This window comes from Pinus tabuliformis, chromosome 7 (assembly GCF_031772625.1).
Source record: "Pinus tabuliformis cultivar Carrire ecotype Pingquan chromosome 7, CPIR1, whole genome shotgun sequence".
Classification (NCBI taxonomy): domain Eukaryota; kingdom Viridiplantae; phylum Streptophyta; class Pinopsida; order Pinales; family Pinaceae; genus Pinus; species Pinus tabuliformis.
In genome coordinates this window covers 2,077,503,316-2,077,647,494 of record NC_142293.1, presented here as the reverse complement: position 1 = coordinate 2,077,647,494, position 144,179 = coordinate 2,077,503,316, and the positions used below count along the sequence as shown (strand labels likewise).

The 144,179-nt window shown below is 39.7% G+C and overlaps 1 protein-coding gene across 1 annotated transcript; it reads left to right on the top strand.

The window, feature by feature from the left end:
• Positions 1–138,041: 138,041 nt before the first annotated feature.
• LOC149256852 (uncharacterized) lies at positions 138,042–138,635 on the top strand. Its single transcript, XM_089455486.1, has one exon. It carries the CDS (start codon positions 138,042–138,044, stop codon positions 138,633–138,635), a length of 594 nt encoding a protein of 197 aa, XP_089311612.1.
• The last annotated feature ends 5,544 nt before the right edge of the window (positions 138,636–144,179 follow it).

Here is a 144,179-nt window from a genome sequence, read left to right as displayed (position 1 = left end):
CTCGACAAGTGGGTGGTCGGACAAAACCCTTTCTTGATTATAGAATAGTATAACCAGCTGAAAAGACAGCCAGAGGAGATAATACAACAATTTTTTGCCAGATTTAACCAAGTCTATTTTTCGATGCCGGTTAATAGAAGACCTCCTCCTGGATTCGCTCTGTTGCACTACCCGGAAGCCTTTGATTTGGAAATAGTGTTTCAGCTGTGGGAAAGGAACCTTGCAACAATTGAAGAGATTGAAAATGGTGCAGTAGATGTAAATGCCCATTTGCTGATCAGAAGGGAAAAGTTGAAAGAAGAAGAGGTGAAGAACATAGATCCAAAGGAATCGACATCTTTAGAAATAAAGCTTGACATATTGGTAAGTGCACTGGAAGATATGATGCAGAATATCACTACAAGGAATGAGTATGATGTTCAAGACCATGGCTTGTAGATTGAAGAAGAACAAGTGGTTGATCCAAAACTTTTTCTTTCTTATCCCAGTTGTCATAGACCTGATAATGATTGTTTTGTAGATCATCTTGGAGGAGAGAGATCAGTTGATATGACATGTATGCTTGATGATGTGTTTTATACTGATGATATTCCTTAGTTTGATCAATATGATGATGATTATGTTCTCCAAACGGAAGCTAGTCTTGCAAACAAATCAGAAGCTAGTTTGTGGGAGGAGGAAGTTTACTTTCAGCAGTTCGAGTACAGTGATCATCCATTACATATCAGCTATGGAAATGACGAGGAAAGTGCAGCAAATGTTGAAGTAAGTGAAGGATATTTGTCTTTTTGTTTTCCTTTGTTTCAGTTCATCAGAGACAACTTTCATGCAATTAGAAACCAATTGTCGACAAGTCTTTATTTGGACCATCTTGAGGGCAATGAAATCCTTGTGCAAGACTTCTCATATCTAGATTTGCAGCCCCCGAATGCCATTGATTGTCAAGTTGAAAATGAAAATTTGGAAGCTGGACCATATGATCAAATGATGCAAGATGATTCCGTACCATTTTGTTTTGAATCATTTCAATTTTTGAAGGGAAAATTGCATAGTATATCTTCAAATGACCATCCTGTAGGAAATCATGTAATCTCGTCAAAACCAATAGAAAATGTGTTGCAACAGTCTTTTCAAGTTTTTCACGATCCAATAGCTGATGTGTTGGATGATGTTTGCAATCAAAGTCCTTCTCCATTAGCTAACTGTGAGCTTGAGACATGTATTGATACAAACTTGATCCAGTGGCCATTTTCTTTGTCATTTTTAGTAGGAGTCTCATCACAAAGCTCAGATGAAAGTTTGCATTCATGGTACGAGGAGAAGAAAAGTAATCCATTGGATGAGCTAAGTCCCATTGTGCATGGATTTCAAGATCCTTATGCAGTGTTTCTGGAGTCAGATAGAGAATCCATATCATTCTATGGATTTGTTTACAAGTTTTCATGGGAGTTTCCTTTCAGTAATTCTTTCTTGTTGTTCATAAGCAAGCACTTTTGGAGAATGTAAACAACATCTAGAATGCTTACTTGGTTGCATTGATTATTTCATTTCACTTGATCAGGTGATGAATGGAACAATTACAGTAGGTTTTCTTGAATAAGCTCTATTTTGAGCATATTTTCCAGTTTGTCAGTTGTGTTTTAGTATTGGGTCAGCTTCAAGTTAGTTTGTGTCGTCAAGTCATCAATTTTCAGTCATGCATTTCAGATTGAGTTTTTGACTCCATGCCCAATGGATAAGGCACTGATCTACTCTCCCAAAGATCTGTGGTTCATGGCACCTCCAAGGAGCTACCATCCCCATTGGATCCAATGTTAGTGTCAGTCTTTGAAACCTTCCACCAGTGATCAAATATGCTCTTACAAAGTGGTCTTAGGGTGTCAAAATCAAATTTTGTCACTTGAGTGAAGTTTCAAGTAAAATTTGGTCACTAGGTATTAGGTCTAGGATTTGTTTTCACTCCTTTCAAAGTTTTCCAAATTTCGGTCCATGTCACCATTCATATGAGTGTACCATCATTCAGAGAGTGATCATCATCATTTCAAGTTCCAATGGGTCATTTTACACCTTGTTCGTGCTTCAGTTGTGCTTAGGTAAGATTCATTTCCCTCTCCTAGGGTTTTGAAGGTAATTTCTCTTGTATGGTCAAATCATCAACAAAAATTGTATCCTGATGTTCATACACTTTACCATATCCTTAATGTACCTTATTAAACACTTCCCGTCACTGACTTCCCTCAAATTCCTCATTTTCCCACAAACCCTAGTTTCTTGCTACAATTTGACAATTTTCTAGGCTAGGCCCGTGTTTAGCCCTTTTGGACCCCTTCCTCTCACTCAATATTTGAAATTCCACTTTCCCCTATTTCCTAACATCCCTCCCTACTTTCAAAAATTTCCTCAAGAATTTAAAAACCCCTTATCCCCTTCATTTCACTTCATTTTGACAAATCCCCTGTTCCACACATCGGGATAGGTTTTACGCAAATGATGTTTTTGAGCACAAAAGAATGAATTTGACAAGAGTGAGAGAGTTTTTTTTCCATAAAAGGCCAAGGAAGAAAAACCTCCTTCTCATTTTACACAGGTGTCATGGTTTTATAGAAATTTCAAAAATAAAGTTGCCTCAAGAGGGTTGCTGCACCTCTGAAGTGACCTTGGGAAAATCAAGATTTTTCTTAGCCAGGTTGACCAAATGACTTTCTTGATACTTTAAATGATATTTAGACATAGATATATTTCCAATGAGCTATCATGAGCTCAATTTGGAGTTCAGGAATAGCTTCAAAAGTTGACTACAACAAAACTCTGTAGTTAGGCTGCCTCATTTTGCACATTTTGACTAGTCTTGGGAGATTTGACTTTAGATAGGGCCAATGACCTCCAAATTGGAAAATTCAAGATGTTCTAAAAAGTAGACTCGATAAGATTTCCAATACGCTATCCTGGGGCCAACTAGGACACCGGGAAGGCATCCAAAACGGTTATACAAAAGGGTGCTACGCACCTAGGAGGCGCTACACACCTGGCAAGGTTTTCCTTTGTTAGTTTGCACTAGCGCTACGCACTTGGCAGGTACTACGCACCTGGCAGCGAAGCCCCAAAATGCTCCAAAATCACTCAATTTGCTTCAAATATATCAAGTTACCTCTTGGAAAGTAAGTAAATAAATCCTTTTTGTTGAAAAGGGTTTTGCATCAATCTTTGGTGACTCTTTTACTCATGAAGTCAAACCCTAGTTTTCACTAAATTGTCTCATAACTTTTAAAGTTTCCTCATCCATTTGCTATTCCATAAACCCCATTCCCTTATATAAATTCCCCAAACATCATTCCCTCATATATTCTCCCTAGATCCCGCTTTCACATACAAATTTCCCAAACCTTACACACTCTCACTAAAACCTTACACACTTTATCCTACTCACTCCCTAAACCCTACTCACATCCTTAAACCTTGTTCACACATACATTTCCACATTCCCTCCCCCATACACTCTGCCCATTCCATTCCTCCACCCTATTCCATACTATTATCCACAAACCATTCATATATAATCACATTTTTCAAAACCAAGGGAAAACAATGGAAAGAGACAGTGAATATGACTATGAGGAAGAGAAACTCAGTGATAGTTCCATGGAGAGACATAAGCAGCAAAGCAAAGGCAAAGAGAAGATGCAGGAGAATGATATATATGATGAACAAGAAAGAGAACAAACAGTTGGAGGATAAGCAAAGCCTAATGGAGCTAGAAATGTTGAAACTGAAGAGGCAAAATGACAAAGAGGACCATGTCACTTTGACTTACATTGAACAAGAGATAGAGAATGACAAGGAGTCTTGGTTGGAGAAGATGAAAATTCACTTGAAGAGGTTTCTTGAGAAGGCAAACAAAGAGAAGAAAATGCTTCATCACTTAGCCTACCACTACCTAACCCGGAACAAGATTTGTAATGCAAGGATAAAGAGGCTAAAAGCCAAGCTAAGAAGAGTCCTGAGGAACAAGAAAGAGCAAGATAAACTCAAGATCTTGGCCGAAGCTTCATGGAACTAGCAAAGAACCTAACAAGGATCACTCATGCTAAATTTCAAGAAATTTGGAGCAGTTTTTGTCATTTTTGAAAATTTTAGTGTAAAAAACAGGTTTTTTCAGCAGGTGAGTAGCACCACCGGTGCTACGCTTTTGATGGGGGCCCCCATTTGCAAAAAAAATTACATTTTTGGAATAAGCATGAAAATTTATGTATTCTCAAAAATGGATAAGAAATTTTGACAGGTTCTGGACCTCCTCAAGGGTCAAAAGACCCAAAAAGTGCCCTCTCTGCCACTTTTCTGCCACACAGGAAGCAATGTTGGGAGATTTCATTTTTGGAGGGGCAAATGGACTCCAAATAAAAAAATTCAAGTTGACCCAGAAATTAGACCCACCAAGCTTTCCAATGGGCTATTATGTACCTGATTTGGACTTTCGGAAGCCTTCCAAAACAGGTCTAGAAAAAGGGTACGCATAGTATCAGTGGCGCTACGTGTAGGAGAAAAATTTGCCAGTTTTGCCTGTTTGTTCAGAATTTCGCCCAGTTTGCTATCAGTTTGACTTTTTCTTCTCCCATTGGTAAATTAATGACGTAATATGATGTGATATGATGTACTATGATGTAAATATGATGAAAAGTGACTTGAGGAGGTAGATACATCAGTTAGAGTTAGTTTGAGGATGAATGAATCAATTTCCATAATTTTAGAGGCAAGTTGTTCCACTGCCTATTTTGTAGTTCCCAGTTTAGATGTTGTTGAAATAGCTCCTTAACTCATGGATTCGACCCTTGATGGCTAGCATAGGTGGTTTGATGCCTATATATTGTACTTTCTTAGTCATTTGTAAAGGTTGGACTCTTGTGGATGCATTGAGCTACTTTGTAAATCACTTCTGCAGTTTGGCAAGGAAATAAACCAGGGTTTTGCAGAATTTTGTGGGTTTCTTGTGGTAATGTGAATTAGCATTGTTTTTATTCTTTGTAATTCAGTTGATCTTATGTTTAAGTGTGCCATCATCTCTCTTATTCTGCATAACTAAATAAATCAAGTGTGAAAGGTAGAATCCATTGGTGTTTCAGTGCTCTGCCTTAGGGTTTATTTAGTTTTACATGTTTTCTATTGTTTGAAGAGGACTCATGACACTCACATGCCCTCCCTAGCTCCTCACCAGTCTTTAGACTCAACATTACACTCATTTCAAAGTGCTAAAACACTTGCCTACCTCGCTCCACAGAAACCTCTACAAGTCTAAGTTGATTTCCTGGACCTAAAGTTGCCTTCCTCATCTGATCCAAAAACCAATCATTAAAATCAAACAAATTCCTCTGAGCAAGCATACCTAGCCTAAAATTAGTTTTTATATCAGCCATCTCAAGCCTTCCTTGATAAATCTTCATTGAGATTGACAAGGAGAGAGCCCTCTCCCGACCCGGTAGGGCTAGCTACCAGGTTAAGCATGGTTTGATGTTATCCTGGACCTACCTTTCTTAGAATAAGGTAGATTTAGGCACTAAAAACCTGTAGATTTAATGGAATCTCATCACTTCGTGATTGTCTCCTGGTCCTTTGACACACATCACATGCACTGCATTATTCCTTAGAACCTTTATGAACTTTTGGCCATGATAGTCCTCCGCATAGGATATTTTACGCAGTAGCCTTACTTGCATAGTGTCCTCTGGAAACACCAACATGTGATTCAACTAGAATACTGTCTCTCATATTTAGGCACATATCGGCATAGAACTTCATCTGACCCATCTTATATAGTTTTCCTGCAATCACAGAGAAATCGGCAGCCTTGACAACTAGTTCCTTCTTTTCCTGCATCGTATAAGCTTCCGGAGCAACAAAAACAGATAAAAACTAGATGATGTCTACAAAATGCTCATCCACAACCCTGACAACAAAGATCTATGCATCAAGAAATCCTTTCTCAAGATTGGTAGGCTCTTCGCCATTTTCTATCCGCAATAGGTGGTCTGGTCCATCATTCAATAGCTCAGGCTTCACTATGACTTTAAAATCATATTATTGAAAAAGGAGCAACTACCTACATATTTCTCCCCAAACATCGACTTATTGACTAGGTACTTTAGAGAAGAATGGTCTGTGTACACCTTAAAGTTCACTACTAGTAGATAATGCCTGAACGTCTAGGGTGAATAAACCTGGCCAAAATTTCACACTTTGTGGTTGAGTAGTTCCTTTTAGCCTTAGATAGTTTCTGACTGGTGAAGGAAATCGGGTGATCAATATCTCCTGCTCCACATGCACATGGAATTTCTTCTTCTAATTAGGGAATACTAGGATTGGTGTCTTAACCATCTTGTCCTTCAAAGTATCCAAGCTCTTCTCACAATCATCATCACAGAAAAACATAACATCCTTCTTTAAAAACTCCATGGGTGCAAATATTTGCGCATACTTCTTAATAAACTTCCTATAGTACCCAGTATGACCCAATGTTACGTATATCTGCTTTACATTGCTAGGGGGCTCCAAATTGATAATGACAACAATCTTAGTAGGTTTTTCCATCAATCCCTTCTTACAGATAATGTGGCCCAACAATATTCTCTAAAGTATACATAAAATACATTTCTTCAAGTTCAGAGAGATTTGGTACTTCCTATTGGTATCCAACATTAAGCGCAAAGTAGAAACATGCTTCTTGATGAGCACGAACATTGTCCAATCATCGAAGTAGACTTCCAAAAACTTATGAATGAATTCTTTGAACATAGCGACAACCACCCTAGAGAAAATTGCAGGAGTGTTTCTGAGTCTGAAGGGCATAACTATATACCGGAACAACTCCCATTGTGTAGCGAAGGTAGTCTTGATTCTATCCTCCGCCGTGATCATAATTTGCTGGTATCCTGATAATCCATCCGTAAATGAGTAAGCTTCCTGTTTGCCAACATTCTCGAGAAATTCATCTTTAAACGGCATAGGGAATGGATCATGGATGCATGCATCATTTAGCTTCTACAGATCTATGAAAATCCCGATATCACCCTTTGTTTTCTTCTCTTGGACCACCATGGGATTGACCCACTCAGATTCCTCTATAGGCTCGATTATTCTGGCCATGAGCATTTTATTGAGTTTCTCTCGTACCTTTTCCATGTGTTTGGGGTTCAACCGATATGGGCGCTACTTAACAGTTTTCATATTGGGTTTTAAGTTGATCTTCATTACCCCCAAATCTCCTAATATCCCCATCAAGTCAGAAAACTTGTTTTGAAATAAGTCCTGATATTTATGTAGCAATCCAGCTACCTTATCTACTGTATCAGAATCTCAATAGTCACCAATGTTCACGAATTTTGGTTATGCCTTTAAACCAATGTTCACCTGCTTTGTGCACACCAGTTGCAAAATATCAAGGATCTCTGCACTAGGTCCCTAAACTTTGCGATGTCCTTCTGATTCCTGGATATTAATATTTGTCGGATCCTCATCAAAACATTCTAAATCATGTTGCAGTTGCGTACTCCAGTCAGGCTATACCCATGTGATAGGTTCGACGAGAATTCAGAATATTGTTGCCTTAACCTCCTAAAGCACTTCATCAATGCATGTGAACCCATCTTCAAAACTGAACGTGAGCAAGAAAATTTCTTTCATCTCATCCCAATCAGTAGTCCCGTGTCACATCTCTGTTTCTAAATACTAGTTCTTTGGGATAACATCTAGAGTATGAACAAATATCTCTCAGGTTGAGGTATTTCACCCCATGCCTTAGTCCACCACACCATATGTTTGCGTGGATCATCCTTCCCTATGTATTTTTCAGTGAGTCGGGTGTTCGCATAGCCAAATCGTAATCGCATCATTTGACGATATTCCTTCCAGTCGCAAAATTATCCCTATGTGTACCCCACCATCTTGTAGGCATAGCTCTTAATGCTAGATCTAAGGCCTGGAACCGATGTTCCTCTGGTACATCCCTTTCAAAATGTTCAAGAAATATATTGACATCACCCAAACCATCATAATAGGGTAACTTACATACCTCAGTAGATACACAACGTAGTGATTTTGTAAGCTAATTACATCGCAACTTAGAGACCTCATGTAACTGATTCTGCCAATTTTTTAACTCTTCATCCAAGTTTGATTGGCATGAGTTGTCCTTCTCCTAATTGATCCTTCCATCCATAGTAGGATTGATCCAATATTCATTCCATGTAGTTAACTTATAGATGTGCTCAATTTCATCATCTTCATAATAGTCATGATTTGGTTATGTGTATCACGAACCTTTAGCTGGATCCAACGGGACAATTACTTGAAGTTTGTTCTTCTCAAATACCATGCTTCACTTCTTTAAGTTGATGACTGCATTCATGTCAAATTCCAAATCGATCCCGAGAACTGTAGGGTATGATTTACTATCATCGATAATATCAATAACTTCAAAATAAACAACTTCTCTTTCCCCTTCAATATCTACAGTTACCCCATGCAGGTGCCCCATTGGAATTATCTTCTGTTGATTTTCCATGCGTAGCTGAATTGGTGACCACTGCAACTTAGGCTTTTGTTGGCTTGTTGGGGCCTGACCGAGGTTCAGAGTTATTTAGCCAAACAAATCCTTGTACTATTGGCCCTTTCGGCAATAACCTGCAGAGCGCGGACTGAGGTCTCACCCGAAGTAGTATGGGGGGATGCTAGAACCAAGTTTCTACACCATTGAGATGTCTGAGGGGTCGATTTAGTCCAACTGTGAATACCTTCGTGTGGGTTACTTCACGCACTTTCTTGACCTGCAAGGCCTTCATGTAGCCCTAACTAGGGGTTGTGGAGATTTCGCGCTGCTAGAGCAGCAATCTACGCTATTTCCCAAAGTTACTCTACGGATCTTACTTATATTCTTATAACAGTTAGTTATATTCGTGTAAATAGATACTTTATCTTATATTCACTTATTCAACATATTCATATAAGTTATCACAGCGAGTAAATAGTAACCTTACAATTCATTCCCAATATACTTCAATGCTTAAAACAGGAAACAATACACAAAAATAATGTAAAACTTTTCTTTATTAATGCTTCAATCGGTTACAGACTCAACCTACCCTACACACTCTACTGTAGGGGTCTGTGCACTCAGCTACAGAGCCTTCTCCTACTCTAAGACCCAACGACTCACCCTATACTTAGGTTAGACTCAATTCATTGTTATTCATTCCATTGCCTTGATGTCCCTTTACAACTTAGAGAATGCTTTATTTATACAATCCCATGGTCTGCGGACCATGGGTAGATCTCTCAAGCTGAAATTACATTACAAAAATGAGGGCACACAACCCTTTGACTCATTTACAATCTTCCCGCTCTGCGCCCACACATGGTGGAGTCTTTACATTAGACTTAGTCAAAACTTGGGCTCTAAGCCCCAAAACTTGCCTTGGGGGATCCTGTGCCCAACAGGCCCCCAACACAAACATTATAACTTGCCCTTGAGTCACTCTGTCGATGCGGAGATCTTCACATGGAGACCTCCCAACTCTGCTCGGACTGCTGCCAGGTCGGAAGCACATTGAGCCACTGCCTATTGTATCTCCTGGATGCACTGTTCGAAAACGCGGTATCTAAACTGCTTCCCTGTAGCTTCTCCTGAATCCCCTCCATCTGCACGAGCTTGCCTTAATTTTTGTTGTGATAATGAAAGCCTCATTTATCCAAGGCTGGATGTGCACATTCAGAACTGATTCTTTATGTTGCGGTGAGTTTACCTGCTCCTTAAGTGCCTTGGCCTGTTGCATCCATAAGAGCATCTGTGCAAGGGCCACCATCTGTGCGGTCCCTTTTATGTTGTCATATTGTTGTTGTAGCTCACGCACCTCTGTCTCTAAGCACTATATGTTTGGGTCCTCCTGTAGAGTGGTGAGAACCTCGAAAAATTCTACCAACATTTTGGTGCAGTCCTTCACAGCACTGTTGATCTCTTCGATGCCCGTTGTGATGGTGTTGGCGTGTTGTTCCCTTTCCTCTGGAGGAGTTGAAGGCTGCACCTTCAACTGCAACTCTACTATCTGGAGGTTCAACTCCAGTTGAACCTTGGCCATTTCTTCTCACACCTCGCGCACCCTTGCTGCTAACCTATGGATGTGCACCTTTACTGGTGCTTCTGCTGGGATGGCCAGCTCAGGGACCATCTGGCAGGCTTCTTCAATTACCTGTACCATCTTCCTATTCTGAGACATGACCTCATCACGCTGCAAGCTCAATTGCTCCATGTTGATCCTCTGTTCACTCAACACCTGCAATGCGTGGCTCTCCCTAGCCCGCAGTTCTACAGTAATCCCATCTTGCAGAACATAGAGTGTCTCCTGAGGGAGCACAACCATGTTGATCCCTATTCCTTTCAATGCACTGACCATAGGCTTGTCGGCCTCATTTTCTGTAACCAGTGCCCCCTCTGGCAGCACTATTGTGTTGGTCATACGAGCATGCAACATTTCCTCGGTTTTGGCTATTCCTACTGCAAGGCTGGTCGAGATAGTAATAGCCTGAGGAGTTCACACCTGAAACTCTTGAATCTGTGCTCAAAGGGCCCCCAACACAATCTAATTCTCCTCCACAAAGTTCTAGAGGGCCTCTGCGGTGATGGCATGCACTGTCTCTCTTATATTGTGCAAACCCCCCTCGGTAAGGGTGATTGGGTCGATAGAGATCTTAGACACTTTTTCCTTCTTGCGCGACCTCACCTGCTCTCTTGGGCACTAGTGCTTCAATTGTGTCGACACTATATGTGGGTTTGAGCCACCCTCCTCTATCTCTGTCTCCATCTCTCGCTCCTGCTCAAGAAAAGGTGACTTCCGGCCCTCGCACTTTGTTTCTGCTGCCTTTTGTGCTTCTGTTGTGGCCTTTTGTTGTTCTACTACTGTCTGCGCAGTGTCCCGTGCCTCCTGCACCTTTGCTACTGCTGCCTCTTTTCTTTTCATTTCCGCTAACTGTGCCATGCGTAGTTTTGCCTCCTCCTTCTTTCTGTGCAACAGACTTCTCTGCTTCCACCATGGAGATGTCTAAAGCACAACATTTCGGTGGCCATGTCTCAAGTATGTCAAAGATTACATCATCTATGGCCACATATGGTAGTTCGTTCCACTTCTTTGCAGGGTCCTTGCGCGCCCTAAGGTAGATGTGATGAAATTCTGCTTTAAACTCCGCGAAACTTTGTAGGTTGTTGTAGACAGTGGGTGATAACCGTGGCTTATGGTTAATCCCCATCCTGGTGTTCATCTCCATGAACACAGAGAATATTTTACTGTCGCGGATGTGGTGTGTGTCTTTAGTAGCCGATAGCGAAGCGTACTTTGTGGCCTCCAGAAGATCCCTCACAATTGTGGGGAATTGGCTGTCCTCAGGCAATTCGCCAGCCACCAACAATATGGATAGTAGGAGCCATGCATAGTGTAAGGTTTTCCCTATGCATGTGCCTTGCGTAAATTCTCCAAGAACTCCTGGCACAGATATTCAGACTAGTTAAATTGGACCCCTTTTGTGCACTGCTCGGTAAGTGCAATTACTAGCACGGGCACCTCATCCGTGCGACACTTCGACGTGACCTTACCCTCCAGTATCTGAGTAGAAACTTTGATTACCTTATTGTTGATACTGGATATTGCATAACCCCTCATTTTCTTCTCCAGGTTATATTTCTTTTTCATGGCCTCCGCGATGGCCAAATTGCTTCTTTTACCCTCTGAAATGTTTGCGGGGACTTCTCCTTTACATGGGAGTCAGGTAATTCTATGGATCAGGTGGTCCATGATGGGGACGGGCTCCTCTAGCCATAAACACCCATCATGCACTAGGTAGAGCAACTGCCTGATGACGAATATAGTCACTGGGGCGTGAGGGTAATGCGACACTTAGAGCAACCTTTTCAACCCCACACAACCATTTGCACGGCTCCAACTCTATAATTCCCACCGTGGTGTGTTTCTTTGGCTTCATGAGGTGCACAGTCACCAAGTGAGGGAATTTCTCGTGGTCAGCAAGATCCCAGTATTCTAACTTTAAGCTCGACACCCTTCCCAAGTGCGCTCCTTCGAAAATGATATCATCAAGTAACAACATAGTCTACAAAGTGCTTTTACTGTCATCCAGGTCCTTGGGCACCTTTGCCTTCCCCTTCCACGGAGAGACATATGTGGGCAGATTGATTAGAAGGACTGTACCCTCAATTTATTCCTCCACGCCCTCTTCCTCGTCCTCTTCTATTATGATATCCTCAAGGTCTTCTTCCCCCTCATCGATTTCTAGGTTAACCACTTTCCCTTTGTCCTCCATTGTTCATTTAGTTCGCAATGGGTTTCGAGTGGACACACACACCAAAATCACGACTTATTTATCTTTATTCAGTCTTAGCATGCGTGGTGATTTATGGATTTCCACAACAATCCTGACTCTCTTAGGGACATATTTTACGGTCATGGCCTGCACAGCTTCTTCGACGGTCATTTCTGCGATTTCACTGGCTTCTTCAGACGTTGCCATCTTGTTCGTCCAGAAATCTCTCAATTGTTCAATCGGGTGCTCAAACAACTCTCTTCACAGGGAAAGCAGGTCATGGTTCAGAATACTCGGGATGCGCAATAGCTCAGTTCTCAAATGGCCAAGTGTTGTGTGCTGGGCAGTCCTTTGTAATTTATAACACCTTTTGAATTCAAATTCTATTGTTCCCCCAAATCTGGTCCATTAATGCTCCCTTAGCCGCAGATTTTCCCAAATATTTCCCATAAAGCTCGTCTTAAATGCCTGCCGCCCGCACCATTTTGTCTCAAACCAAGCATCACGTTGCGAATAGTGACTACAATGGTCACTTTCCAGCCAACCTGTGTAGCAGTGCAGCCACTCTTGCGCTGTTGCGCACCCCGTGACACTTTGCTTTTGCATGCAGCCCCGACATCACGCAGATCTTGGGCAGAGTAGTTTATAGTCCCACACCTCCTTTCAACTACCTAGAGCACTAAGACTGTGCTTTCCACAGCTAGTCAGGTGGTCGAGCCACCTGTATACGGCTTCAACCGACCATCGATCACTTTTCCTGGAAACAATCTGCGTTTATTTGTACTGTCTGCATCGTGCACTTCACCATCTACATCGCGCCACCATCGGTGATCCCTCTAGTAATATATGGTCCAATCCAAGGCATCAAGCTGATCAACTCTCAGCGGTAGTCCCCAAATTTGTCAACATAATCATGTGCACCCTATTTTATCACCACAATTTTCTTATTGAGAAAATCCTTCTTTATTTCTTCCTCAAGCTTCTTGACTTTCGCTTCCACTAGAGCGCTTTTCTCCCTTAACCACACTCTTTCTTTCATGAGTTCTTGGAGCCTAAGATCACCCTGTCAGATTTCTTCCTCAGGTCCCAAACGTTCTTCTTCGTTCAGCTGCGCGATCCCTTCTTCAAGGCTCCATGAACCATCATATCCACCGGCGCTGCTATGCGCGGACTAGGCATAATATACTCTATTGGGACTATAGAATTTGCTCCATAGGCCATCCTAGAAGGCATCTGTCCCATCAGTTTCTTGCACGTTGTCCTATAAGCCCACAAGACTACTGGTACACGTAGGTCACAATCACTTCGTTGTGCATTATAAACCCTGTTTAGTGCTTCACGTACTTCCTTAAATGCTTCTGTGTGGGTAACCTTCCACGCACTTGTTTTTTTCAACCTCTGTCATTCCAACTCGAGGGACCATTCACGCAATTGCCTTCCCAACAAATGCTTATTCACCATGTTCCCCAACGCGAAGTATCCATATGCCTGTACCCACTTGGACAGATGTTCGCGTGGACCATCCCGTACATTGAATTTATCTGTTAGTCATGTCTAAGGCTTCCCAAAATGCATGCACATCATTCTCTTGCATTCGCACCAGTCCTTAAAGCTTCCTTGGTGGGTACCCTACCACCTCGTGGGCGTAGCGCGCAATACAAACTTCAGAGCCTTGAAACGTTGTTGTTCTAGCACCTCCCTCCCAAATCTATTCAATAAAACATCTACCTCACTTAACCCATCATAAGTAGGAATATCCCTTACTTCCGTTGATACGCAGTGCAACGATCTTGTCATCATGTTACAGTTCAGGGTGGTTACCTCATGTAACTGGTTTTGCCATCGCTCCATTTCTTCATCTGAATCTGATGCACAGGAGCTTTCAGGCTGCCATGAGATTCACTCATCTGCGGTGGGATTTACCCAGTCTTGCTTTCACGTGGTTATCTTATAGATGCATTTCAAATCGTCGTCGCTTTCATAGTCATGCACCGGCTCTGTGTAGCGCGATCCTTCCACAGGTTCCAAAGGTATTACTACGCACAAAGACTTTTTCTCAAAAATCATCTTATGCTTCTTCATATTAAGCACACCATTCATGTGAGTGGCCTAATCGATTCCTAAGAGCACAGGGTAGGAATTGCTATCATCGATAATCTCTATGACCTCAAAGTCAGCTAGCCCACTCGCTCTTTCAATATCCACTATGATTCCTTGCAATCGCCCCAGGGGTATTGTTGAGTTGTGTTATATTCTTTCCACGAGTAGCTCACGTAGTTAACTGGGAAGTTAGAGGGGAGGCAGAGCCCCCCTTTGTTGCACCAATTTTGTAGCGGGTGGGGGTCACAGGGGGTTTGAGGTGTACCCGTAACCCCACTTTATGGGCTCTGAGGTAGCGCCCCAGAAAATTTTGGTTTTGGAACCTACGTTAGGTTGGGTGGACCCACCTATGGTTTTGTGCATGATTTTCGCACATGGTTTTAGACATGATGGTTTTTTAGTCCATGGTATTGGATGCTTCGGCATGTATAAATATGTATTATAACATTGAAAGGAATATAATGAAAAATCAAGTTGGTAGTCCTGGTTTTGGGACCCAGGGGAAAATATCTGTGTATATGTGTTTTATGTGTTATGCTCTCGCATTGTTTATTTTCTAAGTTTTAGAATTCGTATGCAGGTAATTTCTGTACGGGGTTAAAACCTACAGGTATTATCTTTTGTTGATTCGTCGTGCACAACTGTATAGGAGACCACTAAAGCGTAGGCCTCCCCATGCGCTCCCATGTCTACTTTGGTACAACATTCACATCCGTTCCCAGATCCAGAATTACTTGGTCCATATCATATTCACCAATCTACACAATTAGCCTCATTTCTTTTCTTGTTCTTGCCTTGTGTTTTCCAATCTTCTGGACCACGCACAGGTCTCCTCGCATGGTCCAATCACATTTGTTAATGAGTTCCTACAATCCCTTTACAACCTTACTGTCACACAGTAGCTTCATACACGTTTCCAGGAACGTCATGAGCATCGATGGGTCCATTTCTGGCTCCAGTCTGTCTTTGCTTCCTAAAGCGGAGGCATTAGTGAAGCTCTTCTTAGCTTACATAAAAGTTTCTTGGGCTCACTCCAAATCAAATTCTGCTTCCTTCACCTGAGCTTTGCGAACCCAAGTAATTTCTTCAGGTTGTTTTCCTTTATCATCTCCCATTGTAATTCCACTTCTGAGCACGATATTTACATTAGGTTCTTCCTCACGTGGCTCAGACCTCATGATTTGTAGGTTCTGAGTCGGGGGAGGTTGTAACCCTCCTTTGTCGCGTATCTTGGCTACCAGTGTAGGAAAATCCTCCCTCGCATGATCAAACAAGTTAAAGTACAAACATGATGGACACGTCGGATCGTAAAATCACAGGCATAATGCCCTGTCCCTCCGCAATTGTAACATATTCGCTGACCGTGACCTCTTCCAGGTCTTCCTCCACCTCGGCCTCGACCACACCTCTGGAATCTGGCCTGTGCCATCCCTGCACCCTGATTTAAAGGCCGTGTTTCAGCCTGAACCTGTAGGTAGGAGTTCTATCCATCATTAGCTCATAACTTCTCCAGGTGCACTCATAATTTCCCATTGATCTATAGAAATTACAGAACAACTGTTGTGAATTCTGCATGTACTTCTACAATAGATTACAGTTGTTTGTAACATTCTTTCCTCTTATTTAATAAATTTTTCACCACAAAGCAGGCACCGTGCTCGGTCCTGCTTGTACTTCTAGCCTTACTAGCATCGGTCCTCCTCCTGTGAGATAATTCGTGAATACTGGGGAGTGGTCCTTGTCATGTCCCTGAGCCTTACATTTTATGCATCACACTTCTTCGCACACTTCTGGTCGAACTGTCCTGTCTTGCTTCAGACTCTGTATCTCAAGGCATAGGTTCTTCAATTGCACATGGATCTACTAAACTCGTAGGTTAGGATCTTGTATGGGGGTCCCATGCAGCCTCATCACGGTCTCTAAGGCTTCGGCTTGAATTGTCAACCTTTGTTGCGACAACATGTTCCTCAAATGCAGCGATAGTGATGCTACAAACCATTCATGGTATTCTCCATTTGTCAAGGTCATATTAGCTTTGTGAATCGTGCACTTCAGCCTTTGATCCAACTCCCAAGGAGTCTCACCTAGTAGAATTGTAATTTCTTTGAACCCAACGATTGACTGCACTTCTTACTTCGATCTACTAAACTCCCTAGTTAGCGAAACTTGGATAGCCATGATTCCCGCATTCGTGTTATCATTAGAGTTCTTAATGTACCAGGTTAGTGTGTGATCCTCCAGAGCACTAACCAACATTGCTTTCTTGATATTATCATCTATCACTCCGTGCACTTCCCATACAGAGTTTACCACGAACCAAAACTGGTCTGGATGTTCATTTCCCACTCCTTTGAACACAAGAAACTTTATCGAGCTTGCCATATTAAAACACAGTTGTGGTGGAGGTGTGATGCAGGAGCATAGACTCGGGAAAATACTTTGTATTTTATTTAAATCTATGGGTTTCATGTTTTTGAGAAATTATTAATTTTATGTAAATATTTATGAGATTCTGAGAGGATTTGTAATGTTTCCAAATAATTGGAAAACATGAGAGAAATTAGACTTGGGATATTTAAGAATTAATTATGAGCCTAAGTTAGATTTAGTTTCAAGATTTTAGGGATAAAATATAGATTATAGGGGTGTTGAGATACTTGGGGATTTTGTTGAGTGATTAAAGGGATATGAACCAAAATTGGTTCAATTCAATTTGTATAGATTAGTGAGATTGAGAGTGAAGAAGGGGGAGTAGTGTGAGGGTTTCCTCTTGGGAGCCTTCAGGCGATTGTAAGAAGGCTATCGATCTGGAATATCTGGCCAAGACAAAAGTCTGTAAATGATTTTGGTGTGATTTGTAGAGCGAAAGCTCAGATGGAATAAAGGATGGTGTTTTGCGCAGAACAGTGGCCTTTTATAGCATAAAGGAGGCCAAAAGCCAATTTCTATTTGTTTTTATAAATGTGACTGTGATATATATATATATATATATCATCGATTAAAAATATCGTCGATTTAAATATTGTTTATCAAAGAAATTGGTCGATGTGGTTTTCGAGTTGTGTTTCTGTTGTAGATTCTGTGTTTTATTTCACTTTCAGCGTTGTTGAATTTGGTGAGTTCGAAAGACGTTAATACAGGAATTCGAAATTGAGTTAAGTTTAGTTTTGAGTTGAATTGGAGAGAAAATCTGTATTGGTGTTGTGTAAACCGGAAACAATCAAGGGAAGATACATCATGTTAGTTTTAACGGTTCGGTGTAATTGACATCGGAGCGGAAGTAACGACATGTCCCATCCTATCGCAATAAAACCGGAAGTAAGATTAAATTCAGTTTTAAATGAATGTAGTTCCAAAATTATCACCTCGACGATGTAATTTCTATGAGGGATGAATGACATGTCACTCCAGTGAATCTGCGATCCCAAAATAGTGCGTGCCTTGGTGTTATGGACAGACAAAAACATTGGTGAGTTGTGATAACTGGATATCGCATCCAAGACCAGTAAGAAGGAAAAACGTAGATCTCTTAAGATATACAGAAATTCCACAGGTTACGATTAGATTCAATGTCACGTCAAAATTTATGGGCATTGATATATGGTATAAGAGCGTTTGAAGGACTTCAACAGTGTTGAAGACCTGATGGTATAGAATCGAATGGAATTCGATTGAACAACATTGGACAAGGAAATTGATTGAAGGTTCTTTGTGTAACTGTTCTGCGTAAAGGAGATTGGAACAGTTTGCCAAGTCTACATGCAGTATAAAGGCGGAATGAGAAAACCATGTGGAAATTGGGTATAAGAGAAAGCGTGGTTGAATTCATGACTAGTTGTTGGTTCTATGTGGAACCGAGAATGGAGAAGTCTGGTGAGGAAAAGTTGAATGAAGAAGTCGAGCCTTACTGGATTATGGTTCGATTCTGATATAAAACCATTTATTTTCCCATATTATTTTACATATGCTGTTTTGGTATAATTAAAGGTGTAGTTCATAGTTGATCGAGTCACATTGCAAGCAGATGAAATTCATTTGGTCGATGCGGTGGTAATAATGCTGTTATTGGTTGATCCTTTGAAAATTGAGTTTTAACACTCAAAATTGCTGATATCTAAAGCCAAAACAGAGTCAAACTTTGGAGCAATAGAATTCTGGAAAGAACGTGAACAGGTATGAAATGGTAAGCATGGCCGCATCCTTTGGTTTTAAATTCCGGTGTTAAAATCATATGTGAATGATTGTGGTTAAATGGAAGTGATGAATGAGAAGTATTGGGTCTGACTTATGAGAGCATTTGAATGTTAATTGGATTGGAAGTCTTAAAAGGCGCATGTACAATTCAAGGTTTGGTTGACCGAATATGAATGATTTTAAACCACATTTTTGTAAAAGCTTCCGCATGCAAATGGTAGTGTGTGAATTTGCCAGATATCGAGGTTTTAATTTGGGTAAATGCTGAGATGCATGTTTATAGGCATGGATAAAAAAGGTTCTGGGTTTGGCGGGGTAGCTTGCCATCATTTTTGGTATCAGAGTTGGAATAGCTCTGTTTGAAGATTCAAGTTTTTAAGTTAAGTTAATTACATGTGATGAATGAATGTTAGATTTTGGAACTAATGAATATTGCAGCACAGATATGTAGTTCTGTTGAGAAGTGAAACGAGATCAATAGGATCTTGAAAGGTGAGCTGACAGGTATTATTTATCTCTGGTTTAAAGGTTATGCTTGGATAATTTGATTTACAAGCATAGTGAAGAAATCTCAGCGGGAAGAAATAGATCACAGCTAGAGTGCAGTGATGAAGGAGTCCAGCAATGGATTCTAGGTGAATGTGGCAGAACCTAAAGATTAAACAAAGGTTGAATGAAAAGTACAAGTGTGTGGAAGTTGTAGATGAGAGAAGCCTGAAGGAGCAGTGGAGAATGCTCGAAGGGTTCCAGCAAAGGACCGAGTGATTACCAAAAGACCAAATCCGGAGGGAAGGATTGGTGAGGTAAGTGGCAACAAGAGAGTTTGCTATTGTAGAGGCTTGATGCAACTCATGGGTGAGAAACTCATGGCGAAGGAGATGACTACTAAAAGTCATAAAGGAGAAAGTAGAGGTTCAGAAAGAGGCCACAGTAGCAAAGAAAAGAAATATGCCAAGGTGAATGGCATAAGACAGCAGTTGACTCAGGAAGAGTGTGAGAAATAGAACGCTGAGATAGCAGTTCATATTGAGCTATTGATGGAGTTGTTACAGGAAAATGTGAAAGACCAGAGACATGGTTTGTTGATGAGGAAGAGAGTGAAGTGGCAAAGGCTACAACAGAAAAGAGATCGACAGATAAACATGTAGTTAACAGAAGAGCTGAAGAAGCTTGAGCAGATGATGAGTATACAGTTGAGTCGTGAAGAACTCAGAGCAGCTGAGTTGAAAGTGGAGGTTTCCATTGGTGAAACAAAGGAGAAGATCATTGATGATTTATTGAGTTATTAGGTAAATCCAGATCAGCTGGATAATGTAAAACCGTGTATTTTTGTAGCTGACAATTGTGATGTGATTACATGTTTTACTGAGGAGGATGTGCAATCTTGTGAAACTGTTACAGCACAAGAGTAAGTTCTTATGGAAGTCGATCAGTCTGCAACACGGATAAGTGAAGCAACAGTTGAGACTGTTGAACTTTGTGCTTTTCAAACTAAAATTTTGTGTGTGAATGCAGGGACTATAAGTGATGATGGTATGCTTCAACAATGCCACAGAGAAATTGCATTGTTGGAATACTTGTTGGAGAATCCAGAGTATGAAAGGGAGATTGCAGAAGAAAGAGTTCAGTACAGTGAACAAGAGGAGAAAGACATCATGGAAACAGATGGTATGAGAGGAAGACTGGTTGATAGTCTTGAGAGTTATTTAGATAATTCTTTGGGAAGAGAGAATCAGCATACCGATATGCTGATTGAGAGGGAGAATTTAGAACAGCATACTGAGGTGCTGGTAGAGGGAAGTAAGGCATTGATGCCTTATGATTTTTGTTTTAACAAGTGTTTTGTGAATGAAGGTATTATCACAGGGGTTGAAGGACATTTGACTCAGTTGAGCAGTCAAATGAAGGAGAAAGACGAGAATTCTGTGGAAATTTCTAATCCATGGGATGAGGACGTTATGTTGTTGGAAAGGATGCTGAATGATCAGAATTCAGTGTAGAAAGAATCTCAATTTCAGAATTGGGAGTTGCAGGTGCATAGAGATGAAGATAGCAAAAAGGAGTACACAATGTACCAGTCCAGTAAGTTGCTGATAGGAGAAGGCAAGGAAGAAGTTTTTCGTTGTAGAAGACAAGAGGGCATGAATGATTGGGTGGCAGTAAGAAATGAGAAGGTAAGAACGGAAACAAGCATAGGAGTAAGAACTGAGCAATCCGTCTTAGCTCAGCAGGCAACAAGAAATCAACAGTCTGAAGATTTATTAAACAAAGAAATTGATTTAATCAGAAGAATCATGTTGAAAGTGTCTCAGAGGAGGACATCAGCAAGGAAGAGAAGCAGCAGCAACAAAATGAAGACGAAGACAGGTTGTGAAAGTGCAGAAAGTGGAGCAAGACAACATAAGATATGGAGACCTGGAGAAAAGCAGCATACGACAGCAGAAATTGATCATGAGTTACAAAACAAAATGTGGAATCCAGGCAGACAAAGATTTAAAAAGCATGATCTGGAGATCATGATCATTTTCTACCTTGGGAGTCTGATGCAGGAGCATAGACTCGGGAAAATACTTTGTATTTTATTTAAATCTAGGGGTTTCATGTTTTTGAGAAATTATTAATTTTATGTAAATATTTATGAGATTTTGAGAGGATTTGTAATGTTTCCAAATAATTGGAAAACATGAGAGAAATTAGACTTGGGATATTTAAGAATTAATTATGAGCCTAAGTTAGATTTAGTTTCAAGATTTTAGGGATAAAATCTAGATTATAGGGGTGTTGAGATATTTGGGGATTTTGTTGAGTGATTAAAGGGATATGAACCAAAATTGGTTCAATTCAATTTGTATAGATTAGTGAGATTGAGAGTGAAGAAGTGGGGAATAGTGCGAGGGTTTCCTCTTGGGAGCCTTCGGGCGATTGTAAAAAGGCTATCGATCTGGAATATCTGGCAAAGACAAAAGTCTGTAAATGATTTTGGTGTGATTTAAAGAGCGAAAGCTCAGATGGAATAAAGGATGGTATTTTGTGCAAAACAATGGCCTTTTATAGCATAAAGGAGTCCAAAATCCAATTTCTATTTGTTTTTATAAATGTGACTGTGATATATATATATATATATATATATATATATATATATATATATATATATATAGATATATATATCATCGATCAAAAATATCGTTGATTTAAACATTGTTTATCAAAGAAATTGGTCGATGTGGTTTTCGAGTTGTGTTTCTTTTGTAGATTTTGTGTTTTATTTCACTTTTAGCGCTGTTGAATTTGGTGAGTTCGAAAGACGTTAATACAGGAATTCGGAATTGAGTTAAGTTCAGTTTTGAGTTGAATCGGCGAGAAAGTCTGTATTGGCGTTGTGTAAACCAGCAACAATCAAGGGTAGATACATCGTGTTAGTTGTAACGGTTCGGTGTAATTGACATCGGAGCGGAAGTAACGACATGTCCCATCCTATCGCAATAAAACCGGAAGTAAGATTAAATTCAGTTTTAAATGAATGCAGATCCAAAATTACGGAAGTAAGATTAAATTCAGTTTTAAATGAATGCAGTTCCAAAATTATCGCCTTGGCGATGTAATTTCTACGAGGGATGAATGAAATGTCACTCCAGTGAATCTGCGATCCCAAAATAGTGCGTGCCTTGGTGTTATGGACAGAAAAAAACATTGGTGAGTTGTGATAATTGGATATCACGTCCAAGACCAGTAAGAAGGAAAAACGTAGATCTCTTATGATATACAGAAATTCCACAGGTTGCAATTAGATTCAATGTCACGTCAAAATTTTTGGGCGTTGATATATGGTATAAGAGCGTTTGAAGGACTTCAACAGTGTTGAAGACCTGATGGTATATAATCGAATGGAATTCGATTGAACAGCGTTGGACAAGGAAATCGATTGAAGGTTCTTTGTGTAACTGTTCTGCGTAAAGGAGATTGGAACAATTTTCCAAGTCTACATGCAGTGTAAAGGCAGAATGAGAAAACGATGTGGAAATTGGGTATAAGAGAAAGCGTCATTGAATTCATGACTAGTCGTTGGTTCTATGTGGAACCGAGAATGGAGAAGTCTGGTGAGGAAAAGTTGAATGAAGAAGTCGAGCCTTACTGGATTATGGTTCGATTCTAATATAAAACCATTTATTTGCCCATATTATTTTACATATGCTGTTTTGGTATAATTAAAGGTGCAGTTCATAGTTGATCGAGTCACATTGCAAGCGGATGAACTTCCTTTGGTCGATGCGGTGGTAATAATGCTGTTATTGGTTGATCCTTTGAAAATTGAGTTTTAACACTCAAAATTGCTGATATCTAAAGCCAAAACAGAGTCAAACTTTGGAGCAATAGAATTCTGGAAAGAACGTGAACAGGTATGAAATGGTGAGCATGGCCGCATCGTTTGGTTTTAAATTCCGGTGTTAAAATCATATGTGAATGATTGTAGTTAAATGGAAGTGATGAATGAGAAGTATTGGGTTTGACTTATGAAAGCATTTGAATGTTAATTGGATTGGAAGTCTTAAAAGGCGCATGTACAATTCAAGGTTTGGTTGACCGAATATAAATGATTTTAAACCACATTTTTGTAAAAGCTTCTGCCTGCAAATGGTAGTGTGTGAATTTTCTAGATATAGAGGTCTTAATTTGGGTAAATGCTGAGATGCATGTTTATAAGCATGGATAAAAAAGGTTCTGGGTTTGGCAGGGTAGCCTGCCATCAAGGTGTTACCGGCGAAAATGGAGGTGATGTCGGGGAAACTGGTGGTGTCATGGGTGGAGGTGGTATGAGTGAAATCCTCTGTCTTATCAAATGGATCACACTTTGCGGAAAGACCTTCACAATCTCTTCCTCATCCCCTGGCAGAGGTGAAATCAAGTGGCTAGTTTCGAGTTTTGCACTACCTTCATTTCTATAAATTCTCCCACTTCGTGTAGCCTTGAATATCAATGTATTCACATAATCTGCTTTTCACACAATAGCATTTTAATCCAAGTGTTTAGAGACTTAACGTACTTACCCTGTGACCTTTGAGAATGCGTCACTTGGCCTCTTTGTAGCTTACCGTAGTGTCTACCGCAAACTCAATAATGAATCCTCCTATAATCTAATCGAGCCAGTGATCAACAACGTGCACGATCTTATCTCCTAATGCTTCCAATATGTGCACTAGTTTGGGGGTCCACACAATAGTATTATCGAGCTTGCACATTCCTTGGCTATCTTCTAGCTTCGCGATCCACTCATACAACTCAGTAGGGAAGGGTGTGAAGAAAATTTCATGGGTCTCTATGTACAGGTAACAGTCTAACCACTATACTTTTGTTAATCACGGATTCTTGTTCTCTGGCGCCGTGAATTCATGAATTCTCCTCTCAATCTAGCCTTCGATTTCCCTTTTATTTGGATTCCAGTGATGCAACATCAGACATCTCTATGCAGATTCCAGTCCCAGCAATGGAACCATTTTTTGGCTTGCTGGGGCCTGACCTAGGTTTGGAGTTATTTATCTAAACAAATCTTTGTACTACTGGCCCTTTCGGAAACAGCCTGCGGAGCGCGAACTGAGGTCTCACCCGAAGCAGTATGAGGGGATGCTGGAACCAAGTTTCCACACCCTTGAGATGTCTGAAGGGTCGATTTAGTCCAACTATGAAAGCTTCGCGCGGGTTACTTCACGCACTTTCCTAACCTACGAGGCCTTTACACCCTATTGTATTTGCCTTCGCGCAACCACAACTAGGGGCTGTGGAGCTTTCCCACTGCTAGAGCAGCAATCTACACTATTTCCCCAAGTTACATTGCGGATCTTACTTATCTTCTTATACCAATTAGCTATCTTTGCATAAATAGATACTTTATCTTATATTCACTTATTCAACATATTCATATAAGTTCGCGCAACAAGTAAATAGTAACCTTACAATTCATGCCCAATATACTTCAATGCATAAAATAGGAAATGATACACAGAAATAATGTAAAACTTCTCTTTATTAATGCTTCAATCGGTTACAGACTCAACCTTCCCTGTGCACTCAGCTACAGAGCCTTCTCCTACTCTACAACCCAATGAATCACCCTATACTTAGATCAGACTCAATTCATTGTTATTCATTCCATTCCCTTGATGTCCCTTTACAACTTAGAGCCTTGCTCTATTTATACAATCCATGGGTCTGCAGACCATGGGTAGATCTCTCAAGCTAAAATTACATTACAAAAATGAGGGCGGACAACCCTCTGACTCATTTACAATATTCACACTCCACGCCCATACATCACGGAGTCTTTACATTAGACTTAGTCAAAACCTGGGCTCTAAGCTCTAAAACTTGCCTTGGGGGATCCTGTGCCCAACATCTTTCCCATACGTTCCCATGTATATTTTGACAGTACATTAGCATCAGAGCCCAAGTCTAGGATTACCTTATCCACTTCGAAATCATCGATCTACACAGTCAGACACATCACCCTGTCTATTCTTTTCTTGCTTTGGTTTAACTTATTGACTGCATGTTATCCTGGTAATGATTTATCATTGTTGGCATAGTTATCTATTAGCTCTTGCAGTCCTTGTACTGCCTTCTGATCCCGTAGTAGCTTCATACATGTATGAAAAAACGATTTCAACACTCTGGGACCTGACTCTTGGGTTCTAGTAGCATCTTCAATTTTTTACTTTCGTGGGGTTAGCAAAACTAGGTTCTGAGATGTAGAAGCACCTAGACTAATAAAATTCTTCCTTTCCTCCATGAATGTCTCTTGTTTATTATGTGAATCAAACCCAATGTTCTTCTCACCATATTTTTGGAACCATGACTTCGGTTCTAACTATTTTCGTTCAACCTTGTCTTCACTAGTGGCTACACCACTTCGCGTGACTATGTTGACACTTGGATCATCTTCGCATGGCTTATATCTTATCATTTTGATATTTTGCATTGGTTGTTGGGTATTCTTCTCCTACATCTTCACTATTAATATTAGGCAAGCTTCTATAACATGATCAAATTGATGGCAGTACTGAAATGAGGGGTGCGTTGGATTTTTATAGTTGCACGCAAAGTGTCCTAGTTCTTCGCGGTTGTAACAAATTATCTGGCCCCAACCTCGTCTAGTTCCTCCTCCTCGTCCTCTTCCCTATCCTTGAAATCCTCCTCGAGCTGTAGGTGAGCTTTTGTCATTCTGCGCATGGTTTTAAACCGACATCCTATAGAGCGAAGTTTTGTCCATCATTAGTTCATAGCTTCAACAATTGCTCTTGTCATGAACAACTGATGTACAAAAGTTACAAAATATTTTCTTTGGAGACTGTATAAACTTTTGTAACAAGGAGCAATTACCAGCTGAATTTGGTCCTAAAACTTAGCAAATAATACACCTTGTACTTGTACCAGTGCTTGATAAAGTGGAAGGCTTTGGTTTTAGCAGGTTAGGACCTCTTATGGCTATATAATCCTAGAATACAGGGCATTGATACTTATGATGGCCTTCAGCCTGGCATTTTCTGCACCAAACTTTAGACTGTGTCTTTGTCTTAACCTCCTTTCCCTTCTTCTAGCCTTGCAACTCCATATGCAGGCTTGCTAGTTGCACCTAGATATGCTGAACTCCTACACTCGTATCTTAGCATAGTGAAGCTTCTATCTTCATCGTGATTTCCAATGTTTCGACCTGCGACTCAATCTTCTATTGAGATAATAGTAACCTTAAGTGAGGTAATAGCGAAGCTATGTACCAACCCCTATGTTGTTCATCCGATATCTGAAGGTTCGCTTGACTTAGTAAACACTTCAGTCAGTGATCTATATCCCACGTAGATTCATTAACCTTTTCTTAATCTCCTTGATCTCAGTCACACATTGAGCTTTCAACTTCAACTTTCTAAATTTTGCATTCATTGCCTCCTTCGTATTAGCCAATGAAGCAGTTGGGTGAGTCGTGTTGTATCTGATATACCAGGTGAGTGCCCTATCCCATGCACTGTAACCAACTGTACTTTATTTTCATCATCAACATTGATTTGTTATTCTTTTCATACAGATTCTGCAACGAACCAAAATTGTTCAGGATCCTCTAATCCCTGACCCCTGAACACATACATTTTTATCGTATGTTTTGTTGGCTTAGTGGGTGTTGACCCAGGTTTAGATTTAGTTTTTCCAAAAATATCCCTACACTAATGGCCCTTTCGGCATCAATCTGTGGTGCGTTGACTGAAGTCTCACGGAGCAGTATGGGGGGATGTTGGAACCAAGTTTTTGCACCTAGTGATGAGTGTGATGTCTGTTAGTGATCTCTATCTACCTTCGCGCAGATCGATAAGCCTTTATGTCTTATCACTATAAATTCCTTCAATCGGCCTCTAGACATTCGCGAAGGTTTATGACTAGCTTTTGCAGACCCTGAGTAGGCTGATTAGCTACTTACACACACCTTAGATTAAACTTGTATCAGTATTTACTCAGATTGGCCTAAGTGTTGAATAACTTAATAGAAAGTGTTATGATCTTCAGATAATCACTTAACATTAATTGCGTTTAGATAAGAATACAGATTAAGTAAATTCATGCATCAATACATCATTATTTCGTAAAGACATCACTTCATGATAGCATATATTGCATTCATACATAACATAAGTAAAGAGATCAAACACAAGAATTTCTGTAAAAATCTTCTTTATTGATATTCAATAATGGTTTAAAGACTCAAACTCCCTACTGCACTCAGCTGCAAGGGTCCGTGCACTCAGTTGTGGACTTCTACTCTAGGCCGCTACGCACTCAACTACAGAGCCTTTCCTTGTCTAAAATGTATACTTTTGTGCTAGACTTCTTCTTTCGTACCCATAGAAAAACTTGAATGACTTGCCTTAGACTCTCTAAGAAACACCTATTTATACAATCCCATGGTCCGTGGACCATGGGTAGTTCTTCAAAAACTAACTCAAGTTTACATAAAAGTGGGTAAAAACCCTTTTTGACTCTTAACTAGCTACGCACTCCATGACCACAACTTGAGGAGACTTTACATCTTTTCACATCAAAACTTGGGCTTTTGCCCCAAAACTGAACCAGGGTACCCCATTCCAACAGGCCCTCAACAAAAAGATCGTGACTCACTCTTGAGTCACTCGGTTAACGCAGAGATCTTGTTGCAAAGATCCCACAGCTCCACCTGTACCACTGGTACTTCAGTTGCATTCTGCGTGGCTGCCTGCTTCAGCTGTTCGACTAAATATTTTGTGGTTGGTCCTTCGATGTCCTAATTGATCTTCTATTGTGTAAACTACATATTCGCCAAATTTTCCACTATGTTGGTGGAGACTTGGTAGGCTTCTTCCAACCAAGGTTCCAATCACGCCTTAAGGACTCCCTCTTTTTTCTGCACTGCTTCCACTTGTGTAAGGAGTTTCTTCCCCTCCTACAACTTGGCGATGCGATGTGATATAGCCACTAAGTGCATCGTCACTGGCACTTCGTTGTACTATTGATGAAGGTCGCATATATTTGTTTTTAATATTTGTAGGTTGGGATCTTCCTGCAGGGTTGTCATGACTTCCATGGCCTACTCAAACAAAGTAGTGTGGTCCATAACCGCAACATCCACAGTAGTTATCCCTTCATTAACAACATCTTTGCGTTGCTCCCTAACTTCCAACGGAGTTGAACGCTGTGACTTGAGTTCCAGTTTTGTGATTTTCATGTTCAGTTCAAACTGAACTCTGGCCACCTCTGCCTTAGCATTTCAGATGCCCACAACAAGTTTCCTGATATTGGCCTCAAGCGGTGCCTCCTCAGGTATGTGCAACTCCGACATTGTCCTGCATGCCTCTGCCACTGCGGCTGCCAGTTGGGCGCTCTGCACCTGGATTGTTTCCTTTGCCTTCATAACCTCCATCTTCTTGGTAAACATTTGGACATTGTTCAACCGATATTCACTTATTAAGCTGAGAGCGTGCTAATTCTACACTCTTAACTCCACTGTCACACTTGTTTGCAGCATGTGAAGATATTCTTTGGGGAGCGTGGCAAGGTTGAGGCTGATGTTCTTCAAAGTACTCATGACGACCTTGTCATCGACTGATTCTGTGCTCAAGGATCCTTCTAGTGGTGCGAGTTCCCAGAGATCCACTGACCTGACCATCTCTGCAGCGTGACTGGTCCCCGGTGCCAGGCTCGTCTGTGCGGTGCTCACCTATCCTGCGCCCACTTGTATCCTGCTAGTTTGGATCTACAGTTCGCGCAGATCCTTCTGAGTGCCTAGTGATTGCAAGTGTTGTTGTTTGAACTGGTGCAATTGTTCCGTAGTGGTGTCGCGCACTTTTTCCCAGATCTTGACGAGATCACCCTCTGTCAATGTAATGAGATCCATCGGTAGCTTAGTTGCCTTCGACTTCTTCAGGGGTGCTCCTTCTGCTGGTCTCTATACCTATTCACCCAGAATGGAGTGCTCTTCCCTTCACTGCCACCACTACTCTGCTCTGACTACTCTTCCTCCATGGTCTGGGGTGAAGGGGATTTACCACTTTGCTCGGAGTCACACTGCTCCTGTTCGGCCTACTGCTTTGCAGCGCGCTCCTTTTCCAGCAGGGCCTTCTCCTCAACCTCCTTTCTTCATTGCATGACCAACTTCTAGACCGCCTGTTTCGTTGCTTCCTTCTTCTTTTCCATGAAAATCCCTGCGCCTTTGCTGGTACCCAAGGCCAGATCGGACGAAGAGTGCCAATTTGCTAGCCAATGCTTGATAACTTCCTAAATTGCATCATTTGTGGCAAGATAAGGAAGATTGAACCACTTCTACTATAGATCCTTTGCCCTGATATAGATGCTGTGGAAGTCTACCTTGAACTCTTCATACTTCGACAACTTCTCATACAAAGTTGGGGACAACCATGGCCACTAGTTGATGGCCATACGAATGCTTACCTCCATCAAAACCCAAAAAATTATTATTTTCCGTGACCTACGCGGTGTCCTTTGTGGCCCATAGGGAGGCAAACTGTGCAGCCTCTGGCAATCCTTTCTCCAAGGGAAGAAACTAACTATCCTCCGGTAGCTCCAAAGAAACTAGCACACTAGAGAGAAAAACCATGCGTAGTGGAAGGTCTTGATCTCATCTTGAGCCTCGCGACAATTCGCAAGGAACTCGCTACACAGATAGCGCGACCAATTAAACTGCATTCCCTCTGTGAATTATGCAGCTAATGAGATCATGAGCGTCAAAACCTCATTCATGCAATATTTCCTCATGACCTTACCGACTAGTATCTGCATGTAAATTTTCATTGCAGGGTCGGTGATGGATGTTATGGAGTACCCGAACGGCTTCTTGATTAGGTCAAATTTCTTCTTCATATTTTTTGCCAAGTCACGCTCACTTGTCTTTCTGTTATGAAACCAGCTCAAGAAAAGATAGAAAAGATAGATCAACACCTTAGAATTCAGCCTCTTCGAGGGGGCAACCTCCTTTACATTACATAAATGAACAATTCTTTGATGATACAAATGAAAAGACCTCCTTTCTATATATAGGAGTCTAAGGGGTCATAACATAATCAGAGCCAACATAACAATAATAATGTAAGGGCACAATAATAACAATAGTGGGCTTCTATGGGGCACAATAGTAACAATATGGGCACTACATGGGTACATCAATATAATAAGTGGGTTATACTAATAACAATAAGGGTTTACACTAGTAGTATAGGGGCCTAACATGCCCCTCTCCTTCAAAAAGCGTTGTCCTCAATGCTTGAGTAGTTCTTGATGCTTCTGTATAAAATTCTTGTCCTGCCATGTGGAATCTTCAGCGGGTAAGTTCTTCCACTTGATGAGATACTCTGAAATTGATCGATTTCGTAGCTGTTGGGTTCTTGTTTCTGTGACTGCTCCAGGTTCTAATATGATTTTTCCTTCCTCTTCAATTTCTAGCAATATTGTTTTAATTGGGATCTTTTTCAACTTTTGAATAAGTGGCCATACTTCTTCGTCCTTCTTCCATTCATCCCTTGCTTCGTTTATCCAATCTGGTTGGATAATATAAATAGCACAAAATAATGCTTCCACATCCTCATCCTTGAAGAGTCTTCCCATTTGGTAACGTCGCCATTTTTTAAGTGCATGTAGTATTGCCAACATTTTCTTCTCATAAATAGCTAGCTAGAGATGTAGCAGTAAAATACCCAATCACCTACATCAAAACATTTTTCACTACGATGTTGATCTACCTGTTGTTTCATTTGATTTTGCACCGAAGTGACGTTATCCTTTAAAAGTTGGAGAACCTGTTGTTGATGCTCGATGTGATCTATCACTGCTTGAACCTTTTTCTTCTTGATATGTCCTTCTATCTCTAGAGTTTGAGGAGTGGTAATTTCTTCCAATCCTTTACAAGATATGGTAGGATTCATTTCTTGGTGCTCGATGTGATCTTTCACTTCTTGAACATTTTTCTTCTTGATATGTCCTTCTATCTTGATAGTTTGAGGAGTGGTAATTTCGAACAATGAATTATAAGATATGGTTGGATTCATTTCTTCTTTCTCGATGTGATATTTCACTTCTTGCACCTTTTTCTTCTTGATATGTCCTTCTATCTTGAGAGTTTGAGGAGTGGTAATTCTTGCCAATGCTTTACAAGATATGGTCTGATTCATTTCTTCTTTCTCTAGGGTGGGGTCCTGGCATACATCTTCTTCTTTTGATGTTTCTTGATCCTTTTCTTCCTCCTCTTCATATTCTATGTAAAATAATTTCTTCTCAGCACATTTATGACCTTTAGTGCATTTGCTATCACAATTGTAACAAAGCCCATTTTCTCTTTTTTCTTCCAATTGTTGTGGTGTAACCCTTGTAGGTTGTGGAAGGCTAGGAGAAAGAACACTTCCATATTTATAGTTGTGAGGGGTACGCTTCCTGGTTTCCATAATTTTGCTTTCCACTATGTCACAAAGCCCTTTTACTCTGTCCAATTGTTGTGGTGTTGCTCTAAAGAAGGTGTTGCTCTTTGTATCTGCATAATGTGCTATCATTTCCTCCGTGAAAATTGACCACGTAACAAGTTGTTTACGAGAACAAGGCCCTTTGTACCATAAAAATTGATCTGGTTCTAAATATGAAGATGCAATACATACCTTTTGTAACAGTTGTACACCATGTAGATCAAAATATTGCTCCATCTGAAGTATCCAATTTACTGGATCCTTGCCATCAAACTTCCTCATCTTGATTTTTCTTGATTTTAGGAGCTCGACCTTGAAACGATTGTAACTCTGTATTTTGGATCTTTAAGTTCTGAAATTGAAACCTGTAGTAGCCTTCTGTGTCCTCTTTCCAATGCCACTAGTCTGATCCAAATTGGATTCTCCGAGAAAGAGTTATGCACAATCTCCCGCAGTGACCTGATTGTATACTAGTTTAGTAGAGCGAACTTGTATGAAGTGCCAGGTGTCACCGTTTCAAGATTTGACTCTAAAAGATATATAAAAGAAAACCACAGTCTGTCCTCTTTCTGTACCTTCTTACGAAATTTCAATCCGATCCCCAGAGAGAAAGTTATGACGATTTTCCTCAGGTCACCTGTTTGGAATGTAATTCAGGAGTCTGCAAAAAGACCAACTTCATCAAATCATATCTCCGCAAATATCGCTCGAAAATATCTGAAATTTGGAGCCAGGGTTCATCGCGATTTCTTCTCAAATGGGTTTTTTTTGCGACTTCTGAAACATCATAGAAAAAAGTTATAGCGAAAATGCCACGATGACCTGTTTGGAGCAGCGAAACCCTAGAATCCAAAGCTCTGATACCAAATGTTATGAAACCAACTCAAGAAAAGATAGAAAAGATAGATCAACGCATTATAATTCAGCCTCTTCGAGGGGGAAACCTCCTTTACATTACATAAATGAACAATTCTTTGATGTTACAAATGAAAAGACCTCCTTTCTATATATAGGAGTCTAAGGGGTCATAACATAATCAGAGCCGACATAACAATAATAATGTAAGGGCACAATAATAACAATAGTGGGCTTCTATGGGGCACAATAGTAACAATATGGGCACTACATGGGTACATCAATATAATAAGTGGGTTATACTAATAACAATAAGGGTTTACACTAGTAGTCTAGGGGCCTAACACTTTCCACCAAACTCCTTGGCCGGATTCAAAACTGAATGTGGCAGGAGCGTGATCTGATGGATAAGCATGTCCATGATGGGGATAAGCACATTCAGCCATAAACACCCATCATGAACCAGATTCAACAATTGCTTTATACATATGGTATTGATGTTGGAGCAGTGATAGTGGGGCACCCTCAATAGGTTCAACAACCCCGCTTGATTTAATCCGCGAATCCACTCAACTGGCTCCAACATAATGACACCGGATTCTTTGTAATACACCTGTTTCATGTAATTCTCCATTGGGAGGTGGGGGAACCTCTCATGGTCAGCTAAATCCCAGTCTTCCATTTGTAGGAGGGAACCTCCACTAGGCGCAGACCTTCAAAGGTGATATCTTCTAGCAATAAGGGCGTATGAATGATGAATGTTTCCGCATCTAGGTCCTTTGTGACCTTCACCTTTCCTTTGCACTGAGGGATATACTTTGACAACTTGGAGATGGGATCCACACCCTCCGCATCTATATCCTTGGTACCTTCTTCAGCCTCTAAATCTACAACCTTCATAGGTTGCCTTTCCTTCTTCTATACCTGGGTAGTTGAGTGCTTTCTCGATGACTCGCGCATTGACATCGATCTCTTATGCTTGTATTTATTTGGTTTGTGGGTCTCATGCACTGGTGTAGGCTTTAGACTAAGCGACCTCGGCGCCATAGGCACAGGTGCCAGAGCCCCCATGCTTATTACTTCCATAGTAGCTCCTTTGGAGGCAACAGTTCCTCTGGTGCTTGAACTCTCACCTGGTCTTGACATAGTGTTGTGAATGAATTGTTGGGTGTCCTTAGGTAGGGTATAAAATAGAGAGCTTCCGACCAAATCTGCGAAAAACTGAGGATTCATAAGCAACGAAAAGCACAGCTCAAAAATTCTAAAGGTGCAAAGTGTTTTCTACTAGACTGGCACACGTAATTTATAGGCGAATTTGAATTCAAAGCCGATCGTTCCACCCAAAGTGCGTCCATAAATGTTGATTTGATGCAAAATATCCAAATATTTCTGCCTTAAACACTGCCCACCCACTCCTCTTAACCATCTCCTCGCTATCAAATCATGAACAGGGACTTTAACGGTCACTTTCTAGATGTGTTGTGCGACATCTCCCCCCATAGCGCAAATCCCTACGTGTGGCTTCTGATACTGTGACATCACCTTTTCTTGCGCCCTCTTATCACCTTATGCTTACCAATCTTCCTGACTATGAGGGGTCCATCAAGAGCATTTTCCTTATTATCACACTTACTATCAACTGTTGTAGCCCTTCACAGCCTTTCTATCATCCAGCAGATTCATACAAGTCTCCAAGATGGTGGTAAGCACATAGGGGTCAACCTCTATAGGCACCCGATTTCTAGCAGTTTGTTCTAGCTTCTTGAGGCAGATGCCTCAACAAAGCTTTTATTTGCTTCCATAAATGTCTCCTTCGTGCACTCCAGATCAAAGCCAATTTCCTTTTTTTGGGCCTTGCAAACCCATCCACCTTCTTTAGGTTGTTTTCCCTTATCATCACTAGTCGTGATCCCACTTCGTAGCACAATATTTACATTTGGCTCTTCCTCGTGGGGATCGAACCTCATCATATGTAAGTTATGGGTAGGATGTTGAAGCTGCACCTTCTTCTCCTACATCTTAACTATCGACATAGGGCATTCTTCTATCATGTGGTCAAATTAAGTGCAATACTGACATGATGGGCGTGTTTGGCTCGTACACTCCCACGCGTAGTGCCTTGCTGTCCCACAATTATAGGAAATTACCTACCCACGACCTCTACCAGGTCCTCCTCCTCCTCAACCTCGTCCGTGCCCCTGATATTCTCTATGCACTCCCCCAGTGTGCTGATCCAGAGGCCAAGTTCCACTTGCTTTCAATATGTAGGCATCCTATCCATCATTAATTCATAGCTTTGATAGTGGCGCTCATCGTGGCCCATCGATTTTCATAATCATAGAAAAATTGTTGTGGCGTATGTACAAACTTTTGTTGTAAATGACAATTATCGTTGACATGTTTTCCGGCCACTTTACAGATAGCGTAGGCCGAACACTTGGCCCTACTGGAGCTTCCTACCTTAGGGGCATTGGCCCTCTCCCTATAATATAATTCGCGAAGATAGGGCAGTGATCTTTATCACACCCCTGGTTCTCACACTTGAGACACCAAAATTCTTCATGCACCTCAGCCGAGCTGTTTTTTCTTTTTTCAAGCTTTGCAATTCTAGGAAAAGGTTTTGCAACTCTGCATGAATTTGTTGAACTCCCAAAGAAGTTTCTTGAATAGGTTTTTCATGAAATCTCATCGCAATATCCAAAGCTTCCAGTTGGGTTCCAATCTTTTGTTGTGACAAAGAAATCCTTAAGTGGGGCAGGAGCGCGGCTATAAACTAATTGTAGTGCTGAGTATCTGCGAGATTCATATTAGCCTCGTGGATCCTACACTTCAGTGTTTGATCCAACTCCTAGGGCATTTCGCTGACCCTCATCGTGATTTCCTTGAACCCCACTATTGATTGCATTTCATACTTAGGCTTACTGAATTCTTTGTTTATAGCAGTTTGAGTGTCTACTAATGATTCCAACTAGTTATCTGTTATGAAACTAGCTCACAAAAAGATAGAAAAGAGAGATCAATGCCTTAGAATTCAGCCTCTTCGAGGGGGCAACCTCCTTTACATTACACAAATGAACAATTCTTGGATGATTCAAATGACAAAAACTCCTTTCTATATATAGGAGTCTATGGAGTCACAATATAACCCAGCCGACCTAACAATAATAATATAAAGCCACAAAAATAACAATAGAGGGATTCTATGGGGCACAATAATAAAAATATGGGGACAATAAGGGCTCAACAATATTAATAAGGGATACAACTACAATAGTAATGGGATAATCACTAGTATTATAGGGACCTAACATGTCCCTCTCCTTCAAAAAAGTGTTGTCCTAAATGCTTGAGTAATTCTGGATGCTTCTGTATAAAATTCTCATCCTCCCATGTGGAATCTTCAGCGGATAAGTTCTTCTACTTGATGAGATACTACGAAATTTATCGATTTCGTAGCTGTCGAGTTCCTATTTCTGTGACTGCTTCTTGTTCCAATATAATTTTTCCTTCCTCGTCAAGTACTGGCAATATTGTTTGAACTAGGAGCTTGTCGCCTATAACCTTCTTTAAACATGAAACATGGAAAACTAGGTGCACTCGAGATGCTGCAGGAAGCTCCAATTTGTATGCCATAGTACCAATCTTTTGCAACACCTTGTATGGACCATAATACTTTGGTGATAATTTATTATCCTTCTTAGCTTGCTTGAGGGACGTTGGTTTATATGGTTGTAGCCGTAGGAATACCCAATCACCTACATCAAAACTTATTTCCTTGCAATGTTGATCCAGGTGGATGTTAGTGGCCACCCACCTATCCCATTTGGACCCCCACAACTGTCTCTTTCAGCTTTTTCAGTTTCCTAAATTGTAGCACAGTTTACTATTTTTAGCAGTTTTTCAGGTCCTGAACTTCCGGAGCCATTTTGAGGCCCTAAACGACGTTTTTTTTTGGAATCTAGGGCAACATGGGTCCATGGACCGATGTTGCCTCCCAAAGTGGTAGTACTCGGATAGATCTTTCTAACGAGCTATCGTACTCGTCAAACGAAGATCGTATGCCAACGTTACGACCCCAGGAAATTGATGTACCAATTTACCCAAACGGGGCCCACAATTTGGTGTTTCATCTTCTAGGGTTAGGTTTCGGGATGTGAAGGGTTTTCCATTGTTTCTCAACAATAAATAGGTCTTCGAGCCTCATTGTAACACAGTTCGGAACAGTTCAGAGGCATGTAGCCGACACATCTCTTCTCAGAGATAAGCTACCATCGCCTTAGTTGGGTTATTTCTATTTCTTTTTGTAAGCATATTTCAGTATTTTACAGTAATGAAATGAAGTATTATTTCCGCTGCATATCTGTCTTTATGGTTATCTCTATAATCTGTTGCGTTCCTGTTTAAATCCAGATTAGTGGTATCATAGCGGTCTGCTTTTTCTTTGTTTTTCTTTGCATGTCCCCAACGAGGTCGAGATATAAGGAGTTAGGGCTTGAAGTGGTCAAACCTTTGCAAGACCAGCCTCGCAAATCCCAATGGCCTTCCATGGCGGATAAGAAGAAAGACGAGGGGGTAGGAGATCCTATCAAAATCTTGCTCGAAGAATCCCTCGAGCGACAACGGAACGCGATGATGGACAGCTTTGCCCAGATCCTTCAGCAGCTACCCAGAAGTGACGCATCGACTTCTAGCAGCTACTCTGGAAATGCCACGCCCTTTAAGGTACAAGTTAATTTTGAAATTCCCATATTCGAGGATCAAATAGACGCAGATGTCGTAGATAAATGGTTAAATCTACTAGATGGGTATTTTTCTGTTCATGAATTTTCAAATCGGGAAAAGATTGTTTTCTCTCTTCTCAAAGCAGCCCCCCACGTCAAGGACTGGTGTGAAACCTACTGCGAGCAGAAGGATGAAAGTACAGGCTCACTATTTTCAGCCGCACCCACTTGGAATGACTTCCGGGATGTCATCAAGGAGCAGTACCACCCTGTCGGAAGCTATGAGGACAAATACATCAAATGGACCACACTGCAGCAGGGACAAGACCAAGATGTGCCAGAGTTCACAAACATTTTTCATACCCTTCACACACAGTTGGGTATCAAAGATTCTGAGCTGCATCTGGTACTCAAATACCGCGGCTGCCTACACAGATACATCCAGGAAGAGATGGGGTTCTTGAACATCTCCTCACTCGGCATAGCATACTGATACACTGTCAAAATCGAGCAAAAGTTCAAACAGAAGGAGCGAGACTTTGGATCTGCAAATCCGAAGCCCAAAGGACAGAGCCAAGGCGGGGTGACCCAAGACAACCTGTCAAAGCCACAAGAAAAGAACAATACCACAAAGCCTAAGAAGGACACAGGAAAGTGGTGTGAGTTCCACAAGAGTCCCACCCATAACAAAAGTGAGTGTCGGACCAAGTTGTCGCTGGTGGCCGAGTTGAAGGCTTCCGAATCAGATGCATGTTCTGACCCTGAGACAGAACTTGACAAGGGGAATGGAAAAGGGAAGCAGATCATTGATGCGGATCCCAGCGCCACTGTTGCTACTACCAAGATCTAGAAGAATGAACCTATAGATCCAGAAGAGGGGGAGCGTCTTTTCCACTCACAGATGTGGGTGAAGGGTTTTCCGCTGCAATTCATTGTCGATAGTGGTAGGCAAAAGAACCTCATTTCAACAGAGGTTGTGAAGCGGTTGGGCCTACTGACTACACCGCACCCGTAGCCATACAGTATCAGGTGGCTTCATGAAGGACGAGATCTGAAAGTTTGCCAGCAGTGCCACCTTCCCTACAGCATCAAACCCTTCACAGACGAGGTATTGTGTGATGTTACACCTCTGGATGTTTGTGATGTATTATTAGGCCAGCCATACTTTTGGAGGCGACATGCAGTGTATGAGTCCAGGCGTCGAGCTGTCATTATTTCTTTGAATAATTCATTATACAGGATACCGAAGTTAGCCCCACCTACCGCCACATCTTTGATCACTACTAAGAAAGGCAGCAAGCTCATCTCCTAGACTAGGAAATTCATCTGTCTGGTTCATTCTCAAAGTAAGGGGAAGATCGTTGCTACATCCATGACCCCCGCAAAGGGTTCCTACATGCAACAGCAGCAGCACAGGGATACAGTCATGATAGAACACAGGAACAACTTCTCCTCACCCATAGGGGTACCACACAAGCTTCAAGGGGGAAACAAAGTCTGGTTGCATCTGCAGAGAGAACGCCTTACCAGAACCCATCAGAAACTCAGACCACTCCGACATGGTCCTTACACCAGTACCAAGGCTACGGGCAACAATGCTTTGAAGCACAACATTCCTCCATTCCTTCACTTGCACCGAGTGTTCAATGTGGATCGTGGTCAACCATGCTTCCCACCATTTCTGGACACATCAGAGATTGCAGAATAGTTCACCAGAGACCCAGCTCAGCAGAAGCTTCCTCATCTCAAGGAGGAACTCAACGCAATGTGGAGCATTGCTTCCTAAGGGGGGAGGAATGATCCAAGTGGATGTTGGTGGCCACCCACCTATCCCATTTGGACCCCCACAACTGTCTCTTTCAACTTTTTCAGTTTCCTAAATTGTAGCACAGTTTACTATTTTTAGCCGTTTTTCGGGTCCTGAACTTCCGGAGCCATTTTGAGGCCCTAAACAACGTCTTTTTGGGAATCTGGGGCAAAATTGGTCCATGGACCGATGTTGCCTCCCAAAGTGGTAGTATTCGGATAGATCTTTCTAACGAGCTATTGTACGCGTCAAACGGAGATTGTATGCCAAAGTTACAACCCCGGGAAATTGATGTACCAATTTACCCAAACGGGGCCCACAATTTGGTGTTTCATCTTCTAGGGTTAGGTTTCGAGATGTGAATGGTTTTCCATTGTTTCTCAACAATAAATAGGCCTTCGAGCCTCATTGTAACACAATTCAGAACAGTTCAGAGGCATGTAGCCGACACATATCTTCTCAGAGATAAGCTACCATCGCCCTAGTTGGGTTATTTCTATTTCTATTTGTAAGCATATTTCAGTATTTTACAGTAATGAAATGAAGTATTATTTCCGCTGCATATCTGTCTTTATGGTTATCTCTATAATCTGTTGCGTTCCTATTTAAGTCCGGATCAAATGTTGATCTACCTGTTGTTTCATTCTATTCTGTGCCAACACGAGGTTATCCTTTAAGAGTTGGACGACTTGTTGTTGACGTTCGATGTGATGTTCCATTGCTTGAACCTTAGAATTTTCTCTTAAATATGATGTGATAGATGGTGGTTGATATCCATAAAGTGCCATAAATGGTCATTTTTGTTGTTGTATGGAAGGAAGTGTTATACCACCATTCAGTCAGAGGCAACCATTTGACCCATTGTGTCTGTTTATTAGATACAAAGCAATGAAGATATCCTTCCAAACATTTGTTTACTATCTCATTTTGCCCATCAGATTGAGGATGATAAGATGAGCTATGAGCTAACTGAGTACCAAGATAAGAAAATAATTTTGTCCAAAAATTTCCAGTGAAAATTGGATCTCTGTCACTTACAATAATCTTTAGATTTCCATGTAGCTTTTGTATTGTTTCCATAAATGTAGTAGAAACTGTACTGGGTTTAAATGGATGTGATAATGCACAAAAATGTGCATACTTGGTAAGTCTGTCAGCTACCACCATGATGACACTCTTTCCCTCATACTTGGATAAACCTGTGATAAAATCCATTGAAACCTCCTCCCAATGTTGGCATGGAATGGATAAAGGTTGTAATAGACCCGGGGTCTTAATTGTTTCAACTTTATTTTGTTGGCAAACCAAACATTCCGCCACAAAATTTTGAATATCCGATTTAAGGCCATCCCAAAAAAATTCCTTCTTAACCCTGTCGTAAGTTTTTAAAAATCCTGAGTGCCCTCGTAAGGGAGAAGTCTGCAATTCCATGAGAATTTTTTGTTTGAGTTGCGAATTCTTACAGAGGTATAAGCGATCTTTGTACCATAATGAATCATTTTGCCAGCTAAATGCATCAAATGTATTGGAATCTTGTTGTAACTTTCGAATAAGTGCCCATACTTCTTCATCATTCTTCCATTCCTCTCTTGCTTCGTTTATTCAATCTGATTGGATAATAGAAATGACGCACAACATCATTTCTTGAGAGTGCATCTTCCACCACATTTTGCTTCCCTTTTTTGTATATGATTTCAAAGTCATAACCCAACATCTTTGTGACCCACTTTTGTTGCTCTTCAGAGGATAATCTTTGTTCTAAAAAGTATTTAAGGCTATCATGATCCATTTTTACCTTGAAGTGTCTTCCCATTAGGTAGGGTTGCCATTTCTTAAGTGCATGTAGTATTGCCAACATTTCCTTCTCATAAATAGCTTTGTGTAAAAACTTTCCCTTGATTGGATGACTTTCAAAAGCAATGGGTCTTTCATCTTGCATTAGAACAACACCAGTTCCATTTCCTGAAGCATCACATTCCACAATAAAGGTTTTTGTGAAGTTCAGTGTAGCTAAGACCGGTGCTTGGTACATTTCCTCTTTAAGATGTTTGAAGGCCTTTGTTGCTTCTGGAGCCCATGAAAATGCATCTTTCTTCAATAATGTTGTTAGAGGTGCTGCTATTCTCCCATAATTCTTAACAAACTTGCGATAATACCCTGTCAACCCAAGAAATCCTCGCAAATGCTTTATGGATGTGGGGATTTTCCATTCCTTAATGGCTTTAATTTTGCTAGGGTCTACCTTAACTCCTTCATGAGATACAATATGACCTAGATATTCCATCTCTTGTACTCCAAAGAAACATTTGGATCGTTTTGCATATAATTGTTTCTCCTCCAATAGTTGTAGCACCCTGTCAACATGTTCAACATGATCCTTCCAAGACTTGATGTAGATTAGTATATCATCAAAAAATACTAACACAAATTTTCTAAGGAAGGGTTTCAAAATGGAATTCATCAAACCTTGAAATGTAGAAGGTGCATTGGTAAGGCCAAAAGGCATGACCAAAAATTCATAATGACCCTCATGAGTTCTAAATGTTGCTTTCGGAATGTCTTCAGTCTTCATTCTGATTTGATGATATCCTGAACAAAGATCCAACTTGGTGAAGTAAATTGATCCATGCAATTCATCCAGTAATTCATAAATGACAGGAATGGGAAGCTTATCTTTAATAGTGAGCTTGTTGAGCTCCCTATAATCCAAACACATGCACCATGATCCATCCTTCTTGTGCACCAATACTATTGGAGCAGAGAAAGAACTTTGACTAGGTTGAATTATACCAGCCTCTAGCATTTCTACAACCATACGTTCAATTTCACTCTTTTGGGCATAGGGATATCTGTATGGCCTGATGTTTGGAGGAACACTTCTTGGAATCAGATGAATAGCATGATCATGATCATGAATAGGTGGGAGACCTTTGGGAGTCTCAAATACCTTGGAATGATTGTCCAATACTTTTTGGAGATCTGGAGAAATAGATGATTCTGATGTGGAAACATCTAGCGAACATAATTGAGCAATTACACCTCTTTGTTCCTTTTTTAGAAGCTTTGTCATACCATTAGAGCTGATTACCTTTCCCGGTTTCCTTGCAATACCCCTTAATTCAACTTCCTTTCCTTTGGAAGAAAATTTCATGAAACGTTCTTGAAAATTAAAAGCTATTGTACCCAAGGATTGTAGCCATTGGACTCCTAGTACAACATCAACACCTCCCATTGGAATGGAAAGCATTGGGCTAGTCAATACATATTCTCCCATGGATAGCTTGATATTATGGCACTTTCCAAAGCAATTTATCGTTCCTCCATTTACAATCATCACTTGACACTCTGGTGTTGGATATAGGAAGAAATTCAATTATTTTGCTACCTTACAATGAATAAAATTGTGGGTACTTCCTGAATCAATCAACACTATTATGTTTTTCTTCTTGATTTGTCCTTCTATCTTGATGGTTTGAGGAGTGGTAATTCCAGCCAATGCATTACAAGATATGGTCGGATTCATTTCTTCTTTATCTAGGCTTTGTTCCTGGAGTATATCCTCTTCCTTTGACCTTTCTTGCTCCTTTTCTTCTTCCTCTTCACAATCTATGTAGAATAATTTCTTCTCGGCACACTTATGAACTTTAGTGTATTTTCTATCACAACTATAACGAAGCCCTTTTGCTCTTTTTTCTTCCAATTGTTGTGGTGTCAACCTTATAGGTTTTGGAAGGCTAGGGGTAACAATACTTCCATCTTTATAGTTGTGACTGGTATGCTTCCTGGTTGCCATAATTTTGATTTCCATTTTTCTTGCTAACCTGAATGCCTACTCTAATGAATCAGGTTCCCAAAGGCAAACATCATGTTGGATATTATCCTTTAAAGTCCCTATGAACACATCGATCCTATGCTCCTTTGGAATATTTTTTACCCTTATGTTCAATTTTTTGAAATCCTCAATATGCTCCATTATTGAACCCTTTTGTTTGAGACTTATCAATTGGCTAAAAAAAGTGTTGCTTTTTGTATCCTCATAATGTGCTGTCAATTCTTTCGTCAAAATTGCCCAAGTGATAATTTGTTTACGAGAGAAAAGCCATTGATACCATACAAACTGATTTGGTTCCAAATATAAAGTTGCAATATGTACCTTTTGTGTGTTTTGCACATTATTGAAATAAAAAAATTGCTCCATCTGTAATATCCATGTTGCGGGATCCTTGCCATCAAACTTCCTCATATTGATTTTTGGAATATGGTGGGTCTTCGATCCAACATTAGAGTCTATGGAATCATGATTAACATTTTTTTTTTCTCATCATGAGTTTCCTTTACTACCCTTTCACCATTAGTGACCATTTATTATAGCAACTTATTCATATTTATCTTCAATTCTTCCATCTTATCATCCATGCCATCCATTTTAGCGTCCATGCCATTCATCTTAGCTTCCATGCCATCCATCTTAGCTTCTACACCTTTCTTTAAACAATCCATCTTAGCTTCTACACCTTTCTTTAAACCATCCATCTTAGCTTCTACATCTTTCATCTTAGATTCTGTTACGTTTTGTGCAAGTGACACTTGTTGCACTTGCTCTCGTAATTTTGATATATCATGTTGCATTTCCTCCTCTTCTTCATGATTCATGCTAGAACTTTCAGGTTGCTTACTAGGTGTTTGAATTTTCTTTCCTCTGGGCATCAATTACCGATAATAATGCTTTACTATTTCCTTTGAATTCCTTCAAACTAATTTTTCAAACCAAGCTTAAGCAAAAATTTAAAAAAAACCACACACCGTTTTTCACTTTGTAGGAGCTTGATATTGAATCTGATGTATCTTTGTAATTTCGGATCATCCAGTTTTGAAATTGTGACCTATAGTAGCCCACTGTGTCCTCTTTCCAATGCCACCAATCTGATCCAAATTGGATTCTCCAAGAAAGAGTTATGCACAATCTCCCAGGATGACCTGATTATAGACCTTTCTAGAAGAGTGAACTTGTATGAAGTGCCACGTGTCACTGTTTCAACCAATGGCACTAAAAAATATATAGGAAACTACAATTTGTCCTCTTTCTATACCTTCTTACAAAATTTCAATCCGATGCTCAGAGAGAAAGTTATGATGATTTTCCCCAGGTCACTTGTTTGCAATGTAATTCAGGAGTCTGCAAAAAGACCAACTTCCTCAGATCATATCTCCGCAAATATAGCAGGAAAAGCTTTGAAATTCAGACCCGAGTTTCAGTGCAATTTCATCTCAAATGGGTTTGTGTTTTCACTGCTGAAACATCGCAGACAAATAGTTATAGCGAGAATGCCACGATGGCCTATTTGTAGCAGCAAAACCCTAGAATCCAAAGCTCTGATACCAAATGTTATGAAACTAGCTCACAAAAAGATAGAAAAGAGAGATCAACGCCTTAGAATTCGGCCTCTTCGAGGGGGAAACCTTCTTTACATTACACAAATGAACAATTCTTGGATGATTCAAATGACAAAACCTCCTTTCTATATATAAGAGTCTATGGAGTCACAATATAACCCAACCGACCTAACAATAATAATATAAAGCCACAAAAATAAAAATAGAGGGATTCTATGGGGCACAGTAATAAAATATGGGGACAATAGGGGCTCAAAAATATTAATAAGGGATACAACTACAATAGTAATGGGGCAATCACTAGTATTATAGGGACCTAACATTATCGGTGCAGTACTTAATGTACCATGTCAGCGCGCGATTCTGTGGAGTGGTAACCAACTACGCCTTCTTTATATTATCATCCATAATTTGTTGTGCTATCTACACAATGTTCACAACAAACCAAAACTGATCTGGATCCTCACTCCCTAAGCCCTTGAAAATGGGCAACTTCATTGTATTCAACATGTTGAATGGCGGGAGAGGTGGTGGCGGTGCGGATGAAGGTGTATGTTGTGGAGGTGAAGGTGGAGGTGGCATGGACAGATGGTGTATTTGCGGAAAACCCTTCCTTATCAACTGGACAATGCTTTGCGGTGAGGCTTGTACCACTCCCTCATTGTCACTCGAAGGATGTTCAATCAACAGGCTATATTTAGGGCCTATTCTTCCCCTATCTCTGAAGAGCTTCCCACTTCGTGTAGCTCCAAACATCAAGGCAGTGGCATAACCTGATTCTCACACAACAACATCTTAATCCAAGTATTCAGAGATCTTAGCTACTTACCGCACAATCCTTTGAAAAAGCATCACTTTGCTTCACTGCAACTGGCTAAGATTTCAACCGTGAACTTTGTAACAAATCCTCCTATAACCTGATCAAGCCAATTCTCAATAGTGCATGCGATCTTATATTCAAAAGCTTCCAACCTCCGCACTAGCTTCGGGTCCAAACCATTGGACCATCAAGCCTCCACCTTCCTTGACCCTCAACCAACTTAACGATCCACTTGTATAGTTTGATCGGGAATGTGTAGAAGAAAATTTCATGTATCTTAGTGTACAAATATCTGTCCAACCACTGTTCTTTTGAGAGGCACAAATTTATGTTCTCTTATGCATGAATTCATGGGTATTATAATCCAAACACTTCTCAATTTCCTTCTTGGTTGGATTCCAATGATGCAACATCACACATCTCTTTATGTAGATCCTAGTCCTGGCAATGGAACCATTTGTTGGCTTAGTGGGTCCTGAACCATGTTTAGAGTTAGTTGTGCCAAACAAATACCTATGCTACTAGCCCTTTCGGCATCAATCTGCGGTGTGTGAACTAAAGTCTCACCCAAAGTAGTATGGGGGGATGATGGAACTAGGTTTCTGCACCCAGAGATGAGTGTGATGTCCTTTAGTGACCTATATATGCCTTCACACGGATCGATAAGCCTTTATGGATTATCTCTATAAATTCCTTCAATCAGCCTCCAAACCTTTGCAAAGGTCTATGACTGGCTTTTGCAAACCCTGAATAGGCCAATTAGCTACTTACACTTACCTTAGATTGAACTTAGATCAGTATTTACTCAGATTGGCCTGTGTCCAATAACTTAATAGAAAGTGTTATGATCTTCGCGTAATCACTTAACATTAAATGTGTTCATAGAAGAATATAAATTAAGTAAATTCGTGCATCAATACATCATTATTTCATAAATACATCACTTCACCACAGTATATGCTGCATTCATACATAACAGAAGTAAAGAGATAAAACACAGGAAATTTTGTAACAATCTTGTTTATTGATATTCAATAATGGTTTACAGGCTCAAACTTCCCTGCGCACTCAGCTATAGGGGTCCGCACACCCAACTGTGGACTTATACTCTAGGCCTTTGTGCACTTAGCCCCAGAGCCTTTTCCTCTCTAAAAATTATATTTCTGTGGTAGACTTATTCTTTCGTACCCATACAAAAACTTCAATTACTTTCCATAGACTCTCTAAGACACACCTATTTATACAATCCCATGGTCTGCAGACCATGGGTAGTTCTTCAAAAATCGACTCAAGTTTACATAAAAGAGGGTAAAACCCTTTTTGTATCTTAACTATCTACGCGCTCCATGAGCACAACTTGCAGAGACTTTACATCTCTTTACATCTAAACTTGGGATTTTGCCCCAAAACTGAACCAGGGGACCCCATCCCAACATTTTCCATACTGAATAGTGGAGGTGGAGGTGGAGTTGTAGGTGTATAAGGTGGAGGCGAAGGTGGAGGTGGAGGGGTTGGATGCTTAATTTTAGAAGTACCTTGATCTACGATATGTGCCGAACGTCTAGGAGTACTAGGGCTACTTTGCCCTTCATCACTTTCAGATTCTCCTAATAAGGGACTATATTCACTTTTGACAAATTTGTCTTGATCTAATATGAATAGATTTCCACTTCACGTAGATTCAGTTGGACCCGTTTTAAACATTAAGGTAAAGACATAACTTTCTTTTCACACAAAAGCATTTTAATCGAATTTTTTAGTGATTTCAGGTACTTACCTCTCGAACCCTTGAAGAATCATTGTTTGGATTCGCCATAAGACAAAAATGTATCTATTGCAGATTCAGTGATGAAACCACCCAAGATACTATCAATCCAATAATCAACAGCCCTCACAACCTTATAATCAAATATTTATAAGCGTTTGACGAGTTATGGAGTCTGCACAATAGAATCATCGCAGTTTTTAGTAGGTTCACTATTTGCTAAATTGGATAGCCACTCGTACAACTTGCAGGGGAACGATGAAAAGAAAACTTTGTGCACTTCTATGTAAATATACCTCTGTAACCACTTTTCTTTTGATAACCATGGATTCCTATTTTCTTGTCCTTCGAACTTGTGCAACTTATAATATATCCTCTTCTCAATTTCCTTCTTAGTTAGTATCCACTTATGCCACATCACACATATCTCAGATAAATGCTAGTGGCGGCAACAGAACCATTTGTTGTCTTGAGGGGGCTTGGACCTAGGTTCAGTGTTAGCTGCACTAACCAACAACACCCTACACTACTGAACCTTTTGGCAACAACTTGCGTAGTGCGGGCTACAGTCTCACCTGAGTCAGTATTGGGGGATGCTAGAACTAGGCTTCTACATATAGAAGCCTATGTGACGTGGTTTAAGGAATTTTATGTAGTCTTAGTTTATATTTAACCTTTGCAAACCATTATTCATGAGCTTTAGACGATTTCCAGTTAAAGAAAGTCATAAACTTCACATAACTATCTAATCATGCATAAAACAACATCTAACATTTGATCCAGATCTCCGCAGAGTAATTAAGATAAAATACACACAAAAAATTATTTAGTTTCACGTAAATATAGAAAACACACAATGCATGAAAATAGAGATATATTTGCTTCAAATGTCTTTGTATTACTTCAAATCTTCTTTTACAACCTTTCCATACCCTGCGCACACAGCTACATAGGCCCACACATTTAGTTGTGAAATTACCAAGGTCTCCACGCACTCAGTTGTAGGAGCCTTCCCCTTTGCCCAAAAACATAAAAAGATATACAACTAAAAACCCAAAATCATACCATAACAAGTGATTAATTCGTTGATTTGACTTGCTAAGACATCAATTTTTATATCCTTCACTATTACAATACCATGGTCCGCAAACCATGGGCGGATCTCAAAACAATATCAAAACATAAGGGGTTTTGACCTTCCTAAAACCCCTTGACTCCTATTTGACCTACGCTACTCGTGCTTCACTCCTTAAACTGCAGATACTTACAAAATTTTAACAAAATTTGACCCAGGGAACCCCATCCCAATAAGCCCCCAACACAATGTCAATCTATCTCACTACTTCACAAACAAGCTCCAGCCAATACTTAGCCAAAAAAATTTCCTGCCAAGCTCCTATTTCCTTGTGTAGTTTCCTAGGGAATTAGATTGTATTTAATTGGATAATTCCTCATCCATAATTTCACAATCCATCTTAGGCCTTCCTCTGATTGCATGCACCACATGTACAATTTAGATGATTATACGATGGATAGTACTTTGCCCTTTAACTCTAATCTCAATTGAGCCTTTCTCTAATCTGGCATGCATGAGTTAATTCTGAAGGAATCTTTAGTTTATTGGTTGAGCGGTGCTGGTTACACCTCACTACTAGATTTCTCACTAATTCATCCATTAGTTGGAACTAGTTTAACTCAATTTAACTCAGTTAAACTGAATTAAATAATTACAACTCAAAATAACTCAACCTAGGCCCCTAAAATTTAGGAACCACTCTACATGAATCTAGATAGACTCCCAACTCAAATTAATTGAGCCAAATAAGTCAAATTAACTTAGTTGACTATTACAAGTTGCTATGATAATTACAATTACAATTTAACTCCTTATTTAATTTAAGGATGAAATTAAATTAGGATTTTCTTGTTGCATTTTTCAACATCATTTAGTTTGGAAGATTCTTGACCACCTTTAGCACAAATATGTTGCAACATGAGTGAATTCTTAGATTATCCTTCCATGAAACCTTAGTTCAGGGATGCTCCATAATTACTCTCAACTATGGAGCCATTCATGCCCTCACATGCTTATGTGATGCATGCATCTGATCCACAAACTTATGCAAAAGTAACTAGGCATCCTGCATGTGAAGAAGCTATGGATGAAGAATATAACTATCTCATTAATAACCATACTTAATACCCGGTTCTACTACCTTTTAGTCGTAAACTTGTCAGTGCAAGTGGGTTTACCAGACCAAGCAAGCAACACATGGACAAGTTAGCCAATAGAAATCATGATTGGTTGTTGATGTAGGGGAATCAGTTAAGTTTTCATCTTGACTCTAGAATGTAAAAATAACCTTTACTATAGGAGTTAGTTCCTCAAATTTCGCAGTATGTTGTCTAGGAATAATTTTAATTTCCATGTAATTTCCTATTTTTTAAAATTTTGTAATTATTTTTCTTAATTAGGTTAGAAATTTGGTATAAGCCAAAAATGGATCATTCGTTCCTATTTCAATGGATTTTAATGTGCTTGAATATGTATTAAAATCCAACATTCAAATTAATTAAAAAAGGGAGAAAGAAGGGGATTTTCATGTGTGATAATTGGATTATGGAGTCATTGAATCCTTTGTTTATAATTCTTGTAAATTCATTTAAATCATTTGTTAATCTATGCTAATATGCATGAGATAATCATGTCATAAGAATTTTCTATTCCTTTGGTGTAGCCGAATTAGAGACGTTGAAATCTATGTGCATAAACCTATGAATGATTCAACTACGTCTTTTGATATTCTAATCTTCTTAAGTGATCATAATTTTATAGATAATCCCTTTGTAGAACAACTTAAGTGAGGTCAGTAACTTGAGAAGGGAAGATTCTTGTTTCTTATTAGATTAGAATCTTAGAGGAGATTCAGTGGTGTAGATTCAATGTAACACAAAACAAATTCCCAAGATTTTGGCCCGAGATTGATAAGCCATTTGATGCCTAAGGAATAACATACTTTCTCCAAGCAAGTGTTGTGAATAAATTCCCAATTTGAGACATAAAAAGGGAGAGAACTCTTTCCTGTTGATTGTTGGAAAATTCCCACCATGGGACTTTGACTTTGGGAATTTTTAAAAGTGCAAGAATGGTCACTGTTCAAAAATCGTAAGACAAAAACATTATTTAACGACATGAACCTTTGATAACAAGTGTTGTGAATCAAATATCTCTCTCGAGATTATATTTCAAGGTTTTAGTTAGAGGTGCACATGGTCACCTTAGAAAAAGGTAAAACCCAAGGCCTTGGACATGACCCTAGTCACATGAGCCTTTTCCACTAATCATCAATACTAAGGTATTTTGGGTTTGGCACTAAAAGTGTATTACAAAATAATTATGCCCGCAACCTTTATGTATACATAGACATTCCTTACATACATATATAAAAAGTTCACATAGGTTAGGACTTTAGCATAGAAGTTTGGGATCAGGTGGTTTGAGGGGCATGGGCTCATTATGGGGTTCTCAAGTTGGTAGAGAACCCACTGAGGAGGGCAGGTGAGCCATTTCTATCAAGAATTGTGAACTATTACAGGATATTTACTTCTTGACCGAACTGGCTTCACTCGGAGTGGTAGGGGATATTAATCTGGTGTTACCTCGTGGGAGGAACATTATTAAGTTCATGGAGCACCATTGTCATCGGGGTGTTCGTGTCAAGGGCACGATTATCCCATTTGTTGATCTAGAGTGGCTAGAGACATAGGCTGTTGCCGCAGTTGTGCTACGGGTCTTGGGAAGCCAAGCATTACACCACTATCAATGGGATCTTGACTTGCCACTTCTGCCCGACGAGCATGGGGACTAGATAGTAAGTGTTAAGTTGTTATTTTTATGGCGCATTTTATATTTCTATCACATGTATATGGTATTGAGTGTCAAATATGTCGTATGCAGACACAACACTAGTGAAGCTGATAGGATATGGAGGCTGAGCCGCAGTGCCCGGGGCTATAGATCAGGGGATATCATTGGTGGGCTCCAGTATTGTAGCAATAATGTTGCGACTCCTAGGGCTCCCTTCTTTACTTTTATCAACCTGGTAGTTCGTAACAAACAGAAGCAACGGTGCTATAAGCACAAGTACTAGCTTTTGTCGTGGGTGTCACTTGATCAGCTGGCACAAGTCCGCTAGCAGCTTAAGCCAACTTCTATGAGCTCTGAGAAGAAGCTTTTAAATGTGATGGATGAAAGCTAACTCAATAGAGGCTAATCTACTTGCAGAAAGAAGCGAAAAGCGGAAAGGAAATGCAAACCCTAACAAACCCTAGTTTTACTGAATAACCCTACTGGTGCAAGAAAAGAGATGAAAGCAGTGGAAATGGATGCCATAGACTTTTGGAAAGGTAAAACAGATGTGACTAAGCTACTTCTGAAGAGAAATATGAAGAAAACACCTTTTTGTATTTTTGAGTAATTTCACAGAATTATTATGCATGTGCTTTGACTATTTTTTTACTGTGCAGAGGTTGATTGATGAAAGGAAATGCTTGCAGGAGGTTGGTAAGGTGAGAAGAGGGCCTAAGGGGTCCCTAGCACCCTTCCAGAGAGTTTCATAGTGATTGGATCTCAAGAAACCACTTTCATGAGCTTCTACAGAAATTCTGCAGGGGTTTTACAGGATGTACTGTAGCTTCTACAGGATGTTCTGGAGCTTCTACAGGATGTTCCGAAAAGAGGATTTTGGAGGGCTAATGGTGGAAGAAAGGTGGAGAAGTGGGACTGGAGGTTCAATGAGGGTGTGAAGAGGTCTAAGACCTGGTAAGTGAAGCCAGGAAGTGATGAAGGTGGTTAGATTTGGTTCAAGGATGGAGGGAGCAAGGTTTCACAAGAATGTAGAAATTAGGGCAAATTGGAAAAGTGTTACAAATGAACGGAAGGAATCTTGGATTAGGGGTTGGAGTAGATTGTATGATGGAGGAAGGATAGGAAGGGAGGTATTACAGGTTTTCTGCACACTATTTTCCAAAACTGATCTAACAAAGACTAGGAAAACCAAAGATCTAGCTATTTTGACCTAATCTGACCTAAAAACCAAAAACATGATGAACAGAGGTTTATTGGCAGAAAATCATGCAAGATAACTATGGAAGCTAAGCAAGAACATATCTTAAACATGCAAGTACAACTGGTATCAACTTTTCCAGCTAAAAATCTAACACTAGCAATTGCATGAAGAGGCAAAAATAGGGGTTTTGTGGCAGCAAGTATGCCTTGGTCTCAGCTCATGGTCCCAAGGAGGGAGAGGTGAGATCAAGGGTTGCTTGATGGCATTTTCTGAGATCTTTTCTGTACTCAAACTATCAAATCAACCTGAAGCATGAAAAGCTATTTTAATCATCAGAAACAACCTAAGTAACAAAACAAGATTTTAACCTAAATAACAAATTTTATTCTAAGAATGCAGCAAAGACACATAAAAGTACACAGAGGTACTGGGCACTTGGGTTGGGTCCAACCGCAAGAGCTACAACCTCCTAAGGAAGATTAGAGTTGGTGCAAAGCTGGATTCATCTTTATTGATCAAAAGCATAGTTACATCCCAAAAACTGTCTACAAGAAAAAGCTTGAAAATGTGCTAAAATGCAGAGCTAACCTACTGACTAAAATCTAACTAACATCTGACTAACTCTTCCTAAAATCGAACTAGAAATTGGCTAACTGAAATGAGGCCCTAAGCCTTCTTATTTATACAAATTGAGGACCCCAACAGTCCTCCTAAACTTGAGGGACTCGGCTGCCAAAACTTGCAGTTAACAACAACTTTACTAGCCCTTGCTCAACTGCCCTTGTGATAATTGATGTGGTGGCCCTTGAACTCTGAGCTGATGGTGGAGAACCCAAGGTAAGGACTCATAAATCAAGGGGACACCTTCCTACAAATCCTCTCCCTTTTTCTTCCACGAATTTGGGTGCCAAGTGCTCATTAAAACCTTTGATTTTGTCTCAAAATTGACCAAAAATCTGCATAAAGCACACATTAGACTTTTTGGCATAATGACTAACCCAATTCACTCTATTAGCATAAATATAATAAAAAATATGCAATAAAATAATAAGAATGGTGGATTAAGTTGAATTAGGAGGCTGAATGAGCCCATATAATTACTCATTTCCGGGGCTCATCATCACCCCCCTACTGAAAGTGTTTCTTATCCTCTGAGCAACTAATCTATGTCTTCATCTTTGATTGCTTTGACTGCCTCTCTCACATCCTAGGATTCTGAGGTGATGTCCTCTTCTCGGTCATGAAACCATGCTTTTCTCTCTACTTCCTCCCACTGTCTGTGCTCCATTCCCTGTAGCAGTTTTGTTAGTGCCTCAACCTCAGCCTGCAACTTGTCCTCTCTATGCTGTTCATCAGATGTTTCCTTGTCTGTTGGAGGCCCTTCTTGTTGTTGCTATTCTCCCAAAATGGAGGGCCTATCTTCATTATGACTTCCCTATAGCTGTAACTACTATTTCAGTAGCTCATTCACCTCCTGTACTTTGGTCCTTTGACTACTTTCCACATGCCTTACCATGGCCAATTCCTTTCTTGAATCCTTGAGTTGTTCTTCCAGGTGACCTATGTCTGCCACATGCTTGGGATTTGGCAATCCTCATCCAAGTGTGAGTCCTAACCCTTTCTTGTTCTAGTGCAAAGAAAAGTGGCACTGTGAATTTCTGTGGAATTATCTTCCCGGCTTCTAACAGGTTATTGTATGAGTGCAAGCTAGGCTGAGGGCTTGGTTCCAATATTTTCTCTGTCTTTCCTTCTTCATGTGATTGTTTGGCAGCCTTTTCCTCCAATTTCTCAGTCTCTTTTAGCTTAGCTAGAGGTTCTTGTAGAACCGTCTCAACTTTCTATAGAGCTGTCTTTGAGTCCATCATCCTAATTATCTCTCTCCAGGTGGAGGTTTTTGGGCTTCCTCGTTCATAGGTGATAGATATATTTGAAGGAGACTCCTCCTTTTGTTTAGTTGTGGTGTCCTCAATGATAATTGGCTCCTTTGACTGTGGCTGGGGTCTTCCCACTTTGATCCTTGTGCTTCTCCTTGCTTTAAAGTACATGGAGGTTTGCCTCTTTCTCTTCCCTTTCGGTTTTGGAGGTGTGCTTAAGGCAGTAAGCACAGCTACTGCCTCCCTTACCAATATCTCAGGTGATTTGTCCTCTTGCTGTTCTTTTTCCTTGCTTCCTGTAGAAATCCCTGTGTCAACTGTTTCTGTCTGTGGTGCTGCTATTTTAGGCTGTTTCTTTCCCTTTTGTTTCTGTGTGTCTGCTTTGGCTGTGACAACTTTCATTTGGGCTTTTTTGGCCTTTTTCTTACCAACATTTTTCCTTTTTCGCCTTCTCTGTTTTTGCTATTGTCTCCTTTTCTGTCTCATGCTCAGCGGTCTTGTCAAATTCCTCTTTTTCCTTCTATTCTTCCTCCCTTTTTTTTCTCTTCTTGAATGTCTTGTGCTCCCTCATCAATGTTCTTCTCAATTTCTTCAGTTGGCATGGTGTTGAGTTTGTGTTTTAACCAAAAAAGAAAATGCTCAAGTGGAAAAAAACACAGTCAATCACTGAAATAGAGGACAGCTGAATTCAGTTTTTTCCGAACCCAAGAAGGAATTTTTCATGTGCTCCTTACAACATCAAATGGCAGTAATTCCCTTGTTTGAAAACTACTGTCACCCAGGATTTGACTCTCTGTTTATGAAAGGAAGAATTTTGTTTTTAGAGACAAAGCACAGAGATCATGTTTTCTTCTCAGCACATAGACAGATATGCAAATTCAAAATTTTGTACACACACAAGCTGGCCTCCACAGCTGCATATATCTTCTCTATGGAGAATTTTTAAAAAGGAAACATGGAGGAGAATTTTGATGTAGAAAAACTGGGACACTCAGTGCAATACACAGGAAAACATTTTAATACATAGAATATTTTTCACTGATTTTCCAATCTGATGCCATGTTTAATTCACCACCTTGCACAAAAAAATCATGCACAAAGAAGTTTTCCTAATCCTACCTCGTTTTGAGCTTGAAATTTGCTGAAAATCCTGGGTTTTCTTTCTGCATGGTTGCTTTCTGCCTTTCCTGTAGAAGCCTTCCTGTAGAAGGCTCTCGTTTCCTGTAGAACGAAACTGCGCTTCTTGTAGAGCACGATAGGCGGGAGACTTTTTTAAAAAATGACAGAAATCTCAAAAAATCAGGCAGGAATCTTGCAGAGGACCACTGATTAGCTGATCTGGAAGTGGTGGACGCGTTCTTCAGTTGTGAATGTCGTGAAGGCGCAGTGAACAAAGAGTGGTCAGAGTTTCAACCGAGCATCATTTAACTGCAGCGTGATTCATGTGAGAAGATGAGGTGACAAAAATGTGTGTCGTCATTATTCAGACCGCTGGTCCCTACTGCAGTGTCATCATGGGACTGGATGTTTTCTACCTGTAATCCCTTACCATCAGTTGCACTGGAGTTCAACATCTGCCACCACCTGTTTTTTCTTTTAATTTCCCGTGAATGACTATACACATGTGCTGGGTGACCTCCGGATGAGTGCAATCGAATTGGCTGAGGGTGTCGGGTTAACTTGCTAGCTTCCTGGCGTAATCCCACCATTTCATTCGTTTATGCACTTTTGAATCATACAGATGCGAATAGAGGAATTGGGTTAGACACTTACCTGTAAGCCGACATGTTGCTTGGTCCTTTTTGCTACTGCATGCTCATATTCCATTGTTGCATTCCTGGATCCCTTATGCTATATTTTCTTTGCTGGTTGATGTGTGGCCATTTTTCTTGTGCAGCATTTCTGGCTGGATCTAAGTTGCAGACATCTGTTTCATCCTTCAGATTTGCACCCTCATGTTGTTGATGCTGAATTTTTACAAGATAGCAACTTGTTTTCTCCATATCTCACAAACGATAGGTTGGATTGACCTAAAACTTTTTGATCATGCTTATATCATCGTTATGCACCTCCCATAGAAAAATTGTGGTCAATGGATGCACGGATTTCGAGAAAAACTGAAAATGGCTGAAGATTACAGAGGTCAATTTCTCGGAAACCGTGTGTTGGAATCGGCTGAAACTGCTTGGGTAGGTTACTATCCTATATGCATCTCCCCATGAAACATGTTTTGAAATGGATGCGTGGTTTTCAAGTTAGGGAAAAAACAAATTCCAGCACTATGTATCTTTGTTTCAAAGCATTCTGCAGTTTTTTGCACAGTAAGGAAAAATGAGCTTGGGCTATAATGCAGACTTGGAATTGATGGGAGAGAAGTTTGAGGATTGTAGGAGGACTTATGAACCCTTTAGGAATCTATCATGTTCACCAAACTACCTTTTAAAATCCATTTGTAGCTTCCTGTAATTTCTACAGGAACTTCCTGTAGAACACACAATTTTTAGGAAAGAAGCACAATGAGATGGAAAAATAATGGAGAAGGGTGAGGGATGGAAACATGGATGTGTGCAGGCCTCATGGGCATATTCCTAGCCTTTGAGTCCTCTTCGGAGATCAATTTTGGCTTGTTTGTAGGCTTCCTGTAGAAGACACAGAACTTCCTGTAGAAGGTACAAAACTTCCTCTGTCTTTCTTTTGAGCGATCCTCCTAACCTGCAATGTCCTTGCTGCAACCTGCAATTATTCAATGGAAATTAGATTTATTTTTCTTTTTCTCTTTTCTTCTTTCTTTTTCTCTTTTTTTGAAAAACAACTAGGGTGCCTCATGGAGGTTTTCACCCTAATTTCCTGCCCTGGGCGCCTCCAAGGGAGGTTTTCACCCAAGGATCTTATTCTTTTTTCTTTTCTCTTTTTTTCCAACTCATTGACTGCCTCATGGAGGTTTTCAATCAATGAGCCGATTTGAGGCGCCTTTGAGGAGGTTTTCACCTTAGATTTTTATTTTCCTCTTATTTTCATTTCTTTTTTCTTTTTTCTTTTTTCTTTCTCTTTCCTACCCTACCCTACTTGAAAAACAAAGTCATTTTAAAGTATAAGAATACTCCTAATGGAGCCATGTGCACATCGAGATTAGAGACAAAATGATGTGGAGGATTGAAATGCATGCTTTGACAGATATCTGGATTTCAGAGACCAAATGATTTGACTTTGAAGGGATCAAACACAACTGAGGAAGAGAGTACTGATGCAACTTAGTGACTGTCTGGAACCATATCTCAATATATCTCTGATATCATTGGTCCTTTTGGTGATCTGGATTATTCTTCATGTCACCTTCTACCATGACCTTCTCATCTTCCTCTTTTTGCTGATTTTTCTCTTGAATACATGGAGGATTTGATGGTAACCATGAGGTAGCTCTCTCGATCTTTGATTCTGATGTCTTCTCTTCATCAAGTGCAGCCCATGGTTCTTTGATTTCCTCTTTCGAATATTCTTTTGCTGGATGTTGTCCTTCAATGTTGTCAATATTATCTCTGTTTTGCAATAATCTTCCTGAGCTATGGTGAATATCATTGAGCTCAAGAGGAGTTGTTTGGACATGTTGTGCCTCAGCATTGTAATTGGGTTGAGCTACTCCAATGTGCGGGTTTGGAAATGGTGGTACGGGTAGTTGATTGGGGGTGTATATTTGAGATGGATGTGGATGGGGTTGTGGTTGGGTAGGTGGTGGAGCAGGAGGCGATGGTTGTGGTTGAGTAGGTGGTGGAGGAAAAGGAGCAGGAGGAGTGTTGTACTGGGGCCACCACCCTTGATGAGGTGCATTCCACTGAGGTTGTGGCTAAGCATAGGGGTGAAATGGATGAGAAGTTGGTTGGGCATAATATGGAGATGTGAAGGACCAAGGAGGAGGTGTGGACCAGGAAGGATGAGCAGGGTACCCCAAGAAGGCATAAAAGTGGCTTGATAGGGGTCGTAATAGGTCTGGAATGTCCCTTGCATTCCATTTTGGTAAGGTATGGGTCCACGTGGCTTCCTTTGGTTCATATAATAGAGTAGTTCAGTGGCTCCTTTAGCCCTCTAATATGTAGCTTTGATTCTGGGTAAGGAAGGGCACTGATCTGTAGGATGGTCATTTTCACAGACAAAACACACTTCTATGGAGTGCAATGGACATTCGTTCCTAGGATGATTTCTAGTGCACCTAGGACAAAAGATGGCCAAAGCCCTCTTGGCTTCTTCTAAACTGCCTCATCTCACTCTTGAAATCTTCCATTTGATTTGCAAATTCATTTTTGGATAAGGTACTGCTCCCAACATTTCTACTTGTAGCCATTTGCTCCAGAGGAATGTTTTCTTCTTCTTCTCCCCTAGAGGATCTTCAAATATGTCTTGTTGTCCACCTAGGGGTTCTTCTTAATCACAACCATCGATGAATAGATAAGGTTGGCTGTGTGAAGCAGTGGGGTTGTTGTGCAAACATTTTTCTAACTTATCTCTACTCCTACAAGGCATGAAATGAAATCTTTTTCATTGATTTTTTTTTTTTTTTTTTTTGGTCTGCTTGTACCTGCAAAAACTAAAATAGATCGAACTGCGACTAACTAAAATCTTTCATGCTGAAATGAAAATGCGGAATTCAAATGAAAGCAAGAAAGGACTAATTTATTTTGCTAAAATGAAATTGCAGGAATGAAATGCTAAGCTACACTTGCAGAATTGAAATGCTAATCTACGCTTGCAGAATTGAAATTGTGGAATTGAAATGCTAATCTATGCTTGTAGAATTGAAATTGAGGAATTGAAATGCTAATCTATGAAAGCGGGAAATATCTAATCTATGCTTGCTGAAATGAAATGAAAGCAGGAAATGTTTAATCTACTTTTGCGGAAATGAAATTGCAGAATGGAAATGAAACAACTACTCTACTCTTGCTGAAATAAACTACTTAGCAGAAGGTTGCACTAGAAAATAGAAGAAAAGCAGCAATCACAAATACTCTGATGCTTCCCCAGCAACGACGCCAAAAATATGGCGAGCTCCAGTATTGCAGCAATAATGCTGCAACTCCTAGGGCTCCCTTCTTTACTTTTATCAATTTGGTAGTTTGTAACAAACTTGGAAGCGACGGTGCTATATGCACAAGTACTGGCTCTTGTTGCGACTCTCACTTGATCAACTGGCACATGTCTGCTAGGAGCTTAAGCTAACTTCTATGAGCTCTGAGAAGAAGCTTTTAAATGCGATGGATGAAAGCTAATTCAATAGAGGCTAATCTACTTGCAGAAAGAAGCAAAAAGCGGAAAGGAAATGCAAACCCTAACAAACCCTAGTTTTACCGACTAACCCTACTGGTGCAAGAAAATATATCCAAGCAGTAAAAATGGATGCCAAAGACTTTTGGAAAGGTAAAATGCATGTGAATAAGCTACTTCTGAAGAGAAATATGAAGAAAACATCATTTTGTATTTTTGAGTAATTTCACAGAATTATTATGCATGTGCTTTGACTATTTTTATTGTGCAGAGGTTGATTGATGAAAGGAAATGCTTGCAGGAGGTTGGGAAGGTGCGAAGAGGGCATAAGGGGTTCCTAGCACCCTTCCAGAGAGTTTCACTGTGATCGGATCACAAGAAACCGCTTTCGTGAGCTTCTATAGGAAGTCTGCAGGCGTTCTACAGGATGTACTGTAGCTTCTACAGGATGTTCTGAAAAGAGGATTTTGGAGGGCTAATGGTGGAAGAAAGGTGGAGAAGTGGGATTGGAGGTTCAATGAGGGTGTTAAGAGGTCTAAGACCTGGTAAGTGAAGCCAGGAAGTGATGAAGGTGGTTGGATTTGGTTCAAGGATGGAGGGAGCAAGGTTGCACAAGAATGTAGAAATTAGGGCAAATTGGAAAAGTGTTGCAAATGAAGGGAAGGAATCTTGGATTAGGGGTTGGAGCAGGTTGTATGATGGAGGAAGGATAGGCAGGGAGGTATTATAGGTGTTCTGCACACTATTTTCCAAAACCAATCTAACAAAGACTAGGAAAACCAAATATCTAGCTATTTTGACCTAATCTGAACTAAAAACCAAAAACATGATGAACAGAAGTTTATTGCCAGAAAATCATGCAAGATAACTATGGAAACTAAGAAAGAACAGAGCTTAAACATGTAAGTACAACTGGTATCAACTTTTCCAACTAAAAATCTAACGCTAGCAATTGCATGAAGAGGCAAAAACAAGGTTTTTGTGGCAGCAAGTATGCCTTGGTCTCAGCTCATGGTCCCAAGGAGGGAGAGGTGAGATCAAGGGTTGCTTGATGGCCTTTTCTGAAGATATTTTTTGTACTCAAACTGTGAAATCAACCCAAAGCATGAAAATCTATTTTAATCATAAAAAAAAAACCTAAGTAACAAAACAAGATTTTAACATAAGTAACAAATTTTATTCTAAGAATGCAGCAAAGACACATAAAAGTACACAAAGGAGGTACTAGGCACTTTGGTTGGGCCCAACCCCAAGAGTTACAACCTCCTAAGGAAGATTAGAGCGGTGCAAAGTTGGATTCATCTTCATTGATCAAAAGAATAGTTACATCCCAAAAACTATCTACAAGAAAAAGCTTGAAAATGTGCTGAAATGAAGGGCTAACCTACTGACTAAAATCTAACTAACATCTGACTAACTCTTCCTAAAATCAAACTACAAACTAGATAACTGAAATGAGGCCCTAATCCTTCTTATTTATACAAATTGAAGACTGTTGGAAATAATAATGAGAGGGGGGGTGAATCAGTATTATCAGATCAATTATTTTTATTTCACAATTAAATTTGTATACGCTACTTTGGTTAGAAAATACCGCGTATATACGCAACTTCAGTTAAGGAAACACACATATATGAGAAGACTTGTAAGTTAGATCATTCTTCAGATGTTAATCATTAATTTGTGCATCAAAACATATGAACAGTAACCAGGAACAGTAAAGAAAAACAGACAATCACACATAAGAACACTAGATATAAGGTGGAAACCCAATGTGGGTGAAAACCACCTGCTGCAATGCATCTCTATCTTCTTTCAATTAGAAAATTCTTTTTACAATGTTTCTATACTGGTGCAGACTTATACCAGTATGCAGGCTTCAACCTGCAGAAGGCTACAACCTTCTCTCGTTCTCCAGTTTCTCCTGGAAGGGAGCTACAACCCCCTTAGCTCTTGTACTAGCTGAGGTACTAGTACGTAGGTGCTGACCTACAGAAGGCTTCTACCTTCTCTTTTCTTCCAGGGACCACATTTCATAAATTTTCAGACTGGATCCATGAATATCAATCAAACATCTAATAGATCTGCAACAACCAATCTTCTTTGTACAAAATACTGAATCAACCAATAACTTCTCAGAATGTTGTAACCAGAAAAACAATACCAGTAACCAGACACCAATTCTGAACCCAGAACACTGCAGCAATAAACAAAGGCAGCTAAAACATATTTCAAGAGACGTATGCTACTTCACCAATAGAAACCTGTGTACATACGTAGCTATTCCAAAACCAACCAGCGTATACGCAGTCTTCACTTGCTTAACCTGCATGTATACGTGCTCTGTCGTGCCGAACCCGCGTACAGATCTATAAAAGATAATTTATCCTCAGACGTCAGTTATACCCAGATTATCAGTTTTATAGATCTAATCATGCACCAAATATAACAGATCAAAATCACACAATAATACTACTATTCAAGCCTTGAGATCTTGACCCATCAATAGAACTTAACCATCTTGTAATGTTTAGGTTCCTCCTTGATTCAGGTTCAACTATGTCTCACCAACCAATCACCAATCTTCCAGATCTTTCTCCTCTTCAGATATTCAATGCATAACTTGATCTCTTTCCAAATTATCTCCTTCCCTTTTTATAGTCTAGGCCTTACTCAAACCATGGTCCAAAACCTTAGAGATCCAATACTAGGGACCCAATACTTGGGTTTAATTCTTAGAAAGCAATACCAAGGATCAAAAACCATAGGTTCGAATATGTCAGACTAAATACCATGGACCAACCATAAGATTTCCCACATGTACGCACTTTTCTTTGCATGAAAGTGCGTGCATATGTATATGCACCTTCTAATCGGTAGACCCGCGTGTATACGCAACTTTGTCAAGATGAACCTGCGTATACCTCATTTTCTTTCATTCCGAGAGCCTGAACTATGATCTTCCTTTTTGAGTGAGTTGCCATCAAGGAAAACACCTGTTCCATAGTGCCAAACTTGTGCCATAATGCCAACAAGGACCCCAACAGTCCTCCTAAACTTGAGGGACTCGGCTGCTAAAACTTGTAGTTAACAGCAACTTTACTACCCCTTGCTCAGCTGCCCTTGTGATAATCAATGTGGTGGCCCTTGAACTCTAAGCTGCTGGTGGAGAATTCGAGGTAAGGACTCATCAACGAAGGGGACACCTTCCTACAAATCCTCTCCCTTGTTCTTCCACAAATTTGGCTGCCAAGTGCTCATTAAAACATTTGATTTTGTCTCAAAACTTACCAAAAATCTACATAAAACACACATTAGACTTGTTGGCATAATGAATAACCCAATTCACTCTATTAGCATAAATATAATTAAAAATATGCATTAAACTAATGAGAATGGTGGATTAAGTTGAATTAGGAGGCTGAATGAACCCATATAATTACTCATTTCTGGGGCTCATCAATCATCATCACAGCAGGGTCTAGAGGATACTGCATTGCTTGCTGATTTGCATTGTAGGTTTGATGTACTCTTGATTGGGGTTTTAGATCATGGATGGCAGGACATCGAGGATCGATACACAAATAAGTGCACCAATCTTCCCTCAGAGTGATGAGGTATCGTGTAGCGCATGGCGAGGGCAGGTGAGGAAGTACGTGATCTATGTGTAGGTGGAGAAGAGCCTTTGGCGTGAGATCCGCCAGATAGTGACTAGATGCAGGGACTTGTGGGTCCCATTGATTGTAATTTTTGTAACATGCTATGGGAATGTCTAATGTATTTATAGTTATGGCTCCAAAAAAATTTATGATACATAATATGATTATGAATTTTATTAGACGATGATGGTTCGCCATTTGTTTTGTTTATGGTTGTCTTCTGTGGTATACATGTGATAAATGCCAATATAGAATGTTGTTTGCAATGGTATCTACATAGTGATTTTGGGCTCTAGGCACATGATTGAAAGTAACAGTTTAAAATTGACGTACCAATAGCTTCACTCGTATATATTTTCTAAATAGGACTTGGTTATGCAGATGATACACACCATTCAATTGCATGACAAGTAGCAAGAAATATAAAGGAACATGAAGCTGAAGGATGTGATGAGCGAGGGAATCGACTAACAAACCTATCACTACATCATATTCAGCCTGATTATTGGTGGCAAATCCAATGCATACACCGTTTGAAAGGACTAACTTATGAAAGGGGGTAAAAATGGCTTAAGTTGTAGAGGCTAGATTTCGGGAGAAGCGTCTTGCATCGTCGGCATGACCGATATATGGTGTGGATGATGGATCCATCTGAAAGGTGCAAAAGACAATGAATGAGATGATGTGATCTACCTAAACTACATGGCAGAAATAAAGACACGAAAATCAAAGGGATGTGTTGTGAGCAAAACTTCTCGAGGTAGAGCACATGGAGAGAATTAGGAAGGAAATGTCCTTCAAAATCCTCTAAAGAAATTCCCCTTGTTGTGGAGGTAAATCCTCTCTGCGGACAGAGACGATCCCTACTAGCCCAGACCGGGTCTAGCAACAATCACACAATGCTATCACGCAAGTTCCTAATTGCAAATAAGAAGTGGATGGTGAGAGCCTACTTGGATTCCAACGCTAGTGTTCGTAGAAGAGATATCGCCCTCATTCCTTTGCCTTGGCCGGTCACGATCCCCACGATCTCCGTGATTGGACACCTACACATGCAAAGAAGAACACGAAAACAAGCATAAAATCTAGTAGATGCAATTATATATCAGTCAAAAAAGATATAACTCAACATCAAACATACGACAATGAGAGTGGAACCATAATGATAGTCAGCTATTATTAATAAATAACAAAGAAGAATACAACCATTGTTCTGACGTCAAATCCTCCTTTGGCTGGGTAGTCAGCTACACAAGTCTTGCAAAGCTTGTTGGGATGAGGAACAAGCCTCTCTCTCTTTGGGTGACAAGAATCTCCTTACTTAGATTTGGCCTTATGGGTGCAAAGAAGGCTCTTGCAGCTTCAAACTCTCTATCACTATGCTGGGACTAGAACTATTGTAACTATGACTAGCTTGCTCAAGGCATAGAGGCAAGCTTTTATAGATAGAGAAGAAAGAGATAGGATCAACCACATTATTCATGGGATTGGCTTTATCACTTGGAAACTTCCATGAAAGGTGGCAAACCACTTTCCCTTTTATGGAGATTCAAAGCCAAACCATCCTAGCTCAACATAGATTCAGTTGGTGAATGGGTTGAAGAGAACCTTCGGGAGCTTGTTGGTTGAATAATTTACTCAATTCGGTTGGCGCGAATGCGACTCTGAGACAGAGCACCAATGGCGCGCCCTTTTTAGAGGATTTCCCTCATTGGCGCGGGCAGTGAACTATGGACCTGTGCTAATGCAAAAAGAGTTGTTTTCATGAGTATTTTGCAGGAGATGTCTTCAGGGCATATGAAGCTCATACTTAGAGGAATATGACGCAAGTGGTTTCAGGTCATGTCACTTCTCACAGGTCCTAGAATGAGTCCTCCAGGGAGTACGAGAGGGGTAACAGGGACGGTGACAAATGGTGACAAATTGTTGTGTAACAGATGCCCCCTAAAGCATGAGGCCCGAGAGAGAGAGGGGTGAAATGCTTTACAAGAACATGCGTGACTGAAAACACGGCCGCCAGAGAGCCTGCGTAAAGAAGTACAACTGATATCTCAAATACATGATGTATCTGGTATGGGTGCAGCCATCCATAATAGAGTACATAACAATCTAGATCCAAGGTATGGACGCAGCCATCCAGAGAGGATCGATAAATAGACTCAGGCATGGTCGTAGCCATCCAGTGAATGAGTCATGTAATGGTCATAATAAGCCACAAATCGCAACCTGGATTCCAACAAACAAAATCCAGGGTCTTGCGCTCCATCTCGACCCGAACAGAGTACAAGTTCAAGGATGCGAATACATGAGTTGAAGTCGAACATGCATGAACATCGTCTGATTACCAGTCAATGATGAAAACTGTTAACAGACGCGAGAGTTACCACCAATAATTACAATGGCCCTCAAGGTACTATAGGTACAATCTACGGTGTGTGAATGATTGAGCTGGCATCGAACACCCATAGAATCATTCGATCGGAGGCCAGTGATGAAAACCTCTCGTCGAACACGAAGAACCTGCCATTGAGGCATGCAGGCTCCAAGGCACCGGAAGGGAGTCTCTAGATCAGCTTCCTGGATAATGAGCTGAAGTCGACAGGAAGTGACCTTGATCAAAGGTGGGCCATAGTGTTTCCCACATCATTGACACAAGACAGAGGAAATATGTTGTGGTGATTTAGAATTATGTGAGGTATCAGAGGGAGGTTGTAATTCTGCAGAGGTCAACTTCTCTTGAACATATCGGCGGCACGATAGTGGACTTGGCAGTATTTGACATCAAATGAGCAGAGGTCATGTGTTGGGTCGTTAATATGCCATTATTATTGTCACTTGTGAACGTTTATTCCACCCATTTCTACCATTCTTCATCATGTCATTTATTATAATTTATTATATAAATCCATTTTATGATGATTTATGCTCTTATATTATTTATTCTCCTTTATTTCTAATAAATTGATGATTATGCATTATTTTACCAATGATAGTTCTAATAAGTTGGTTATAACATTATTCACCATTTTTAGCCTCCAAGGTAACTTCCAGATTGAAGATTTGATTTTCAAATCTGCCAACTCAGAAATTCGCTGGTTTAAGGAGTGACAGTTTTGCGGTTGATATTCTGAGCAAATGAAGACGAATTTGAGAAATCCGGAACATGGGTTTTGTCCAGAACGGGCCCAATTAAATTTGACAAAGAACGGTTTGCCCAAATTCGTCTTGTACAGAGAGAAACGTAGGATTCTTTGAGCACAATTTTCTCAGATTTGCAGTTGCAGCCGTCCTCCAAACTTTAGCTGCAAACCCAAATTCGCCTTGCTTTTGTTGAGAGATGGAAGGAAATATATTTTCTTGTTGATCATCTGGTTAGAATCAACCCAATTTTGTAAAATAAATCATGTTGTACTTATCTATGTTGTAACTGCTCTATGATCTTTCTCTATTTTAATGAAAACAAAGATCAGAGAGAGGGGGCTTCAGGATGACTTCAAAGGGACTTTTGGGATTCGAATGATGGAATTGAGGATGTAGAATTAGAGATTCAAGAGTGATAGGATAGGGGGAGAGATGGAACGAGTATTATGTTGAACTGTAATTTTATTTGCAGACTCTCACTGCTGAGAAGGCACCACTCAATATAATGTTGTTCAATTTGATGATCAATATATACGCAGAGTTATTATTCCTTCGCATCTTCTGAAGCACTACCGGCAGTGATCGCTGGTGGTTACGGGCCCAACCCCAGTGGATTCACTTGCCGTTCTTGTACCATTATTTCATGATCTTTATTGTGTGATGGTTTGATTTTATTTCTACTTATCATAATCATGTAATTTTACCGATTGGTATTTCCAGACTGAATGAACTGATATGTTTTATATACTGTACTTAAATTGCGTTGTTGTTCATTTCCTTCTTAACAGAGTTCACTGCTTTTTGTCAGCATGTTGTTGCGATGTTCATTTCATCTTCAAAGCTGCGCTGATCACTCCAGTAATTTAACAATTTTCTGTTCATTACAGTTATATAAGTTTGGCTATTCAGTTCTAATACTTAGCGTTGTTATTTATTTACTTTCTGCAATTATTTAAGCTTACCTTTCAGCATTCTTTTAATTAGCACAATTGTTTCATTTTCATTGAGTTGTAGTAATACAATTGATTTAATTCTTTGCACTTTCCAATTGGTTATTTAATGTTGTGTGTTTGATTTCAATTGCATCAATATCCAGAGGAATGAGTTATTGCTACTGTATCCTCAATTGTTGGTTGTTTGAATGAATGATTTAGTTTATTGGATTGTTGTTCCATTACTTTCTGCTATTCCATTTACTTGCATTTTCTGTTTTGGTGTGAGAGAAGGTCTAAGGCTGTCGTGAGCCTCAGCAAGTCGCTGCTTAGCTCCCAGACCTATGGTCCATGCTCTAATTTCCTTTCCATCAGTTTCTAGAGGGATGGGTTATCACTTCCACACCCTTAACTGATAAGATGTCTTGTGTGATTTTATCCTTTTGAAGTAATTTAGTCATAGTTTAGCATCTGTCTACTCTTGTGTTCTCTGAACGCTGTACTACTAAACATTACTCTTGAGTAAATAGCCGCCTCAGACCGAGTACACTCTTGAAATAAAAAGTCGTCCCTGGGTTGACAATTAATGTGAGGTAATTAGGAGTTTAAAAGACACCTTTTTATCGCTCCACATCATGGTGACAAGGCAATGAGCAGATGAGAGGTCAAATAGGATCACCCAAACCCATGGGGGCCAGTGTGAAACAAGATGAGATGTTCCCACCCAGACACGAATGCAGACTAGTGCCATGTTTAAGAGCGACATACTGCCAACACGACAATGATTATGGGTCCATTTTCCCCACCATTTCTGGCGAGTACCCCAGTTATTTTTAACAAGCTTGATGGGGATAGCATATGCTTGTGGGCGTCATTACGACGGAATCCGATGTCATTAAGTTTTAACGAGTCTGACAAAGGAAGAACTCGGCATCTTTTCCTATTTAGAGAGTCTGAAAAGACAGCAAAAAAGAAAACTCCAGGGGGGTCCTTTTTCGTAAAGTTGTGTCTCCTGAGCCCGAAAAAGTATAAAACAATGCTCGAAAGAACCGCCTGACCATTACGATCGAGGAGTACTTTTCATGATTGGTGATATCGATCTGAAAAAGTAAAAAAGCGATCAACATCACGTCGTTTTGTAACCATTAACGAACCTGAAATGACAAGGGTTCGACGATCTTTTCGTTTTTACACGATCGGAAAAGGGTTTAAAGATGACCGCCTCTTATTTATGTTTAACGAGTCAAGAGGGGAAACCCTGCAATCTTTTCATTTTTAGCGAGTCAGAAAAGAGCTGAAAGATGACTCCATAGTGACTTTTTCGTGTATTTACCGAGTCCGAAAAAGTATAAAATACAACTCGTTTCACCATCAAAGTTGCAAAAAGGACCTGTCATAGCACCAAAAGCAAACGTAAAATCCATTTTCGACCAAAGATATATTAAAATATTCAAAAAGGAACCCTTTAACCCTAATTACAAGTCAAAAAGTCTATAAATATGGTGAAAATGTAAAAAATAGAATTACTTTTACTTTTTACCTCTTGCATAGTAGTGGTGGTCCATTTCGGGAGCAAACTTCGAGCAGTGATTACCGCCAATCCGTGCAACCATTTGAGATTCCGCCTGTTCCAGGTAAGAGGCACTTCCCTTAGCTCTATTTTCATACTCTTTTTATGCATTTTGTTCCCTGATTGAGCCTCCGCGAGGAGGATTTTAAAATTTAGGGTTGCGCTCCATTGGCGCGGGTATACGGCACGGGTCCACGCCAATGAGGAGATTTACCCAAAGGTGTCACGCTATTGGCGCGACTGTTTTAGAAACAGTCGCGCCAGCCGCGCGACCTAACTTTTTACTTGAATTTTTTCATCATTTTGAAATTTTTCCGGTGTGTAAGCCTACCAGGGTTTCATTAATGATTTATTCATCCTTGTGGGTGCAGGAAACAAGAAAAAATGGTGGTGGAATGGAAAGAAAGGGAGCATGATGCCGTAGATGCCTTGGCCATAGCGGATGAGGGATGTATGAATGCTTTGAGAGACTGTGGTCTCAAGACGTTTTTCCTCACCTCTTATCTGCGAGCTCAACCGGAGCTATTACAGTTCATAGTGTATGCTTGGGATGTCGATGACCAAGTATTCCGCTTACGGGATCAGACCTTAGAGCTGGATGTATCTGATGTGTACTTCATTACTGGGCTGTCACGGAGAGGGGCGAGCCCTATTTTGACCGGAAGCAGGCCTTCCAGGGAGAAGATAGGTGAAGTGAAGGCTAGTGTGTGCCCAGAGGCACAATTTGGGAAAAACAGTGCTAAGGTGGATATCGCCACCATCCATGACTTGGCTCTTAGGGTGATACTGTTCACTATCACGCGTGCAGCTGGGGTACAGGCGCCCCACAAGGCAAGCAAGAATCATCTGTTACTAGCGACAAAATGCCTTAGCCCCACCATTTTTGACTGGGCTACAACAGTGACTGCAAATATCAAAAGGCAGCTTACGAAGTGTAAGCGTGGGGGAGTGGAACAGTTCGGGTATGGCTCGGTTGTGGTGTCGTTATTCTTGGAATGACTACCCCTCTTCCAGTACCAGGGAGCTGTAGTGGCGAAGCCATTGCCGCGAGAGCCTAAGATGGCTCGCTGGGCAGCATTGATGCCCGAGGAGGGGGCCAGCAGATGTCTTGGCGGCCCGAGTTCTTCATATGGCTTCGCCATCAGCTGATCGTGGTAGAGGATTGGCCATACATGGGAACCAACTTCATGGGGGACCCAGACCTCCCACTGCCAGGGGGAGAGGAGTGGGAAGAGGAGTTAGGTATGATCTTCTGTTTTGATGTTTTATGAATTTTCCTTTTTTTGTCAATACATGCATCTTCTGATGACAGTTGTATGTATATGCAGATGTGGGCCCAGAGCGACCAGCCGGCTTGTCTCCTATAGCGCGGAGAGACCAACCTACAGCTAACCCTCAGGCAAGGGGTGCCGTGAGGGAAGAGCTGGTGCAGGATCTCGAGGGACTTACCCAAGGGATTCCAGGCTACGCTAGATTGGCGGACGTGCCCTTTGCATACAGAAGGCACACTGTGGGGGTGTCGACCTGCATCCATCGTCTGTTGAGACGCTTGGTGCGTGCGGTGACGTAATATCATGAGCACCACCACGAATAGACTCCTAGGCTTATTTCATGCATATTTTTTGAGGGACATGTTGTCCGAGGATGTATCAGGATGAACATGTATTATTTTTTGGGTTTTGTAACGCACGTGGTGCAAACATTATGACACACATATATATATACATATGCCTATGGTTTATTATTGTGCTTTTATGTGCTTGCTTGTATGATGTTTTGATTATAAATTACGCAAATGTCCATCTAATACATGATTGGCCAATGCATCAGATAATGTGTTTAATCGTCGTGGAATATGCTGATATGTGATAAAGTCAAAATTCCTTTCTAACAATTTAACATGTAAGTACAACCTTAAAATCTGACGGTCTCTGATGGAATATCGCCCATTGAGCTGATGGACGACAAGTTGAGAGTCTAGGTTAACAAGTAATGTACGAATACCGAGATTAATTGCCTCGGCTAATAATTCAATAACAGCACTATATTCAGCAACATTGCTTGTAGTACAGCCTAAACAGACACCTTGAAGGTCTATCAACTCACCGTGCGGATTGTAGATCACCCACGCCACAGAGGACAAATTACGAGTGCTGCGGCAGGCACCATCAGCGAACCAATGTAAGGTGCACCTGACATCTGCACAAGAAGCAAAAGACACAATAAGGGGCAATCACGCTTTCACACCAAACCGAAAACATGAAAACTCACACACACACACACACACGCATGTACAAATCGAAGCACATTAAACTTGAGAATAAAGGGACGGGCATGCCCCCTAGCATGGTGTCTCAATTCGAGGTACATGCCTCCCAAGCTTCAGTCCATTGAAAATGGAGTGAAGGTTGACATCACTGTTATTGCACTCGAATGGAATCATATCGCCCCGAGATTCTATCTGATGGACAACAATCGTTTTAATAGGGGCGAGATTCGGAGGTGGAAGTGGAAAGACACCCATTAGAGTGGGATCCTTAAAGAGTCCGGCTCCCACACTCTCGAATGATTTGGAGGTATGCTCCACAAATTGCACATTACCTTCGGAAGAAGAGGCGAAGAAGGAGAGTTGGTCCACCATGACAAACTTCCCTTGATGAGGGAAACAAATGACACAGAAAAGGGAGGAAGCCACGGCTTTCATGGCGTATGTCCAGCTACGTCCAAGGAGGAGGTTGTAGGTAAGATTAGCATTGAAAACTTCGACCTCCACTTCTACCGTCTTCCCTTCCAAGGAGATGGGCAAGCGTTGGAGGATACCGTAAGGACGGGACTCTCTTCCATCAAAGGCTTCTAACATCGTAGGAGACTGGCTCAATGTTGGAGAACCAATAGCTTTCCAGCAAGCAACAAACATGATGCAAGTTGAGGCACCTTCATCAATGACTGTACGATGAATCGTTTTACCATTGATGATGACCTGTATAAGGAAAGCGATTTGGTGAGGCAGTCTCGGTGTATAGCCCTCGAGATCAAAAGAAATCAGATCCGAGTCAGTCGGGTCTATGCCACCGATGGTCGATAGCAAGGACTTCCTCTGGGAGGGGCAGCTCTGGAGGACTTCTAGAGTGGACATAGCAGACGGAGCCTGGACTAAGTCCTCAACAATGCTGTAGTGTTGAGTAGCACGAGCATTCGGGTTGTAAGAAGACTTCCTGAGTACACCTTTTGGAGGGGATCAGATCGTCGTCTCAGTGCTAGGTCGTTCGATGTGGAGTGGACCAGAACTGGACAGAGGAGCGCTGGAGGGGACCTCCGGCTCTTTCCTGGCATGAGATGGATATTCTTTCGCTCAAGTAGTGACATGGATGGTAATCGTCCCAGCCATGAAGACTTGAGAGCCGAATGAAGAAGAGGGTTGCGATGGATCTGCCACCATTTGAGTTTGTTGTGAAGGGAAAGGTTCTTTAAGCACAACAGTTGTCCCAGGAGCACCTTTCAATAATCGACTAACTTCGGACCACCTAGGGCAGTCTTTAGTGTAGTGATCCTCATCACAGATAAGACAAGGATACTTAGGTTTACGTTTGGCCCCTTCCTCGGGTGGAGGTTTAGGGAAGTCCTGTTTGGGCTGTTCGGATTTATTCTTGGCTTTCCCTTTCTTCTTCCCTTTCGAGGATTTATCCGCCGTGGTGGATTGAATGGCGTTTACCTCGGAGGTACTTCCAGAATTAGATTGACCCTGAGAAGTGTTTCCATTAGAAGCATTCTATTTTTGCTTCCCAGGGTTCGCAGATGACTTCTTTGAAGACGCGTTTACAGAGCCAATAACTCCGTCAACAGATGGTTTTGGCAGAGCTTTGGATGTTCCGGGTCTCGGGGCATCTGGCAAGTAATCATATAAAGCACCTGACTGAGAATATACCAAGTCAAGGTACTGAGCATGCGCGATAGCTTGCTCTTCAGTTACACAAGCTCCCATGGTGATGTCTCGTGCAATTGCAGGGATGAAGGAAGTCATGAACCAATCGGTCAGGAGCTGATCAGGAATCCAAAATTTTATCAAGCGACGACGCCGTCTCCATTCATGTATATGATCGGATATATGCGTGGCCATGTCCTGTTTGAGAGACGTAAGGAGATGTGTCCCTATCTCATACCGAATGGGTAACTTGAAATGAGTTAGGAATGCCATAGCCAGCGAGTTGAAATCCTGAAATGTTCCGCGATTCAACTCAATATACCACTTAGCGGCCGAGACGGTGAGAGTCCTTTGGAAGAGGCGGATCTGGATAGAGTCATCAAGCCATGAGTTGGATGAGCACCAAAGGTGATAGGTCATGACATGGGCTTGAGGGTCCTCACCAGCTTTGCCATCGAATTTCGAGCAATCACCGGGTATCTTAGTTGGAATTGGTGGCCAATATGGATTATGAAGAATGGGATCATTCGTCAACTTGGACACATCTGGAAGTTCCAATGTCGCTAAGAAAGGCAACTGAGGATTAAAGGACATTTGTGGATGTGGAAGAGAGGTAGTACCAGGGTTCCAACCAGGTGGTGGTTGCCCCCATGGACTTTGTCCGGATGGGCCTGGACCATAAGGGTTCTGCCCATAGGGATTTTGCCCATAGGGGTTCTGTCCATATGGATTCTGCCCATATGGATTCTGTCCATAAGCAGAAAGTTGACCCTGGGTCTGCCCCCCAGCACCCCATGGATTAGCAACTTGACCTGTAGGTGCAACGTACTGTTGCTGATAATTCTGGTAAGGAGTGACCTGCATTTGTTCATAATTTTGATAAGGGGTAAACTAAGTTTGCCCCTGGGGTTGCTAGTAGCCATACGTTTGCTGAGCTCCATACTGAGCCTGATAAGAAGGCTGCGCTTGGTAAGGAGGTTGGGGTCGTGGCCCACCTTTCATTTGATAACCAATTTGAGTTTGGGGCCCAGAAGGATGTCCTTGAACAGGTTGATCTTGGACCATCTGGCCGGAAGGTTGGCCTAGTTGGGTTTGGGATGGACCTGTTTGCCCAGAAGGATGTGCTTGCTGGGTACCAGGTTGTCCTTATGCAACCAAGGGTTGTCCTTGTGGAACAGATGGCTGAGCGGGCTTAATGGTCGGTTGACCTTGAGGTTGGCCAGCCTGTCTAGAAGGATGACTAGGCTGGGCAGTGGGTTGGCCTTGCTGTGCAGGAAGCTGACCCGCTTGCCTAGAAGGATGACTAGGCTGAGCAGTGGGTTGGCCCTGTTGTACGTAAGGTTGCCCCCCTTTCCCAGAAGGATATCCATGTTGGACTGTCTGTTGACCTTGTGGAATATAAGTTTGTCGAGTTTGTCTAGAGGGATAACCCTGCTGGATACCAGGTTGGCCTTGTTGGATGTAAGGTTGTCCTGGTTGTCCAGGCGGGTAACCTTGCTGGGTACCAGGTTGCCCCAGGTAACCAGAAGGTTGAGTCAGATAAGTGGAAGATGGACCACCAGCGGCCGAAGGTTGTCCCTAATAGGGTTGTCCTTGTGGGCCCCCAGATTGTCCTGGGTAAGACTGGCCATAATATTGCTGCCCTTGGGGGGTTTGCACATAAGATGGTTGGCCTTGGTTAGGCGGTCCCTGAAGCTGTGCAGGCATTGCTTGGCCCCCATGGAAAGTGGTGGCGTTCCAAGCAACGGATAAGGGTACCGAAACCTCAACAATAGGTTGAGTAGGGAAGGGTCGAGAAAGCTGAAGGTATTGACCAGTAGAATTGTAATAAAAGAATGGACCTTGCGCATTCGGATCCTGAACAACTTGTCCATAAGCATCATATGGCCCCCCTCCTGGGACGGGACCAGAAGAGGGTGGAGCACTTTGTGCAGGGTGAACAACTTTGGGTGAGTGTGTCAACTGGCCACTACTCACTTGACCGTGAGGGGGACTAGCACCAGTATTCAGAGCTGAAGACGCTGTAACGGCACTCACAACCGAAGTTGAATGTGCTACATGAACAGTTGGATTTGTCGGAACTGAAGTGACAGGTGTAGTGTGGACATGTGAAACAAATGATCCCGTGGTGGGAGTGATATGGGGATCCCACATAGTCGAAGCAGGGATCCTGGCACTTACTGTATCCCTCAAGGACTGGTAGTGTGGGGGGAGTGGAGAAGTAGCTAGGATGGGAGTGTCGATATTCGACAAAACAGGTGTCTCACTTACTCTAGGAGATTTCTCATCCATGTGAGAGGTAGACATTGGAGACGAAACACCAGGGGGGGTAAAAGGAATATCGTCCTCTTCAGGCTCCCAGATGGGGTTCCAATGAATTTCGTAACCTTCGTCGTCCGAAGCGCGAGAGTTGATCGGTTGGATACTCGGGATAACAGGAAGAGTATCACTTACAACCGGTACCTCAGGAGCAATGGAAGACAGAGACCCTTGATCACTTGGAACGGGAGTCGACGGTTCAGCCAGGATGACAAAATTCAAACAAAACCTAAGGGAATCTAACGATAAAGGACCCTACTCAAACTAACACACACAAGATCTAACCAGGTAATGTTTATCGCGGCCAAATGAATTTTAAGACGCAAGGACACAACTTGACCTTTTCATGTTTTAAGAGTCGAGAAAAGGACAAAAAGGTGACTCTAGTCGCCTTCAAATGTTTTGTGAGCCTGAAGTAACAAACTACTCAAGTGAGCCTTTTCTTTTAAGGAGTCCGAAAAGGATCAAAAGTGACTACTCTGGAGAGACTAGGCAAAGGGTTTACCAAACAACTCCGTAAAACTGCATATACACCTTGGCAGTCATATGAAAACCAAGGACTTCCCGTATGGCAGTCAATCTTCCCGAATGCTGTGTTCGATGCGTTACAGCTTGTAAGGCGGTAGACACGGCTTCCTGTGGATAAAGGATGATAACCTAGTGGGGTCTCCCCTATATATGCGATGGTACGTGGGAGCTCAAGTCTGTGCTAGACCACTATCGAGTCACAAAAGGAGGAATCACCCAACCGTAGTGTGAAACAACAATGACTAGGTTTAACGACGCCGGAGCACGTCTCTAGCCTAGACCTCTAATTAGTGAGCGTTATGTTCCAATGCGTTTTTAAGTTCATTCAGTTCATTTTATGGTTGATCTTTAGTTAAGTTTCAATTTCCAGGTCCTACTGTATGTAATCTCTCACAATTCCCTAAATGCAAACTATATGCCAAAGAATATCATTTCGTTCGATAAATACTAACTACGAGAGAGTTGAGAATTTTTCAAACAAAATGACCACAAAAAATCAAGAAGCACTCTAATGCAGCTAATGACAAATAAACGAAACGTTTCTTTGTTTTAAATCACTTAATCAATGAAAAGCTTCTAATTTCAATTAACTAATGCAATGCAAAAGAGATTATTCGTTTTTCTTTTCAATGGAAAAGTGCACTAAACAAATTTTGAGAGATAGTAACACCGAGCAAAAATCAATTTCACTCAATGAGAACACAATCGAATCCCCAAAACACCAAAATAGTCCTTCAAACCAAGAAGAAAGCACAAAGACCTCTATGAGCTATGTGATCTAAGCCCAAATGAAGCCAAGCGAAACCCAAGCGAAAAAGAAGAAAATCACTTGAAAAAGGCTTTGACAACTACTGAGCAAATGTAAAAAGTAATCACAAAGTCGACTGGACGATCAAAAAACCCAAGATTCCTATGGAAGGCTCGACGCACAAAGCCACTAGATGCCCTAGGGCTAAAAAGTAAAATTGATAGAAAGAGGCAAACACCCGAAGGATGAAGGTCTAAAACCAGTCAAACAAGGATCAAACACACTCCAGTAATTGAAAAAGACGCGGCAAAATACAAATCCAAGCTCAGAGGGCTTGAAGACAAGCGAATTGGAAAAGTTGACAGGCCTGGCGCGACTGTCAGGCTGCAACTCGTGCTTTTATGGAATTGGCGCGGGTTTTTTTTGAGCAACTTGTGCCAATTGGCGCGACTGTAAGGCTAAAAAGCACGCTAATCAAGTTTTCTAAGTCAAAAACAAAAGCAAGCAACTCAGGGCTTGAAGACAATATCTAGGCCAACCAGGAAGCAAGAAACAACAAGAAATCCAACCCAGAAAGCTATCTAAGCAACCAAACGAGAAACCAAAGAGACAAGACTCCCCAACGGAGTCACCAAATTGTTGTGGAGGTAAATCCTCTTTGCGGACAGAGACGATCCCTACTAGTCCAGACCGGGTCTAGCAACAATCACACAATGCTATCATGCAAGTTCCTAATTGCAAATAAGAAGTGGATGGTGAGAGCCTACTTGGATTCCAATGCTAGTGTTCGTAGAAGAGATATCGCCCTCGTTCCTTTGCCTTGGCCAGTCACAATCCCCACGATCTCCGTGATTGGACACCTGCACATGCAAAGAACAACACGAAAACAAGCATAAAATCTAGTAGATGCAATTATATAGCAGTTAGAAAAGATATAACTCAACATCAAACATACGACAATGAGAGTGGAACCATAATGATAGTCATCTATTATTAATAAATAGCAAAGAAGAATACAACCATTGTTTTGACGTCAAATCCTCCTTTGGCTGGATAGTCAGCTACACAAGTCTTGCAAAGCTTGTTGGGATGAGGAACAAGCCTCTCTCTATTTGGGTGACAAGAATCTCCTTACTTAGATTTGGCCTTATGGGTGCAAAGAAGGCTCTTGCAGCTTCAACCTCTCTATCACTATGCTGGGACTAGAACTATTGTAACTATGACTAGCTTGCTCAAGGCATAGAGGCAAGCTTTTATAGATAGAGAAGAAAGAGATAGGATCAACCACATTATTCATGGGATTGGCTTTATCACTTGGAAACTTCCATGAAAGGTGGCAAACCACTTTCCCTTCTATGGAGATTCGAAGCCAAACCATCCTAGCTCAACATAGATTCAGTTGGTGAATGGGTTGAAGAGAACCTTCGGGAGCTTGTTGGTTGAAAACTTTACTCAATTCGTTTGGCACGAATGCGACACTGGGATAGAGCGCAAATGGCGCGCCCTTTTTAGAGGATTTCCCTCATTGGCGCGGGCAGTGAATTGTGGACCCGCGCTATGCAAAAAGAGCTGTTTTCATGAATATTTTGCAGGAGATGTCTTCAGGGCATATGAAGCTCATACTTAGAGGAATATGATGCAAGTGGTTTCAGGTCATGTCACTTCTCACAGGTCCTAGAATGAGTCCTCCAGTGTGTAGGAGAGGGGTGTTGGAATTATGTTTCTGGTATGGCTATATGTTACAGATGTTGTACTTGATGGCAACTCCCGTGGCAGGCTCTCAATTTGTTGAAAATTAAGAAGTACGCAGGAAATCAGTTCAGAAGGTGCGTACCCGCAGGTACACCAAGCAGGGACCGCGTCCAGATACGCAGGCCAGCCGTTCAGGAGGTGCGTACCCCAGTGCACACATTTCAAGGCAGAGAAAAGCACACGTGGGGGTTTCTTATGGTTTACTCTTGGTATCTAGCCGACGGTATTGTGTTATTATGGTGTCGGCTCGTGGTATTGTTCCATGATTTGAGGAGGAGCTTGCCTATATAAAGCAAAGGAGATCACTTGGCTAAGTATCTTTTTTGCAATTGAATATCTTTAGATCTGAAATATTGGGTTATGGTCTTAAAAGCTTGATCTATATGAAAGGGAAGTTGAAGGCGAATCTGTGAAGGGTGATCTCTCGAGCACATGATCAGATCTGAGAAACTGTGCCACTCTGGTGGACTCCCTATTCGGCCCTAATCAGAAGGACGCAGGTGTTTAACAGAAGAGCTGCGTGGGTACGCAGTGCAGAAACAAGAGATCTGCGTGGGGATGCAGAGCAGAAACAGGAGACCTGCGTCTGTACGCAGAGCAGAAGAAGGAGACCTGCGTGGGTACGCAGAGCGACTAAGGTTCAGGTGCGTCCGTGCAGTAAAAGTACGCGGCACGATAGTATTTTCAGGTGCGTCCGTACGCGGCACGATAGTATTTTTGGGTGCGTCCCTGCAGTAACAGTACGCGGGGCGATAATGTCTCTGGGTGCGTCCCTGCAGTAATAATACGCAGCGCGGTTCAAGGTACAGTGCGTGGGCACGCAGTTCGGCAGAAGGATTCCTGCGGGTATATGCAGGAAAGCAGAAGGTGAACTGCGTAGCGACGCAGGCCACGGAAGGGAAAACTGCGTATCTATATTAAAATGTTCTGTTGACTGAATTTTTCTGTTGATAAGGTGTTCTGGGTTAGTTCTGTTATTGCTGATCTGATAACTGTAGTGGACTGTAACTTTTATGTACTTGATGATCATTTGATGCTTTATGAAAAGAAGTAGGGGGTTGTAGCTCCCTTCCAGGAGAGACTGGAAAATGAGAGAGAGAGAGAGAGAGAGTTGTAGCTCTCTGCAGGTTGCAGTCTGCGTACTGGTAAAGGACTGCACCAGTACAAAACCCTTGTAAAAGAAGTTTCTAATTTGAAAGAAGATAGAGACATATTGCAGCAGGTGGTTTTCACCCACATTGGGTTTCCACCTTACATCTTTTGTTCTTTGGTGTGACTATCTATTTTCTTTGTTCATGCTCATTATTTTATGGTACTGACATGCAAGAATAATTCAAAAAACAAGTAAGGAAGATTTATTAAAAGAATTAGATAATACTGATTCACCCCCCCCTCTCAGTATTATTTTCAACAATTGGTATCAGAGCAGGTCCTTCAGAGAAGCTTGATCTCTTGAAGGTAGATCGTTCATCATGAGCAACTACGAGAGAGAAGCATCAATCAGGCCACCGGTTTTTGATGGGACAAACTTCAACTATTGGAAGGTAAGAGTTACTGCCTATCTTCAATCTCTTGGTACAGAAGTTTGGGACATTGTAGAGACAGGCTATGCTTTTCCTTCAGCTACTCCTACAGATGCAGCCGAGAAAAAGAAGTATGAAACAAATGCGAAAGCAGTCAGTACTCTATTAGGAAGTATATCTCAATCAGAATTCATGAAGGTAATGCACTATAAATCCGCAAAAGAGATATGGGACAAAATTGTCACGAGCTATGAAGGAGACGAACAGGTAAAGCGTGCTAAACTTCAAACTCTCAGAATTCAGTATGAGACTCTCAAAATGTATAATGATGAAAGTGTGGCTAACTATTTTCTTCAGGTAGATGAGGTTGTTAATTGTATGAAAAAATTGGGTGAAGAAATAAAAGAGGCTATTGTGGTTGAAAAGGTCCTAAGATCATTGTCCCCCAAGTTTGAATCTAAAGTATCTGCAATAGAAGAAAAGGAAAATCTACGAATTCTTACTATGTCTCAGCTACATGGAATTCTAACTATTTATGAAATGAGAAAGGGAGGTCCATCAGACAGAAGAGAAGCTGCTTTCAAGGCATCAGGCAAAGGAGATTATTATGAAGCAAGCCACATCCCAGAAGAAGAGGAAGAAGAATCAAATTTTGTCAGAAATCTTCAAAGGGGTTCCGGAAGGTTCAGAGGTAAGTTACCTTTTAAATTCTTTGCTTGTGGAAGAGTAGGTCATTATGCTGCAAAATTTCCTTATAAGGATAAAGGAAAGGAACCTGCTAGATGGAACAAGAAACAGAACACAAATAAGAAAAGCTACTACACTCATGAAGATAGTGATGGTCTATCAAACAGTGATGAAGATGAACAAGGTAATGAATATAAGTTATTAATGGCATTTGAAGATTATGATTATATGGATGCTGTAGATGTGGATAACCTGTATGATGAAATTACTAGACTCAAGAGATGTATAGAAGAAAAGAACATGATCATTGATACTCTACAATTTCAAATTGATGAAAAGGAAAAACATCTTGAAAAACTAGAAGGTGAAATTGTTGGTCTTAGAAAAGAGATTGTGAAAACAAAAGCTATTAATCTCAAGTTTGTCAAAGGATCTGAAACTTTGGATGAGATTATCAATGTGCAGCGGTCTCCACTAAACAAGACAGGTCTGGGCTATAATGGAGAAACTTCTCAAGCATCCACCTCGAAAAGTTATCTTGATGCAGCAAGAAGAAATGAGCAAAAGAAAAATGAAGATCAACAGGTAAAGCAGGGACGAATTACAAACAGAAACTATCAAGGGCAATCCATCTTAAGGGTGAACAAAAGCTACAACCAGCCACAGGTAAAATCTTCTCAATTTGGTTCAAGAATAGATGAAAATAGAAATTACAATCAATTGGCTGGTAGATTCAATAACCGCAGAAGTTTTTTCAATGGAAAATGCTTTTCTTACCATAACTTTGGTCACAAAGCAGCTCAATGTGTTGCATATAAAACGATCATGACTAGGGAAGCTCAAAAACAAAGAAGTATGACAGGGATTACAAAAAGGACCTATAACAACTTTTCGGTTCTTGAAAATGAAGTTGAATGCTCTATTTGCAATAACTTTGGTCAGGAAGACTCTGAATGCAGGAGCAGGTTTCAGCAGAAAAAGGAACAAGCCTCAGGCACCAAAACATGGAGAATAAAGGAACCTCAAATAGAAAGATGTGGGATAGCATTCTATGCAGAGGGACAGGAAAATCTATGGTACATTGACAGTGGATGTTCGAAGCATATGACAGGTGATAAAGAAAAACTTGAGTCTTATTCTGCTCTAGAAAAGGGAAAGAAAGTCTCTTTTGGAAATGATACTCCTGCAACTATAAAAGGAAAAGGCATTGCTCAGTTAAAAGAAAAAGTCAAGGCTGGAAATGTTTTGTATGTTGATGGATTGAAGCATAATCTTCTAAGTGTCAGCCATATGTGCGATCAAAGAACCGAGATTATATTCAGATCAAATGGATGTCTTGTTCGTGATCTTGACACAGGTAAAATAGTGATCAAAGGCAAAAGAACTCCAAATAATCTGTAAATATTTGAAGAAGGACAACAACAATGTTATCTGAGCAAGGATGATGAGCACTGGTTATGGCATCGGAGGTTGGGGCATCTAATCTTTTCACAAATAAGGAAAGCATGCAAATATCAGGCAGTTCGCGATCTTCCAGATATCAAAATTCCTGACAACACCATATGCAAATCATGTCAGTTTGGAAAAAAAACCAGAACTAACTTTCCAAAGAAGGAAGGATCAGCTAGCATGCCTCTCGAGCTAGTACATACAGATACATGCGGTCCATTCAGGAAAAGAACACCTAGAGGAGAAGAATACTTGATACTATTCATTGACGATTTCTCCAGGTTTGTTTGGCTAGGACTTATGAAGCACAAAGATGAAGCATTCAAAAATTCAAGTCCTTCAAAGCCTTGGTTGAAAATGAATCAGGTCACAAAATTAAGTGCCTCGGATCCGACAGAGGTGGGGAGTTTACCTCAAATGAAGTTTTCGATTTCTGTGAAGAACATGGGATAAGAAGAGAATTCTCTACAGCTAGAACTCCTCAACAAAATGGAGTTGTGGAAAGAATGAACAGAATAGTCCAACAAATGGATCGTGCTATGCTTGATGAATCAGGAACTCCCGCAACTTTCTGGGGTGAAGCTGCACATGCTGCAGTTGTTATTCTTAACAAAACAAATGTCTGGGTGAACAGCACTCAAACTCCTCATGAGCTCTGGAGTGGTAAGACTCCTTCGGTAAAGCACTTCAAAATCTTTGGGAGCAAATGCTATATCAAGAATACTGATGAGCAGCTTGGCAAACTTGAACCTAGAGCAGATGAAGGCATTCTTCTTGGTTACTCTCCACATAGCAAAGCATACAAATGCTACAATAAAAGACTTGGCAGAATTGTTGACAGCATTGATGTAGTGGTTGATGAGAATGGATACATTCCTAGGCAAGTACATCATGAAGAAGATGAAGGCTACCCTCAAAGACAGAATGATGAAGAAGAGGAACCTCAAGAAGAACCTCAAGAAGAACCAGAGGAGCAGACAGGAATAGAAGAGAAAACCCCATCCAGATATGTTCAGAAGAATCATCCAGAATCTCAGATTGTGGGGCAGAAAGAAGTAGGTGTACAAACAAGAAGAACAGTTGCAGAAGCCTCAAGCTATTTGGCATTACTCTCCTCCACTGAACCACAAAATGTGAAAGAGGCATGCAAAGATGAATGTTGGGTGAAAGCAATGGATGAAGAACTTGAGCAAATCGAAAAGAACAACACTTGGGAGCTGGTTCCTAGACCAAAGGATAAGAATGTTATCGGAACAAAATGGGTCTTCAAAAACAAATTGAATGAAAATGGAGAAGTAATTAGAAACAAAGCCAGACTTGTTTGTAAAGGGTATGCGCAACAAGAAGGAATAGACTTTGAAGAAACCTTTGCTCCTATTGCAAGACTTGAGGCCATCTGAATGTTCCTTGCTCTCTCAAGTTTTCAAAACTTCAAAGTATTTCAAATGGACGTGAAATCAGCCTTTCTGAATGGAGACTTGGAAGAAGAAGTATACATTGAACAGTGTTAGAAAATTATATATTACGGAGCAATGGAACACATAAAATATTGCAGAAATATAAACACAGAAAACGAACAAAACAAGAGAGACACAGATATACGTGGTTCACCCAGTTTGGGCTACGTCCACCCCGAACAACTAGTCCTTCCTTTCTATTATCCAGCAAAATGAAGAGATACAACCTACAACAAAACCGCTGTAATATCCTCTGTTTTCTCTCACAGTCTCACCTCTATGTTTCTCGCTCACCGAATACACATCTATATAGCAGCCTCAAATACAATGCCCTCATATAAAGAGAGGGGTTGCCTTCTAGGGAAAAAAACCCTAAACTAAACACAAGTTCTACCGTCAGATCATCTGCCTAATGAACGGCCCAGATTGACTAGAAATTACTATACTTTTACAAGGCAATTTTACAGCTGTTTTTAGCTTCGGGGGCGCTGCCCCCGAAACCCCCCTGCCGCCCCCCCCCTTGGACCCCCCATGGCAGCGATCATTTTACGGGCGGCGTTGCCGCCCCATTTTGAACTGGGGTCCAAAATGCCGGTACTATAGAAGATAATCAGGCTCCACACCCAACAAACAGCCAAATGGGTTCATTCTTGGAAATGATCCAAATCTTGTATGCAGATTGAAAAAGGCTCTCTATGGTCTCAAACAAGCTCCAAGGGCTTGGTACTACCGTTTGGACAAATATCTTCATCAACAAGGTTTCTCAAAAGGATCAGCAGATAGCAATCTTTATATAAAATTTGAAAATGACAAATTGCTAATACTTGTTGTGTATGTAGATGACATTATTTTTGGGAGCAATGAAGAAGCTATGAGTCAAAGCTTTGCCTCGGTCATGCAGAAGGAATTTGAAATGTCTTTGCTAGGAGAACTGACATATTTCCTTGGTTTGCAAATCCAACAAAAGGAAGGAGGAATATTTTTATCTCAAACCAAGTATCTCAAACAGATTTTGAAGAAATATGGTATGGAAGATGCAAAACCAGTATGTACACCCATGGTCACAGGATGTAGCCTCAGTGCAAATGATGAATCTGCAGCAGTACATCAACCAACCTACATATCTATGATTGGAAGTTTACTTTATTTGACAGGTACCCGACCGGACATCATGCATGCAGTTGGAATAGTTGGAAGATTTCAGGCAAATCCGAAGGAGACTCATCTTCAGCCAGTGAAGAGAATTTTCAAATATCTTCAAGGGACTCAAAATTATGGCTTATGGTATCCTAGAGATACAGATCTTACACTTCATGCTTATACAGATGCAGATTGGGCCGGAAGCGTGGATGACAAGAAAAGCACAAGTGGTGGTGCGTTCTTTATGGGTTCCAGACTGGTATCTTGGTTCAGCAAGAAACAGAGTTCGATTGCCTTGTCTACCGCTGAAGCGGAATATGTTGCTGCTGCATCTTGTTGCACTCAACTCCTTTGGATGATGCAGACTTTGCAGGATTTTCAAATCACGTGTACACCACCTATCCCCATCTTATGTGATAACACAAGTGCAATCAGCATCTCAAAGAATCCGGTTATGCATTCAAAAACCAAGCACATACCCATCAAGTACCATTTTCTCCGGGAACAAGTACTTGAACAGAAGGTCAAGTTGGAGTATGTTCCTTCTAAGGAACAAGTTGTTGATATTCTCACCAAACCATTGCCCAGGGACACTTTTGAATACCTCAGGCAAAAGCTGAGGGTTGTTGATGCATCATCTTATTATTGAACCTTTTCTGATTGATGGTACAGGTTCAGGGGGAGCATATAATGCATTGTTGGCATTATGGAGGATGGTCAGAAGGAGATCTTGGAAATAGCTGCAATATGTCTCTATCTCTTTCATGAAGGATTATGGTTCTTTGTTACAGATCTGGTTCATATTCAGGGGGAGCATGTCCTTAGGGGGAGCATACCCCTTTGCCCTTGATGTCAAAGGGGGAGAATGAAGCTGAAGTTTGTGAGGTTGCCATCAAGTCCAAAGGGGGAGATTGTTGGCATTATGTTTCTGGTATGGCTATATGTTACAGATGTTGTACTTGATGGCAACTCCCGTGGCAGGCTCTCAATTTGTTGAAAATTAAGAAGTACGCAGGAAATCAGTTCAGAAGGTGCGTACCCGCAGGTACACGATGCAGGGACCGCGTCCAGATACGCAGGCCAGTCATTCAGGAGGTGCGTACCCCAGTGCACACATTTCAAGGCAGAGAAAAGCACACGTGGGGGTTTCTTATGTTTTACTCTTGGTATCTAGCCGACGGTATTATGTTATTATGGTGTCGGCTCGTGGTATTGTTCCATGATTTGAGGAGGAGCTTGCCTATATAAAGCAAAGGAGATCACTTGGCTAAGTATCTTTTTTGCAATTGAATATCTTTAGATCTGAAATATTGGGTTATGGTCTTAAAATCTTGATCTATATGAAAGGGAAGTTGAAGGCGAATCTGTGAAGGGTGATCTCTCGAGCGCATGATCATATCTGAGCAACTGTGCCACTCTGGTGGACTCCCTATTCGGCCCTAATCAGAAGGACGCAGGTGTTTAACAGAAGAGCTACGTGGGTACGTAGTGCAGAAATAGGAGATCTGCGTGGGGACGCAGAGCAGAAACAGGAGACCTGCGTCTGTACGCAGAGCAGAAGAAGGAGACCTGCGTGGGTACGCAGAGCGACTAAGGTTCAAGTGCGTCTGTGTAGTAAAAGTACGCGGCGCGATAGTATTTCCAGGTGCGTCCGTACGCGGCGCGATAGTATTTTTGGGTGCATCCCTGCAGTAACAGTACGCGGGGCGATAATGTCTCTAGGCGCGTCCCTGCAGTAATAATACGCAGCGCGGTTCAAGGTATAGTGCGTGGGCACGCAGTTCGACAGAAGGATTCCTGCGGGTATACGCAGGAAAGCAGAAGGTGAACTGCGTAGCGACGCAGGCCACAAAAGGGAAAACTGTGTATCTGTATTAAAATGTTCTGTTGACTGAATTTTTCTGTTGATAAGGTGTTCTGGGTTAGTTCTGTTATTGCTGATCTGATAACTGTAGTGGACTGTAACTTTTATGTACTTGATGATCATTTGATGCTTTATGAAAAGAAGTAGGGGGTTGTAGCTCCCTTCCAGGAGAGACTGGAAAACAAGAGAGAGAGAGAGTTGTAGCTCTCTGCAGGTTGCAGCCTGCGTACTGGTAAAGGACTGCACCAGTACAAAACCCTTGTAAAAGAAGTTTCTAATTTGAAAGAAGATAGAGACATATTGCAGCAGGTGGTTTTCATCCACATTGGGTTTCCACCTTACATCTTGTGTTCTTTGGTGTGACTATCTGTTTTCTTTGTTCATGCTCATTATTTTATGGTACTGACATGCAAGAATAATTCAAAGAACAAGTAAGGAAGATTTATTAAAAGAATTAGATAATACTGATTCAGCCCCCTCTTAGTATTATTTTCAACAAGGGGTAACAGGGACGGTGACAAACGGTGACAAATTGTTGTGTAACACCCCTTTACCTAAGCGTAGGGTAATCATGGGTAGAGATAGCTTCCATGATGTCCCCGTCAAGTTGGGAGTTGGGTGGACAGGAGGAAGACTGAATACATGACGTGGCAATATTACCTGGTGTGTGAACATGAGAGAGAAGGTTCACATACACATCGTCTTGAATGGTAGACGACGGACTGGTAGAAGGAGGGTATACTGATGTTGAGACCTGGGATTCTGTCAAAGGGGGGTCGATAGTAATGCATGCAACAACCTTAGGAAGGTTTGTCGGCGAGGAACTCAAGGATGACAACAAGTAAAGCATAGGGCCTGTGGTTTCCATCATCTCGACATTGGGGGGAGGGATGAAAATAGTGGGGCCAAAGTCTCCCTATTCTGGTTGACTGGTGGTACTAGAATCCATAGGTAGAGGAGTAGAGGCTCCACTACGAGTGGCCTCGTATTCACGAATTTCCCCAAGGCAATCACAAAATTCATCGAGACGAGGGCAACAATGGGAATAGTGACCATGAAGGTCACACAGGGCACAAGGATGGTTTGTGCGAAGCGTTTTGAGTTTATTAGGTGGGACTGGTATGTTAACATGGACTTCAATAATATTTGACTCATGGAATCCTTCAAGAACCAACAGTTTGAGTTGAGGAAGTTCAAGACAATTGTTGGTGGCATTCCCAACAGCATCACACAAAGTGCACGGGGGTGTCGGCTTTGGGGCCTTAGGGGTTGGAGGAGGTTGGGGAGCCTTGTATTTCAAATCTTTTCTTTTAGTTTTGCCCCCTGACCAGGTGCTTTCGCAAAATGAGTTGGTTACTATTGAGGTTTTGATGGAACTGAAGTAGTGGCAGGGATCATGGGGATTGGTTGAACCTTGGTCAAAGCGTGATATGGTCTTGGTTGACCAGACAAAATGTTTGCAGAGGGATCGATGTACCATACTGGGATCTCAAGGGTCATGTTAGAAAGGACCAACGAAGCCTTGAAGGTACAGAAAAAATAATTCGCTGAGGGGGGAATAAGAAAGGTATCTAGTTGGCAGGATAATGTCCTGACGGAATAGCTCCTGGATGGTTGAGACCTGGAGGAATAGTTCCTGGTGGGAACATAGGAGAGGCACCCACAAATGGAGGAGGTCGTGGGGGAGTGAGTCTAGAGGGTTCAATGGGAAGAGCAACAACGTGATGTTGAGGAGCTAGCTATTGATCAGGTGTACCAAATGCTTGTGACATGCAAACACTCATGGTAGTAGGTTCAGAAATGGGAGGGGGAGGACCAAGGAAGGCACCCAACAATGAGGAATCCTTATAGACTCCGGGTGATACACTTGTGTAAGAATTTGAAGACTTGTTATCATACATCGACAAGATAATGGACTCGGGGGAGGTCACGGATGTCGGCTCGTAGTAAGTCGACTGATCAATGTAATGATCTTCCCTTCATGGGGGAAGCACATCTTGCAGAACACCGCATAAGTGACAAATGACATGGAATATGTGTAGCTACGACCTAAGAGGACGTTCTAATCCAAAGGGGAATCAACAACTTCGATATCTACATGGATAGTCTTGACTGCAAGGGTCACTGGATAGTTGCGGTACATGCCAAGGGGCTGGGAGGAGTGTCCATCCCACGTATGCAAAGTGATGGTGGATCGAGACAACTTAGGTGAATTGAGTTGTTTCCAAATAGTAGTGGACATCACACAGGTGGATGCACCTTTTTCAATAATGCATCTGGAGATTATGGCATTACAAACTCTAGTTGGTATCTGTAAAGAAACAACTGAAGGTAATGGGGGGTGCTCTGATGTGTCAAGTGGGAAGATAATCAAATGATCATCAGAAGGATCCACTGCACCTAAGGAAATTAGTAGAGCCTTCTTTTGGGAAGGGAACGACTGGAGGACTTCCAGTGTCGACATGGCAGCAGGTGATTGCGCCAAGTCGTCTACTATATTGTATGTATGGGAAGCTCAGTTATAAGCCGCATTACGACGTAATGGTCCCTTTGTGATCTTGGGAATGGCCTCAACTTTGGGTTGAGGGATCTGTAAAGGACCATTTCGTGTCGTAAGAGGCTTAGTGAACACTTTGGTTTTGGACTCGGTAGCTAACAAAGTGGAGGGCTTGTCATATTGGAGGGGTTAACCTCATCGGACTTCACCATCAGGATCTAGTAGTCACCGGGACCAGAAGGTTGGGGGAGGTGGGCTACTTGCCCTGGCTGGGGTTGAGCAGCAAAAAGTCCTTACCGAGGGAAAGGATTTGTGAACATGGGTGGTTGAGGTGGCACAGGATTTTGAGGTGATGTTTGACCTCGAGAAGCTGCTTGGGCTTGCCACATTTGGCGCATCTAGGGTAAAAGAGGAAACTCATGTGTATAGTGACCATGTACACCACAACATGCATAAGGCTTGTTCATACGAATAGCCTTGTTCTACTTGGGTTGGCCACCCTGTTGCTAGTTGTTGGTGTTAGGCTTGTTCCCTTGGGGTTCACTAGGTTGGTTACCTTGGTTACCCTTGTTACCCTTCCCCCTTTTTTTTTCTTCGAATTCTGGGGATTGGTATCACTCTGCTGCACAAACACCTTGCCCTGAGAGAGCAGTGTCTACTGGGGATGAGTATGCATGGGATGCTGCGGTGATAATGCTTGAGGGGTTGGAGCACCAGGCTATGCATAAGAAGGAGCAACAGTTTGGTAGACAAGTTGGGGCCTTGGAAACATGTTGCTAGCAAGAGGGGCATAAATGTTGGAGGAACTGGTGCCCCCCTACAGGTAGCCATAACTATGCTGAGGGTATGCTGAAGACTGTGAAAGGGATCCAACAATATCGTTGGTGGCGTGAGATGCCCCCGGTACATTGGCACTTCCAAGACAAGGGAGGTCTAGAATGATGGTATAGACATAACCAAATTGTGCATAAATCATATCATATCTCAAAGCGGTATTGAGAGCTTCTTCCTCAGTCTAAGGAAAATGTGATGCGACATCTTTCCCGATGGGGGATAAAAGGCTTTTAAGAAACCAATCTAGATAGACATGGTCTTTGAAAGGCGGGGCACGACATGTGCTCCTACTTCGACACCACTCTTGAACATGGTGAATAACTCAATAATAGTTTCGTACAAGAGATATAACTGGAAATATGAAAGGAACACTTTAGCAAGCATCGTGAAAATGGAATGAGAGGCGGAGGTCTAGTCTGCATACCATTTTGCAGCGTCTCTAGTGAGCGTGCGTTGGAAGAGACGAAGACCAATGGAGTCATCGGTTATGGAGTTAGATGAACACCACATGTGGAAGGATCGAACATGGTTCGTAGGATTCTCACTAGCAATACCCTCGAAGTTTAGGATGTCTGAAGGAAGCTTAGTCGGAATAGAGGACCAACCAGCATCATGGTGTATGGGGTCGTTTATCAAGGGGAGCATGGGGGTTGCCGGAACGGTTCCTGAGACTGTTCCACTTGATGTGACCACCAGGATAGAATTGGAGCCAACATCATGTTGGGTTCCTGCACCAACTGTGGGTCCATACATGGTGACGATATGTGGTGAAGGAGTTTTGGAATCAGATGAGGGATCAGAAAAACGAGGAAAAGGGTCGGTGTGGGGACTCAAAGGTTTCTGAAATCGAACAATATAAATGGCTATTAAACATTGTAGATTTGTAGCTATTGATAGAAACAAAACCTGCTAAAATTTTGATTTATGCTACAATCATAGTTAAACAATGAAAGAAAGAGTCCCCAATTATCCAATGGAAACCATATATGTAAAGAATAATTTTATAATAACACATGTGAAGAGAACAAATAAATGTTACCAGTCCCCCTCTATGGGATGGATTCTTGGATATCCTCAAACGTCTTCAACTTCTATAGAGTCTCTCTCCTCTATAATGCAAAAACGCAACAAAAATATGGTGCGACAATGAAAATAATCAGAGTTGCAACAGTGAGTGCAACAATGAAAATAATCAAAAGTGAATAATGAATGGAAACCCCTCCTATTTATAACAAAATAATGTGTTATCCTCTAATAATGAACAATAATAAAATATTATTGATCCCATTCTTGGAATTACCAATTGCAATATTTTATTATATTTGTTTAGGAGGGAAAAAGTGTTTAAACTTTTATTTAGAAATAATTAATAAATAAATGATTTATTTATTATCTCAAGGAATTAGTTGAGGAATAATAAACAAATAATGATTTATTTAATTATTCCTAAGGGTTTTAGTCAAATTTAACAAAGAATAGTAATTAAATAATCAATAATTATTTATTCTTAGAGAAAAATAAGAAAAATAATGATTTATGTTTTTATTTTTCATGATTGGGTCAAATTTAACAAGGAATAATAATAAAAGAATGGTTTAATTAATTATTCCTAGAAGAAAATCAAATAAATAGTGGTTTATTTAATTATTATTCATGGGTTTAACTATAAATTACTTAATAAAGATGGTTTATTAGGTAAGTTCTCACAATGAAAGAAATTTTACTATGGTAAAATTGGCTTTACATGGTGTACTTCGATCCATCTAGTAAATTAGGCTAGAAGATCAATTTTTTGGTGATAACAATCTTCCACTGCTTGAACCTTAGAATTTTCTCTTAAAGATGACGTGATGGATGGTGGACAATATCCATAAAGTGCCATAAATGGGGTCATTTTTGCTACAGTGTGTAAGGAAGTGTTATACCACCATTCAGCCGAAGGTAACCATTTGACCCATTGTGTATGTTTATCAGATACAAAGCAATGAAGATATCCTTCCAAACATTTATTTACTATCTTAGTTTTCCCATCTGATTGAGGATGATAAGATGAACTATGAGCTAATTGAGTACCCAAACAATAAAATAATTTCATCCAAAAATTTCCAGTGAAAATAGGATCTCTGTCGCTTACAATAATCTGTGGGTTTCCATGTAGCTTTTGAATTGTTTCCATAAATGCATTAGCAATTGTACTAGATTTAAATGGATGAGATAATGCACAAAGGTGTGCATACTTGGTAAGTCTATCAAAGACCACCATGATAACACTCTTTCATATAATTGTTTCTCCTCTAATAGCTTGAGCATCCTGTCAACATGGTGAATGTGATCCTTCCAAGACTTGTTGTAGATTACTATATCATCAAAAAACACTAACACAAATTTTCTAAGGAAGGGTTTGAAAATGAAATTCATCAAACCTTGAAATGTAGAAGGTTCATTAGTAAGGCCAAAAGGCATGACCAAAAATTCATAATGACCTTCATGAGTTCTAAATGTTGTTTTCAGAACGTCTTCAGTCTTCATTCTTATTTGATGATATCCTGAATGAAGATCCAACTTGGTGAAGTAAATTTCTCCATGTAATTCATCCAATAATTCATTAATGATAGGAATGGGAAAGTTATCTTTAATAGTGATCTTTTTTAGCTCCCTATAATTCGGACACATGACATTATCCATCCTTCTTGTGCACCAATACTACTGGAGCAGAAAAAGAACTTTGACTAGGTCGAACTATACCTGCCTCTAGCATTTCTGCAACCATACGTTTAATTTCACTCTTTTGGGCATAAGGATATCTTTAAGGTCTGATGTTTGGAGGAATACTTCCTTGAATCAAATGAATAACATGATCATCATCACGAATAGGTGGGAGGCCTTTGGGAGTCTCAAATACCTTGGAATAATTGTCCAATACTTTTTGGAAGTCTGGAGAAATAGTCGCTTTCGACGTTTGAACCTCTAGAGAACTTAATTGTGTAACTACGCCCCATTGTTATTTCCTTAGAATCTTTGTCATGCTATTAGAGCTGATTATCTTTCTTGGTTTCCCTGCAATACCCCTTAATTCAACTTCCTTTCCTTCCCAAAACAAATTCAAGAAACGTTCTTGAAAATTAAAAGTTATTGTACCCAAAGATTGTAACCATTGGACTACTAGTACAACATCAACACCACCCATTGGAATGGAAAGCATTGGACTATTCAATACATATTCTCCCATGGATAACTTGATATTACGACACTTTCTAGAGAAATTTATAGTTCCTCCATTTGCAACCATCACTTGACACTCTGGTGCTGGATATAGGAAGCAATTTAATTCCTTTTCTATCTTACAATGAATAACATTTTGGGTACTACCCAAATCAATCAACAATATTACCTTTTTCTTCTTGATATGTCTTTCTATCTTGAGAGTTTTTGGAGTGGTAATTCTTGCCAATACATTACAATATATGGTTGGGTTTATTTCTTCTTTTGCTGGGGTTGATACCTGGTGTATATCATCCTCTTTTGATGTTTCTTATTCCTTTTCTTCCTCCTCTTCACAATCTATGTAGAATAATTTCTTCTTTGCACACTTATGACCTTTAGTGTATTTTCTATCACAACTATAACAAAACCCTTTTTCTCTTTTTTCCTCCAATTATTGTGGTGTCAACCTTGTAGGTTATGGAAGACTAGGACCAGTAACACTTCCATATTTATAGTTGTGATTGGTAAACTTCCTTGTTTCCATAATTTTTCTTTCAACTTTTCTTGCCACTCTAAATGCCTTCTCCAAGGAATCAGGTTTCCAAAGGTGAACCTCATGTTGGATGTTATCTTTTAAAGTCCCTATGAAGACATCAATCGTATGCTTCTCTCGAATATTAATTACCCTAATATTCAATTTTTGGAAGTCTTTAATGTGATTTGCCATTGAACCCTTTTGTTTGAGATCTATCAATTGGCTAAAGAAGGTGTTGCTCTTTGTATCTTCATAATGTGCTATCATTTCTTCCATAAACATTGACCAAATGACAAGTAATTTATGAGAACAAAGCCATCTATACCATACAAACTGATTGGGTTCTAAATATAAAGATGAAATATGTACCTTTTGTGAGGGTTGCACATCTTGTAGATCAAAATATTGCTCCATCTGTATTATCCAAGTTACCGGATCGTTGCCATCAAGATTCCTCATATCTATCTTTGGAATGTGGTGGTTCTTAAACCCCACATGGGAGTTTCTAAAATCGTGATTGATATTTATTTTGTCTTCATCATGATTTTCATGGATTGCCTTGTCACCAATGGGACACCTTTCTTCTAGTAATTTTGCCGAACTTTATTCCAGTCCTTCTATCTTGAAATTCATCATTGCTTCCATGTCTGATTTTAAACCATCATTCAAAACTATCATGTCCCTTTTTATACCATCTATCATAACATTCATCATGGCTTCCAATTCATTTTTTGTTACTTTTTATGAGAGCGAACTTTGTTGCATTTGGTTTTGCAATTTTGATATATCATGTTGCATTTCTTCCTCTTCTTCATGCATCATAGTGGAGCTTGCGGGTTTCTTACTAGGTTTTTCCATTTTATTTCTTCGAGGAATCAATTAATGATAATTATGCTTCACTATGCCCTTTTGAGTCAGTCAAACTATTTTTTCAAACCAAAATTATGCAAATTTTAAAAAAGACTACACACCTTCTTTTTTTTGCTTCGTAAAAGCTTGATATTGAATATGTTGTATCTGTACAATTTCAGATCTCCAAGGTCTACAATTTCATCCTATAGTATCTCTCAAAAACCTCTTTCCAGCCCCACATGTCTGACCAATATTGGAGTTTTCAAGGAAGCGTTAGGTCAAATCTCCCACACTGACCTGATTATAGACTTCTTCAATAGAGAAAACTTGTATGAAGTGCCATGTATCACTATTTCCACCTTCGGACTTGAAATACTGCATAAAAAACTACAACACATTCTCTTTCTGAAACTTCTTATGAAATTTCAATCTGATACTCAGAGAGAAAGTTATGATGATTTTCCCAAGGTCACATGTTTGGGATGTAATTCGGGATCCTGCAAAAACCCTAAATTCCTTAGATCATAGATCCGAAAATATAGCGAGACAAGATCTAAAAGTCAGACTCGAGCTTCACCACGATTTTGACTCAAACGGTTTTTAATTTTAGAGTTTGAACCTTCATATAAAAAAATTTATAGGAAAAATTCCACGATGATCTATTTGCGATGGAATTTTGGAGCTTGCAAAAACCCTAACTTCCTCAGATCGTATCTCCAAAAATATAGTGAGAAAAGATCTGAATTTCAGACCCAAGGTTCAAAGTGATTTCCACTCAAATGGTTTTTTTTTTTAACTTTTGAAACATCATAGAGAAAAAGTTATAGTGAAACTTCCATGATGGCTTGTTTGGAGCAGCGAAATCCTAGAATCCAAACCTCTGATACCAAATGTTATGAAACCAGCTCACAAAAAGATAGAAAATATAAATCAATGACTTAGAAATAAGTATCTTTGAGGGGGAAACCTCCTTTACAATACACAAATGAAAATTCTTGGATGATTCAGATGACACAACCTCCTTTCTATATATAGGAATCTAAGGGGTCACAATATAATCAGAGCGGACATAACACTAATAATGTAAGGGCACCACAATAACAATAATGGGCTTCTATGGGGAACAACAATAACAATAAGGGGGCTACACTAATAAAAATGAGGGAATAGTGGGTTTCTATGGGGCACAACAATAAAATTAAGGGGGATACACTAATAACACTGAGGGAATACACTAGTATTAAAGGGACATAACATGAGATGATTTCCTCTACCTTAACTAATATTGCCATGCCCTTATCTAAGCTACAGGTTTCATATGAAAACATTCAGTCCCATTTCAAAATGGAAAAGGTATCTTCTTTAGCAAAGGAAAATAGGATCAAATCTTTGAAAGATTTGGTATTCAAGATAGGATATGATCCTAAATATATTAATGCTACAGAGGAGATCATCAAGAAGAAAAATCTTCACATTGCAGCATTGAGAAAGCAATTGAAACTGCCGGCCACAGAGGACACTTTGACTAAAGATATTGAAGAAAATGAGACAAAGAAAGATGACATGATGAAGCTAATCATAGAGTAGAATATTAGATCAGACAGATGGAGGCAGAAATGGAAAAAATGATCAAAGAGAAAGAGCAAAGTCAAAGAGTAGCCACAGTCCCCTTGGATTCTATAACCATCACTCAAATCCAATCTATAGGAACAACAATTCCAACAAATTCTTCCACTCAGACTACAAGTTCTGAACAAGTGACAAAAACATTGGAAAAAATGTCAATCCATTCATAACAAATTATTAAAATGAATGGGCAGCTCAAAGCTCTGCAAGAGTAGAAAACTAGAATTGAAGCTTCTCTTCTAGTTGAAGTGCATAAGTCACAAAGGATGCTAGAGAGGTGGCCGAAGGTGGAGAAGGATACATCAATTGGTCAGACCTTGGCCCAAGCCAAGGAAACCATTTGGATGGGTATTCTGAATTCCATGAATGAGATTTCGCCATGTATCAAAATCATTTTTGAATAGAAAGAACTGATACAAAAGCCCACTAAAACCATTGTTCAAGTAAGGGAAAAGTTGGGATATATGCCTACAGAAGCCTCCAAAATCATCAAATTCCTGAATTCAAAGAACAAGTATGAACTTGAAGAATTAGGAATTAGTGACAGGACTACCACCATCTTAGAAGTCAAGAGAGTTTTGACTAAAAGAAATCTCATTGATCAATTGGAAGGGAGATGTGAAAGACTAGAGATGGGAGTGAACAGGTTTTCCAACAAGATTGAAGCATTAATTCAGAAAGGATTGCCAACATATATGTCATTGATGATAAAATAATTACTCAAGAAGATTATGTTCTGAATATGAAAGAAGTGGCCAGAAGCAATATCAAATTCAATGGTATAAAAGGAAGCATGACAGCAAGAGAATTCTTAGATACTGTGGAAAATGACTTTTTTTAATCCAAAATGAGGTAAAACATGCCTTCACAGTTAAGCCAAATTTTGCAAAGTATACTGACATTGATGAGATTTACCGGAGGGTAATTAAATTAACCATTCTAGATGAAAAAAGTTTTGAGGAACTATGTGATTTACTAGACTAAAAAGTAATTCGGATTCAGTAAAAAAAACAGTTGACACAATAGCCAGCATAACACATTTCTAGGCTAATGCATCAACCAAATCAACCAAAACAGAGCCACCTCTTCATGCAGTTGTCTACCTTTCCTATCTTTTTGCCAAAGATCAATTTTATCATTTAGGATAATGCTAATAATACATTGTTGGTTGAGACAACGATTTTGTAATTATTTATTATAAATACTTCATTGTTTGAAGTATTAAGGGTTGATTGGTAAATATAATTTTCCTCTGCAAATAGTGATTTTTCCCAGTTGCTGGAAGCATTAATAATACAAGGAAATTTTCATAGGATTCCTGTGGTGTACAAAATGGTGACTTTTTTCTCCTATTTATGTGTTTGATCATTGTTTCCTTTCTCTGTTATCTCTTGAAATCTTAATTGCATAACAAAAACTGTGATGAATAGGATATGTTACAGAGAGAACCCTATTCTGGTTGTTAGTAATTTACATGTTTTCTACTGAAGTCAAATTAAGGAATTATTCATTTCTCCTTAGTTTCAACTGAATCTTACATTTCTTTTGTCTCATATTCCATTTAAAATTCTTAAAGATCCAACTAGTGCAACCTATCTTTCCCTGTGAAACTCCTTCAAAATTTGATGCAGATCTAGTTAATATTTAGAATCCATATCCCAATGGAATTATAACAATTTAATCAACCAATAAATTCAATAAAAAACAATCAGTAGAGTAATAACTAGTCTAAAATTTACAACAAACATAGCTAAATTTTACAAAGAGATCCCTCTTTGAAGCTGGCAGGGCTAGATCCTAGCTTCCAAAGTGGTTTTGATGTTGTCCTATGTGTTTACTCCCTCAACCTCAAGAATACAAAACGACAACGTAGTGGTGACCATACTACGGATGGATACTCTTTAATTGAAAATAATTATTCCCTAGTAGTAAATCAGTATTTCAATAAATCAAAACCCTTATATCACAATGAAATACATGATCTGAGGTTGTCATATTTGTATATATCCAAGCGTGTTTTAATTTTAATTTTATTAGTCGTGTGATAGGTTTTTAATAGATTTGGCTCCTAAAATGATTTTCACTAGAGCTCACCCATATCCCAACCTTGTTGAATTTTTAGATTATCCAGAGAAATTAGTGGGAAAGAGAAGTCTTACAGAGAACCAGGGTAGTAATAGTCCTTTGTATAGGTTAAAACCTCTTCCTAAGAAGTTTGAAACTATTCAAGGCATAGAGTTTGATTTTCCTTTCTAGCATACTTTTTTAGGACAAAATCTAAGAGTTTTGTAGATCAGACTATCATTGAGGAAGCTTTACTGTGACCATATATACCCCAAACTCAGCCTCCTGAATTAGATCCTGATCTAGAATACGTACAACAATTTGATAAATTACAGGGTCTAGTCTCGTTTTTGGACCAAGACATTAAAGAAGCTTATATTTAACAATCTCTTGAATTTTTAGCTTTAACAATTGCATCAGTTTCTTTTTCCACCCAGTCTTCCCAGTCTGTCAATCTACAACCCCCTAGAACTACTCATTCTATAGTATCTACTTTTTTCACCTATAACAACTCAGACTGTTGTTCATGCTATCCCTATAGTTTCTATAACTATACCTTCCATACGTCCATCTTCCAAACAAATTCTCACACCAGCTATGGCAGCTAGGTATGCACCTTTCATGTTACCATGGCAGCTAAATGTTATACCTATAAAATATTGATAAAAAAATTCTAATGTTTGATAACACTAGTTCTCATACTACTCAGCAACATGTGGATAGAATGAATGATGTTTTTTACGTTCAAGAAGTAGATTAGGCTGATGTAATGATGAGATTGTCTACTCAAAGTTTAGGAGGTGATGTGAAAAAATGGTTTAGGAGTTTTCCTGCAGGAAGTATAGCCAACCTTGATGCATTCCATCAAACTTCCTTAGCTAGATGTGAAATCAAGAAAAATACACTTCAACTCCTGAATTAATACAAAATAGTTAAAATAAAATCCAATGAAACTGTGGAGGAATACTGTAAATGGTTTAAGATTGTTTATAATGCAATTCCTATAGACATCAAACCCTCCTCTGTTCTATATTTAATTGATTTTTCTGATGGATTTGATGTATACATGGAGTATCAACTTAGAGAAAGGGACCTGTCAACTTTGGAAGAAATGCAAGCCAATGCTATAAATGTTGAAGCTAATATCTTAGCCAAGAAGGAAAAACTAATATTTGAATGCAGGGTTACCATTAAATAAGAACCTTCCACTTCTACTTCTCATCACAAAATTGACAACCTAGTGAGGGTAGTGGAAAATATGATGCAAGAGTAAACATAAATTATCAAACTCAATTGAGATAAAATCAAACTATTCCCCAAATCTAACAATGAGAACAAAAGGGTTTAGACCATCAAGTCCGACCTCCTTTTAAGGAAAACTATATTGATGATGAGGGTAATATTATTGAAGATTTAGATGATAGGAAAATAAATCTGACGTGAATAAATGATGATGAATTTGTTTTTCTCACTCAAGAGGAGGAAGAAATTTTCCTCCTAGCTCAAACTTAACTTGACTCTGAGGAATCAGATGAATATAAACAAGGTTTTGAGAATGCCATTATGGAATTTCATAGATAGTATAACCTTAGGAGAAAAAAGACTTCACACACTCTCAACAGTGAAGACCATGAGGACCAGGCTAAGAAATCATTTGGCACTGATGCTAGGATGACCACAGATAATTCTCCTAAGAAAATTGTTGATAATTATGGCAAAACGAAAGTAGAAATGCCTTCCAAAAATATAGTTGATAGTGTTTCCACAACTACTCAAACTTATATCCCAACCACAATTTAATGAAAAGAGCCTATATTGAAAGAAATTACTAATCAATTTGATTTTTCCAACCAGATTAAGATTCAAACATCATTCAAAATTGAGAATGAATTAGCAAAACTAAAAAATCCTATTCCCCTAATAGACTTAATGAACAATAATATGTATACACCTCAAGTGATGAAAGCTCTAAACATAGGGGAAAACACAGACTTTGTTAATTTGAATGATTAGCGGCATGAACTCTTATTTGGGCTAGAAGTTGAGGGAAAACCACAGGAAGGGGGTGTTCCTCCATTCTATGTTAGCGAGCCAAATATTCATGAGAAGATCCTCCATAATTCTATGCTAGATTCAGGTGCTTCCCACAATTTAATGCCTAAATACGTTATGGAAAAACTAGGACTTGACATTACCAGGCCTTATAAAGATTTATATTCCTTTGATTCTAGCAAAGTAAGATGTTTAGGTCTCATTAAAGACCTGTGTGTTACTTTAGCTCAAATCCCAGCTAGAAGTCTAATAATGGACATAGTGGTTGCATATATACCCCCTAAGTACGACATATTGTTGTCACACTCATGGGGAGCAAAGCTACAAGGGACCCTACAAATGGATATGAACTTTTCCACCATACCGCCATTTGGTAAACAAAGAAGATTGTATAGGGAAACTTTGATGAAATTCATGGTGAGTAGTGAAGTGAAGCCTCACGACTATCCTCTCTACTCTTTCCACTCAGATTTAGACTCTTTCATTCTTTATAATGATGGAGACATCAACACCGAGGTTTCTATTGTGTTATACAACAACCCTCCCCATTTCAAAATTTTCATCCAAAACTTTAACAAGAAATGGGTCCCCTTTTCAAGACTTAAATAAAATCAATAAAACTTTTTTCAAAAATTTTGATAAGTCTTTTGATTTTAGGTTAAATTCAATAAAAATCGCAAAATTTGAAAAACCCATACAACACATGAAAATCTTTATGAAAAGGATTGATCCAATTTAAATATTAAACAAGACCTTCTCGTCAAACTAAAAGAATTTGCACCCTTTGTTTAAAAGATAGACTTAAGGCTTCCACTGGCAATCATCGATGTGATAACACTATCGGAAAGCGAAAATCGCAACTTATCAAGGAAACATTCCAAGGGTCCATGTAAACCTCCTGATGTGATAATCCGATCGCAATCGGTCATCGCTAAAAAACATGAAACACATAACGAATGACCATTTGGAATCCACCGATGAGATTTCATTATTGGAAGGAGCGCTTTCTAATAAAGAGTGAAATATGATTGATAAACGAATGTTTGCAGGTCTAAAGCTTAAATCAATTATAAATGAGAAACAAACGATTTATTGATTTCTTAAAAGATTATCTGGCCTCGCTATGACAACTCACTATTTATCGCAATTGGAGATATATAAGTAAACAACTAAACATAACGTTTGTGCCCACCGATCTGCGATATGCGACTTTCGCTAATCGTTGATCGGGAAAATCACGAGATTCACCTTAAATAACTGATACTAATATGAGAGATGTGACATTTCATTATGGCATTTAAGTATCACTATTGGCAGTTACAGAAATCATTAATAGAGTATATATGGTTGAATCCTTCGAGGATTTCATCTATGGAAATATTAGAGTTAGTATTGCTTATCACGCTTAATTACCATTAGTCTTTTATATTCTGCATTGGCTTTGAACATATTTTTCTCTGTTACGGTCTTCTATTTCTTTTTGCAGAGCAAGTCTGAATTTATGAATCCAGAGAAAATGACGAAGAAATCAAAGAAATAAAAGGCTCCCGTCATAGCCAAAGAGGAACTAGTTAAAAAGGTATTGATCGTTGATACTACCTGCCTCGGTCTGGGCAAGGCTTCATGGGAAAATATATACAATTTACTGGAAGCTGAGGATCCAAAAGAGATTGAAGAAGAAAAGGGAACATTAGATTCCACTGACAAGTCAGAGAGTACTCTTAAGGATTTGGCCAGCTCTTATCTTCACAGAATAGCAGCCCATGCCAAAGTATTACCCTACAATGACTTTGTTAGATGGGAAATTGAAAGTATCAACATAACAGATAGAACATTCTTTACGCTGATGGAAGGATGTTCGGGTCGTTTAGAGCAGAAGATATCAAAAAGATGTACCATTCGCCTGAACCACAGAAGCAGCACAACAAAGAATTTTTGGAATCCTTTGCCAAGAAAAATGTCGTGGAGTTAGACCCTATTAGATAGTGGAGGCATTATCCAAACAAACACAAGCATGAATCATCGGGTATGTACTCCATAGACTCATTAGCATCTCCTTACTATTATGATGGTGCTATGATATGCAGACTCTTTGGAGTCCAAGATTCGGCTAGGTTTTCTATAGAGATGGTACCTTTAATGGAGGCAACAGTTAACTCTTATATCATGGATTGGGTGACCATTTTGTCTGATAAAATGGCCAACCAAACACTTGATTATAGGAAAACAGGTTTGTGACTACCTAGGTAATACCCTCGTTTTATATGACTGCCTACATTTTGGACACTATCTTTTCAATTTTGATTACCCCATTTTAGGTTGGAAATAGACTCCACAGGACCTGAACCCCATTCATATCTATCATAAGGAATTGTGGAAAGCCCATTATAAAAATCATCTTTATAGAATCTGTCATGGTTTCATCCTGCCCGTTGATTATGCTATATTCAATAAACCCACTCCTAGGTTGTCTGATGAAGCCAGTGTCGACCTAAAATCACTTGGCAGTTGGCTTGGTGAAGAGAAGTTCACCTACATCATACTTTTTGGTAGCACTACTGACCCACATTTCCTCCCCTTATACATCCCTGATAAATGATTTGACAGAGAAATAGATTATTAGATAACAGAAGCAGGGATGTCAAGGAACCTAAAGGAGTCCAAAAAACAAATGTGGCCTTCATTTCCCCACTGATGTGGTACTTTCATGTTGCATGACTTTAAACATGCAGAAAACGAAGCTAAGAAAACTAAAATGTTAAAGTTAGCAGTCATCCCAAAGAGGCAGTATGATCCAAAATTTGTTGCCTACAATTTCACTTCTCATGTCAAAATTGCCAAGTTTGAACATGAGAAGGATAATTATGATGATTTGTTTGCTTTAGCTGAGTTTTTTTCTCAAGTGAAACAAATAGGCAAAAATCGAATTGGGAGCAGAGGGATTAGAGGAATTTTTTATGTTCAGGACACAGAGATTGCAAACACTACCTCTGGACTTGTTAAATACTACCTCTATGGTGCAATTAGAAGGCTACTGCGAAGAAAAAATTATGGAAAAGACTCCTGAAAAGGAAAAGGCCCTAGAAAGGGAGCAGACAAAGGAAGGAACAAGTGAGACCCTTGATACGCATATAACTACTGATCCTGCTTTAATCAAGGAATGGGAGCAGTTCGACCTAATCATCAAAAACCCGAATAAATCCCAAGAGCTCACTACAACAAGATCACCCGCAGCGCAAAAGCTAGAAGTTATTAATGTTCCAATTGAAGGGACAAGCAGCCTACTCAGTATTCAGTAGGATATAGAAATCATTCCTGAAAATACTATAGAGGAGATTGTACTAAGAACAGAAGAAATACCACCCCTAGATGTATTCTACAGTCTGAAGCACAAGGCTGTGGTTAAAAGACAAAGGAAAAGGAGGAAAATTGATCAAAGTCCTCTTCTAACTCCTCAGGCAGAAATGATGAATGTGGTATGGAAAGCAGAAGTCAATCCCTCTAGGATTTAACAAAGTTATCTCAGTATGTGGGGGCTTACATAGCAGCGAGAATGGACAAAGCCTCAGAGGTCAGCCAGCTAATCAAGAAAAAGGATCAGAGGATCACTCAACTTGAGGTGCAATTGGAAAAAGGACAACAAAGGATTAGTTAGCTTGAACAACAGCTAGCAGAGCAGAGACAACAAAATGAATGACTAAGAGAGCAGTTGAAACTGGAGAAATAGAGGATTGATGAGCATAATCTCCATAAACAACAAGAGTTGTCTCAAGAATTAAGCAGGCTTTAGATGATAATTGAGCAAGAAAAGAAGGCAAAGAAAGATCAAATTACACAAATGCAAGAACAGATAGAAAGGTACAGGGGTTATCCAAAGGTTAGTGAATTCAAAAAAGAAGCCTTGGAGATAACCAAATCCTTGTCCTGACAGTTGAAAATTCTTTGCCACAACATATCATTGACCAACCCATTGTGCGATATCCTTTCATCACTAATTGAGAAGGCAGTGAACACCAGACTGAAATTGGAAAAATAAAATGAAAGGATAACAAATTTTCTATCTTGGAAAGATTCCATAGAAGGAATGGCTGACAACATGCCAAAAATACAAGAATCGCACAAGGAAATCCTATTTTCGGAATAGGAGTCTAAGCTAATGAAAGTCGAAAGAGAAACTTCTAGATGCAGAGGTGCAACGAATGGTTTGGTCAAATTAATAAATAATAGTTTACATATGTCTAATTTTATCTCCTATTTCTCTCTAGGTAAACTCCCAAAACCAAAGGAACTGGAACATCATTGGAAATAGGAGCTGGCAAATAGAGAAAAACAGATCAGAGAAGTCCAAAACTTGACATGGGAAACATTCTAGTTTTTTCTAGTCAAGCCACATAGCCAGCAGATGGTCATGAAATTCCTTTCCAACGCGGTCAACTGCATGATCCTTGAGCTCTCCAATGCCACCTACAAAACCCAACTACACTCTAAGATGAGTCAACCTCCAGAAATCCAGCCAATGCTCACAATTTGTAAGCTACAATCACATGAAAAGAATGTGATTTAGTGAATTAGTTCAACTGCTATTGCACTGTTATTTTTATAGTGAATCCCATATTTTCATGTCTACAGTTAGAACACACAAAGCCTTTTTTATTGATAGTTAGTTTTTATTTTTATTATTTAAGACCCTTTCATGTATTTAGAAAGGGTCCTCAATTTGCATTAAAACTTGACTTGGGAGTTGCACTTTTGTACTTCTAATATTTTTTAATCAAAAGTGGACCAAAAATTCTGCATTTTTGAAAGAAGTTTTTGCAAGACTCGCACTTTTGCATCTTCTAAAGGTTTTCTCAAATAGGAAATCATAATATGAGTTTTTTTACATCAGGAGAATTCAAATGCATACGGTACTATTATCACTGTTTTTGTCTTATTTCTCTATGTGAATGAACATTTCTTAAAACTTGCTATTATTGATATATGTATGTTTTTTAAACAATTCTTTAGCATATCATCTCTGAAGGTTCTAGAATTGTTATTATTTGAATATATATGTCAGTGATATATATTGTGATGAATGCGATAATGTTTTTATAATTCCTTTGTTTAACTTCTTAAACAAAGTAATAGTTATATGAATGCATCTTTTTATTGTACGAATAAGCCATCTTTATGATTATTTGTCTAATAGAAATAATCAAAAATTGTGTTGTTTTTTTTTTTTTCTAAGTTAAGGCTAGTTCTATATTAATAAAAGTAAAAATATGTACATGAATTACATCTTCCGAGGAGGCCGAGGCCAGTCCTCAAATAGCAGAGGCTGGACCTTACTATCTGACTGCTGAAACTGAGAAACAAAATACAGTCCACAATGATTTTTCCTGGGCTTCAGATAGCCTGGACTGGAACTAACAAAACCACTAATGATGCTGGCCAGACATAACCAGTGTACACTATTGTCTCTGATACAAAAAAAGCAGACTATAATAGCTTGAGATTGACAAACGTGGATGAACTGAGACCTTAGACTGAAATAGACTGAAGGAGAAAACATCATAAACATAGACATAAGCGCCAAAAAACAAGACAGAGCACCCGATGAAGTTTAGGCTGGGCGACTTGGCGACGCTGGCTGTGTTCCTTTGTCCGGACTGGGCGAGTCAAGCCAGATGACGAGCCCCTCCCTGTCCAGAAATGGCTCTCCCAAGCTTGGCTGAGCGTGGCCCCTGTGCGCTTCCCTTTCCATAACTGAGTTGTGAGGCGGCAGAACCTCCTGAACCGAAACAGCTTGACCCGAAACCTCTTGAGCCGCGGCTTCCTATACCAGGGCGTGCTGAGCCGAAGGTTCTCTGTTGCGGTGAGCTTTATACACTAGGTCGTTCATGTCCCCCAGTAGAATTTCACTGTCCTGGACGCTTGCAGAGGCAGGAGAGATCGAGGTGTGGTCTCCAGGCTCCTCCCCAGAAATGTAGACCGTGAGGTTAATTACCACCTCTGGCCTGATGAGCCGACTAGGGAACCTGAGTCAAAAAATCTGGTATGTGCCTTGTGGGACAAGGCTTTCCTGCTCAGAGCTGGGGGATGAGGGTGGAGCAGAAGCCATCAGAGAAATTGAATGCAATTCTGCAATATCAGGGGCAACCCAAATGCCGGACCTCCCTCCTCGTCGAGGCACACCTCTGCTACGCGGCATGGCGTCTAAGTCCAAAGACCTCAAACGCTCCTCTACCCCTCGAGTTCTAGAGACCAGAGTATCCCAACTCGGCACACCAGCAACGGTTGGACAATTCTGGTTGTGAATTGACATGGTTATCCTCATATAAGGAGGAGCGTCCGTTAGCATCGCGGGAGGATGGCGGCGAACCATAAACTAGGCTGGCATCGATTGCAGAGCTTTCATGCTCGAATTGAATGGGCCGTCCCCTCGGCTCTGTCTCACATCGCCTCCATCTACAAGTTGCATTAACTTATAACCTCGTCTGTCGGCCTCCACGTACAGGTGTCGTTCAACTGTCTGCAGCCCAGGTGGTGTGGCGTGTGTCATGCTTAATGTCAATTAAAAGCACCCGCATCCGGGTGCGAATTCTCTATCAGAGCTTTGTCCTGATAGATCGTTGCTCTCAACTTATCCCTTTGGTCTCTGGAAGATAGGCTGTCTATAGTTCCTTCAAAGTGGTTTTCTTTTGCTTCCAATCCAAGGTTGACTAGAAGGTCAGCCAGCTTATTCCCTTCTCTTCTGGTATGCTTGAAAGTAATTGCTTGGTGTTGGGAGATCCAACGATTGATAAGCTCAAGTCCCTGGCTCATTCTCCAGCTGCTGCTTACCTCATGAATAGGAGATCCATGTTGAAGCTTTGTGGCCATTCTGATGATGATTTGCGAGTCTCCTTCTATGACTAGGGGAAAGAAGTGCTTTCTGTGTGCTATTTTGAGCCCTCGCCATAGTCCTTCCAATTCCACTGAGTTGTTAGTGTCCCAGCCTATCGAACCCATGTAGATGCCGATAGAATTTCCCTTATGATCTATGAAAACGCCTCCATAACCTGCTTGTCCTGGGTTTCCTTTAGATGCCCCATCAAAGTTTAGTTGGATCATGTCAACTGGGGGAGGCATCCAAGAGTTTGCTTCATGTTTGTGTTTGTTGGTATTCCTACTGCTGGCTGAGTTATGGTTAATCTGTATTTGCCAGTTATCCCAAACAGCTTTTTCCTGTGGCAGAGTAGGAAGGTCCTCAGGATACCATTCTTTGAGTGAAAGAGTCTTTGTTATGTTTTGATGAAAATTATTCCATAGGTTGTCCAGCGGCATCGATTGATCTTTGAATATTCTTCGATTGCGTTCTTTCCAGAGGTTCCACATTAGTAAACCTGGAATTAATTGCCATAACGAGTTGAGAAGAGAGCTTTGAAAAGGGGTTTGGCTTCCTTTGCTGATAGTTCCTTTGAGATCTTCTTGCATCCTTCTTTCAATTTGACAGCGGAAGGCGATCTTCTCCCATAATTTTTTCCCCTCTGGGAAATTCTGCATAAGGTGAAGTGTTGTTTCTTCCTCCTGTTGGCACATGTAACATATGGATGGTCCAGAGAAACTCCTCTTTCTGAGATTGTCCCATGTTAGTATTCTGTTGTGACTGAGAAGCCATAGAAATGTGGAGACTTTCGGCCAATTAGATTTATGCCAGACTTTTTCCCATAAGCTGTCTTTGTGTATCTGCCCTTGTATGATTATATTATAAGCCTCCTTGGTTGTAAAAGTTCCTTTTTCTCCGTAGCCCCATCTTAAGATGTCCGGTTCTTCTGAGACTCTTATCTGCCTCTTTTGTAACTTTGTTTCTAATAGATGTTGAGTCTGTTTTGAGCTATTCGGTAGTATCTAATGAATGTCTTTCCACTTCCGGTAATCCTGAGTGGCAGCGGAAGTCTAGTAATGGTTAATTTTGGCCAGATTGTGTATCTCTCTCTCATCAGCTGGAATTTCTTGGAGAATGTCCTTGATTTTTGGCAATTGCTGCCATGAATCTTCCCAAAACCGTGCTATGTTACCATTTTTGATTTCCCAGAAGCAGTGTTCTTGAATGATATATCTGTGTTGTAGGGCTGCGTTCGAGATTGTAGATCCCGAACTTGTCTCAGTCATTCGTAGTCTTTCCTCCATAGGATAGTTACTTGTGTACTTGGTTGTCCAAAGGGCAGCCCATGGAGTATTAGGATGGGCCAGCCACCGCCACCAGATTTTAGCTCCCATCGCTTTGTTACTATGCTCAGGATCTCTAAGTCCTATGCCTCCTGCATTCTTGGGAAGACACACTTTCTCCCATTTGAGTAGCGCCCATTTTCGGTTCTGTCCAGAGCCTCCCCATAGAAATTTTCGTTGTAGATTCTTGATTGCTTTAAGGACCCATTTGGGGGCAGCTAGAATGGAGAAGAGATACAGAGGCATGGAGTGAAGAACAACTTTTATGAGAACTATTCGGCTGGCCATGTTCAGAGTTCAATTGGTCCATAGGAATAGTCGTGCTTCTAATTTTTCTAACAGCTGTTTCTAGGAAGAATGCTTGAGAGCAGAGCTCATAAGCAGGGCTCCTAAATATTTGGAAGGCAGAGAAGCAGAGGTGAAGCCTAGGATGCGTTCAATGGCTTTTTGAGTAGAAACAGGGGTATTGAAGAAAAAAATTTGTGATTTGACTCGATTGATAAGGGCACCAGAGGCGTCAGAGAAAGTGGATAGAATGGATTTTACAAGACGAGCTTCCTGTACTGAAGGGTGAGCAAAGAGCATATTATCATCTACAAATTGCTGGTGGGTGTGGACCGGGGAATTGTGAAATGAGAGTCCTTTGAGACGCCTAGAGAGCTTAGCAGCTGTGATGGTTCTACCCAAACCCTCAGCCATAATTACAAAAGGAAAGGGAGATAAGGGATCCCCCTGCCTAATGCCTCTAGAAGGTCGAAATGTGGCTGAAGGGGTGCCATTGATTAACACTGAGAAGAATGCTGAGGATATTAAACTGTAGATCCATCTAACCCAAGAGTGAGCAAAGCCAAAAGCAATAAGAATTTTTTGAATGTAGACCCAACTGAGGCTGTCGAATGCTTTAGAAAGGTCTAGTTTAAGTAACATACCTGGATTTTTGGTCATCTTTAGGGAGTGAATTAGCTCATGCATGAGAATGATTCCATCCATTATTTGGCGTCCTTCGACATAGCCCGATTGCTCAGGCGAGATGATGAGAGGAAGAAGCGTTTTAAGCCTGGTTGCAATGACCTTTGAAACAATTTTATATATCATGTTACAGAGGGCTATGGCCCTGTATTTGTCGGGGGTGTTGGAGTCTTCTCCTTTAGGCACAAGTGCAATGAAAGTAGCATTTAGTCCCGGGCACATCCACCTGAGCTCTCTGGATTCCTCCACAACCTGCCAAACTTCATTTTTTATCAGGTCCCAGAATCTGTGAAAGAAGTTTGCTGTGAAGCCATCCGGACCTGGCGCCTTTCCCTCTTTCATTTGTTGCACGGCTTCTTCAACTTCCTGCAGATTGATGGGTTTGATCAGTAAACTGTTATGCTCCTCCGTTATGACCTTGGGTATGTTCTGGAGAAGTTGATTGATGGCTGGTATTCTATTGAAGTCGGGCTCTTTGTGGGCTTTTTTGAAGTAGTTGATAAATTCCTTTTTAATGCCCTCATGCGTTTCAATATTCTCTCCCTTCTCATTGTTAACATGAGTAATTTGGTTTATCATTCTTCTCTGAACAGTGGTTTTGTGAAATAATTTTGTGTTTTTTTCTCCACTTTTCAGCCATCGAATTCGGGATTTCTGCCTCCATAATGTTTCCTCCTGCTTGGCCCTTTCTAGAATTTTTGATTCTATGGCTTTCTCCTGTTTAGAGAGTTCCTCTGTTCGCCCTTCATTTATAATGGATTGTTGTATTTTCTTCATTTCAGTATTGAGCAGGGCTTGGTCGGCGAAAATGTTACCAAAAACCTTGTGGTTCCATTGTTTGATGGTCCTTTTCAGATGTTTAAGCTTTTGTTGGAATCTGGCCATTCTTGTCCCCTTGGTCGGATTGAAGCTTGTCCAGCTTGATCTGACCAGATTTTCAAATTCTAGATGAGAGAACCAAAATTCTTCAAAACAAAAAGGGCGTCTAATATTGTTACCTGGCCTGTTCCATTGGAGCTCGATGGGCCAATGATCCGATCTGGAGAAAGGGAGAATGGAAGCTGTAAATTCTCCGCCGACATGAGTGGCATTGTCTGAGATTAGGAACCGATCAAAGCGTGATGCAATTTGTTGCGCTCCTACTCTCTTGTTTGTCCAGGTGAAGATACCATTGCTTGTTGGGATGTCCATTAACCAGTTGCTGTTGATGAATTCCTTTAGAAGGCCGTCATCATTGCTTGAGTTGCTTCTGCCTCCTCTCTTTTCTTCCATGCTGGCTATCATATTGTAATCCCCTCCAGTAATCCATAGAGGAAGTGGTCTATTTCTGTTGAGTTCTGCTAATGTATTCAGAAGCTGACTCTTTTGAGCTGAGTCTTGAGGGAAATAAACGTTAGTTAGCAGTCCATGAGCATTCGTACCTGAGAGGTGAAATGTGGCTTGGATGAAATTTTTGTGAGCTTGAATATTGTTGAGATGGATGATCCGGGCATCCCAAAGTATTGCTAGGCCTCCCGAGGCCCCTTGTGCATCAACCGCTGTGACTAGGCCTCCTGGCCAAGCCTTCGCAGCTATTTTTTCCAAAATGGTGGAGCTACACTTCGTCTCCTGCAAGAAGAGAATACTGGGTTTTTCTTGCTTCAGCATATTTTTTAAGATTCTTCCTTTCCTGGGGCTATTGAGCCCTCTGATATTCCAAGAAATTAGCTTCATTGAGAAGGGTGGGGGTTTGCATTGAAGTACTTAGTCAGTTTGGCATACCTCCCTGACTCTACCAGAATTTCTCCTATCTTGATTGTTCTTTCTAAGGTTGTTTTCCTGCCCCTCTTCTTGCTGTCCTTGGTGATAAATTTGCCATCCCATGGACTGCCAATCTGGACCCCTAGAGAGTATTTCTTCTGTGCTCTGTTTAACACTTCTACTAGGTTGTCTACTTGCTGTTCTGGAATTTTTTTAAAGTTCTTTGTGCGGAAAGCATGTTCTAGACCTAAAATGTCTAGCTCCCCTATATCAATGGGCTCCTGGTCTTCGTCCATTACTTGGGCCGATTGAAAAGAGTCCTCAGTTTCGTTTGAGGCTTTTTCGCCTCGCCGAGAGAACTCCATATCCATTTTTTCCGGTTGCTTTGACATGTTTTTGTTTTGTGATATCCAGTGCTCTGGATTTGTCAATTTCTGGCCTCCTTGCATTGATGTTTCACCTGGCTGCCTCTGTTGTTCCGCTTCATCTTTCTCTTGTTCCTCTTCCGCACCCTTCTCATCGGTTTTGTATAGAGCTTCGAATCTATTGCTCGTTGTTGCTTTATTGCTCGGATTTGCTTTGGGGTTATGGGTGGCTTTTTTGTTTCCTCTCCTTCTATTGACTACCTTTGTGAATCCATCTGTGGTATGGTTATCAGACTTTTCAAGAAAGGAGGGTATCTTATTTAGCGGGCAGTCTCTATAGAGATGTCCTATATCATGACATTTTCTACACCTAAATGGAACCTGTTCATAATCAATGACTTGAACCCATTCAGAATCTTCATGAAAGAAGCTTACTGTGTCTGGTAGTGGTTGATTGAGATCCATGTATACACAGATCCACACATATGAAGTGTGCTTGCAGAGTTTTGTTTCCTCTGCTACCCTTACAAATTCACCAATGGTGTTTCCGATCTCCTGCAGAGATTTTTCCTCCCAATATTCCCATGGCAACGAGTAAAGCCTTATCCACACTGGCGCACAACTCAGATCCTCCTTATCAGGGTTGAATCTTTCCACCCAGCCTTTGAGAAATAGGCCTGCAGAGTTAAAGAAATATGGACCACCCTCCAAAATTCTAGTTCGATCCTCTAGACAGTTAAATATCGCCGTAAAGAAGCCCTTGGCCCCCAAATGCAGAGATATATCCCCTTTTGGGCGCCATACGGTGCTGATCCAAGTTTGCAGAGCTCTTTCTGTTGGCCAAATCCCTATAAAATTGCCGATCAGTGCATGATCCCGCATGTACTTTATTCGGGCATTGATTCACTCACTTGGGAAGTAGACCTTTGGTCTATTGGTAGCAACTGGTTTGCAAGTTGAGGAACTTGCTTTATTTCTGTTCTCTGAATCAATACCCTTACCCTTATGCTGAATGTTTTCCCTTGTGCTGTCGTTAACCTTGTTTGCGGTCTCCCAATCTGCCGTTTGCCGTGCGCTAGTACCCGGAGACGGGGGAGGCTCCTGGCCCTCCCCCTGGGGGGGAATCCTTGTTCCTGCTCGTATGGTTCCGTCCGTCTGCACTAGGCCTCTCCAAACGCTACCGCATGTACCTGGTTATGCAGACCTACCGCTTGCAGGGTTATGTCAAAACCCTAGCGCTGTACCCGGTAGCCTGTGCTCTGTCGAGATCCTATAGGAATGTACATGTTACAGTGCACCAAAAACCATCAATTTCCAATGTCATCAAAAATCGTGTTGTTAACAGGTTACCTGGGTTAGATTAGTTATATTTGTATAATTTTGAATTGTAGGATAAAACACTTATCACCTTCATTACACATTACAAAGAAATCACCCATCAACTCATACATCACTGGGAAACTGGTCCCATTATATATAGTCAGAGCCACCACACCAAACAGAAAAGGAGTTGCAATAAGGTCCGGATCGGATGGTTTTCCCCGATGTTGATGTAGCGATTTTAGAGGCAACAACATTTTTGGTGCTAGATGGAGGGCATGAACTGCGAATGGTGAGCAAATCTAAATCCATAGCTCATTCTGAGAGTAAATCTCCCTCACCATCTCCTCCAACTTCTCCTGGCATTCTAAATCTCGAATTTTCAAGCAAGAAGTTGAAAAGACAACACCCACTACTGAAAACTTGAACATATCAGACAAGTCTTGCCTTGAACCCCCTAAAGTTCAATCTTTAATTCATAAACTTCAAGGGTTTTCAATATCTCAAGAAAAGTCTGAGTTATCTCAAGGCAGTGTGACTTCGCAATACATTCCTTCTCAGCCCCTTACAAGATTACAGAGTGAAAAGCTTGGTATTGAACCAACAGAATTTCCTATGCCTAGTTGGAAAAGATCTAGGAAGACACCTTTAGAGTTCGACAATGAGACTCTTTCATCATCATAATCCATTTCATCCAATCCATTGCAAAGTCAACCATCCACTCCCCAACTTCAGATCATAGTTCAACAAGGTACAGGTACTCCGACATCCTCTGCCCAACCACTTGTAAGTACATCATCATTTTCCTCTAATGTTAGTGTGACAATGACACAAAATAACCCACAACTGAAGCCATGGACAAATCCAGGGCCAGTCGCAATGCTTGCACCCTTGAGTCAATTACCGGCCCACCTTGAAAAGTGGTTGCCAACGTTTAATCCGGATATAGGCATACTAGTAGAAGAACACATAAACAACTTTATGTTGTCAATAAACTTAAATGGAGTGACAGAAGAAGATGTTGTTGTGAGGCTTTTCCCACACACCTTATAGGGAGCAGTTGGATCATGGTATTTTTTGTTACCACTAGGATCCATTAATAGTTGGAATACTTTCCAAGATTTTTTTTTTTACTATGTTCAGAGATGATAGGTCCACTGATCCAGGAGGCTCTATTAATTCGATTACACAAGTGTTCAAAGTGTTGTCATCAATGAATATGGGTGTCGTTTAGTGTCATCAACGCTTTAATTCAGCTTCGACAGATCAAAAAGTGTTGGTTATGATCAATGTTGTCAGTGGCATAGAGTCATCGTCTGAGTTGTCGTTGCAAAAATACTTGGATTCAATGATGTGGGTTGTCGTCATGGCAAAGTTTGGTGTCTTCATTTGTCGATGATGTGTATTGGATAATTGTCGCATTGTGACAAAGTTGTAATCAAGATTTTTTTATTCTAGACCCTAAAAATCCTAAATCCTACTTCTTCGTCCTATGTACTAAATCCTATGCTAAGCCTGTGCCTAAAACCCTAGACCTATGCTAAAGCACTTAACCCTAAGTCCTATTCTATCTATGGGACCCCATGTTTCAAACACTACACATTTATGTTATGTATTAAATCTAACTTAAGCCTAAGTCCTATTCTACCCTCAAATCCCATGTTCCAAATCAAAATACATTTTATGTATTAAACACAAGTTCTATCCACCTATCGGACCCTCATCCTAATCTAATACATTCATTTCTGTATTAAATAAATACATTAACAACTATTGCTATTTAAACCCTCTCGGCCTATGTTGATAAACCATTAAGACGTTTGAATTAAATCCAAATAGTCCTAAACTGCTAGCCTTACCGTGTTGGGATTACAAACATGTGAACGATAGGAGGATATGGTTATGGTTATGTAACCGTCGTGGCCTTAACGATCATCGAAATCGCAGCAGGAAATTGCAGTCATGTGAGCGCAGAGTTTATAGTTGGAGAAACTACGGCTTGTGGACCGTGCAAAGACCGTAACCGCCGGAGTTATAGTTGTCACATGTCAACCGTTATCACATAGCCAGAGCGCTATCAATGAGAACCGCTACCGGGGTAACCATCAACAGCCACCTGATCACATGCAGTGTCATGTCCTCCACCCGGTTAGCTGCCAACTAATGGTCAGTGACTATTCTAATGTTTAATTTTGGGTTTTGTAATATTTTTATGAGGATTTTAATGCAAGGACCATGGGATCCTATCCCTAGGTGGCCATCTTTGAGTAAACCAAGGGGAAATCAAATCCTAGAAATCAACCCATACATGCCAATCCAATCAGGGGATTTCAAATGAACCTGGAGGCTTTAAAAAGGCATTTTTGCTCATTGGAGAAAAAGGAGAGTGTTTAATGTTTTTGTATGCAGATTCTGCAAGAGAGAGTCTGTTTTGTTTTCAGTGTAACAGGAGCATCGGAAGTCGAAATTGGGAACTAAGATAGGCATTGGAAAGCTAGTTCAGAGAACTTTATATTGACAGTAACCAGAAGTGCCTGCGAGCACATTCAATCAGGTCAAATTTCTGTGTAATCAACCTCCTCGGATTCATTCCTAATAAAGCAGTCTCCCATCTTGAAAGTGGACCCGGAGACATAGTCCATCAGGGACGAACTCCGTAAGCAATATTTTTGTCTGGTATAGCTGTGTATTTACTATTTTTTAGTTATGTTTTGCATCTTGATTAAGTTTTCCAACTGTCGCAAAGTCCTTCTTCTCTTCACTTCTCACAATTTCTGCACTTTTGGTTAATAATCAATTCGTTAATGGAATAATCTATTCTACATCAATTTTTACATGATCATTTGTAGATCCAGTTGGTATCAGAGCTAAAGGTTTCAAAAATTTTGTAGAATTTTCCAAGTTAATGTTAACCAGATCAAAGTCGCAATGTGGAGAAGGAATCCTAGAGGAGATCGATCCAGAGATTGGAAAACGAAGAGTCGTTCATAAATCGACCATGTCAGGATCAGATGCAGGTGAAATTCTAGAAACTAAATGGAGCGATGAACAGTTTTAGCAAGTGTTCATGAATATTCAATAGATGTTGGGTGAATTGTACGAAGATAAGAAGACGAGAGGTGAAGCTTCCTTTCCAAAGAAATTGAAGAAGGATAAAGGTAAAGGCAAAGTTGATAAACCACCTTCACCTCCATCATCTCCATCATCATCTTCTTCTTCTTCTTCTTCATCTTCCAGTGAATAATCTAAAATAGAAAAGAAACCTAAGAAAGAATCTCTTTTGAAACTTGATGTTAAATTTGAGTTACCTATATATGATGGTGAAATGAATCTTAAAAAGCTAGATAACTGGATTAAGCAATTAGAAGTGTATTGTTGCATTCAGAACATTATAAGGATAAAATGAAAATTCAACTAGCTACACTTAGAATGGGGGGAACAATTTTAGTCTGGTGGGAAAGTAAAACTCAGATAGATGTACAGCAAAAAGGTAAAGTCATCTCTTCATGGTCTAAGTTTTTAAGAGCTCTTAAGAAGCAATTCTATCTTATACGATACATGCAGCAAGTTGTTATTGATTGGTAGCACTTGAAGCAGCGTAAAGGATAAAGTGTTCAAAATTTTACTCAGGAGTTCAGAAAGAAAGCCTTAGCACTTGGTATTTCATTGGATACACGTGAAACTTTGTTAAAATATATGAGCAGTTTACATTCATATTTGCAGCATACATTGTTGATGTTTAACTCTAACGATATTGATGAAGTGTGTGTTCAAGCCATTCATATTGAGTTAGGTGGTAGACCATACAAATTTGCAGCTGGAAGCCAAAGATTCCAAAGACAAGAGGAATAACAAAGGAAAGAAATTAGCGCTAGCTCAGAAGGAAAGACCTACTTGTACTCATTGCCAGAGAGTCGGTCATGAGGAATCTAAGTGTTGGAAACTTCATCCAGAACTTAAGCCCAAAATGTTCCTTAAGGAGAAGGATGAAAATGAAGAAGCTGCAACAATTCAGCAGGATCTAGGTTCTGATTCACGTAATGAAATGAAGATAAATGCTATAGTTTGAAAGGTAAAATTTCTAACCATGGTTCAAGTTTGAGTACTATTGCATCTTCAAATAACAGTCTTTCAGATGAGAATAAAAGAGTTGAATTATTTCACATAAGGACAAATTCTAAGCACGCAAAGATAGACACAATGTTTGATAATGAATCATAGGCCAATTTGATATCCGAATATTTAGTTAAGAAGTTTGGTTTGGAAACATGGAAACATCCTAAACCTTACCCATTAGGATGGCTAAATAAATCAAATTAGATAAAGGTCACAAAGCAATGTCGCTTAAGATTTTCCATTACAGCTAATTACATTGATGAAGTGGAATTAGATGTGGTACCATTAGATATATGTGGAGTTGTCTTAGGGAGTCCTTATCTTTGTGATCATGATGCAGTATTTTACAGGAGAGAGCATAAATATCACCTTAAGAAAAATGGGGTTGAATTTATTGTCAAGGCACATCAATAAAAAAATCAATTGAATTCAATTGTTTCTAACCAAATGAAGCAACTAATAAGTTCAAATAAGATATTTGTAATCATGTGTGTAAAGGAACAAACATCATGTTCAAGTTATGGGTCCCAATTTAAAGATAGTTTGATCAAAGAGATAGAAACTTCTTCAGTTCTATTTAAAGGAAACAAACATCTTACTCATAAATAGGGAATACAACATGCATTACAAATGATGCCTAAATCTTGTCTTCCTAATGTCAGAATGAATCAATTTAGTTTAATTTTGAAACTTAACAGTTACAAGGATACAGATCACTATTGGGAAAAGTCAGTGTGTGGTTTCTCTTGTATTATGTCGCCATTAGAATCCTCTTTTCAAGTGGAGAGGAAGCATTTTTGTTTTCATATCAAAGCCTTTCTAAAAGCAGTGTCAAAGTATCTAGCTTATGTATCAGGGGAAAGTGCTAATCAATGTAAACATCAAATAGTGATGTCAAAAATGTCTTTGATTGTCTTTGTCATTCTATAAAATAGATTGTTAATACATGTCAATGGTATTGAAAAATATCCTATAGAGACTGTTTTCAAAGATTTTGAATCACTAACTCATGGTATTTCGTGGAAAGAATTCAATTTCCATGTTTATAACAGGTTGTTTCACCATCATCGCAAGTTGTACATACTGCAGAGAAGTGGAACAGGTCACCTATTCAAAAAGTTCCATGGTCAGCATCAGGGTCATCACTTGCAGTTGATTAATCGAATGTATTGGTACATTGCCAAGTTAGGGTGGAAAGAGAGGGAGTTCTACCCTCATTGACTATTTAATTAGTCAAACTTTTGGTGGTCCGAAAGCTTTTCGAGTGGAGAGGAGTGATCTGGGAGGCTCCGTTGATTCAATTACACAAGTGTTCAAAGTTTCGTCATCAGTGAATATGGGTCTTGTTCAGTGTCGTCATCACTTCAGTTCAGCTTCGAAAGATAGACAAGTGTTGGTTATGATCAATGTTGTCAGTGGCATAGAGTCATAATCCGAGTTTTCGTTGCAAAAATACTTGGATTCAACGATGTGGGTTGTCCTCATGGAAAAGTTTGGTTTCTTCATTTGTCGATGATGTGTATTGGATAATTGTCGCATTGTGACAAAGTTGTAATTAGGATTTTTTTTATTCCAGACCCTAAAAATCCTAAATCCTACTTCTTCGTCCTATGTATTAAATCCTATGCTAAGCCTATGCCTAAAACCCTAGACCTATGCTAAAGTACTTAACCCTAATTCCTATTCTATCTATGGGACCCCATGTTTCAAACACTACACATTTATGTTATGTATTAAATCTAACTTAAGCCTAAGTCCTATTAAACCCTCAAATCCCATGTTCCAAATCAAAATACATTTTATGTATTAAACATAAGTTCTATCCACCTATTGGACCCTCATCCTAATGCAATACATTCATTTATGTATTAAATAAATACATTAAAAACTATTGCTATTTAAACCCTCTCGGCCTATGTTGATAAACCATTAAAACATTTGAATTAAATCCAAACAATCCTAAATTGCTAGCCTTAACCGCGTCTTGATTACAAACATGTGAACAATAGGAGGATATAGTTATGGTTATGTAACCATCGTGGCCTTAACAGTCATCAAAACTACAACGGGAAATTGCAGTCATGTGAGCGCAGAGTTTACGGTTAGAGAAACTACGGCTTGTGGACCGTATGGAGACCGGAACTGTCGGAGCTATAGTTGTCACATGTCAACCGTTATCACATAGCCGGAGCGCTGTGAATAGAACTGCCACTGGGATAGCTGTCAACAGCCACCTGATCACATGCGGTGTCATGTCCTCTACCCGGTTAACTGCCAACTAATGGTCAGCGACTATTCTAATGTTTAATTTTGGGTTTTGTAATATTTTTATGAGGATTGTAATGCAAGGACCATGGGATCCTATCCCTAGGTGGCCATCTTTGAGTAAACCAAGGGGAAATCAAATCCCAGAAATCAACCCATACATGCCAATCCAATCAGGGGACTTCTAATGAACCTGAAGGCTTTAAAAAGGTAGTTTTTCTCATTAGAGAAAAAGGAGAGTCTTTAGAGTTTTTGTATGCAGATTCTGCAAGAGAGAGTCTGTTTTGTTTTTAGTGTAACAGGAGCATCGAGAGTCGGAATTGGGAACCAAGATAGGTGTTGGAAAGCTGGTTTAGAGAGACTTCTGTTGACAGTAAATAGATGTGCCTGCAAGCACATTTATTTTGGTCAAATTTCTATGTAATCAACCTCCTCAGATTCATTCCTAATCAAGCGGTCACCCTTCTTGAAAGTGGACCCAGAGACGTAGTCCATCAGGGACAAACTCTGTAAACAATATTGTTGTATGGTATAGCTGTGTATTTGCTATTTTTTAGTTCCATTTTGCATCTTTATTAAGTTTTCCAACCGTCGCAAAGTCCTTATTCTCTTCACTTCTCATGATTTCTGCACTTATGGTTAGTAATCAATTCATTAATGGCATAATCTATTCTACATCAATTTTTACATGATTGCTTTCCAATCATCCATGATGACATTAATCAATGATCTCTCCAATCTTAAAACTAAATCAAAATAACCCATTAAAGATTTCAACTTGCAATTTAATAAGCTCTTAAATAAAATTCCTGCTACATCTAAGCCCAATGAAGAGGTCCGAAGTGAATGGTATATTTTTGCTTTACCTTTAAATATAGCCATCTTCGTTGATAGAGCTGCAAAGCCCACCTTAGCATTGAATATGAAAGAAGCGATCGCCGTTGAGAAATGTATTATTGCTTTAGAAAACAAAACCGCTCTTGAGGAAAGAAAGTCCAAAAAAGTTACTTTTAAAGATGATTCAAAAAAGAAAGAAGCTAAAGATCCATACAATATGGATGGTTTACAAAACGTTTTGAAGACTATGTCCAATGAAATGGTAGAGATAAAGAAACAGGTAACTGAAACCTCCACTAAAAATCCATTTAGGAACTTCAAAAGAGCTAAATAAAAACCACCTAATGCCATATCTAATGCAGAATCAAATCCAGATAATGATGAGGATGAAGACACAGTTTTGTCATCAGAGGAAATAGAAGAAGATGAGATAGTTGAATGTCATCGTATATGGGACTTCATTTTGCCTAATTTTGATACTGAAAATGAACAAGAAGCTCTCCCAGTAAATACCAGAAGTAAAATCGCTGCAGAGCTTGTTCAATCAACTCAAAAGAATAAAAATTCAAGCCCTACTACTAAAGATAAGGCTCCCATGAAGAAAACTCCAGTTTTGCCTACTCAAAATCATCCATCATCTTCCAATCCACCCTCATCATCCAAGACATTGGTAGTCTCTGACTCTATGGATTAAAACATTATTGAAGACATGAAGAAGAATAGAGTGAATATTTCTTTATTCGAGCTTAGCAAGCTCAAACATCAACATAAATTGTTGCTCAAAGAGTTAAATGCAGTACCTTCTTCTCCTCTTCCAAATGCTGTATTATCCAAGGTGGCTAAAGGAACAGGTAAGCCACCATCAGATAAAGTAGATGCTACTGATGCTATTTTGATCGGAGATAGATCTAATTATCATACTCCTCATTTTCTCTTAACCTATGAGATCTATAATAGAAATCTGCACAACTATTTAATAGATTTAGGGGCTTCATCAAACATAATGCCAACCTTGGTTTGCTCAAAATTAAACATTGAGACTCAAAAATTTGCAATACATATTGTTCAGTTAGATCAAACTAAGTTTCAAGTCTTACGAGAGATTAATTCAGTCACCATTAGGTTATCATCTAATCCTAGAGTAGTCCAAAGAATTGATATATTTACTGCTGACATCCCTGAGTTTTATCGGTTAATTTTAAGCAGGGATTGGTCTGAGAAACTCCATGGTTACATTTCTACTGATTGGACTCGTATGTGGCTTCCCTATAAAGGGAAACCAAATCAAATTAAAATTGATCGGGAGAGCACATGACCCATACTGTAACGGAGTTTGAGCAGGAAAATCAACCCATAACTTTCAATAACAACACTCTCAGAAATTACTCAACCGAATCATTCTTTGGTTATTTTAATGCTTAATCATCACCTTTTTCTGTTAATATTTTCACATCATAGATAGAATTTTTTTCTCATACAGATACATCAAGGTGTATTACTATTGCTGATGAAATTGTAAATAAACCTATAGATAAAGCTGTATTTTGGTCTTTATATTTTGATGGATCAAAATCCAATGACGGTGCAAGATCAGGATGTATTTTAGTTAGTCCTGAAAGGGAAAAAACTATACTATCATGCAGACTAGAATTTGAGTGTACAAATAATATTGTTGAATATGAGGCATTGATTCAAGGGATTTATAAAGCGATAGGCCTGAAGATTCAATGTCTAAAAGTATTTGGTGATTCTGAGATTATCATCAAATGTGTAAGGAATACTATCCATTGCCTTTCAGGACATCTCAAGCATTATCAGTCCCTCGTTCAAGACCTCATATCTCATTTTCTATTGTTTAATATTTCTCCTATTCCCAGATCTTAGAATGTAGCAGCTGATTTATTAGCTAAAGTTGCTTCTAAACGCCTTCCATCCAAGGATTACAGTCCTAATAGGTTTTCAGTTGAGTTACTTTTTAGATTATCTGTTCCAGACAATGTCACCAATTGGAGGGTATTTAATCATGACGACGACATTTTGAATTTCTTAACTTCTGAGAAATCTTATGATGACCAGATTATTGATGAGAATCATCATGATATTCAAATAAAACAAAGACAGAATCAGAATTCCATACCCAAATCTATGGTCAAACTTGAATATCTCTATGATATCAAGGATAGGTTTAAACAAGTCACTAATTCAAAACTTTAAAGTTATACTTTGAGGTTTGAATTAGTAAATCTTGGCACTGAGGCCAAACTGAAAAATGTTAATCTGGGACTAGGGCTCACTTCAGAAGAAAGATTTGCTTTTATGAGATTGTTGAAAAAATATAAAAATGTTTTTTCTTGGAATTATGACGATCTAAAAATGTATGATACTTCTATCATACAACACACAATTCCAATGATTTCCGAGGAGAAACCTGTGCAAAAAAAATTGAGGAAAATTCACCCGAATTTGGAGATTCAGATCAATGTAGAGTTGAATAAAGTCTTGAAAGCTAAGATAATTTTCTTAGTCAGATATTCTAAATGGGTTTCTAAGTTGGTACCTATTAGGAAGAAGAATGATGATATTAGGATTTGCATTGATTTAAAAAATCTCAATAAGGCATGCCAAAAAGAAAATTTCCCATTACCAACAATGGAGCACACACTTCATTCAGTTGCTAGTTCGGAGTTAATATCCTTTCTGGATGGTTTTTCTGGATATAACCAAATACTGGTGCATCCAGATGACAGACTAAAGACTACATTCAAAACCAAATGGGGAACATATGCCTATCAGAAAACGCCTTTCGGTTTGATTAATGCTGGAGCTACTTTCCAAAGAGCAATGGATATAGAATTCAAGGGTTTGATTAATAGGTCAGTTGTTGTCTACTTAGATGACATAACTGTCTTCTCCAAGAAAATATCAAATCATCTACATGATTTGGAACAAATCTTTGAACACTGTAAAAGGTATGGGATTTCATTAAATTCCAAGAAATCAGTCTTCACTCTTGATGAAGGTAAACTCTTAGGGTTTATAGTATCTAAAGATGGAATTTAAATTGATCCAAAAAGGATCAAGGAGATTTCTGATATTCCTCTGCCACACAATAAGAAATCAATGCTATCATTTTTAGGTCAAATAAATTTTGTAAAAAGATTCGTTCTTGATTTTTTGTAGATTGTTTTACCATTATAGACCATGATTAAGAAAAAATTTGTTTTCAAATGGGGACATATCGAAAAATAAGCCTTTGATTCAATCAAACAGGCAATCATTAATGCTCCTGCATTGAATACTCCAAATTTTTCTAACCATTTATTTTGTATACTTTAGCATCCAAAACATCTTATGTCGTTGTGTTAACACAAATCAATGATCAGCAAGTTGAGGCACCCATATCCTTCTTTAGTTATAATTTACAAGTTGTGGAACTCAACTATTCCGAAGTAGAAAAACAAGCTTTCGCTGTGTTTAAATATATTAAACACTTTAGGCCATTCCTCCTAAAATCTCATACAAAAGTAATAGTCCCATTCTCTATAGTGAGACAATTTCTAGTCCAAAGGGAAGTAGGAGAGAAGAGATCCAACTAGGTTACAACATTACAAGAGTACGATTTAGATATTAAGCCAGCAAAATTGTAAGAGGACAAGGTTTATTCAAGTTATTAGCAGGAGATTCTAAAATTCCAGAACATGAAGATTCAGATAATGCTCTTCAAGTAAACGAGATAAGTATCATGAATTCTGGATCTCAGTATGCATATCTCGTCTTTTATTTAAAAATGGATATGCTCCTCCTAGTCTCAGTTACAAAAACCAACGTGCCTTAATATTAAAATAAAAACACTTCAAAATCATTGATGACGTGTTATTTAGAAGGAATTATGATTCATTTTGTTAAGATTCCTTGAAAAAACTGAAGCACAGAAAGTTTTGTAGGAATTGATGACCCAACAGGTGGACATTTTGGAGGTGATACAACAGCTCACAAGATAATACATGCTTGATATTATTGTCCCACTTTATTTAAAGACGCCCATGACTATGTAAGGAAATGCAAAATATGCCAAACTCCTAGTGGAAGACAAAGGAAACCAGCCTTTCCTTTACAACCAGTGAACATTGAACAACCATTTGAACAATGGGGGACGGATATCATAGAAGAGATTGTTCCACATTCTTCCAAGCAACACAAATATATCCTTACAACTATGGATTACTTCACGAAGTGGGTAGAATCAATTCCTTTGAAGGTAGCCAATTCTGATTCAATCATTGAATTTATTGATGAATTCATCATTACCAAGTTTGGTGTACCTAATGCCCTCTTTTTTGACAATGCATCTTATTTTTCTGGAAATACCATACTTGAATTTGCTCTTAAGAGAGGATTTAAATTAAAGTATTCTGCAAACTACTACCCTCAAGGTAATGGTTTGGAAAAATCAACTAACACGAATCTTGTTAAGATTATTAAAAGAACTGTTGATCATAATCAAAAGAATTGGCACAAGTCTTTGATATTTGCATATGTGCAGACTGCATAACTCAGAAGGCCTCAATAGGTACTTCTCCATTCAACTTAGTGTATGGGAAAGAAGATGTAACATCAATTAAGATATGATCAAATCCTTAAATTAGAGGAGGAAAGGGAAAAAGCCAAAATCACACAGGAAAAACATCAACATGTCATTAAATCTTCTTTTGATGAAAATTCTACCAGCCCAAAATTTTTACAAATCGGTGATCTTGTTTTGAAATGGGACAAAGCGCATGAAGACAAAGGCAAACATACCAAATTTCAAAAGATGTGGCTTGGACAGTTTCAAATCATTGAGAAGATAGGCTCATCAACGTTCATGTTGCAAGACCTATCAGAAAAGAGAGATTCTCTTCCTGTCAATGGGCTTATCTTGAAGAAATTCTTTACTTAAGGAGGCAACCCCTTCTTACCTGTAAATATTCATTATGCAAAATTGTTTATCTTAAATTTTTATTTATAGAAAATAAGGTTGTAAATGGTCTTCCATTGACCTTTTACTATTAGAAAGTTCTTTAAGGAAATATTGTAAATAATTACTTTCGATAGATGGAAACCTTTAGGGAAAAGAGTGCAGTTTTAGAAAGTGAGATCAAACATAAAACTCTGAGAACCTCTTTTAGATTTGTAAAACCTTCACAAGCCTTGAAAATACTGTAAATCCTTCCAAGTTTTAAAGAGTCGAGAGAGGTTATTTGTAACAAGTAAATACTTTTCCAAACTTAGTATCAACAACTCTAAAATTGTCATCCATAAACTCTTAAGGAGAAATGCATTCACCCCATCCATTAAGTTTATGATTTTTTAGATTGTAATTCTAAAATATGTCTGATATAAAAGATAAGGGGTGTCATCATGAGCCTGCTTACCATGAACATAGGAACTAATTAAACTAACATTACCAATATTGCATATCAAAGCTGCGTAATGGCTTATAATCATAAGACAAGGGGTCTCATCACAAGCCAGCTTGTTCAATTCAATTATAACCAATGAATGGCATTGTCAACAACTGGCCACCAAACTAGGACAATGGATTTTTATCTTTTTGAAAGAATAAAAAAAAAAAAAAATATGTGTAAACATATCTTTTTGAATTTATCTTTCAAAAGTTATACTCTTAGATGGATGGGACAATGAATGATTAAATGGTTAAAAGGTAACCCTGTCGAGACTATAAATGTCTGTTGGTAGCAGAGGCACTACTTGTGACAACAGAGTAAACTTAAAAGCTAAGTTAGAGAAGTGCCATGCTTTATCTATACCAACCAAACAAAGCTTGAAGAAGCCCAAAATGTTTTTATTTTTAAGATTGGTAAAGGAATTAAAAAAAAATTGTCATTATATTCAGAGTTAATTTTTATTTAACTATTCTTAGATTGTTTTCTTTATCCTCAATCATTTCCAAATTAATAAAGTTATAGATATTGCATTACTTTCTCAAAGATAATTGTTTCTCCCAGTGAATCACCAATCGTTGTGCTATACAACAACCCTCCCCATTTCAAAATTTTCATCCAAAACTTTAACAAGAAATGCTTCCCCTTTTAGGACTTAGATAAAATCAATAAAACTTTTTTCAAAAGTTGTGATAAGTCTTTTGGTTTTAGGTTAAATTCAATAACAATCGCAAACTTTGCAAAACCCATAGAACACATGAAAATATGTATGTAAAGTTCTGATCCAATTTAAATATTAAACAATACCTTCTCGTAAAACAAATATAAAAAAATGTGTCACACCCTTTGTTTAAAAGATAGACTTAAGGCTTCCATTGGCAATCACCAATGTGATAATGCTATCGCAAAGTGAAAATCGCAACTTATCAAGGAAACATTCTAAGGGTCCATGTAAACCTCCCGATGTGATAATCCGATCGCAATTGGCCATCGCTAAAAAACACAAAACACATAACAAATGACCATCTGGAATCCGTCGACGCGCTTTAATTATTGGAAGGAGCACCTTCCAATAAAGAGTGAAATATGATTGATAAATGAATGTTTGCGGGTCTAAAGCTTAAATCAATTATAAATGAGAAATGAACGATTTATTAATTTCTTAAAAGATTATCCCCCCTCCCTATGACAGCTCACTATTTATCACAATCATAGCTATTTAAGTAAACAACTAAAACATAACGTTTGTGCCCCCCGATCTACGATATGCGAGTTTCGCTAATCGTTGATCAAGAAAGTCACTGTTGGAAATAATACTGAGAGGGGGGGTGAATCAGTATTATCTAGCAATTTACCAAATCTTCCTTATTTGATCTTTTGAATTATTCTTGCATATCAGTACCATAAAATAATGAGCATGAACAAAGAAAATAGACAGTCACACCAAAGAACACAAGATGTAAGGTGGAAACCCAATGTGGGAGAAAACCACCTGCTGCAATATGTCTCTATCTTCTTTCAAGAAATTCTTTTTACAATGATTTTGTACTGGTGCAGTCCTTTACCAGTACGCAGGCTGCAACCTGCAGAGAGCTACAACTCTCTCTCGTTTACCAGTTTCTCCTGGAAGGGAGCTACAACCCCCTACTTCTTTTCATGAAGAATCAAATGATCAACAAGTATACAACAGATACAGTTCACTACAGATATCAGATCAGTAATTACAGAAACAACCCAGAACACCTTATGAACAGAAATATACAGTCAACAGATCATCTTAAGGCAGGGACGCATATTTTCTTTCTGTGGCCTGCGACTGGACGCAGTCTACCTTCTGCTTCTCTGCGTGCAGACGCACTGTTCCTTTAAGCTTCGCTGCGTACCGGCGCACCCAGCAACACTATCGCGCCGCGTCTTTCGCTTCAGAGACGCACCCAATAACACAGTCGCGCCGCGTCCTTTGCCTCAGAGACGCACCTAAGCCTTTACTGTACTGCGTCCCGGCGCACTTGCCCTTCACTGAACCTGCGTCCCTTCAGATATAAAAGATATGAGGACTTCAGAACTGACCCAACCACTCAGATCTACAGATCTGATCATGCCCCAAAGAGATCATAGTCCATTAGAAGATTCGCCCTCATAGATCTGGACTAGATCTCACCAAAAGATATTCAACCAAGATGATGCTCAATCCAAATGAACTCCTTCGCTTTATATAGGCAAGCTTCTCCCCAAAACATGGAACAATACCACAAGCCGACACCATAGAAACACAAAACCGTCGGCTAGATACCACACAAGAAACCCCCACGTTCTTTTCTCTGCCTTGAAATGTGTGCACTGGGTGGACGCACCTCCTGAACGGCTGGCCTGCGTCCCTGGACGCGGGTTCTGCATGGTATACCTACGGGGACGCACTTGCTGAACAGATTTCCTGCGTCCTTCTTAAGAATAGAGAGCTGAACATCAAGAATAGTGATCTACCACCTGAATGGGTTGCCATCAAGGACAACACCTGAATCATAATGCCAACAATCTCCCCCTTTGGACTTGATGGCAACCTCATACTCTTTAGCTTCATTCTCCCCCTTTGACATCAAGGGAAAAGGGTATGCTCCCCCTACGCTCATGCTTCTCCAGATCTGTAACAAGTAACCAGAAATCCATCATGAAGGAGATAGAGACATATTGCAGCTATTTCCAAGATCTCCTTCTCCATAATGCCAACAATGCATTATGTGCTCCCCCTGAGCCTATACCACCAATAGGAAGATGATCAACAATAAGATGATGCATCAACAACCCCCAGCTTTTGCCTGAGGTATTCAAAAGTGTCCCTGGGCAACGGTTTGGTGAAAATATCAGCAACTTGTTCTTTAGAAGGAACATACTCCAACTTGACCTTCTGTTCAAGTACTTGTTCCCGGAGAAAATGGTACTTGATTGGTATGTGCTTGGTTTTTGAATGCATAACCGGATTCTTTGAGATGCTGATTGCACTTGTGTTGTCACATAAGATAGAGATTGGAGGTGTACAAGTGATTTGATAATCCTGCAAAGTCTGCATCATCCAAAGGAGTTGGGTGCAACAAGATGCAGCAGCAACATATTCCGCTTCAGCTGTAGACAAGGCAATTGAACTCTGTTTCTTGCTGAACCAAGATACCAGTCTGGGACCCATAAAGAACGCACCACCATTTGTGCTTTTCCTGTCATCCACGCTTCCGGCCCAATCTGCATTTGTATAAGCATGAAGAGTGAGATCTGTATCTCTAGGATACCATAAGCCATAATTTTGAGTCCCTTGAAGATATTTGAAAATTCTCTTCACTGCTTGAAGATGAGTCTCCTTTGGATTTGCCTGAAATCTTCCAACTATTCCAACTGCATGCATGATGTCTGGTCGGGTACCTGTCAAATATAGTAAACTTCCAATCATAGATCTGTAGGTTGGTTGATGTACTGCTGCAGATTCATCATTTGCACTGAGACTACATCCTGTGACCATGGGTGTACATACTGGTTTTGCATCTTCCATGCCATATTTCTTCAAAATCTGCTTGAGATACTTGGTTTGAGATAAAAGGATTCCTCCTTCCTTTTGTTGGATTTGCAAACCAAGGAAGTATGTCAGTTCTCCTAGCAAGGACATTTCAAATTCTTTCTGCATGACCGAGGCAAAGCTTTCACTCATAGCTTCTTCATTGCTGCCAAAAATAATGTCATCTACATACACAACAAGTATTAGTAATTTGTCATTTTCAACTTTTATATATAGATTGCTATCTGCTGAACCTTTTGAAAAACCTTGTTGATGAAGATATTTGTCCAACCGGTAGTACCAAGCCCTTGGAGCTTGTTTGAGACCATAGAGAGCCTTTTTTAATCGGCATACAAGATTTGGATCATTTCCAAGAATGAACCCATCTGGCTGTTCAATGTACACTTCTTCATCCAAGTCTCCATTCAGAAAGGCTGATTTCACATCCATTTGAAATACTTTGAAGTTCTAAAAACTTGAGAGAGCAAGAAACATTCGGATGGCCTCAAGTCTTGCAACAGGAGCAAAAGTTTCTTCAAAGTCTATTCCTTCTTGCTGCGCATACCCTTTACAAACAAGTCTGGCTTTGTTTCTAATTACTTCTCCATTTTCATTCAATTTATTTTTGAAGACCCATTTTGTTCCGATAACATTCTTATCCTTTGGTCTAGGAACCAGCTCCCAAGTGTTGTTCTTTTCGATTTGCTCAAGTTCTTCATCCATTGCTTTCACCCAACATTCATCTTTGCATGCCTCTTTCACATTTTGTGGTTCAGTAGAGGAAAGTAATGCCAAATAGCTTGAAGCTTCTGCAACTGTTCTTCTAGTTTGTATACCTGCTTCTTTCTATCCCATGATCTGAGATTCTGGATGGTTCTTCTGAACATACCTGGACGGAGTCTTTTCTTCTATTCTTGTTCGTTCTTCTGCTTCTTCGTGAGATTCTTCTTGAGATTCTTCTTGCGGTTCTTCTTCTTCATCATTCTGTCTTTGAGGGTAGCTTTCATCTTCTTCGATGTCTTCACGATGTATTTGCCTAGGAATGTATCCCTTCTCATCAACCACTACATCAATGCTGTCAACAATTCTGCCAAGTCTTTTATTGTAGCATTTGTATGCTTTGCTATGTGGAGAGTAGCCAAGAAGAATACCTTCATCTGCTCTAGGATCAAGTTTGCCAAGCTGCTCCTCAGTATTCTTGATATAGCATTTGCTCCCAAAGATTTTGAAGTGCTTTACCGAAGGAGTTTTACCACTCCAGAGCTCATGAGGAGTTTGAGTGTTGTTCACTCGGACATTTGTCTTGTTGAGAATAATAACCGCCGCATGTGCAGCTTCACCCCAGAAGGTTGCAGGAGTTCCTGATTCATCAAGCATAGCACGGGCCATTTGCTGGATTGTTCTGTTCATTCTTTCAACTACTCCATTTTGCTGAGGAGTTCTAGCTGTAGAAAATTCTCTCCTTATCCCATGTTCATCACAGAAATCGAAAAATTCATTTGAAGTAAATTCCCCACCTCTGTCGGATCTGAGGCACTTAATTTTGTGACCTGATTCATTTTCAACCAAAGCTTTGAAGGATTTGAATTTTTCGAATGCTTCATCTTTGTGCTTCATAAGTCCTAACCAAACAAACCTGGAGAAATCGTCAATAAATAATATCAAGTATTCCTCTCCTCTAGGTGTTCTTTTTCTGAATGGTCCACATACATCTGTATGTACTAGCTCAAGAGGCATGCTGGCTGATCCTTCTTTCTCTGGAAAGTTAGTTCTGGTTTGTTTTCCAAACTGACATGATCTGCATATGGTGTTGTCAGGAATTTTGATATCTGGAAGATCGCGAACTGCCTGATATTTGCAAGCTTTCCTTATTTGTGAGAAGCTTAGATGTCCCAACCTTCGATGCCATAACCAGTGCTCTTCATCCTTGCTTAGATAGCATTGTTGTTGTCCTTCATCAAATATGTATAGATTATTTGGAGTTCTTTTTCCTTTGAGAACTGTTTTACCTGTATCAAGATCACGAACAAGACATCCATTTGATCTGAATATAACCTCGGTTCTTTGATCACACATCTGGCTGACACTTAGTAGATTATGCTTCAATCCATCAACAAACAAAAAATTTCCAGCCTTAACATCTTCTTTTAAAGGAGCAATACCTTTTCCTTTTATAGTTGCAGGAGTATCATTTCCAAAAGAGACTTTCTTTCCCTTTTCTAAACTAGAATAAGACTCAAGTTTTTCTTTATCACCTGTCATATGCTTCGAACATCCACTGTCAATGTACCATAGATTTTCTTGTCCTTCTGCATAAAATGCTATCCCACATCTTTCTGTTTGAGGTTCCTTTACTCTCCATGTTTTGGTGCCTGAGGCTTGTTCCTTTTTCTGCTCTTGTACCTTTCTTTCCGGAAACCTGCTTCTGCATTCAAAGTCTTCATGTCCAAAATTATTGCAAATAGAACATTCAACTTCATTTTCAAGAGCTGAAAAGTTGTTATAGGTCCTTTTTGTAATCCCTGTCATACTTCTTTGTTTTTGAGCTTCCCTAGTCATGATTGTTTTATACGCAACACATTGAGCTGCTTTGTTACCAAAGTTATGGCAAGAAAAGCATTGTCCATTGAAGAAGCTTCTGCGATTATTGAATCTACAGCCAACTGATTGTAATTTCTATTTTCATCTATTCTTGAACCAAATTGAGAAGATTTTACCTGTGGCTGGTTGTGGCTTTTGTTTACCCTTAAGCTGGATTGCCCCTGATAGTTTCTGTTTGACATTTGTCCCTGCTTTACCTGATGATCTTCCTTGTGCTCTTGCTCATTTCTTCTTGCTGCATCAAGATAACTTTTTGAAGTGGATGCTTGAGAAGTTTCTCCATTATAGCCCAGACCTGTCTTATTTAGTGGAGACCACTGCACACTGATAATCTCATCCAAAGTTTCAGATCCTTTGACAAACTTGAGATTAATAGTTTTTGTTTTCTCAATTTCTTTTCTAAGACCAACAATTTCACCTTCTAATTTTTCAAGATGTTTTTCCTTTTCATCAATTTGGAATTGTAGAGTATCAATGATCATGTTCTTTTCTTCTATGCATCTCTTGAGTCTAGTAATTTCACCATAAAGGTTATCCACATCTACAGCATCCTCATAATCATCATCTTCAAATGCCATTAACAACCTATATTTATTACCTTGTTCATCTTCATCACTGTTTGATAAGCCATCACTATCTTCATGGGTGTAGTAGCTTTTCTTATTTGCACTTTGTTTCTTGTTCCATATAACTGGTTCCTTTCCTTTATCCTTATAAGAGCATTTTGCAGCATAATGACCTACTCTTCCACAAGCAAAGCATTTGAAAGGTAGCTTACCTCTGAACCTTCCAGAACCCCTTTGAAGATTTCTGACAAAATTTGATTCTTCTTCCTCTTCTTCTGGATCATGGCTTGCTTCATAGTGATCTTCTTTGCCTGATGCTTTAAAAGCAGCCTCCCTTCTGTCTGATGGTCCTCCCTTTCTCATTTCATAAGCAGTTAGAATTCCATGTAGCTGAGACATAGTAAGAACACGGAGATTTTCTTTTTCTTCTATTGCAGATACTTTAGATTCAAACTTGGGGGATAATGATCTTAGAATCTTTTGAACTACTATAGACTCCTTTATTTCTTCACCCAAGTTTTTCATACAATTTACAATCTCATCTACCCGAAGAAAATAATTAGCCACACTTTCATCATTATACATCTTGAGAGTCTCATATTGAATCCTGAGAGTTTGAAGTTTAGCTTGTTTTACCTGTTCATCTCCTTCATAGCTTGTGATCATTTTGTCCCATATTTCTTTTGCTGATTTGAAGTGCATTACCTTCATGAATTCTGTTTGGGATATACTTCCTAATAGAGTACTGACTACTTTTGCATTTGTTTCATACTTCTTTTTCTCAGCTGGATCTGTAGGAGTAGCTGAAGGAAAAGCATAGCCTGTTTCTACAATGTCCCAAACTTCAGTACCAAGAGATTGAAGATATGCAGTAACTCTTACCTTCCAATAATTGAAGTTTGTCCCATCAAAAACCGGTGGCCTGATTGATGCTTCTCTCTCGTAGTTGCTCATGATGAATGATCTACCTTCAAGCGATCAAGCTTTTCTGAAGGACCTGCTCTGATACCAATTGTTGGAAATAATACTGAGAGGGGGGGTGAATCAGTATTATCTAGCAATTTACCAAATCTTCCTTATTTGATCTTTTGAATTATTCTTGCATATCAGTACCATAAAATAATGAGCATGAACAAAGAAAATAGACAGTCACACCAAAGAACACAAGATGTAAGGTGGAAACCCAATGTGGGAGAAAACCACCTGCTGCAATATGTCTCTATCTTCTTTCAAGAAATTCTTTTTACAATGATTTTGTACTGGTGCAGTCCTTTACCAGTACGCAGGCTGCAACCTGCAGAGAGCTACAACTCTCTCTCGTTTACCAGTTTCTCCTGGAAGGGAGCTACAACCCCCTACTTCTTTTCATGAAGAATCAAATGATCAACAAGTATACAACAGATACAGTTCACTACAGATATCAGATTAGTAATTACAGAAACAACCCAGAACACCTTATGAACAGAAATATACAGTCAACAGATCATCTTAAGACAGGGACGCATATTTTCTTTCTGTGGCCTGCGATTGGACGCAGTCTACCTTCTGCTTCTCTGCGTGCAGACGCACTGTTCCTTTAAGCTTCGCTGCGTACCGGCGCACCCAGCAACACTATCGCGCCGCGTCTTTCGCTTCAGAGACGCACCCAATAACACAGTCGCGCCGCGTCCTTTGCCTCAGAGACGCACCTAAGCCTTTACTGTACTGCGTCCCGGCGCACTTGCCCTTCACTGAACCTGCGTCCCTTCAGATATAAAAGATATGAGGACTTCAGAACTGACCCAACCACTCAGATCTACAGATCTGATCATGCGCCAAAGAGATCATAGTCCATTAGAAGATTCGCCCTCATAGATCTGGACTAGATCTCACCAAAAGATATTCAACCAAGATGATGCTCAATCCAAATGAACTCCTTCGCTTTATATAGGCAAGCTTCTCCCCAAAACATGGAACACTACCACAAGCCAACACCATAAAAACACAAAACCGTCGGCTAGATACCACACAAGAAACCCCCACGTGCTTTTCTCTGCCTTGAAATGTGTGCACTGGGTGGACGCACCTCCTGAACGGCTGGCCTGTGTCCCTGGACGCGGGTTCTGCATGGTATACCTGCGGGGACGCACTTGCTGAACAGATTTCATGCGTCCTTCTTAAGAATAGAGAGCTGAACATCAAGAATAGTGATCTACCACCTGAATGGGTTGCCATCAAGGACAACACCTGAATCATAATGCCAACAGTCACGAGATTCACTTTAAAGAACTGTTACTAATATGAGCGATGTGACATATCATTATGGAATTTAAGTATCACGATTGGCAACTACAGAAATCATTAATAGAGCAGTTATGATTGAATCCTTCGAGGACTTCATTCGTGGTAATATTAGAGTTCGTATTGCTTATCACACTTAATTACCATTAATATTTTATATTCTGTGTTGGCTTTCAACAAATTTTTCTCTATTACGGTCTTTTGTTTCTTTTTGCAGAGCAAGCCTGAATTTATGAATCCAACGAAAATGACAAAGAAATCAAAGAAACAAAAGGCTCCTGTCATAGCCAAAGAGGAACCAGTTAAAAAGGTATTGATCGCTGATACTACCTGCCTTGGTCTATCCAAGGCTTCATGGGAAAGTATATACAATTTACTGGAAGCCGACGATCCGGAATAGATTGAAGAAGAAAAAGGAACAATAGATTCCACTCACAAGTCAAAGAGTACTCTTAAGGATTTGGCTAGCTCTTATCTTCACAAAATAGTAGCCCGCACCAAAGTATTACCCTACAATGACTTTGTTAGATGGGTAATTGAAAGTATCAGCATAATGGACAGAACATTCTTTATGGCTAATGTAAGGATGTTCGGGTCGTTTAGAGTGGAAGATATCAAAAAGATGTACCATTTGCTTGAACCACAGAAGCAGTACAACAAATCATTTTTGGAATCCTTCACCAAGGAGAATTCCATGGAGTCGCACCGTATCAGACAGTGGAGGCATTATCCAAACAAACACAAGCATGAATCATTGGGTATGTACTCTGTAGACTCATTATCATCTCCTTACTATTATGGTGGTGCTATGATATGCAAACCCTTTGAAGTCCAAGATTCAGCCAGGTTTTCTATAGAGATGGTACCTTTAATGGAGGCTACAGTTAAATCCTATATCATGGATTGGGCGACCATTTTATATGATTTTTTGGCCAACCAAATACTTGATTATAGAAAAAAGAGGTTTGTGACTACCTGGGTAATACCCCCATTTTATATGAGTGCCTACATTTTGGACACTATCTATTTCAATTATGATGACCCCATTTTAGGTTGGAAATGGAATCCATAGGACCCGAACACCATTCATATCTATCATAAGGAATTGTGGAAAGCCCAAAAATCATCTTTATAGAATTTGTCATGGTTTCATCCTGCCCGTTCATTATGTTATATTCAATAAACCCGCTCCAAGGTTGTCCATTGTAGCCAGTGTCGACCTAAGATCAATTGGTAGTTGGTTTGGTGAAGATATGTTCACCGACATCAGACGTTTTGGTAGCATTATTGACCCACATGTCCTCCCCTTATACATCCCTGATAAATTATTTGCCAGAGAAATAACTTATCAGATAACAAAAGCAAGGATGTCAAGGAACCTAAAGGAGTCCAAAAAACACATGTGGTCTTCATTTCCCCTCTGATGTGGTAATTTCACGGTGCATGACTTCAAACATGTAGAGAAGGAAGCTGAGAAAATTAAAATGTTAAAGTTAGCAGTCATCCCAAAGAGGCAATATGATCCAAAATCTGTTGCCTACAATTTCACTTCTCATGTCAAAATTGCCAAGTTTGAACATAATAAGGATAATTATGATGATTTGTTTGCTTCAGCCGAGTTATTTTCTCAAGTGAAACAACTGGCAAAAATAAAATTGGGAGTAGAGGGATTAGAGGAATTTTGAAGTTCAGGACACAGAGATTGCAAACACTACCTATGGACTTGTTAAATACTACCTTTATGGTGCAACTAGAAGGCCACTGTGAAGAAACAATTATGGAAAAGGCTCCTGAAAAGGAAAAGACCCCAGAAATGGAGCAGACAAAGGAAGGAACTAGTGAGACCCATGATACAAATATAAATATTGATCCTGCTTTAATCAAGGAATGGGAGCAGTTCGACCTAATCATCAAAAACTCGAATAAATCCCAAGAGCTCACTACAACAAAATCACCTGCAGAACAAAAGCCTGAAGTTATTAGTGTTCCAATTGAAGGGAGAAGCGGCCTACCCAGGATTCAACAAGATATAGAAATCATTCTCGAAAATCCTACAAAGTAAATTGTACTAATAATAGAAGAAATATCACCCCTAGATGTATTCTATAGTCCAAAGCACAAGGATGTGGTTAAAATATAGAGGAAAAAGAGGAAAATTGATCAAAGTCCTCTTCTAACTCCTCAGGCAGAAATGATGAATGTGTTGTGGAAAGCAGAAGTCAATCCCTATGAGGAGTTAACAAAGTTATCTCAGTATGTAGGGGCTTACACAACAGCAACAATCAACAAAGCCTTAGAGGTCAGCCAGCTAATCAAGAAAAAGGATCAGAGGATCACTCAACTTGAGGTGAAATCGGCATAAGGACAACAAAGGATTGGTCAGCTTGAACAGCAGCTAGCAAAGCAGAGATAACAAAATGAACGACTAAGAGAGTAGTTGAAACTGGAGAAACAAAGGATTGATGAGAAGAATATCCATAAACAACAAGAGCTGTTTCAAGAATTAAGCAACCTTCAGATGATAATTGAACAAGAAAAGAATGCAACGGAAGATCAAATTTCAAAAATGCAAGAACAGATAAAAAGGTACAGGGGTTATCCACAAGTTAGTGATTTCAGAAAAGAAGCCTTGGAGATAACCAAATCCTTGTCCCGACGATTGAACATTCTTTGCCACAACATATCATTGGCCAACCCATTGTGCGATATCTCTGCATCACTGATTGAGAAAGCAGTGGATGTCGACTCGAATTGGAAAAAACAAATGAAAGGATAATAAATTTTCTGTCTTGGCAAGATTCCATAGAAGGAATGGTTGCCAACTTGAAAAAAATACAAGAATCGCACAAGGAAATGTTGTTTTCAGAATGGGATTCCCAACTAATGAAAGCCAAAAGAGCAACTTCTAGATGCAGAGCTACAACGAACGGTTTGATTGAATTAGTAAATAACAGTTTACATATGTCTAATTTGATTTCTTATTTCTCTCCAGGTAAACTCCCGAAAGAAAAGGCACTGGAACATCATTGGAAATAGGAGCTGGCGAACAGAGAAAAACAGATCGGAGAAGTGCAAAACTTGACATGAGAAACATTCTTGTTTTTTTAGTGAAGCAACATAGCCAGCAGATGGCCATGAAAAGCCTTTCTGACACAGTCAACTTCATGATCCCCGAACTCTTCGATGCCACCTACACAGCCCAGCTACACTTTAGGATGAGTCAATCTCCAGAAGTCCAGCCAATGCTCACAATCTACCAGCTAAAATCATAAGAAAAGAAGCCGATTTAGTGAATTAGTTCAACCGCTATTGCACTGCTATTTTTATAGTGAATCCCAGATTTTCATGTCTACAATTAGAACAACACATAGCGATTTTTATTAATAGTTAGTTTTTATTTTTATTATTTAAGACTCTTTCATGTATTTAGAAAGAATCCTCAATTTGCATTAAAACTTGACTTGGGAGTTTCACTTCTATACTTCTAATATTTTTCTATCAAAAGTGGTCCAAAGTTCTGCATTTTTGAAAGAAGCTTTCGCAAGACTCGTACTTTTGCATCTTCTGAAGGTTTTCTCAAATAGGAAAGCAGAATCTGAGTGTTTTTTACATCGGGAGAATTGAAATGCATATGATACTATTATCACTGTTTTTGTCTCATTTCTATATGTGAATGAACATTTCTTAAAACTTGCTATTATTGATATATGTATGTTTTTTAAACAATTCTTTAGCATATCATCTTTGAAGGTTTTAAAATTTTTATCATTTGAATATATATGTCAGTGATATATATTGTGATGAATGCAATAATATTTATATAATTACTTTGTTTAACTTCTTAAACAAAGTAATCATTATATGTATGCATCTTTCTATTTTACGAATAAGCCATCTTTATGATTATTTGTCTAATAGAAGTAATCAAAAATCATGTTGTTAACATGTTACCCCGGTTAGATTAGTTATATTTGTATATTTTTGAATTGTACGATAAAACACTTATCACCTTCGTTACACATTACAAAAAACTCACCCATCAACTCATACATCACTAGGAAACTAGGCCCGTTATATCCAGTCGGAGCCACCACACCAAATGGAAAAGGAGTTGCAATAAGGTCTGAACCGGGTGGTTTTCCCCGATGTTGATGCAGTGATTTTAGAGGCATCAACAGTTTCCAAAGAAGAAACTAATATTTCTAAACTAGATGCAAACCAAACACACGAAGTAGAACAAAACACTCTTTATCCATCTCTTGGAACATGAGCTTTGATGGATCTTGTAGCAAAGATGGTTCTGCAGTAGGAGTGTGGGTTGCAAATATAGGAAACAATCATGCTGAAGGTCACTCATACAAGCTCAATTTTCAATGTACAAACAATATAGCCGAGTATGAAGCTCTTATATTCGGATTGCAATTGTTGAAAAAATTGGGTGCTAAAAGAATCTCCCTTCAAGGGGATGTTGAGTTAATCATTAAAAAAATTAGAGAGTATTCCACTAGACATCCTAGATTGAGAGCATACACAAATGTTGTGCTTGATTTTCTAGAGAATTTTGTGGAGTATGAACTTTCTACAATTCCTAGAAATCAAAATATATTGGCTAATAGTCTGCTTTTTTCAGCTAGCTCCTGTAAAATGCCTTACTCTAATCGACAATATACAGTGGAAGTGAAACATCGACCAGCTGTACCAGATAATATGGAGTATTTGTATGTGTTTGGCGATGATAAACAAATTGAAAGTTTTCTGCAGTCTAAGGATGAATATAAAGATAATAATATAGACTTAGAGTGTGAATTAGAAAATCAAATATTTTTACTTTCTAGTGTAGAAAGGCAGTTAGACAACTAATATGTAAATATGCATATTAATAAAGTTGTAAATAAATTAGAATTGCTTGAGATAGATCCAGAGAAAGAGGAGTTTGAAACACTTCAGTTAAAGGATAATGTTTTAACTATAGGTTTAGTTCCACTAGAAGAATTATTTGATTTCAATTATGTCGTTGAGAAACATAAGATTGAGCCCACAGGGGCAGTAGTAGAAGAGTGCAACATAGGTAATGAAAAAGACCCTAAAAAGGTAAAACTGTCCAAATCATTGCCAACTGCTAAAAAACAAAAATACATTGCTTTATTCAAAGAATTCAGTGATGTTTTTGCCTGGAGATATGAAGATCTAAAAAGTTGTGATACTGAGATTGTACAACATAAAGTTCCAATTAAAGAGGATCAAAAAAATTTAAACAAAATTTTTGAAGAATATCGAGTATTGATGCCTATGATTGAGAAAGAAATTAAAAGAATGTGTGATTCTAAAATCATAGTCCCTCTTATGTACTCTCAATGGGTTTCTAACATAGTACCAACTAAGAAGAAAATAGGTGAAATTAGATTATGCATAGATTTTAGAAACCTTAATAAAGTTTCCTTAAAGGACAACTACCCTTTACCAAAAATGGATCATATTCTAGAGAAGGTAGTTGTATCTTCTAGGATTTCTTTATTAGAAGGTTTCTCAGGCTACAATCAAATTTTATTTAACACTAATACTCAAGATAAAACAAACTTTACTACTCCGTGGGGTACCTTCATGTATGTGAAGATTCATTTTGGGTTAATGAATGTTGGAGCCATATTTCAAATAGAAATGGATATTGCCTTTGCTGATGAAATTGGCCAGTTTATTGTGATCTATCTAGATAAAATTACTATTTATTTTAAAACTGATGAAGAACATTTGTTACATTGGAGAAGAGTATTTGAGAAATTCCAAAGGTTTGGAATTTAATTAAATCCTAAGAAAACACTTTTAAGCCTTGAAGAGGGAAAAATTCTCGGTCATATTATCTCTAAGGAAGTTATGAAAATTGTTCCCAAACGAATTGAAGCCATTTTGAAAATCAACCATCCTAGAAACATTACGGAACTTTAATAATTTATTGGCAGGATAAACTTCCTAAGGAGATTCATCCCCAACCTTGCAGGACTCCTCAGAAACATAACAAATATGCTAAAAAACGATTCAGAAATAAGATGGAACATTGAAGCTAGGAAATCATTTGAATAAGTTAAACAAGAATTGACAAAATCACCAATACTAATAAGTTGAGATTTTACCAAGGATTTTATAATATTGTAATTTTCATCTGCACACACAGTTGTAGTTGTTCTTTTACAGAAAAATAATGATGGATTTGAAAATCCCATTGCTTTCTTCAATAAGGCTTCAGGGGATGTTGTATTAAAATATAACATAATGGAAAAACATTCATTGGCATTAATAAAAGAAATCAAGGATTTCAGAGTGTATATCATCCATTCTCATATTATTTCTTATGTACCAAATGTTGTGGTCAAGGATATTTTAACCCAAAATGGACCAAATGGTAAAAGAGGCAAATGGATTGCCATCATTCTTGAATATGACATAGAAATCAATCTCACCAATCTTATCAAAGGACAAGGGTTAGCAAAATTGATGGCTGAGTATAGCTTTAATGCATTGGATATCAACTTTGTGGCTGTACTAGATGATCATGAGGAGCAGGTGACTCCACAATTAGACGAGGCTTTTATGACCTCACCCTGGTATGCAGACCTCATTTTTTTCTTATTCAATTTAAATGCTCCTCTTGGTTTAACTAAGACAAAGGCTAGATTTCTAAAATTAAAAGCAGTAAAATTTTGCATAATATATAATGTTTTATATTGGAAAGATGTTGGTGGTATTTTACTAAGTGTTTATTGAAAGATGATGCAGAAAGAACAATGTGGGAATTCCATGAAGGTGACTACAGTGGACATCTATACTCGAAAACCACTACTGGCAATATCCTTAAAGCTAGTTTCTACTGGCCTACCCTTTTCCTTGATGTTCATAAGAAGGTAACATCTTGCCAAAAATGCCAAATATTTGAGGGGAAAAGAAAACTATTGCCTCTACCTTTAAAACCCATATCTGTTGAAAGTCCTTTCGAACAATGGGGGTTGGATTTCATTTGAGAAATCCAGCCACCATCCTCTACCCAACAGCTACTGATTACTTCACTAAATGGATTAAGGACACACCTTCTAGATTGGGTACTAATGCTATTATTATCAAATTCTTGGAAACCAATATCTTGTCTAGATTTGGCTATCCCAACAAGATCATTACAAATAATGTTGCAACTTTTAAATCTAGGAAAATAATAGACTTGTGCAACAAGTACCATATTACTTTGGGACATTCAACTGCTTATTACCCATGAGGTAATGGGTTGATTGAATAATCAAATAAGAGTTTGATAAACATTATTATAAAGTTGTTAGAAGAGAACAAAAAATCATGGCATAACAAGTTAAGAATTGCACTTTTGGCTGATAGACTCACAACAAAGAAATCAATTGGCATGTCACCATACCAATTGGTTTATGGGATGGATGTTGTTTTTCCATCTTCTTTGGGAGTTCCAATTATGAATATAATTCAAGAATTGTAGGTTGAGACTAATGACATCCAAAGGAGGATTGATCAAACTATTCAACTGCAACAATCCAAGGAAGAAGTCTACAATAAAGCTCAGGTCATCGAGGAGAATATCAAAAATATTTTTGATAGAAGAACTAAAGCAGATGATTTCACTTTGGGTGACAGAGTTTTAAAATGGGATTCCAAAAGAGAGGACAAAGGAAAGCATGGAAAATTTGACAATCTGTGGATTAGACCTTATATCATTGATGCTTTCAGAGGACACAATGCATTTTTCCTCAAACATCTATATGGAACAAAAATGCCTGGTGGACCTGTGAATGGAAGATTGCTCAAGCATTATTTCTCTTAGCAACAAAGGTTTTCTTACATCAAACCATTGTTAATAACTGTATTTTTATTATTTTGATTGGGTGACCTATTGACAGAAGTTGAAAACCGTAGAGAAGGCCATAATCTTCGATTGATATGATACCATGATTACTCCAACAACAAAAGAAATTAGGTGTAGATATTGCTGAAATGAAATATTCAAGGCTATTGATCAAATGTTCTTGGCACCTCACATGGAGAGTTCCATCCCCAACTGGAGCCTCTGTTAGGGTCCTATAATTTATAGGATCTCAAGGAGATTGAAAAAAAGAAGAGGAAAACAAAAAAAATTGAAAAAAGAATTGTTGGCTTAGTGGGGCCTAACCTAGGTTTAGCATTATTTTAGCCAAGAGAATCCCTACACTACTGGCCCTTTCGACATCAATCCATGGAGCATGGACTGAAGTCTCACCTGAAGAAGTATGGGGCGATGTTGGAACCAAGTTTCCGCACCCAGATATGGTAATGATTTCGTTTTATGCCCTAACTCTGACTTCGCGTAGATCGATAAGCCTTTTAGGGCTTATCAATATATTTCTCTTAATCAGCCTCTAGACCTTCACGAAGGTCTACGACTATCATTCGCAGACCTTAACCAGGTGAATTAACACTTACGTGCTTCTGTAATTACTCGTATGTCTGTATTTACCGAGATCGGCTTAAGTTTCTGATAACTTCAATATGCATTAATATGTTCTTCACATAAATAGATATTATTACTTGTGTAAAGATAACGATGTAAAACATATATATTCATGCATTAATATAACATTAAATCATGAAACCATTATTCAATATAACATAACCGCATTCATTCATAACATAAATAATTAGATAAAACACATATATTTCCAGAGTAATCTTCTTTATTAGTACTTCAGATCTTCTCACAGACTCTAACTACCCTGTGCACTCAGCTACAGTGGTCTGTGCACCCAGTTGCGGACTTCTAACTTAGGCTTATGCACACACAGCTGCAGGTCTTTCTTCTACTTCTAAAATTCTTCGCTCTTTTCGCTAATGACCCATTACATTCATCATTATCCAACTTCAAAACTGCCTTAGACTCTTCTAAGACTCTTCATTTTATACAATCACATTGTCCGCAGACCATGGGTGGATCTTCTAAAGCTGACACGACTTATAAAACAAGGGAAAAAACCCTTTATGATACTTTACATCTACGCCCTCTGTGACCACAAATCGCAGAGACTTTACACTTTACATACAAAACTTGGGCTTTCTACCCCAAAACATGGGCTTTTAACCACAAAAGAGACCCTAGGGGACCCTGTCCCAATAGGCCCCCAACACAAATATGATGACTCGCCCCTAAGTCACTCTGCTGGCGCAGAGATCTTGTTGTGAAGACCTCCTAGCTCCACTTGTACTACTGCAACTTCAGCGATACACTACATAGCCACTTGCTTGACCTGCTCCAACAGCTACTCTGTTTCTATTCCTGCGATATCTACATGGATATTATGTCATGCTGTTTGCAATCTAGGTTTTAACCCATTACAGAAATTACCTGCATATGAATTCTAAAACACAGAAAATAAACAATGCGAGAGCATAACACATTAAAACATATATACACAGATATTTTCCCCTAGATCACAAAGCCAGGACTACCAGCTTAATTTTTCATTATATTACTTTTAATGTTACAATACATATTAATACATGCCGAAGCATCCAATACCATGGACTGAAAACCGTCGCATCCAAAACCATGGACCGAAAAACCATCGCGTCCAAAACCATGTGTGAAGATCATGGACAAAACCATAGGTAGGTCCGCCCAACCTAATATAGGGTCCAAAAAAAAAATTCCTAAGGTGTTGCTCTGGACCCCATAAAGGGGGGTTGCCTGCCCCCCTATGACCCCCCCACTACACAATCAACACAATGAAGGGGGGGCTCCGCCCCACCTCTAACCCCCTAGTTCAAAACATGGGCTAGTCATCGAAGGAATAACACAACCCAACATTCTCCCACTTGTTGTTTTCTTTTCACAAGGGGCCATAAGAGAGCTTAGTCATTTATCCAGCCCTGTAACACCCATTGTTTCTCTACACCAAGAGAACTTCTTAGAGATCACAGATTTTTCAATGCATCTGCAGTATTCTTCAAAGTGTCCACCTTTACCAACAACACCTTTCTGTCTTATATCATATCCCTCACAAAGTGATACTGAACATCAATGTGCTTTGTTTTTGAATGGTAAGCATGTTCTTTGCCAAGGAAATTGCACTTTGTCTGTCACAGTATATCCTAATAGCTCCCTATACTAACCCCATAGTTGAACATAATCTTTGCAACCAAACTGCTTCCTTGCTTGCATGAGTGGCTGCCTTGTATTCTACCTCTGTAGTTGATAGTGCCACTACAAATTGTTTCTTACTCATCCAACTGACTGCACCTCCAAATAGGTTAAACACATACCCACTTGTCGATCTTCTCTAATCCAGATCTCCAGCCCAGTCTGCATCAACAAAGCAACTGATATCCAAAACTTTGTCCAATCTTGGTCTTCCTTGGTAGCAC

Excerpts from the sequence above, each read along its gene's own strand:
- LOC149256852 (XM_089455486.1), top strand. The coding sequence starts at position 138,042 with ATGAGCTTTGATGGATCTTGTAGCAAAGATGGTTCTGCAGTAGGAGTG.